Source organism: Pan paniscus, chromosome 2 (assembly GCF_029289425.2).
Source record: "Pan paniscus chromosome 2, NHGRI_mPanPan1-v2.0_pri, whole genome shotgun sequence".
NCBI classification, from domain to species: Eukaryota; Metazoa; Chordata; class Mammalia; order Primates; family Hominidae; genus Pan; species Pan paniscus.
The window spans coordinates 51,883,476-52,019,235 of NC_085926.1; the positions used below are offsets into that span (position 1 = coordinate 51,883,476).

Below are 135,760 nucleotides of genomic sequence, written 5' to 3' on the forward strand. Positions count from 1 at the left end.
CTAATGATGCATTTCTCAGAACATATCCCCATCATTAAGCCATATGTGACTGTAATATTATATACTTCCTGCTAAATTGGATTTGCTAATATTTTGTTAATAAATTTTTTGCTTCTATGTTCATGAAGTATATTGGGCCACAGTTTTTTTTTTTTTTCTGAGACAGAGTTTCACTCTTGTCACCAAGGCTGGAATGCAGTGGCACGATCTCAGCTTACTGCAACCTCTGCCTCCTGGGTTCAAGCATTTATCCTGCCTCAGCCTCCTGAACAGCTGGGATTACAGGTGTCCACCACATCCAGCTAATTTTTGTATTTTTAGTAGAGACGGGGTTTCACCATGTTGGCCATGCCGGTCTCGAACTTCTGACCTCAGGTGATCCACCCGCCTCGGCCTCCCAAAGTGCTGGGATTATAGGCATGAGCCACCAGGCCTGGCCTTGTTCCATAGTTTTCTATTCTTACGCTATCTTTGTCTGGTCTTAATGTCAGGATAATGTTGGCCTCATAAAATGAATTGAGAAGTGTCTTTCCTATTTTGCAGAAAAGATTATGTAGAATGGGTGTTATTTGTAAAATATTTGGTAGAAGTTGCCAATAAAACTATCTAGAAGGTTTTAAACTGCAAATTCAACCTTTTAAATAGCTATAGAATGACTCATTATTTATTTCATCTTGGATAACTTTTGGTATAGTAGTTTTTTGTTTTCAAGGAAATGATCCATTTCATTAATGTAATGTATACATACTTACTTGTTCATAGTATTCCCTTATTATCCTTATCAAGTACCATAGGAAGCTCTGATGCTGAAATGGCCTGGCAGAATTGCCCAATTTGAATGCGGTGGTCAGGTGGTTATCCATTCACCTGGATTAGTCATTGTGGGTGGCATCTGGAAGGGCTTGACCTTGGGCAAGGCAGGCTTTCTGCAGCTGAAGCAGTACCTGAAGGAGCTGACAGCTGCAGTCAGCACTCCCAGGAGCTGATACAACAAGTCCTCTGTTGAAGGGGAGTCTGAATGGTGCATCTCCACATCCACCACAAGCACGATCTGTCTAACCTAGCTTGAGAGTCTCTCTCTCTCTTTCTCTCTCTCTGTCTTTCTCAGAGACAGGGTCTCACTCTGTTACCAAGGCTGGAGTGCAGTGGCATGATCACAGCTCACTGCAGCCTCAACCTTCTGTGCTCAAGTGATCCTCCCACCTCAGCACCCCAGTAGCTGGGACCACAGGCACATACCACCATGCCCAGATAATTTTTGTATTTTTTAAGAGATGGGATCATGCTATGTTGCCCAGGCTGGTCTAGAACTCCTGGGCTCAAGTGATCCTCCCGCCTTGGCCTCCAGAAGCGCTGGGATTACAGGTGAGAGCCACTGTGCCTAGCCAGAAGTCTCATTTTCTAATAGGTGGGTATTACTAATTTGCATTTACTGATTCGTAATATATCTGGCTTATTGCTATATTATTTTGTACTCTAAATCTATCATTTCTCTTAAGATTTATTTTTATTGTCCTGTCTTTTGTTGGATTAACCAGGTTTTCAGGGAGTTTTGAGATGGGTGAGGTTTTTTTCTTCCTACTGTTTTAGAAATTGTGTCAGATATTGTGAGTTGCTTACCCATACTGAGTCCCACTTCATCACTAAAAAGAACTGATTTTATTGGGGTTAGCAACATGCGCAATTAAAGGAATAGCGTTTCTCGGCCTCCCTTGCGACTGGAGTGGTCACGTGATATTTGCTGGCCAATGAGATGTCAGCAGGAGTCGCTGGGTGGGCCTTCTGGGACACCACTTTAAGGAGCCAGGCTGGGCTCAAATGGGCCTTTTTCCCATTTCACCTTAACCCTCTTCTTCCCTAGAATGTGAACTTGATGGCCAGCACTCTGGTAACCACTTTGAGAGCATGAGGACATGGGTTATCTCCCCAACATGGTGGGGAGGTGGTGCGGAAACAGTAGATGCTTAGTTCTGTGATGACATCATGGCGCTGTCCACTGAGCCTGGACTGTCCACTCTCAGACTTCTTTTAGGTGATGTAAACCAACCCTCTAATTTGTTTGACTCACTGTATTTTAGATTTCTGTGTTAGCTGAATGTAGTTTCTAACTTACCTAGACGTTATATACCTCGTTGCTTTTCTTCTAGTACTTGTTAACACAGGTTTTATTTTGCCTATGGAGCATCTGAAGCAAATCAGTATCACTTGGGCCTCAAATTAGGCAAGAACTTTAGCCCAAGTTCCTTTTCTCCATACAGTCTCCAGCAACCTCCCATGTTGCCATCATTTGAGAAATAGACATATTTTATGGAAATATACATATTTTGGCCAGACGCAGTGGCTCACACCTGTAATTCCAACACTTTGTGAGGCTGAGGCAGGCGGATTGCTAGAGCCCCGGAATTTGAGACCAGCCTGGGCAGGATAGTGAGACCCCATCTCTACAAAAAATACAAAAATTAGCTGGGCATTGTGGCATGCACCTGTAGTCCCAGCTACTCAGGAGGCTGAAGTGGAAGGATCGCTTGAGCCTGGGAGGTGCAGCCTGCAGTGAGCCATGATCCAGCTACTGCACTCCAGCCTGGTGACAGAGAGAGACCTTGTCTAAAAGAAAAAAAGAAATATATTTTATAGGAAAATCTTATTCAGTCATAATAATAAATGTTATTGGCATCTGTACTCATCACTACGTCTTGTGCCATTCTCCTGGATTTGTTTTCCTTTGTCATGGAGTTAATTTCCCAGAGTTACAGTCAGAGACTTCTGATGTAGACTAAATTTTGAATTAAAAGAATGCCTTTCACTTTGGACTTACAATTGAATGACATTTGGGGTAGTATAGCATTCAATGCTCACATTTACTTTCTCTCAGAACATTGGGAGTGTTGCTCCATTTTCTCCTTGCACTCAGTTTGATGCTGAGAAAGCTGATGTGAATCTGAAACTTGTTCCTTAGGAGGTGATGTGTTGATTCCTTTTCCTCTTTAAATATTTAAGTATTCTATCTTCATGAGTTATGAGATTGTGCTGTGACCTGTGTGAAGCTCCATCTGTTTTCCTTCATCTTTTGAGAGCAAGTGAGTCTCTTTAAGCTCTGGAAAACTCATCAATGCTTTGAATGTTTCTGCCTCCATCTCTGCAATTTCTTTCTCAGCAATACACAGTCAACCATGACTGGAACTTCTGGATCAATGCCTCATTCTTTTATTTATTTTCTTTAAGCTTTTTCATTTCTCTGACCTTTTGTGCTACACTCCAGGAGGATTCTTCACATCAAAATTTCCACTCACTAATCCGCGCTTTATACGTGCATTCTGCTATTCATCCCATCTACTGGGTTCTAATTTTGACAATCATTATTCCTTTCTGAGATCCATAAATGGCTTTTTAATAAGGGCTTGTTCTTTTGTATCTAAGATGTCTTCCTCCACCCAATGAGGATATTAATTTCTCAAGTCTTTCCCTTGGTTATCAGGTTTCTGCTTACAGAGTTTAAGAATGCTTTTTCCTGCTATTGGTTTCCTCCAAAGCTTGGTGGTTCTTGTTTGGGTGCTTATCTTTGTTTTTAGATTAGCCTATTGAGTGCCACATCCCTGACTCCATGGATTGCAGGGGAGGGGGGAGGCAATACTTGGATAACATCAGGGTGAGTTTATGATTCTGCGCTGAGAAAGATTCTTCTGCAGAAAGTTGGGGCTGTGGCTCCACTCTCTCTCTTTGCAATCAGTGTTGTTGCTGAGAAAGCTGAAGTCACCCTGCCTTACTCCTTGGTGGGTAAGCCATTGGTTTTAATTCCTGTTTAAATGTTTCCGTATTTTGGAGGGGCGCAGTGGCTCACGCCTGCAATCCCAGCACTTTGGGAGGCCAAAGCAGGTGGATCACCTGAGGTCAGGAGTTTAAGACCAGGCTGGCCAACATGGTGAAACCCCGTCTCTACTAAAAATACAAAAATTAGCCGGGTGCAGTCGTGGGCACCAGTAATCCCACTTGGGAGGCTGAGGTGGGAGAATCGCTTGAACCCGGGAGGTGGAGGTTGCAGTGAGCTGAGATTGTGCCACTGCAGCCTGGGCAACAATAGCAAAACTCACCTCAAAAAAACAAACAACAAACAACAAAAAAAACAAGTTTCAGTATCTTCATTCAGTTTAACTTCAGCCATAACATATTTTGGGTTCCATCTGTTTTCACTCATCTTGATGCCGTTGGTCAACTGTCTTAAACTGTAGTTCTTTCTAAAGAATCTCATTAAAACTCTCACTGATGATGGGAGATCCTCTCATTCATGCTTGCATGCTCCTTCCCTCCATTCTCCATCCTTTCTCAGAAGCACACATTCGACCAACAGTGGAACTTCTGGGTCTTCCATTTCAGTGAGGTGGCCTGTCAGGGTGGGACCTCTGTGGGTGGTCCTCTGGGCAGGGTCCCTGCTGTGCAAGGGTGTCACATGGCACCAGGCCCTGGGGGGTCACAGAGCCCTCTGCCGTCAGCCACCGTCTTGCCAACTGTGTAGCTCAGCAGAGAGCTGGCTGCTCCTCCTATGGGCACATTCCAACCAGCGCCCTGCGGAGCCCACAGCCCTGCTGTCCCTGGGCCAGCTACCTCCAAGCATGGAGAAACTGCATGGCCACTCTTGCCTTTGCCTTTGCCTTTTCTAAAGCTTTAATTTATTGTCTTTCAGTTTTTCCACATATACCTTCTGTCTTTTAGGGATTCCGCATGCTTTCCATTCTCTGAAGGCCCCCTTCCTATATTTTAGGCACTAGTACAAACTTTTGAAATCAATGTATTTTTTCCTGTTATTCCTATGAATTTGTAGTGGGAGAGGAAGGCCTGAGCCTCAAACATTTTGATTCATTATTTCATGAACAATTTCCGGATCTTCTCTGTGGTTATGCTTGCTTGAGGTTTGAGGTGAAAACGTTGAAGCAGATGTTAGCCCATGATTGAGAATTTTCTTCTGCAGATGCTTTGTCTCCTTTTTTTTTAATTGAAAATTTAGTTTTCTCTTGCCCTTGCCTTCATTTTTTTTTCCCCCTTTCCTTCCTGAATCACTCCATCAGTCTGAAATCCTCAGGCTGGGCAGTGCAACATAGCTGCACCAGGGGGAAAGAGAGCCACCATGGAACAGAGCCAGGTAAGGGAGGGTCACAAGACAGAGGAGGAAAGCATTGTTCTAGGAGGGACCAGTATGGAACCCAGGCAGTGGGAGGAGGAGTTCACACAGGGATGTAAGTCCATACCAGTAATAGCGTCATATCGGGCAGGATGAGAAGGGCATCCTTGGTGGCATAGACCATCAGAACTTGAGCACAGTGAGGAGGATATCCACGCAGAGGGTAGCCTGACATTTTGTGTCAGCTCAGGTTGGGTGAAAGAGCATTTACCCCAGTCATCAGACCAATGTGGGGAGCCACAGCCTGAGCCACAAGAAGAGGACAATAGACGGCATCGTATATCAGAGATCAAGAGAAATGGGCCAGTGTCTCTGTGAGAGAGGGGCCAGCAGTAGCTGTGCAGAATTAGTTGCACAAAGGGAAGATCAAATAAGAAAATGTATTAAAGATCATGGGAGCTAGGGGTGTCACTCTCAGAAAAGAAGAGGTAGAAATATGGAAAGGAGGCCAGGCACAGTGGCTCACACCTGTAATCCCAACACTTGGAGGCCGAGATGGGTGGATCACTTGAGGTCAGGAGTTCAAGACCAGCCCAGCCAACATGGCAAAACCCTGTCTTTACTAAAAATACAAAAATTAGCCAGTCGTTGTGGTGGCCGCCTATAATCCCAGCTACTCGTGAGGCTGAGGCAGGAGAATTGCTTGAACCAGGGAGGCGGAGGTTGCAGTGAGCCAAGATTGTGCCAGTGCACTCCAGCCTGGGCAACAAAGCCAGACTCCATCTCAAAAAGGAAAGAAAAGAAAAGAAATATGGAAAGGAGAAAACTAGAGTGAATTCTTAAATTTGGGATTGGAGGTATCAGTGTGAGCTCACAGATTTCCATATAGATAGGCACAAAAATGAACACAGATATAAATGTGCGATGCTTGTGCATATACACAAACATGTATTTCCTGGCTCTGTCCACTGAGGAGGCCTGGGAGTGGGAGTACCTCAACAATGATGAGCATGCCTCCATGTGCTCTGCTGGGCCACTCCAGCTGACCCCAGAATTGGCTGCTTTTTCCATGGCTACCAGTATTTAAGGCTTGTTTGTGACCCCCTTCCTTGTTTTGATGCTGATGCAGAATTATTTTTTAGCTTTATTGAGGTATAATTAACAAAGTTAAATACAATGTAGGTGTACAAACTTGATGTTTTGAAGATGCTAGTTTTTATGGTGCTTGACTGTTTACCCTGGAAGGTGGGGAAGGTTAGCACCAGTTCGCAGCTCAGGACACTGGTCTCAGAGAGGGGAAATCACTTGTCTATGGCCACAGGGCAATGAGAGGTGCAGCAGACAGAGGTCAGAGCTCTGTGCTCTGATACTCTGAACACAGGACAACAGGGGCAAGGAGAAAGACAAGAATCCTTCAGAGTGGGTATGAGAGACCCAGGCCCTGAATGAGACACAAGGGGCAGGACATGGCAGGACAGAGCAGGAAATACAGAGTTCATGCCCGAGAGCTAGAGCCTGAGACTTCTGGGCAGCGTCTCAGAACATCTATGAGCTGAGGGACCGGCTCTCCAGGGCACAGTCACTGAAGCAGGGCTGGACATAGGGCTGTGACCCAGACCTCAGACTCCCCCCTCTCTGCAGGGAACCACAGGACAGGGACAGCAGTGTTGACAGGCAGATGTTCAGCCTAATCTTAACCTCTTTTTTTGTTGTTATTAATTTTTTAATTTATAATTGACAATAATTATACATAATTATTGGGTACAATGTTATATTTCAATGCATGTATATATACTATAATGACCAAATTGGGATATTTACCATATCCATCACTTTAAACATTTATCATTTCTTTGTAGTGACAACATTCAAAATCTTTTTTTAAGTATCTAGAAATATATACTACATTGTTACCTGCTAAATGGCAAACAGGTATATGAAAAATTGTTCAACATCAGCAATCATCAGAGTAATGCAAACCTTCACCTCTTATTTGGCCCTTATCATCACCTGGGCCCCAACCCCACCCCAGCTGGCAGCATTTCACAGGGAGGGACTTTCAGAGGAGCCAGCTCTGCCTGGATTGGCCCTTGCAGAAGTTGGGCCAGTGGGGAGGGTAAGGAACACAAAACTAATGCTTCCTCAGCTCCTGCAGCTGTGATAGCCTGAGGTCTAACACTCACCAGAGGGTTGGGTTGGCAGCAAAATGCCCTCTCTCCCACCCCCTTGCCTGTGGAACCTCCCATACCAGCCTGGTCTGGAGGAAAATGAGTCCTAGCTTTCATACAGGGCTCGAGGGCAAGGGACAGTTGGGGTTTGGGGTGAGGATGAGGACTTGAGTTATGCTAACAGCTTCCAGTTTGGGTCTCAGATTCTTAGAAGCCAAGTATAAGGACATAGCCCCCAGTGCAGCAGGGAGACAAGATCACAGGGCTTGGGGTTGGGGGGCTCCTCTCAGTCCTAGAGGTTGGGGAACAAGCTCTGAGCAACCAGACCCAGACGGGTGAATTCCTGGAGAATGTGTTGCCATTGCCATGACCATCACCCGCCAGGCTTCCATTATACCAAGTCCTAGGGAGGGTGCACTATGTACACAGAATGATGTAAATACGAATGATGCTCCATGGAGTTGGCCAATTGACGGGTCTGTACCCCCAACTTTCCTTCCTACGGCAGACATTGCTAATCAATCACAGTCTCTGCTCAGTCTAGAAAAGAGGCTGAGAGTCCTGCTCCACATGAGGCCTCAGACAAGCCCTGCCCATTCCTCAGAGCTGGTATATGAAATGCCAGATATCTGCCATCCATTGCTCTGACCTGAAGCTTGTCAGAGACTATCTGGAAAAGACCACTTCATTCCTTTATTGAGAAGGGAATACACTCTGTCACAACGCAAGGACCTGAGTCCAGCAAGATCTCCAGCTGGAGATGCAGCTGGTTGGCTGTGACTCTGTACTGGCCCTTGATGAACCCCCGGGAAGCACAGGAGCGGCACCTCCAGTAAGCCTGGATGATGCGAACAGCATTGAGCACCTGGCAATAGCGCCTGCGGATGCGCCACATGCGGGCCTGGGACTGCAGTGTGACTGCTGCCCACTCCTTCCGGGAGAAGGCCTCTAGCGCTGCCCGCCGCCTCTTCTTCAGAATCTTGGACAGTATCAGCCGCCACCAGCACTGAATGATGCAGGCACTGAGGGCTGCGTGCAACAGTGCCCGACGCACCAGGGTGCCCCGCCACCAGGCCTGGATCTTGGTGGCTACCGTATCTTTGTCAGAGAGCTTCTTTTGGTTTTCTGGGGGCTTTCAAGAAAAAAGAGGGACCTTCAGAGAATGCTCCCCACTGGCTTCAGCTCTGGGGTGTGCCAGGAAAGGCCCTGATTCCCTATCAGCAACTGTCTCTTTTTCTGGAATTCAGGAGCACTGGGCAGGGCACTGGCTGGAACCAGAAGATCAGGTAGATGTCCTGCCTCTGCCATCCTCTGGTTGATAGCCACAAGCACAACACCTTGCCCCTGGGTCTCAGTGTCCTCCCCATCTTAGGGCACACCTGCCCTGGCTACCTCACCCAGTTTTCCATGGACCTTGTTGACCAGCAAGAACACTGTGATACAGGGTCAAAGGGTTACCATGTTCCACCCAGGCCTGATCCTTTCTTTCAGACCCCTTCCACCTACTGGAGAAGTCACATCCTTTGCCGGCCCTGCCTTCTCATCCCTGACAACCGTTCATAGCCACAGCCTGTTCTCTCCCTCTGTCATGTCTGAAGACTAAACCCTGATTTTTTCTATGTTGCCCAAATTCCTATCTAAGGGGTCTGGGGAGTCATGCCCCACAAATCATAACTTCTCATCAGATGGGTTTTATTTAACCCTATATATTGTGACTTATTTTCAAACCTGACCCTGGCATAACATTACCAGACAAGGAAGAAAAATATTTTATCCCAAAACATGTTTCTCTGCCATATTTTGAAATGGCCCTGCAAAGCTGTTCTTTATGGAGGAAAATTTGCATCTGAGTCTCTATTAACATAGCTAGATCTTTTTCTTCCAGACCCTCTCAATCCTAAAGAGATTAACTAACATCTGAATAGGAAACATTTGTCCTCTGTTGTCTCTAAGGGGAGACACTACAAGACTTCAAAAGAACTTTGGTCTCCACAATCTTTTATCTTAACCCAAATGTTCCCTTTCTATGAATCTCAGGTCTTTAGACAAACTCAACCAATTGTCAGTCAAAAGATGTATAAATTCACCTGTAGCCTGGAAACACTGCCCTCTCCCCAGCCACCACTACGAGTTTTCCCACCTTTCTGGACCAAACCAATGTATTTCTTAAATGTATTTGATTGATGTCCCATACCTCTCTAATTTGTATGAAACCAAGCTGTGCCTGGACCACCTTGGGCACATGTTCTCAGGACTTCCTGAGGGCTGTGTCATGGACCATGGTCACTCATACTTGGCTCAGAATAAATCTCTTCAAATATTTTGCAGAGTTCAACTCTTTTCTCTTTTCGTCAACATGTCATAGTATTAAAAGTTCCTCCACCCCAAAGTTCAAACTTACATCTCTTCCCTATCATCATTTTTCTTAACTTTCACATTTTAAATCTTAATTCACAAGCACATATACATGCACAAGCTCAAACACGCACGCGCACGCACACACACACACACACGCACACACACACACACATACTTCTAACTGAGCCCAGCTTCCCATATCATGGTCATTCCATTCCACCAGCACAGCCCCCACATCCCCAGCCCCAGCCCTGTGTGGTTTGGGAGGTCATACTTTTTCTGATTTCTCATTGGCATTGTCTACTGTCTGTGTCTCAACCAGAACTGGAGTTTTAGCCTGAAAAGGAAATGGGGAAAGAGAACAGACAAGATTGAGTTTATTTCTCTTCTTAGCCCAGCACTGTTAGATATGAGTTCTAAATTTCTCTTCAAAGAATCAGTATGTCAGTATGTTCAATTCTTTGCCTTCTACTTTTAAACTTAACTTCCTCATAAAGCAAGATTTTTCGATTACCGGCTCCACCCTGACTCATTCCCATTACCTGCTCAGTCTCCACCCTGACTCATTCCGATTTCCTGCTCTGCCATAACCATTTTTCCTGCCAAACCTCTCACCCCATCACTCTCTTTAAATTAGCCGATCAGAATTAGTTTAGCCTGTGCGGTCTAACCCTAGCCAATAGGGGAACGACACAGCAGCAGGGGCCACGGGCATCAGGGATAAGAACCCCTTCCCCTCCCTTGTCCAAGTGTGCACTCACCATTGCTCCATCTGAAAGGGCGCATCCTTCTATAGAAGTGCATTGCCTTGCTAAGAATTAAAATTTATATTTGAGTGCTATTTCTTTTGCGGCACCGAAGCTTTACTTATAACAATTTGGGGGCTCGCCTGTGATTACATTCCCCTCCGGGGGTGGTCTCTGGTTCTCCATCGTGAGGAGGCATGCCCCACCCCCTTGTGGCAGCCTCAGGGGTGAAAAATCAGGACCCACCCAGTGTGAGGAGTAACGCAACGCGAGCTCTCAGCAACGCAGAAAGAAACTGGCCAGCAACCTAGCTTAAAGGATCCTCACATACTGCGGCAACAACTCTGTGCACAGACCAAGGAAGGAGAAGCTGTGGGAGCCGATAAAGTACTTCCTTGGTGGTCAAATTCTGGAGGGCTAAATGTGTGTGCGTGAATGATCACAAACAACCCTACTTGCAGTGTTGTTCGTGTGGACAGTGACGAGTCCTACTGCTCGACGCAGTGAGTGGGTCCTCTGTGCAGTTCTGTAGCTACCTCTTACGCTTAGGGCGGATCCTGCCTTGGGATTTATACCAGCACGCCAACACTAAGGCAAGACGCCCCCTGGTTTGAGGGGTTGAGCCTTCCGGGGCAGGCAAGGCGAGACGTCCCTGCTTTGAGGGGTCGAGCCTTCTACAAATTTCAGGGGGTTGAACCTCACACAAACCTCCAGTAGTAAGAAAAATATTCAGAACACCCCTTTCCTTTCTTCTTGAGGGAAGAAAGAGTAGCTCCACTCCCAACGGTACCTCCCCTAGGGGAAGGGGAAGGAGAGGGAAGAACAATAGTATAAGCGGCTGGCAGAGGCAGGGAAAGACCAGCAAAGAGGAAAGAGAAACTGGGAGAGGAAGTCAGAGAGAAACACAGTCAGAGAGAGAGAGAAAGAGACAGAAAGACAAAGAGGGAGTCAGAGAGAGAGAGAGATGGAAGTAGTAAAGAGAAAATAGTGTATCCTCTTCCTTTAAAAGTCAGGGTAAATTTAAAACCTATAATTAATAATTGAAGGTCTTCTCCGGGACCCTATAACAGTCCAATACCACCTTGTTGTCAGTGTAAACAAGGGCATAGCCCGAAAGCACTGAGGCCACTGACAACCCGTAGCCTTCTTAACAAAAAAATCCTTAATCCAGGAACCTGCGGGTGGCCCAAAGGCATTCAATCTGTAACGGCAACTGCTTTGCTAACAGAAGAAAGTAGAAAAACAAGTTTTAGAGGCAACCTCACTGTGAACACACCTCCTCAGGTCAGAATTATCCTAAGTCAAAAAAAAAAAAAAGCAAAAAGGTAGCTTACTGACTCAAGAACCTTGAAGTATGAGGCTATTGTGTTAGAAAAAGATGGTTTAACATTAACCACTGAAAATTCCCTTAACCCAGGTTTCCTAACTGGGGATCTAAATCTTAATTACCATACAAAGGTCCAACCAGACCTACGAGGAACTCCTTTCAGGACAGGATGATAGATGGTTCCTCCCGGGTGATTGAGGGAAAAAGACACAATGGGTATTCAGTAAGTGATAAGGAAACTCTTGTAGAAGCAGAGTTAGGAAAATTGCTCAAACCTGCAAGCTGTTTTGCACTCAGCAAAGCCTTAAAGTACTTACAGAATCAGGAAGGAGCCGTCTATACCAATTCTAAGTTAATATGGACTGAACAGGTCTTATTAATAGCAAAGAATAATTGAAATCCCAAACTTACAAGGTTTTCAACAAAAGTAAAGTTGGCTAAAAGTTAACAGTGTAACATGTATTATCCTAACTTCTAATCTTGTGGCCTTAGACAGTCTAGTCCACAGGCATGAAGGAAGTTCGCATTGGAAAAGAATGGTTATCATCTTCGAGGAAAAAAAAGGGGGTGGGGGGAGAATTTATGTAAAAAGGGATATTATATGGTAAATTCTTGTCCTAAAATAAATTAACTGGTTGTTTAAAGAAAGGGGTGTTTGCAACAAGTCAGAAAATTGAGGCATGTTGAAGAATTATCTGTGAAAGTCATGAAAAAAAAGTTTTAAAAGGGAATTTATGCAAGAAGTGTTGTATAATTTAAAAGTAATTAGGCCTCCTGAATGTAAAACTATTGAAGAAACAGTTTATGTGCAAGGTGTGTAAGGAAAGTAAAATATACCTTTGGTAAAAGGATTATAAGGAGGCATAAGAATGTGGATTTTTACCTACATTAAAAGGTTAAAATTTTTTTTTGTTTTAAAGGTTTAAGCAAGTTTTGAAACGTTAATTGTAAAGGAAGTTCTGTGTATAAACATATTGGCTGAAGTTAAAAGGGTATCATCCAGTTTTTCTGTGAACTGGACATTAAAATAAAAGCACAACAGGTTTTTCTTAAAGCATTAACCTGCTCTTTAACAAAAATTATAAAAGATTAAAAACATTCTATAAAATTCTTACCTTATGGTCAGACATCAAAAATTGGATAAATATGTCTACAAGGTTTTATTAAAATTAAGTTTAACATTAATAACACACTTAATATAAAGGTGAAATTTAGCTTATCTGGTATAAAAATCATACAGGAAGCTTGTCAAATATAAAATGGTGTTTGGCTTTCTTTGGTCTAAAAACTAATAAAAATAGGTGCTAAAGGAAATTTCTCAGTAAGAAGGCACCAAGGACGATAAAGTCCACTGCTGATGTCCCCACATTTAAAACAAAAGGTCAGTTTCTTAGAAATCATATACTCGGTTTATCTTCCACTTTCCTTTCCCTCAAAACTGAAAGTCTTTTAGCACAGGTACCACCCCTAGAATTTCCGGTAAACCAGCACCAGCCTGAAGATCACATTCTCATCAAAGGGTGGAAAGAAGGAAAACTGCAGCCAGCCTGGCAAGGACTCTACCCTGTGCTGCTAACCACTGAGACTGCTGTTGTACAGCGGAAAGGGGATGGACTCACCACACCTGAGTCAAGAAAGCGCCACCCCTTCCAGAGTCACGGGCCATAGTCCCAGGGGAAAACCCTACCAAACTAAAGCTAAGAAGAATTTAAGTCTCTTTCATCTATTCTATTACTCTTTCTTCTTTCCTCGCTCTATTGCTGACCATCTAGTTATTAACATAACCAAGTCAATTTCACTTCAAACTATTGCATTTGATGCTTGCCTTGTTATACCCTGTGGGGACTTGCCAAGTCAAAGACAGCTCTCTACTTCAGAAAAGTACCTCTGTCCCTCCTGACTCTCCTCAGACTGGGCATTAGTGAATTGGGACCATTTAATCCTGGGAGATTTTGATAAAGACCCCAGTGTCAACCAGGAGTCTTGCCCCGCGATGTAGAGCTTTTATACCATAGTTGGTCCAGGGTTCTGTGGACCACTAAAGAGCAAGGATGGACTGCCCCAACCGGTTTTTGTAATTTCCTAAAACCATACATTCATCTTACTAGAGGGACAGCCCCCACCTCCCACTAACTGTCAGCTAAACCAGTGCAATCCTATACAGGTTATTATCTTGAATCCTCAAAGTTCTTTCCCTTTTCTAAGCCAGTTCCCTTCTTTAAGCCAGTGTTATGGTATGGGGGCTGAGGTTTCAGGGACAGACCCTATTGGATTCTTTGAAATGCATTTCTTTGAACCCCCACCGCCTGCACCTTCCTCTAAGCCTTCTTCCAAAACCTCTCACATGGAACAATTGCTCCTCCTCCATCTAACAACAAGACCAAGATAGCTATCGTAGAAGCGAAAGACTTAAAACAAACTTTGGCAATTAAGACAGGATACCAAGATGCAAATGTCTGGTTGGAATGGATCAAATATTCCGTCCGCACATTAAACAAAAGCAATTGTTATGCTTGTGCACCCAGCAGGCCAGGGGCCCAGAATGTCCCCTTTCCACTAGGGTGGTCCTCCAGTTGACTGGTTGTGGGCTGCATGGTAGCTCTTTTCCAGGATTCTACAGCCTGGAGTAACAAGTCGTGCCATGCTCTTTCTCTCTGCTATATTCCGAAGTCTGGCACCCTGTGGGTCGGCCCCCGAGGGTCATCCAGCTTCCATCTCCCAATACTAAGTTCACTTCATGTCTCTCACGACAGGGAGGAAACTTAGCATTCCTTGGAGACCTGAACGGATGCAGTGAGCTTAAGAATTTTCAAGAGCTTATCAATCAGTCAGCCCTTGTTCATCCCCGAGGGGATGTGTGGTGGTATTGTGGTGGACCTTTACTGGACACTCTGCTGAATATCTGAAGTGGCACTTGTGTTTTATTCCAATTGGCTATCCCTTTCACCCTGGCATTTCATCAACCAGAGGAAGGAAAAATAAGACATCGTAAAGTGAGAGAAGCCCCTTATGGGTCTTTTGACTCTCACATCTATTTAAATGCAGTTGGAGTCCAGCAGGGAATACCAGATCAATTTAAAGCCTAAAATCAAATAGCTGCAGGATTTGAGTCAATATTTTGTTGAGAGACAATTAATAAAAATATAGATTGAATAAACTACATATGCTACAACCAACAGCGATTTATTAACTACACTAGAGATGGTGTTAAAGGAGTAGCTGAGCAATTAGGGGCTACTAGCCAGATGGCTTGGGAAAATAGGATAGCCTTAGACATAATAATAGCAGAAAGAGGAGGAGTTTGCGTCATGATTAAAACTCAATGTTGTACCTTCATCCCAAACAACACTGCCCCTGATGGAAGTATAACAAAGGCATTGCAAGGTCTGACTGCCCTGTCCAATGAGTTAGCCAACAACTCAGGGTTAAATGAGCCCTTTACAGGATGGCTAGACAAGTGGTTCAGTAAATGGAAAAGAATTATAGCCTCAATTCTCACTTCCCTGGCAGCCGCAATGGGTGTATTTATTCTTGTTGGGTGCTGTGTCACACCATGCATCCGTGGGTTGGTGCAAAGAGGCTCATAAAAACAGCACTTACTAAAACCTCCCTTAACTATTCTCCACCTTATCCAGAGAAGCTTCTTCTTTTGGAAAATCAAGCAGAACATCTAAGCCAAGACATGTTAAAGAAGTTTAAAGAGAAAGAGCTGTAAGGAAATGCAAGAGGAGAAGTTGTTAGGTATGAGTTCTAAATTTCTCTTCAAAGAATCAGTATGTCAATATGTTCAATTCTTTGCCTTCTACTTTTAAACTTAACTTCCTTGTAAAGCAACCTTTTTCAATTACCTGCTCCACCCTGACTCATTCTGATTACCTACTCCCCCCTGACTCATTCCGATTACCGGCTCCACCCTGACTCATTCCAATTACCTGCTCAGTCTCCACCCTGACTCATTCCGATTTCCTGCTCTGCCATAACCATTTTTCCCACCAAACCACTCACCCCATCACTCTCTTTAAATTAGCCAATCAGAATTAGTTCAGCCTGTGTGGTCTAACCCTAGCCAATAGGGGAATGACACAGCAGCAGGGGCCATGTGCATCAGGGATAAGAACCCCTTCCCCTCCCTTGTCCAAGTGTGCACTCACCATTGCTCCATCTGTAAGGGCGCACCCTTCTATAGAAGTACATTGCCTTGCTGAGAATTAAAAAGAAAATTTTATATTTGAGTGCTATTTCTTTTGCGGCACGGAAACTTTACTTATAACAGCACCATGCAAAAGACACTAGCCACTAGCACTAGGACATGGGATCAATGACATCCAAGTCAGGGCTCCTCCTACCTCTGCCTTTGACTCTGCTCCTAAGGACAAATGGGTTGGCGTCTCCTTCTGCTGAGGCTCATCTTCTTTTGAGGGTTCCTTCGTCTTTTTGGGCTGCTTCTCCTCCTGCAATCAGCATTAGGGGAAAGGCAAGAGTGAGGCTGCGGTCCCTCCCTCTCCATTCAATATGGCACACATCCCCAGCTTCCAGGGCTTCTTAGAGTCTTCAGTGTCAGGGGGTCCCTTCACCCTGAGAGATCTATGGGGACATCCCTAACAAGCCTGGTGTGTCTGGCTTTCTCTTACCATTGGTCACATATGGATTGATTGTAGATGGTTCAAATCCCCTCACATCTGTGTTCATCCAGCCATAGCATAGGCAGGAAGGGTGGAGGAAGAAAGGCCTGTGATGTCATAAGGGCACCTGTGACTCAGGCACCAGATGGCTCCTAACAAGTGAGCCCCCTCCAAGGGAAAGACAAAAGCGCTGCCCATTCTTTTCTGCCAGAAATGGCCAAAGCCCTGACTTCAAAGGCAAGATGCCAGAAATACTGGCCCATTGCTGTAAGGTTTATAAAAAGCCACTCATTTCTAATAACATTTAATTGAAAAAACTTGGCCAGGCGCAGTGGCTCAGGCCTGTAATCCCAGCACTTTGGGAGGCCAAGGCAGGCAGATCAACTGAGGTCAGGAGTTCGAGACCAGCCTGGCCAACATGGCAAAACCTTGTCCCTACTAAAATTACAAAAATTAGCTGGGTGTGGCGGCTGTCACCTGTAATCCCAGCTACTCAGGAGGCTGAGACAGGAGAATCGCTTGCACCCAGGAGGTGGAGTTTGCAGTGAGCCAGGATCATGCCACTGCACTCCAGGCTGGGCAAGAGAGCAAGACTCCATCTCAAAAAAAAAAGAAAAGAAAAGAAAAGAAAAAACTTATATAGCCAACTTAAATAATCAATAGGGGATTAATTTAATGATGCATAGTTCATTCATACTATAAAATACTACATAACTATTAAAAATAAGAATTTGATCTATATTACTAATGAGGAAATATATAAAGATGTATTTATAAGTAAAAAACTAAAGTTCCTTTTGATCCCACTATGCAAACAAAACTAGGAACATAATTATACACATAAAATTGAATAATTTATGCCAGAAGTTATTATATGATACACATTATATGTTGTAAATGAATATAAAGAAGAAAAAAGGTATATATACCAAACTATTACCAATGATTACCTTTGGAGAGGAGAGTTAAATTGCTGACTCATGCCTAACACAGTCCCCAAGGAACCCCATGAGGCCTGAGGACCAGCCTGGACTCCATCTGAGGCTCAAATGGGTCCAAGTGCTCTCCTGTCTTCCTCTGTCCCTGGGGTCTCAAGGCCACAATCAGATGGATGAAGGTGGCCACTGCACAAGCATGGCCCCTTTCTGCCTGATCTCGGCCTCTGAAGACCCAGCTGGACAGGGTAAGGCCATGAGAGGCACAGCCCCTGGGGTCACTGAGAAGTGCACTTGAAATGTATAGGGTGAGTATGGGAGAGGCCAATGTGGATCTGTAGGGGGAATGTAGGGAAGAGGAGGAGGCCGTTTGAGGCTGGGATGTGAAGTTAATGGGATGAGGGGGTGGGGAATATGGGAATACATTGAAAGATGTGGGAAGTTGTGGGTGTGATATAGTTTGGCTCTGTGTCCCCACCCAAATCTCATCTTGAATTTTAACTCCCGCAATTCCCATGTGTTGTGGGAGGAACCTGGTGGGAGGTGACTGAATTATGGGGGCAGGTCTTTCCTGTGCTGTTCTCATGATAGTGAATGAGTCTCAAGAGATTTGATGGTTTTAAAAATGGGAGTTTGGGCTGGGTGCAGTGGCTCATGCCTGTAATCCTAGAACTTTGGGAGGCTGAGGCGGGAGGATCATGAGGTCAGGAGATCAAGACCATCCTGGCTAACACGGTGAAACCCCGTCTCTACTAAAAATACAAAAAATTAGCCAAGTGTGGTGGTGGACACCTGTAGTCCCAGTTACTGGGGAGGTTGAGGCAAGAGAATGGCATGAACCTGGGAGGCAGAGCTTGCAGTGAGCCGAGATCACGCCACTGCACTCCAGCCTGGGCGACAGAGCAAGACTCCATCTCAAAAAAAAAAAAAAAAGGCAGTTTGCCTGCACAAGCTCTCTTTGCCTGCTGCCATCCATGTAAGACGTGATTTGCTCCTCCTTGCCTTCCACCATGATTGTGAGGCCTCCTCAGCCATGTGGAACTGTAAGTCAAATTAAACCTCTTACTTTTGTAAATTGCCCAGTCTTCGGTATGTCTTTTCAGCAGCTGAAAATGGACTAATACAGTAAATTGGTACCAGTAGAGTGGGGTGTTGCTGAAAAGATACCCAAAAATGTGGAAGCAACTTTGGAACTGGGTAACAGGCAGAGCTTGGAACAGTTTGGAGGACTCAGAAGAAGATAGGAAAATGTGGGAAAGTTTGGAACTTCCTAGAGATTTGTTGAATGGCCTTGACCAAAAAGCCTGATAGTGATATGGACAATAAGGTCCTGGCTGAGGTGGTCTCAGATGGAGATGACGAGCTTCTTGGGAACTAGACCAAAGGTGACTCTTATGTCGCCAAAAAGAGACTGGCAACATTTTGCCCCTGCTGTAGAGATTTGTGGAACTTCGAACTCGAGAGAGGTGACTTAGGGTATCTGGCAAAATAAATTTCTAAGCAGCAAAGCATTCAAGATGTGACTTGGGTGCTGTTAAGAGCATTCAGTTTTATAAGGGAAGCAGAGCATAAAAGTTCAAAAAGTTTTCAGCCTGACAATGTGATAGAAAAGAAAACCCCATTTTCTAAGGAGAAATTCAAGCCGACTTCAGAAATTTGCATAAGTAATGAGGAGCCAAATGTTAATCCCCAAGACAATGGGGAATATGTCTCCAGGACATGTCAGAGGCCTTCACAGCAGCCCCCCATCGCAAGCCCAGAGGCCCAGGAGAAAATGGTTTCATGGGTTGGGCCCAGAGTCCCCGTGCTGTGTGCAGCCTAGGGACTTGGTGGCCTGTGTCCCAGCCACTCCAGCCATGGCTGAAAGGGGCCAATGTACAACTCAGGCTGTGGCTTCAGAGGGCGCAAGCCCCAAGCCTTGGCAGCTTCCACATGGTGTTGAGCCTGTGAGTACACAGAAGTCAAGAATTGGAGTTTGGGAACTTCCGCCTAAATTTCGGAGGATGTATGGAAATGCCTGGATGCCCAGGCAGAAGTTTGCTGCAGAGGCTGGGCTCTCATGGAGAACCTCTGCTAGGGCAGTGTGGAAGGGAAATGTAAGGACAGAGCTCCCACACAGAGTCCCTATTGGGGAACTGCCTAGTGGAGCTGTGAGAAGAGGTCTACTGTCCTCCAGACCCCGGAATGGTAGATCCAGCTTGCACTGTTCACCTGGAAAAGCCACAGACACTGATCGCCAGCCCGTGAAAGCAGCTGGGAGGGAGCCTGTACCCTGCAAAGCCACATGGGTGGAGCTGCCCAAAACCATGGGAACCTACCTCTTGCATCAGCATGACCTGGATATCAGACATGGAGTCAAAGTAGATCATTTTGAAGCTTTAAGATTTGACTGCCCCACTAGATTTCAGACTTGCATGGAGCCTGTAGCCTCTTTGTTTTGGCCAATTTCTCCCATTTAGAATGGCTGTATTTACCCAATGCCTGTACCCTCATTGTATCTAGGAAGTAACTAACTTGCTTTTGATTTTACAGGCTCATAGGCAGAAGAGATTTGCCTTGTCTCAGATGAGACTTTGGACTGTGGACTTTTGAGTTAATGCTGAAATGAGTTGAGACTTTGGGGGACTGCTGGGAAGGCATGATTTGTTTTGAAATGTGAGAACATGAGATTTGGGAGGGGCCAGGGGTGGAATGATATGGTTTGGCTCTGTGTCCCCACCCAAATCTCATCTTGAATTATAACTCCCACAATTCCCACATGTCATGGGAGGAACTTGGTGGGAGGTGATTGAATTATGGGGGCAGGTCTTTCCTGCGCTTTTCTTGTGATAGTGAATGAGTCTCATGAGATCTGATGGTTTTAAAAAATGGGAGTTTTGGCTGGGCTGTAATCCCAGCACTTTGGGAGGCCAAGGCGGGCAGATCACCTGAGGTCAGGAGTTCGAGACCAGCCTGGCTAACGTGGTGAAACCCTGTTTCTACTAAAAATACAAAAAATTAGCTGGGCATGGTGGCTTGTGCCTGTAATCCCACTACTCAGGAGGCTGAGACAGGAGAATCACTTGAACCTGGGAGACAGAGGTTACAGTGTGCCAAGATCATGCCATTGCACTCCAGCTTGGGCAACAAGAGCGAAACTTCATCTCAAAAAAAAAAAAAAATGGGGGTTTGCCTACACTAGCTCTCTTTGCCTGCTGCCATCCATGTAAGACACGACTTGCTCCTCCTTGCCTTCTGCCATGATTGTGAGGCTTCCCCAGCCATGTGGAACTGTAAGTCCAATTAAACCTCTTTCTTTTGTAAATTGCCCAGTCTTGCGTATGTCTTTATCAGCAGCCTGAAAATGGACTAATAGAGGGTGTGACAGAGAAGGTGTGATATGTGTTCATTTGAGGATAATAGGATACAGGCCTTTGTTGTAACACTAGTCAGTTTTTTACTTCCCCCAACTCCCAACACTCCCCACACCTCCCCACCAACACACACACACATACTCATGAAAGTCTTGTGCTTCATTATCTGGAAGAATAAACCCCAAACTCGTCACGACCTAAGTAGTGGGCATCGGTTTTTTGAGAGAGAAGAAGACAAAAAAGTCCAGGTGTGGTGGCTCACACCTGTAATCCCAGCACTTTGGGAGGCCAAGGCAGGTGGATCACTTGCACCCAGGAGTTTGAGACCAGCCTGGGCAACATAACGAAACCCTGTATCTACAAAAAATACAAAAATCAGCCAGGGATGGTGGTGTGCGTCTGTAGTCCCACCTACTTGGGAGACAGAGGTGGGAAAATCACCTGAGCCCAGGGAGGTCGAGGCTGCAGTGAGCCATGATCGTACCATTGCACTCCAACCTGGGTGACAGGTTGGATGTAAAAATAAAACTAAAAGTTCTGCTCTTATCATTTCCACTTAATAATACACTAAAAGTCCTAGCCAGTGCAATAAAGCCCTTAAATGGCCTTAAAATTCTTTTTAAAGAAAGAAAACTGTGTTATTCACAGACAGCATGATTATTTGCATTAAAATGTCCCAAAAAATGTACCCAAAAATCCTACTAGAGCTGATAAAGCAATTCAGCAAGCTTGCTAGATATTCATGGTGATGGTGGCACATGTCTATAAATATACTTAAACCATTGAATTGTGCATGTTACATAGGTGAATTGTATGGTATGTGAATTATGTCCCAGTAAAGCTGTTTTAAAAATAAAAGTCATCAAAAATTTTCAAGATACAAGGGTAATATATAAAAATCAACTGCATTTTATTTTATTTATTTATTTATTTATTTATTTATTTATTTTTGAGACACAGTCTCACTCTGTCGCCCAGGCTGCAGTGCAGGGTGCAATGGCATGATCTTGGCTCACTGCAACCTCTGCCTTCCATATTCAAGTGATTCTCCTGCCTCAGCCTCCCAAGTAGCTGGGATTACAGGCACGCACCACCATGCCCAGCTAATTTTTGTATTTTTAGTGGAGACAGGGTTTCACCATGTTGGCCAGGCTGGTCTCAAACTCCTGACCTCAAGTGATCTGCCCAGCTCAGCCTCCCAAAGTGCTGGGATTACAGGCGTGCCACTGCATCCAGCCAATCAACTGTATTTTCATAATCAATGGACAATTGGGGAATTCTTGATATAGAAGAACAAAGTTAGCTGGACACAGTGGCTCACGCCTGTAATCCCAACACTTTGGAGGCTGAGGCACGTGGATCACTTGAGGCCAGGAGTTGGAGATCAGCCTGGGCAACACAGTGAAACCCCGTCTCTACTAAAAATACAAAAAATTAACTGGGCATGGTGGTGGGTGCCTGTAATCCCAGCTACTCAGGGGGCTGAGGCAGGAGAATTGCTTGAACCTGGGAGGTAAATGTTGCAGTGAGATGGACAGAGCGAGGCTGTCTCAAAAACAAAAAAAAGAACACAGTTGAAGGATTTATATTATCTCATTTGAAGACTCACTATAAAGTTACAGTAATCAAGACAGCATGGTGTAAGAAGAGACAAACAGATCAATGAAATGGAATAGAAAAGCCAGAAAAAGACTTACACTTATATGGTCTATTGATTTGTTAAATGTACCAACATAATTCAATGCAGAAGGAAACACATTTTTCAATTTAAAATAAAAGAATCTTGATCCTTATCTAACACCATAGACACAAATAATAATTCAAGATGGATCATAGCCTAAACGAAACCTAAAACTATAAAACTTTTAGAAGAAATCCTATGAGAATTATTTTGTGCCCAAGAGTCGACAAAAACTGTTTTCTTAGCAAACAGAAAACACTAAGTATAAAATATTGATAAACTTGCCAGGCATGGTAGCTCATGCCTGTAATCCCAGCACTTTGGGAGGCCGAGGCGAGAGGATTGCCTGAGCCCAGGAGTTTGAGACCAGCCCAGACTCAAACATGTTGAGACCTTGTCTCTACAAAAAAATTTTTTTTAGTTAGCCAGGCGTGGTGGCGTGCGCCTGTAGTCCCAGCTACTCAGGGAGGCTGAAGTGGGAGGATCACTTGAGCCCAGGGGTCAAGGCTGCAATGAGCCATGTTTGCACAACTGTGCTCCAGCTTGGATGACAGAGTGAGACCCTGTCTCAAAAAAAATTTGATAAATTAGACTTTGTCCAAATTAAAACCTCTGCTTATCGAAAGACAGCAGTTGGCCGGGCGCGGTGGCTCACGCCTGTAATCCCAGCACTTTGGGAGGCCGAGGCAGGCGGATCACAAGGTCAGGAGATTGAGACCATCCTGGCTAACATGGTGAAACCCCACCTCTACTAAAAATACAAAAAATTAGCTGGGCATGGTGGCGGGCGCCTGTAGTCCCAGCAACTCGGGAGGCTGAGGCAGGAGAATGGTGTGAACCTGGGAGGCGGAGCTTGCAGTGAGCTGAGATTGTGCCACTGCAGTCCAGCCTGGGTGACAGAGCAAGACTCTGTCTCAAAAAAAAAAAAAAAAAAAAAAAAAAAAGAAAGAAAGAAAGACAGCACTTAAGCTACAATCTGAGGAAAGAATATTCACAATACCTATATCTGGCAAAGGACTCCTACTCAGAATATAAGAACTCTTACAACTCAGTAATAAAAAACAAATAAAAATGGACAAAAGGCTTAAACCAATACTTTATAAAAGAAGATATTCAAGTGGCTTCCAAACACATGAAATTTGCTCAACATCATTAGAAATCAGGGAAAGACAAAATTTAAGCCACCATCATGATGGCCAAAATTAAAAAAAAAAAAAGAAAAGGAGAATACCAAATGTTGGCAAGGATGTAGAGCAAATGAAACTCTCATATATTTTTGATAATACAACCAATTTGGAAATTCATTTGGCTATTTCTTTTAAAATTAACCATATACCTACACCTACTCTCTGACTCAGCAATTTCATTCTTAGGTATTTACTTAAGAGAAATGAAAACATATTCACAAAAAGACTTGTACAGGAATGCTCATAGCATATACTCATAATAGTCAAACATTGGGAACAAGTGAAATATCTATAAATAGGATAATGGATACACAAATTGTGGTATATTCATAAAATAAAATACAATTGGGCAATAAATAGCCAAGAACTAATGATACATGCAATAACATGGGTGAATCTTATCCATGACATTATATTGAGCAAAAAAAGCCAAATGCAAAACAGAACATATTGTATAATTCTATTTATATCAAATTTAAAACAGGCACATGTGTTGTGGTGGCTCATGCCTATAATCCCAGCACTTTAAGAGGCCAAGAATCTCTTGAACCCAGGAGTTTGAGACCAGCCTGGGCAACCTAGGAAAACACTGTCTCTACAAAAAATGTTTTTAAAAAAATTAGCCAAGGATGGGTGTGGTGGCACATGCCTGTAATCCCAGCACTTTGGGAGACCGAGGTGGGTGGGCCACCTGAAGTCAGGAGTTCAAAACCAGCCTGACTAACACAGTGAAACCCCATCTCTACTAAATACAAAAAATTTAGCCAGGAGTGGTGGCACATGCCTGTAATCTGAGCTACTTGGGAGGCTGAGATAGGAGAATCACTTGTACCTGACAGGCGGAGGTTGCAGTGAGCCAAGATCATGCCGTTGCATTCCAGCCTGGGCAACAAGAGCGAAACTCTGTCTCAAAAAAAAAAAAAAATTAGCCAAGTGTGGTGGTGTGCACCTGTGGTCCCAGCTACTTGGGAGCCTGAGGTAGGAGGATCACTTGAGCCTGGGAGGTCAAGGCTGCAGTGAGACAGGATCAAGCCACTGTACTCCAGCCTAGGTGACAGAGCAAAACCCTGTTTTTTAAAAAAATGCAAAACTAATATATTATGATAGAAATCATGAACAATGGACCAGGCGTGGTGGCTCACGCCTGTAATCCCAGCACTTTGGGAGGCTGAGGCGGGCAGATCACCTGAGGTCTGGAGTTGGAGACCAGCCTGACCAACATGGAGAAACCCCGTCTCTACTAAAAATACTAAATGGGCCAGGCATGGTGGCGCATGCCTGTAATCCCAGCTACTCGGGAGGCTGAGGCAGGAGAATGGCTTGAACCTGGGAGGTGGAGGTTGTGGTGTGCCGAGATTGCACCATTGCACTCCAGCTTGGGCAACAAAAGCTAAACTCCATCTCAAAAAAAAAAAAAAATCTCGAACAGTGGTTGCCTCTGGGAGTTGAGATTGATTGGAAAGGGACACAAAGAGACTTTCTGGGATGATATGAGTGTTCTATATCTTGATGAGGTGTGGATTTGAGATATATGCATTTGTCAAAATTCATTTAACTTCACATTTAAGATTTCTCCATTTCACTGTATATAAATTATAACTTCGCCTTTTCAAGGAAGGTGAAATAAAGACATTTTCCAAAATATAAAAGCTGAGATAATTTATTACCAGCAGACTCACACTGCCAGAATGCTAAAGGAAGGTCCCGGGTGGAAGCTCAGAGCAGCAGGTGGAAATGAAAGCCTCACAATGGTGATTATGTGGGCAAACAGAAAAGATCATCTTTTTAAATGTCTTTAAAATACCATTGAATCCAGTGCTGGCAAGATGAAGTAAGTACACTACAGACAATCTTTCCCAGTGATTACAACGGAAAACTCTGGACAGAATACAAAGTCAACTAGACTCTGAAAAGTAAACAATAGCGGCCGGGCATGGTGGCTTACACCTGTAATCCTAGCACTTTGGGAGGCAGAGGCGGGCAGATTACCTCAGGTTGGGAGTTCGAGACCAGCCTGACCAACATGGAGAAACCCTGTCTCTACTAAAAATACAAAATTAGCCGGCCATGGTGGCATGCACCTGTAATCCCAGCTACTCGGGAGGCTGAGGCAGGAGAATCACTTGAACCCGGGAGGTGGAGGTTGCAGTGAGCCAAGATCGGGCCATTGCACTGAGCCTTGGCAACAAGAGCAAAACTCCATCTCAAAAAAAAAAAAAAAGAAGAAGAAGAAGAAGAAGGAAAGAAAAAGTAGCAATAGCACACAGATTGGGGAAGAAAGTCAAGTCAAAGTCAAAGATAGCCTAAAATGCAGAACCGCACAAGTGTGAAAGTAAATAATCCAAAAGAAAGTCCTTATTTTGGATCAGAGGATCAGAAAAAGACACTTCCTCATGCTAGAGAGTATGGACAGCATCCTTCTTCTTTCTTTCTTTCTCTTTTTTCTCTTAGCCCTACCCCAAGGCCAGGCCCAGTCACAGAACCGCATTGTCCCGGTGGTGGTGCTATGGGCACCTGAAAAATCATCTCCCTAGCTAGAGGAAATGTACAAACGGACGGGACCCCTGTAGTCTGAAAGAAGTAATTTTTTCTCATTTCTTTTGCCCCTTTGCCCTGAAGGCAGCTCTAGTCACATGGAACTGCATGGAAGTGTGGTGGTCTAAAACTCTGAGACAAATCCATATTTCTGGCCAGAGGAACCAAGAACATAATCTCTAGGAGTGGAAGAATGAGGAAAGTTCAGAAAATAAGGAAAAAGGAATCCCCTAATTCTGTGTATAACAAACACATGTCTCAGGCTCACGCCTTAGCTGCACATAATAAATCAAAAATAAAATTCTAAGCCCCCAACCACCTGAATGGACCCCTCCTCTTGGGCAAGGGCACTCCAGAGTTAACCTGTAAAACTAGTTCAGGCCATGATGGAAAGTGGGAGTCAGACATGCCTCATTACTATTAATATCAACACAGACCTTAAGACTGATAGAACAGACTCTTTAAGCCTGATAAGAAACACATGCAATCTATTTTCTCTAAAGCCTGCTACCTGGGGCCTCCATCTGCATCATAAACCCTTGGTCTCTGCAACCCCCTTATAACCCAGACATTCCTTTCTATTGATTCCAAGTCGTTAGATAATAACTCAACGAATTGCCAATCAGAAAATCTTTGAATCTGCCTATGACGTGGAAGCCCCCACTTCCAGTTGTCCCGCCTTTCCAGACCACACCAAGGTACATCTTACATGTATTGATTGATGTCTTATGACTCCCTAAAATGTATAAAACCAAGTTGTAGGCCGACCACCTTGGGCACATGTCATTAGGACTTCCTGAGGCTGTATCACAGGCATGTCCTTAACCTTGGAAAAATAAACTCCTAAACTGAGACTTGTCTCGGATGCTTTTGGTTTACAGCATCCTTTGAAAAATGAACTACAACAAAAAACCACTACCAAGTCCCAAACTAACCCCTACGTAGCACATGCAAGGGCAGACTCAAACAGCATAGAAAAGGCTTTGAAAACTGACACTGACATTAGAATCATCATCCACGGAAAGCAAGACAAAGCCTCTGACCTTTACGTAACTGATTTGCCTGCTAAAATAAAAACTAAACATTGTCCAGAGATGTAATATTTAAACTGTCTAGGATGCAATCCAAAATTACTCAATACATGAAGAGCCAGGAAAATCTGATTAATTCCCAAGGGAAAAGACAATCAGTTTTTGCCATTCCCAAGTCACTCACGTGTTGGAAATATCAAAGACTTTAAAGCAGTTATCATCACCATTATCCATGAAGCAAAGGTGAACCCTTTTTTTTTTTTTTTTTTGAGACAGAGTTTTGATTTTGTTGCCCAGGCTGGAGTACAATGGCGTGATCTCAGCTCACTGTAACTTCTGCCTCCCAGGCTCAAGTGATTCTCCTGCCTCAGCCTCCCGAGTAGCTGGGATTACAGGTGCCTGCCACCATGCCTGGCTAATTTTTGTATTGTTTTAGTAGAGGCAGGGTTTCATCATATTGATCAAGCTGGTGTCAAACTCCTGACATCAGGTGATCCGCCTGCCTCGGCCTCCAAAACTGCTGGGATTACAGGCATGAGCCACGGCACCTGGCTGAACTCTTTTTAAATGAATAGAAAGATAGGAGCTCTCAGCAGAGAAATAAAACAAAACAAAAATATAACCAGGGCCCTGCCCTCCCTCTCCCTCAGGAGGGCAGACAGGTCCACCAAAAATTTAAAAATAAAGAAATATAACTGAATCGAAATTTTAGAACTGTGCCGGGCACGGTGGCTCACACCTGTAATCCCAGCACTTTGGGAGGCCGAGGCGGGCGGATCACGAGGTCAGGAGATCGAGACCATCCTGGCTAACACAGTGAAACGCCGTCTCTACTAAAAATACAAAAACTAGCTGGGCGTGGTGGCGGGCGCCTGTAGTCCCAGCTACTCAGGAGGTTGAGGCAGGAGAATGGCGTGAACCTGGGAGGTGGAGCTTGCAGCTTGCAATGAGCCAAGATGGTGCCACTGCACTCCAGCTTGGGCTACAGAGCGAGACTCCTTCTCAAAAAAAAAAAAAAGAAAAAAAAAGAAATTTTAGAACTGTAAAATACAATCAATAGCTGACATAAAAAAATCCACTGACAGGCTCATTGGCAGAATGTCAATGACAGAAAATCAGTGAATTTGAATATAGGGCAATCGAAATTAGCTAATCTGAACAGCAGAGAAATAAAAGATTGGAAAAAATAATAAACAGAGCCCTAGTGAACTGTGGAACAGTATCAAAAAACCTAACATTCATGTTATTCAAGACCTAGGAAGGAAGGAGAAAAATTGTTTAAAGAAATAATGGCTAAAAATTCCCCAAATTTGGTAAAAGGCATAAATCTACAGATTTAAGAATCTCAGCAAATACCAAAAAGGATATACTCAAAGAAAACCATGCCCAGATACATTATAATCAAACTGTTGAAAACCAAAGACCAAAAAAAAGAAAGAAAGAAAGAAAAGAAAAGACAAAACACCTTAAAAGTAGCCAGAGAAAAAATGATGCATTACTTATAGAGAAATAATGATTCAAATGACCGAACTTCTCATCAGAAATCATGGAGACGAAAAGACAGTGGAACAACATCTTTAAAATGCTTCAAGAGAGCCGTCACCCAGAATTCTCTATCTAGGGAAAAAAATTGTTTTGAAATCATGGTGATATAAAGACATTCTCAGATGAAGGAAACAAGAGAATTCATTGCCAGCAGAACTGTTCCTAAAGAAATGCTGGCCGGGCGCGGTGGCTCACGCCTGTAATCCCAGCACTTTGGGAGGCCGAGGCGGGCGGATCACGAGGTCAGGAGATCGAGACCATCCTGGCTAACACGGTGAAACCCCGTCTCTACTAAAAATACAAAAAATTAGCCGGGCGTGGTAGCGGGCGCCTGTAGTCCCAGCTACTCGGGAGGCTGAGGCAGGAGAATGGCGTGAACCCGGGAGGCGGAGCTTGCAGTGAGCCGAGATCGCGCCACTGCACTCCAGCCTGGGCGACAGAGCGAGACTCCGTCTCAAAAAAAAAAAAAAAAAAAAAAAAAAAGAAATGCTAAAGGAAGTTAGGAAGAAGAGAAATAATACCAGAGGGAAACTTGGAACTTCAGGAATGAAGACAATACAACAGAAATGGTTATCTAGGTAAGTATAATAGACTAAAAGTAGTAGTCTTTTAAGTTCTTTAGAATATGTTTGACTGTTGTTATAGCATTGTCTGGTGGGGCTTTCAAATTATACAAACGAAATGCACATGGCAACTATTACATAAGAGGGGAAGATAAAGGGACTTGTATGGTTGTGAAGTTTCTACATGTCACTTGAAGAGAGAAAGCATTAATTCTAACAGATTGTGAAGGTATGCTATATGTATAAATATATAGTAACCCTGAGAGAAAACACTAAAAAAATACAAAGAGACACATTCAAAAATCCAAAAGTTAAATTAAAATGGAACACTAAAACATATTCAAATAACCCAAAAGAAATCAGGAATGGAGAACAGAAGGGGAAATAAATAACAGAGGGAACTCACAGAAAACAAATGATAAACTGTAGTCTTAAATTATATCAGTAATAATATTGAATGTAACCAGTCTAAATATGCCAATTAAAAGAGAGGTATTAACAGATTGGCTTTTTTAAAAAAGACAAACTGTGTGCTCTCTATAATAAATCTATTTAAAATGTAATTATATAGGTATGTTAAAAGTAAAACAAGTACTTAATGTACAATGAAAATAGTTAAAATTGTAAATTTTATGTGTATAAAAAAATTTAAGTAAAAGGATGGGACTTCCATTTCCAGCCAAGATGGAGTAACAGTAACTGGATTTACTCTCCCACCTGAAACAACCAAAAACTAGACAAAATCTAGAAAACAATGATTTTTAAGATTCTAGAAACCAGGCAATGAAGGACAGTAATCCCCAAGAGAAAGGAAACAAATGAGAGTTTACTGCCTGGAGAGTTTCCAAGCAACCGCACAGGAAGGGGGAGCCAAAGAAGATATCTCAGTGGTAAACAAGCCTATGTACAGATACTCAAAATCCTTAGTAATTAGGGAAATGCAGACTAGGACGATAAACTATTATGGCGCACATATTAAAATGCCTATAATTTCAAAGACTTATGCCAAGTGCCAGTAAGGATGTAGAGCAACTTGAACTCTTTAGATGAGAACAAACTCGTATAGACTGCTTATGAGAATGAAAAATGGTACAACTGTACAAAAAAGTTTGACAGTTCTTAAAACATTTTACATATACCTACCATGTAACCCTCCTATTCCAGTCCTAAGTATTTACCCAAGAGAAATGGGAGCACATGTGTACATAAAGACTTGTACACTAATGTTCATAGCAACTTTATTTGTAATAGCCAAAACCTTAAAACAACACAAATGTGAACGCATAAACAAAATGTAGCACACCTATTCAATGGGACACTATTCCACAATAAAAAGGAATAAACTATTGATACATGCAGTAACAGGAATTAATCTCAAAATAAATTTTGTTTGAACGTATACAGATGAGGCCGGGTGCGGTGGCTCACGCCTGTAATCCCAGCACTTTGGGAGGCCAAGGCGGGCGGATCACGAGGTCAGGAGATCAAGACCAGACCATCCTGGCTAACATGGTGAAACCACGTCTCTACTAAAAATACAAAACAAATTAGCCAGGTATTGTGGCGTACGCCTGTAGTACCAGCTACTGGGGAGGCTGAGGCAGGAGAATCGCTTGAACCCGTGAGGCAGAGGTTGCAGTAAGCTGAGATCGCGCCACTGCACTCTAGCCTGGCGACAGAGCAAGACTCCGTCTCCAAAAAAAAAAAGGATACAGATGAAAAGAGTATATCCTAAAACATTTATCATTTCTTTTTTTTTGAGATGGAGTCTCCCCCTCTCGGCTCACTGCAAGCTTCACCTCCAGGATTCAAGCCATTCTCCTGCCTCAGCCTCTCGAGCAGCTGGGACTACAGGCACCCGCCACTACGCCCGGCTAATTTTTTGTATTTTTAGTAGAGATGGGGTTTCACCGTGTTAGCCAGGATGGTCTCGACCTTGTGATCCGCCTGCCTCGGCCTCCCAAAGTGCTGGGATTACAGGCGTGAGCCACTGCGCCCGGCCAACATTTATCATTTCTTTGTGTTGAGAACATTTCAAATCTTCTAGCTATTTTGAAACATACAATAAATTCTTTTTTTTTTTTTTTTTTGAGACAGAATCTCACTCTGTCACCCAGGCTGGAGTGGAGTGGCTTAATCTTGGCTCACTGCAACCTCCGTCTCCTGGGTTCAAGCAATTCTTGTGCCTCAGCCTCTCAAGTATTAGCTGGGACTACAGGCTCGCGCCATCATGCCTGGCTAATTTTTGTACTTTTAGCAGAGAAAGGGTTTCCCTATGTTGGCCATGTTGGTCTCAAACTCCTGACCTCAGGTGATCTGCCCACCTCGGCCTCCCAAAGTGCTGGGATTACAGGTGTGAGCCACAGCACTCGGCCACATGCAATAAATTCTTAACTATAGCCACCCTATTATGCTAACACTTTAACTTATTCCTCCTAGCTAACTGCATTTTTGCACCCATTAACCAACCATTCTTCATTCTTCCTCATCCCCGACCCTTTCCAGCCTCTGGTAACCATCATTCTACTCACTCCCTCCATGAGATCAATTTTTTTAGCTCCCACATATGAGTGAGAAAATGTAATATTTGCCTTTCTGTGCCTGGCTTATTTCACTTAACATGTCCTCCAGTTCCATCCAGGTTGTTCCCAAATGTCTGAAGTGATGGATATCCCAATTACCTTGACTTGATCATTACCCATTCTATGCATGTATTAAAATATTATATGTACCCCATAAACATGTACAACTTTTATATACCAGTAAAAAAATATATATATACTGTATAATTTCATTTATATAAAATTCTAGAAAAATGTAAACTAGTCTAAAATGTCAGAGAGCAGATCAGTGATTTCCTGAAGATGGAGGTGGGGCTTCAGGAGGGGTGAGAGGAAGGGATGACAGAGGAACATGAGGAAATGTTTAGGAGTGATGGATTCTAAACACAGCCCAGGCTGCGCACAGTGGCTCAAACCTGTAATCTTAATGCTTCGGGAGGCCGGGGCAGGTGGATCACTTGAGCCCAGGAGTCCAAGACTAGCTGGGCAACGTGGTGAGACCCTATCTCCATACAAAACAACACAAAAATTAGCCAGGCATGGTAGTGCGCGCCCACGGTTCCAGCTACTCAGGAGAAAGGAGAATCACCTGAGCCCAGGAGGAAGAGGTTGCAGTGAGCTGCACTCCAGCGTAGGCAACAGAGTGAGACTGTCTCAAAAACAAACAAAAGAAAACCACAGCCCAAATCCTAGCAGATTAACATAAATACATCGATCCTTACACTAAAGGCATATTTACCTCAGTTCCTATTACCTGATACATGTCTAGCTTTTTTTTTTTTTTTTTTTAAGAGACAAGATCTTGCTCTATCTCCCAGGCTGGAGTGCAGTGGCACAATTATAGCTCACTGCAGACTCGAACTCCTGGGCTCAAGCAATCCTCCCACCTCAGCTTCCTGAGTTGTTAGGACTACAGGCATGCACCACCAGGCCCTGTTAATTTTTTTTTTAAGAGATGAGGGTCTCACTATGTTGCCCAGGCTGGTCTTGAACTCTTCACCTCAAGCAATCCTCCCACCTCAGCTTCCCAAAGAACTAGAATCACAGGTAGGAGCCACCACACTCAGTCCATGTCCAGCTTTCAATACAACACTACAAGCATGCTAAAAGGCAAAACATACCACACATACACACAATTTGAAGAGACAAAGCAATCATCAGAATCAAACTCAGATGTAACACAGATATTGAAATTATCAGACAGAAAATTTTAAGTAACCATGATTATTATGTGAAGGGCTCAAATGGAAAAAGTAATGCAAGAATAGATGGGTAATATAAGTAGAGAGATGGAGACTCTGAGAAAGAATCAAAAGGTAAAGCTAGAAATTAAAAAACGTGATAACAACAGAAATGAAGAATGTCTTCAGTGGGCTCACCTGTGGCCTGACATGACTGAGCTTGCAAATATGCCAATAGAAACTTCCCAAACTAAAATGCAAAGGAAAAAAAGACAACGCACCCAAGAACTGAGGGACAATTTCAAAAATGTGTAACATATGTGTCATTGCAATACCTAAAAAGAAGAGAGAACAGAGCAGAAGAAATATTTGCGGAAATAATGGCCAAGAACTTTCCAAGTTAATGGTAGATACCAAACCATAGATCCCAGAAACCCAGAGAACACCAAACAGGATAAATATCAAAATCTACAGTGATGCATGTCATATTCAAACTGCAGAAAATCAACGATCAATAGGCAAAGTTGAAAAGCCAGGGGAGTGGAGAGGAACACCTTACCTACAGAAGAGCAAAGAAAAGAAATACAGCAAACTTCTCATCAGAAACCATCTGAGCAAAGAAGAGTAAAGTGAAGTGTTTGGTGCTGAAAGGGAAAAAAAAGACCAAAATGCTGGGATTACAGGCGTGAGCCATTGCACCAGGGCCAGGTGCAGACGCTCACACCTCTAATGCCAGCACTCTAGGAGGCCAAGGCAGGAGGATCACTTGAGGCCAGGAGTTTGAGACCAGCCTGATCAACATAGCGAGACCTCATCTCTACAAAAAATAAAAATAAATTAGCTGGGCATGGTGCTGTACACTTCTGGAACCAACTGAGGTCAAAGGAACTGTTGAGCCCAGGAGTTGCTACAGTGAGCTATGATTGCACCAATGCACTCCACCCTGGGTGACACAACCTCATCTTAAAAAAAAAAAAAAAAAAGGAAAAGAAAAGAAATTAACTTTTATGTTTAAAACTTTCTAATAAAGAAAATCCCAGATAAAGATGGTTTTGCTGGCATATTCTACCAAACATTTAATGAAGAAATAGCACCAATTCTATACAATTTCTTCCATAAAATATAACAGAAGGGAATCATTTTCAAATGGCTTTAGAGAGCAGAATTACCTTGATATCAAAACCAGACAAAGACATTGCAAGAAAATTAAACTGTGTTCCTCATGAACATAGAAAAAAAAATCAGCAAAATATTAGCCAATTGAATCTAACAATATATAGAAAGAATAATACACTACTACCAATGGGGATTATCACAGGAATGCAAGAAGGGTTCTACATTCAAAAAAAATCAATACAATCCATCATATAAACAGATTAAAGAAAAAAACTACATAAGCAGGCTGGGCACGGTGGCTCACGCCTGTAATCCCAACACTTCGGGAGGCCGAACTGGACAGATCACTGGAGGTCAAGAGTTCAAGACCAGCCTGGCAACATGGTAAAACGCTGTCTCTACTAAAAATACAAAAATAAGCCAGGCATGGTGGTGGGCACCTGTAATCCCAGCAACTCAGGAGGCTGAGGCAGGAGAATCACTTGAACCCGGGAGGTGGAGGTTGCAGTGAACCGAGATTGTGCCACTGCATTACAGCCTGGGCGACAGAGTGAGACCCTGCCTCAAAAAAAAAAAAAAAAAAACCCACATAAATTGGCCGGGCACGGTGGCTCACACCTGTAATCCCAGCACTTTGGGAGGCCAAGGCAGGTGGGTCACCTGAGGTCAGGAGTTCAAGACCAGCCTGGCCAGCATGATGAAACCCTGTCTCTACTAAAAATGCAAAAATTAACCAGGTGTGGTGGCACATGCCTGTAATCCCAACTACTCTGGAAGCTGAGACAAAAGAATCACTTAAACCTGGGAGTCAGAGGTTGCAGTGAGCCGAGATCACACCACCGCACTCTAGCCTGGGTGACAGAAGGAGACTCTGTTAAAAAAAAAAAAAAAAGTATATCAATTAATTCAGAAAAATCATTTGACAAAATTCAACATCAATACATGATAAAAACTCAGTCGGGCACAGTGGCTCATGCCTGTAATCCCAACACTTTGGGAGGCTGAGGCGGGCCGATCATGAGGTCAGGAGTTCAAGACCAGCCTGGCCAAGATGGTGAAACCCCATCTCTACTAAAAATACAAAAATTAGCTGAACGTGGTGGCAGGTGCCTGTAATCCCAGCTACTCGGGAGGCTGAGGCAGGAGAATCACTTGAATCCAGGAGGCCGAGGTTGCAGTGAGCCAAGATCATGCCACTGCACTCCAGCCTGGGCAACAGAGCGAGACTGCGTCTCGAAAAAAAAAAAACTGGCAGGTAAAAGAATTGTTAATGGTGATAAACTAAATGTTCGCTCTTATGATTGGGAACAAGACAATGGGTCCACTCTCACCACTCCTGCTCAAGATTGTACTGGAAGTCTTAGTGCAACAAGGCATGAAAAAGAAATAAAAACCATACACATTCGAAAAGAAATAAAAGTGTCCATATTCACAGTGACTGTCTACATAGGAAATCTCAAAGACTCCACCAAAGGCCCCTAAAACTAAGTGAGCTTAGCAAGATTAAAATAAGGATTTATTTTCATGCTCAAAGAAAAAAAATATGTAAGGTTAACATGCAAAATTTAGTCATAGGTCCATATACTTCCATGAATTGTTGGAAACCAAAATTATAAAAACAATATCACTTACAATAGCTCCAAAAATATAATGCTTGGATTTATCTAATCTAATAAAACACATATCTAATAAAACATGAGCAGAATACATATTCTGAAATATACAAAATGCTGATGACCAAAATAAAAAGACACAAATAGAAAGATATATCATGTCTATTGATTGGGAGACTCAATATAGCTAAATACTCCCCAAATTGGTCCATAAATTAAACGTCATTTGAATCAAAATCCCAGCAGAATTTTAGAAGAGACAAGCTGATTCTAAAATTTATGTAGAAAAGCAAAGGAACTAGAATAGCACAATTTTGAAGATTAAAAAAAGTTGAAAGACTCACATAACTCAATTTTAAGACTTACTATAAAGCTATAGTAATCAAAACATTATGGCATTAGTGAAGATTAGAAGCACAGATAAATCGATCACAATAGAATGTCCGGAAATAGATCTCCACAAATATGACTAATTGCTTTTTTTCCCCACAAAGATGCAAAGGCAATTTAATGGAGAAAGAGTAGTCTTTTTTTTTCAATGGTGTTGGGATAATTGGACATCTATCAGAAAATTTAAAAAGGAGGACTCTCAGCCTAAACTTCCTACCTTATAAAAAATTAACCCAAAATGGATTATAGCTGTAAATGTAAAATGTAAAACTTTAAGAAGAAAACAAGAGAAAAATTTTCATAATATTGGGTTAAAGAAATACTTCTTAGATATAACACCAAAAGCATTATCCATGAAAGAAAAAATGAATTTGACTTCAAAATTTAAAACTTTTGCTCAGTGTAGGTCAGGCGCAGTGGCTCACGCCTGTAATCCCAGCACTTTGGGAGGCTGAGGCGGGCGGATGAGGTCGGGAGTTCGAGACCAGCCTGACCAACAGGGAGAAACCCCATCTCTACTAAAAATACAAAATTAACTGGGCATGGTGGTGCATGCCTGTAACCCCAGCTACTCCAGAGTCTGAGGCAGGAGAATTGCTTGAACCTGGGAGGCGGAGGTTGTGGTGAGCCAAGATCACGCCATTGAGCTCCAGCCTGGGCAACAAGAGCGAAGCTCTGTTTCAAAAAAAAAAAAAAAAAAATTTTGTTCAGTGAAAAAGACTGTTAATAGAATGGAAAAGCAAGCCACAGAATTGGAGAAAATATATGCAAATCACATTCTAGAAGGGACTTATTTATTGAGAATTCTCAAAATTAAATAATAAGTAAACAAACCCAATTAAAAATGGACAAAGGACTTGAACAAACACAGCATCAAAAAGGATGTAATGATACCAAGTGAATGTATTAAAAGATGTTCAATATAATTAGCCATTAGGAAAATGCAAATTAAAACCACAATGAGATATCACTATGCCCCTGTTAGAAATGCTAAAATTAAAAATCCTGGCAACACCAAGAGTTGGCAAGAATGACGAGGAACTGGAACACTCATACACTGCTGGTTGGAATGAAAAAAATACAACCATGCTGGAAAATGGTTTGGCAGTTTCTTATAAGGTAAACATATACTTACCAAATCGTCCAGCAATCCCACTCCTGGGTATCTGCCCAAGTGAAATTAAACCTTACGCTCACACAAAAACATGTACACAAAGGTTCACAGCAGTTTTAATTGTAATAGCCAAAAACTGGAAACAACCCAATGTGCTTCAAAGGATAAATGGATACACCAACTGCTGTAATTCCAGCAGTGAAAAGGAACAAGCTGTTGATACACACAACCACTTGTACAAACTCAGAGACATTAGGTTGAGTAATAGAAGCCAGTCTCAAAATGTTATATGCTGTATAATTCCATTTATTTGACATTCTTTTTTTTTTTTTTTTTTGAGACGGAGTCTCACTCTGTCGCCCAGGCTGGAGTGCAGTGGGGCGATCTCTGCTCACTGCAAGCTCCACCTCCCGGGTTCACGCCATTCTCCTGCCTCAGCCTCCCGAGTAGCTGGGACTACAGGCGCCTGCCACCACACCCGACTTTTTTTTTTGTATTTTTAGTAGAGATGGGGTTTCCCCTCGTTAGCCAGGATGGTCTTGATCTCCTGACCTCCTGATCCGCCCACCTCGGCCTCCCAAAGTGCTGGGATTACAGGCGTGAGCCACCGTGCCCAGCTATTTGACATTCTTAAAAGACAAACAACATAATATTTAAATAAGCAAAGGATTTGAACAGATACTTCACCAAAGATACACAGATGGAAAATAACCACATGAAAGATATCCAACATCATTATCCACTAGGAAATACAAACTAACACTAAAATGAGATACCACTACACATTTATTTAAATGGATAAAATTTTAAATACTGATAATAACAAGTGTTATAAAGGATGTGGAGTGACTAGAAGTCTCATAAATTGCTGGTGGGGATGCAAAATGGTACAGCTGCTCCAGAAAATAGTTTGGCAGCTTCTTATAAAGTTCAACATATGACCCAGCAATCTGGCTCCTTGGTATTTAACCTAGAGAAGTGAAAAAGTATGTCCATGAATATTCAGAGTAGTTTTTTTTTTTTTTTAAGACAGGGTCTCACTCTGTCATCCAGGCTGGAGTGCAGTGGTGCCATCTTGGTTCACTGCAACCTCTGCCTCCTGGGTTCACACAATTCTCCTGCCTCAGCCTCCTGAGTAGCTGGGATTACAGGCACCTGACACCACACTCGGCTAATTTTTTGTATTTTTAGTAGAGATGGGGTTTCACCATGTTGGCCAGGCTGGTCTCTAACTCCTGATCCACCCGCCTCGGCCTCCCAAAGTACTAGGATTACAGGTGTGAGCCACCAGGCCCGATTTCATGGTAGCTCTATTCATAGTATCAAAAATTTGAAACAACCCAAATTTCCATCACAAAATGAATGGATAAACAAACTGGAATCCATTCATACAATAGAATACCACTCAGTTGGAAAAAGGATGTGAAAATGTGAATGAATTTCAAAGACACTATGCTGAGTTGAAAAAGACAGTCTCAAAATGTTACATACTGTATGATTTCATTCATGTGACATTCTCAAAAAGACAGCTCAGTGGCTGCCAGGGGTTAGGGATCGGGGAGGTCTGACCACAAAGGGGTACCAAGGGGATTGTTTTAGGGTAACAGACTATTCAGTATCTTGGTTGTGATGGCGGTTACATGAATCTATACATGTGTTATAATGTATAATTCACAGAACTGTACATTCCCTTAAAAAGTCAATTTCACTGCACAGTAATTTTTAAAAATTTAGAACCCCATATGTCGCACCAAACAAGTTTATCCTGTGTAAATTTTAAAAACAACTCAAAACAATCATGATTTTTTTTTTTTTTAGAGACAGAGTTTTGCTCTTGTTGCCCAGGCTGGAGTACAATGGCACAATCTCAGCCCACTGCAACCTCCCCCTCCCAGGTTCAAGAGATTCTCTTGCCTCAGCCTCCCAAGTAGCTGGAATTATAGGCATGCGCCACCATGCCCAGCTAATTTTGTATTTTTAGTAGAGACAGGGTTTCTCCATGTTGGTCAGGCAGGTCTCAAACTCCCAACCTCAGGTGATCTGCCCACCTCAGCCTCCCAAAGTGCTGGGATTAAAGGCATGAGCCATGCCACCCAGCATGATCCTCTTATTTGGGTCTATATGAGAAGCAAAGAGATGAAGGTCCTTGCACTCCAAGGGCACAGAAAAGATCCCACATTTGGAGCCGAGGGTGACTACAGAGCTGGAGCCCAGAATGGAGGGAGGCCCAGACAGGGGAGACCCAGGGGCTGCGGCGTTCGTGGATGAGGTGACTCTAGAGGCAGGGTGGGCGCTGGGGCCTTGAGTACCACCAAGACCAGCTCAGCCTCTAGCCAGTGGGCAGGGAGGAGGCACCCCAGGGGCTGAGGAGCAGAGGAAGATGCCATCCAATGGGAGGTTGGAGGGTGCGCTGGGTGAGGGGGCTGGGGCGAGCATGGTGGAGTGAACCTCCTGGAGCTGGGGTAAGGGATGCAGCACAGGGAGCAAGACACAGGCCCCTCAGGGCCACTGTGGGTGAGCGCTGAGCACAGAAGTACCAGCATCCTAGGGTACCATTCTTCCATCCCACCCCCACCAATTCTCCACCTCCTCTACCAGAGTTTCCTCCAGAGGTTCTCAGTAGGCCCCTTGAAGGAGGGCTGGAAAAAGGAGAAGAAAGCAGGACTCAGTGAGGGTCCCAGTGGGACCAGCCCTCTGCATGTGCTCCCAGCCCCACGGCCTGCAGAGGAGGAAACGCAGGTCTCCTGGGAATGGGCTGTTCTAAGGCAACACTCAGCCCCTGCCTCAGGCATTTCTTCTGCAGCAGCCCCAGCCCCATCCCGAGGTTAGTGACCCTCACATGCAGCCCCTGGCACAGCAGCCTCCCAGGAGGACCCAGGAGTTTACTTGGTGGATCCTGCACCTTGGGAAGCCCTGTGGCCCCCTTTAAAGATCTCCACCTGATCTATATCCACCTGTGGTCCTCACCTGATCTTATGCAGTCACCTTTGCTAGCCGGTCTCTTCCTTCTTCTGGCTCCTTGCTGGCAGAATCTGAGCATTTCCTCATTTGTGTCCCCAGATGCTAAAAAGTGCCAGCACAGAGCAAGTACTAAATAAATGCTCATTGAATGAATGAATATTATAAAGTAAAAGAGGACCAGATGCTTCTCTAAGGAGACCCAAGGCCCTAAAGTCCCGAGACCCTTTTCTCCATGCCTAGGGAGAGTCCTGTCACTGTGCTTCCCTGTACCCAGTGTCCCCAGAAAGAGGTGGGGGTGAGCAGGAAGTGACTGGGCTGGGAATGAGGAAGCTCCACATTGGGGAAGGTGGTGTTCAGCACTGGGAACTGGACAGCAACCAGAAGAGCCAGCACTGGAAAGGTAGGGGTGGGGAAGAGAAATGAGACAGAGACGTGGTAGAGTAAGAGGGGTTGAGAGAGGCAGGGCATTTAGCTGGCAGCCAACCCGTCCTGCACCAGCTACCCTTCTGTCTTACTCACCTCTGCCTGGGGTTTCTGTCCACACACTTCTCTAGTCAAGAGGCCCTGGAAAGTGGCTTCTTGAGGAAGATTCTCTTGTCTTAGGCCTTTGCACAGATGATTAAAGACTGGGGGTGCTCTTCCCCCAGGTCTTCCCATCATTCAGGTCTCACTGGATGTCACTTCTCCAGAGACCTTACCCAGTCTCTGTCCTCTCACTCTGCTTGACCTCCTCATTAACACTAATTATCTGGATTTGCATTGTATCTGATTATTTACATGCTTTATACCTCCAGAGGGTAGACTTCTTGAATGCAGGAACTTTTTCTTGTTCGTTTCTGTATCCCCAGGAGCTGGGGCATCACTGGAACACAACCAAGTTTTGTTGGACGGACAGATGCATGGATGGATGGATGGATCAATGGATCAATGGATGGATGGATGGATATGCTACAAAGATGGATATGCTACAATGGATGGATGGATGGATATGCTACAAGGATGGATATGCTACAAGGATATGCTATAAGGGATGGATGGATGGATATGCTACAAGGATGGATATGCTACAAGGGATAGTTTTCCAAGAGAAATTGGAGTTACACTTTCAGAAGGAAATGGGAATGAGTACCTGGCAGACCACACAACAGGTATCGAAGACATATTACTGTCACCATCTCCATAAAGTGGCCTCAATCCTTCCTGTTTGTGGAAAGAAGGTGAGTTGCCAGCCCTATTGCCTTCACCTCCCTGATTTCTAGTTTCCCTTTTGAAGTTAGGATTGATGGTAGATTCCCCCAGAATGGCAGTGATTTGTGTGGCTCAGAGGTTCAGACTGTACTACTAGGCCCATTCTCAGGCAGGAGGGAAGAATGGATATTGGCTGCTCATCTGTCATGCCAACCTCCTAATAGTGGCCAGGGGGTGGCCAGGGGCTGTGGCTCATGCCTATAATCCCAGAACTTTGGGAGGCAAAGGTGGGCAGATCACTGGAGGCCAGGAGTTTGAGACCAACCTGACCAACATAGTGAAACCTCTTCTCTACTAAAAATACAAAAATTAGCCAGGTGTACTGGCTCATGCCTATAAACCCATCTACTTGGGTGGCTGAGGCATGAGACTCACTTGAACCAGGGAGGCAGAGGTTGCAGTGAGCTGAGATCGCACCACTGTACTTCAGCCTGGATGACAGAGCAAGACCCTGTCTCAAAAAAAAAAAAGGGGGGGCCAGTGAGCTAGGGTCTGGTCGTTCATCCTTGACTCTTACTGCACTATCAGAGTCTGAGGTTGCCCTCTAGCACATCCTCTGCCGACTCAGGAGTAAGAAGAGCGTAGCTCTGGCAGGAGAAAGGTGGAGTGATGTTCTGGACTGGACAGTAAACTATGTGGATTCCCTGCCCTTCACAACATGACATGGCAGTCAGTCCCATCAAGAGATGAAGTTTCCTTCCCATCAATCTAGGATGGCCTGCCATTCACTTTGGCCAACTGAATGCAATAGAAGTGCCAGATCCAAGCCCGGACCTCTAGATGACTTGCATGCTTCTCTCCTGGCCTGGGCTAGCCTGCTGGAGAATGAGAAACCACATATGGAAGTGCAGTTTTCCCAGTGTGTCCATTGCCAGCCAACCTCCAAACATAGATAAGTCAAGGTCAGCAGAGCTTCAAACACACAGCTGACTGCAAAATCATGAGTAAGCTCAGCTGGGACCAGAAGAAACCCCCAGTTGGGCTGGACGCGGTGGCTCACGCCTGTAATTCCAACACTTTGGGAGGCTGAGGCAGGCAGATCACCTGAGGTCGGGAGTTTGAGACCAGGCTGACCAACATGGAGAAACCCGTCTCTACTAAAAATACAAAATTAGCCAGGCATGGTGGCACATGCCTATAATCCCAGCTATTCCAGAGGCTGAGGCAGGAGAATCACTTGAACCTGGGAGGCGGAGGTTGCGGTGAGCTGAGATTGCGCCATTGCACTCCAGCCTGGGTAACACTGGGTAACAAGAGCAAGACTCTGTCTCAAAAAAAAAAAAAAAGAAAAGAAACCCCCCGTTGGCCTGCAGACCCATGCACACTAGTGGTTCTAAGCCAATTTTAGGATGGTTTGCACCCAGCAATAGCTAACAGATGCAGGAGCCAGGGAGAACACCTACTCAATCTCAGCCTGAAAGCTGGGTGGAATGCAACCTGCCCGGAACAGGCAGATTTTGGCCAAAGTGGAGGTGAGGAGAAGGGTCCTAGGAGAGGCTGAAGGCACCGGGTTTGCTGATAGCAGCCCCTGCTCAAGAATCCAATAGCAAGGAAGCCCCGACGGAGCAAGGCTGAGAATAGAAACCATGGGAGAAGTTATCTTCACTTTGAATCCAGAGTCCTCGTTTTCGTTTGATGAGAATGTACTTAGGAAAGGGTTCACTCCTTCAGCGGCTTCTCTGGGTTGTTTACAGTGTTTTTCAGGTGTGTTTATGACACTGCTGAGCTCAATTTGGGACGGGACACAGGAGTGAGTGAATTCTACCAACATCTTCTCATCTGCAATAGGATTTTTCAGGCTGGGCACAGTAGCTCACGCCTATAATCCCAACATTTTGGGAGGACGAGGTGGGTGGATCACCTGAGGTCAGGAGTTTGAGACCAGCCTGGCCAACATGGCAAAACCCCATCTCTACTAAAAATACAAAAATTAGCCAGGTGTGGTGGCACGCACCTGTAATCCCAGCTACTTGGGAGGCTGAGGCGGGAGAATTGCTTGAACCTGGGAGGCAGAGGTTGCAGTGAGCCGAGATCGTGCCACTGCACTCCGGCCTGGGCAGTAAGACCGAAACTCCGTCTCAAAAAAAAATGATTTTTCAGAGGCTCAGCCTGAACCTGACCCCTCTGGTCCCAGATTAACCGCAGACACAGGTCAGTCTGAGGGGGAGGCCTCGTGAGCATGGGGTCAAGGGGAGCCCTGTGGCTTCATCTCTCAGGGGACCACACCACTCCTTCACAGTTTCAGCTGTTGGGCCCCATGGGCACGGGGCTTTCCCTTAACACCCCTTCTCCTTTTTCCTGATAGGAGGGGACCTCACTGTGCCTCTACACCTCCAGTCCACCTCTACCTCCTCCTCGCTGGCTTCACCCCGCAGCAGGAGGGAGCTACCCACTCTGAAATCAGAGAGAGTGAGCATTCCTTTGACTCACTTCCCTGGCAGGTAGGTCCTGGCAGGTAGGTCCTGGTTCTGACATTCAGACCAAAGACAGAGCTCTTCCCAACTTGGACCCCTGTCTCCAAACAGTAAGCCCACCAGTGCAGGGTCCCACTCCCACTCCCGACCCCCACACCTCAGGGCAGTCTGTCCCCTCCAGCTTCCTGACCTGACCTGGGAGAGGAAGCGAAGCCAGTTTGATGTGCAGGTCCGCTGTCTACAGTCCAGTCCTGACCCCAGCACCAGCCCTTACAAGCCCTGGCTTCTGAGCTGAGGGGTGAGTAGCTTCTGACCCCGACCACCCAGAGCAGTGGCAGGCAGCTAGCCTGAGGAGGTCGTGCAGGACACGCAGGGGCAGGAGCCAGGAGCCAGTTGAGGTCTCCATCCCAAGTTCTTTGGAAAAGGATAACAGCCCTCAGGCTAGCAGAGGGGCAGAGCTAGGAGACTGCTGGAGTCCTGCCCCTCCCCAGGCCACCTCCCACCCAGTCCTTCATGCACCCCCACCCCCACCAAAAAGCTACAAGAGATAAGGCCCAAAAGAGGAGGCTTTTAATACAAAGAGGGTGGGGCATAGCCTGGGAAGGACTTAAATAAGGAGGATAAGAGTGTCAGGAACCAGCAGCTGGGGGTACAGGGACCCTGCGGAGTGGGATGATGCAGACAGAATTCCGAGCCTCTTTGATTCTCCACCATCGGCCAAGCCTGCAGGGAGTGCAAGACGCAGCTGAGACTCGGCCCAGTCTCCACCCCATTTCCACCGAGCTGACCAGCCTGCACCACCTTACCTGAACCCTCGAGGGCCACACATACCTGTGCTCCTGCCCTACCCCAGCCACCAGGAAGTCCCCAGAGCTGGAGAACTTGAGGCTGTTGATAAAACCCACCTGAGCAGAAAGACAACACGGAAAGACATTAGAATGCCCCCCGCCACCACCGTCCTCAGCATCACAGTCAAGGGCTGGGCCTTATCAGGCCTGGGTTAAATCCCTGCTCTGCCTCCTGCCACCTGGTGACACAGGCCAGCCCTTCACTTGTCAGGGCCTTAGCCTCCACATCTGCGAGATGGGGGTAAGCAGAGCACGGGGCTAGCAGTGAGTTTGTGAGGATGAAGGAGGCAGTGTACACCAAGTATGGCCTGAGGCTGGCTCCTGGTGGTGGGGCCCTGGAGACCCCATGACTGTCCCCACTGACCTAGACCCTGCATTCTCAGCACACATCACTGACAGATCCTGCCACCCTCCCCCAGGTCACCCTAGTGTGGACAGTGAGGTCCACACCCTCTAGCCTGGCACCCAATCTGGCACCAGCAGTACAGAATTCATCACAGGGCCAGGCCTCCATGCCTCTCCCCATGCTGCTCCCTGACTTGTACCCCAGCACCCTGGACAGGGCCTAGGATAGGAAGGGGAGCAGAGGAGGGAAAGTGGGGAGGGTTCCTGCCAGGCCCTGTGCTAGGAGCTGGCCCTGCCCTGAGAAGGTTCCCTTCTGGCAGGAAGAAAGACCTTAAAGAGCTAATTCCAGGGGCCTAGGCAGTGTGGCAGAGACAGGCTGAGCATTCAAGCCCACTCACTCACCAGGGGGATGTCACAGAGAAGGTCAAGCTGCCGGAAGCCTTCCCCACACTGCCAAAGCCGCACACAGGAGCTGTGGGAGCCTGGGGAGACTGGAACAGTGAGCAACCCCTGCACCGGCCCACCCGGCGACCCCTCCTCCCTGCCTCTCAGGGCACCCACCTGTGGCCACAAGGTCTGTGTTGAGGAGGGCTGCCACCGACGATATCCAGAAGGGCTGCTCCAGGCCTGGCTCTCCCCGCAGCCCATGAGCTTCACGCTGCAGGGCAAGTGGTCGCTTCTTGGAGAGACCCCACAAGGCCACAGAGCTATAAACAGGGAGGGAATACAGCAGTGAGGGGGCCAGAGGCAGAAAAGGCCCCCTGTGTAACACAAAGGATTAATGCTTGAGGGGATGGATACCCCATTTCCCATGATGTGATTATTACATATTGCATGCCTGTATCAAAACATCTCAAGTACCCCACAAATACGTACACCTACTAAGCACCCACAAACAATTTTTTTTAATTCTAAAAAAAAAGAAAAAAGGCCACATGACAGGAAGGGATCAAGGGCACACAGCCCAGACAAGGTCATCTGAGCTCTCTGCCTCATCATCCTCATCTATGAAAAGAGGTTACAACAGCTCCCCCACTGGGGGTGCCCTGAGGCAAGCTGAGCGCCCCGTGGGCAGCCAGCACTCAGGAGCAGAAGCCGTGGCCAGAGACATCCAAAGGACCTCTTACCCATCGTCCGCGCCGGACACCATGTGCTCCTCATTGATTAGGTGGATGCAGTCGATGGAGCCCCTGGAGAAAGGGGCTGTGAGAAGCGTGGCCCAAGCCCACCCCCAGCCCATGTAGCCCCCACTGGCATGGCAGGCCACCTTACTGGTGGCCATAGAAGACAAGCTGGGACTCCTCGGGGATCTTCCACACACGTACAGTCCCATCCCGGCCCCCAGCCGTCACACAGCACTCCCGGCTCAAGGCATCCAGCGCAGCCACAGCGTCCTGATGTCCGAAGCTAGAGGGCCGGGCAGAGCAGGATAGTGGGGATAGGGGTATTGCATGAACTCACGGGCACACACTCCCACACCCTCTCCCACACCATCCACACACCCTCTCCCAAACACACTCACAGCGTCTCCACGTAGGAGTTCTCTGCCACATTCCACACCTTCACGGAGCGATCGTGGGATGTGCTGTAGAGCTGGTGGGTGCCTCTGCGGAATGCCAGACCCTAAGGGTGCATGGGGAGAGGACAAAGGGGACCTGGACTACAGCAGGCGAGAGACAAGTCAGGCCCAGGGAGGACTTCCCAAAAAGCAAGCCATGTGGCACGTGCTGTGAGGCAATTTTGTGCTGCCCACATGCCCGTCTGCCCCGAGCAGATGCAGACGTCTTTTTTATTTATTTATTTTTTTTAGCGACAGGGTCTCATTCTGTTGCTCAGGCTGGAGTGCAGTGGTGCGATCATAGCTCACTGCAGCCTCCATCTCCTGGGCTCAAATGATCCTCCATCTCGGCCTCCCAAAGTGCTAGGATTATAGGCAAGAGCCGCTACATCCCGCCCAGAGGCGGCTTCTCAAGGCCCTCGTTGATTCCTGAGCAAGCTCGGCCCGGTCTCCCCCAGCTCCTCCCCATCCCTTTAGCCCATTTATGTATTTTACAGCACCACTCACTACCCACTCGCTACCCCAGGATGCAGGTTCCCTGAGGACAGAGACTCCAGAGGCCAGCACTGAGCCTAGAACACTAGCATGTGCCCACTAAAGATCCACTGGCATAGACCCAGCTCCTCACCGACACTGCATCCCGGTGTCCTGTGAAGGTGTACAAGTGCTGGCAGCTCTGGGCCTCCCAAATGAGAATGAGCTTGCTGCGGTCACCAGAGGCCTGCAGGGATGAAGACAATGATCACAGGCACCCACCATGCACCAGACCTCCCACCTGCCCCCAGGGCCAACCTGGCCTTACAAGGTACTTGCCGTCGGAGGAGATGGCCATGCAGAGGACGTGGCTGCTGTGGCCAGGGGGCTTTCCCTCGGCACCCTTCTTGGCTCGAGGAATCACATGCAGCTTCCGTCCACTCTCCACGCTCCCTGCCATTGGGGGTGGGGGAGAAGCTACTGGGATGGGGGGATAGGGCTGGCTGGCAACCCCCCTCAAGGGGCAGCATGGAAAGAAGAGCCATGGCAAATGTCCCGGACTCGGCCAGAAGACCTGGCTCAGCCACCGTGAGCCTCTGGACAAGCTGCCTCAGTTTCCTCATCTATGAAGAGGGACATTAGTGCCAAACAGCAGCCACAAAGCCCAAAAAAGAGAAGGGATGTACAAGGGCTTTGGGATTGATGGTGTGAGTTCTTCTGTTACTACAGTGGGTGTAGAAGGAACCGCTGGTCAGCCAGCAACGGGTGGGAAACCAGGAGGACCGGGCACTCAATCCCAGGACTGCACAGCCTCAAATGTCTTCTAGTCCAACCACCCAGCTGCAGCATTAATTCCCATTAAATCATCATCCTGACTTTGCCCAAAGGTCTCTAGGGACAGGGAGCTCATAAGCCCCACTGCCAGGCAGCAGCTTTCACTGTCACCCAGAGAGCACTTCTAGGGCAGCAAACCTGCCTCCAGAGACTTCCCCACTTCAGGGCTCAGCCTGCCGTGACCACTCCCACTCCCCGGACCAGCCCTCCTGGATCCGCCACGGGGGCTCCAGCCCCACCCAGGCACTCACTCACACTTAATGACGGTGCAGTCTTTGGCAGCAGAGAAGATGGCTGAGTCATCGGGGGTGATGACCAAACATGTGATAGAGAGCTGGTGCCCCCGTAAAACGCGAATGTCAGCTGAGGCTGGGGCCTGGATCTGGGCAGACAGGGGCCGGGTCATTGTGGCTAGTGGCATAAAGGCACCACCTCACCAACCCCACTGCGCAGTGTTGGCCTTTCCCACCCAGGCCAGAAGGAAAACAAGACCCAAGGCTACAACGACCAGATCCTTACCTGATCAGATAGGCCCAAGTGTCCACCACGTTCCAAGTGGGGCCCCCAATTCCCTCCAACCTTATACCAAAATACCATGCCCACTCACCTCTTTTGCCACCAACTTCTGCAGCCTGCCCCTCTGCTCGAGCTGCATGGAGAAGAGATGGATGAGACCCTGGGAGCAGATCAGCTCCACCCCCGCCCTCCCCCAACTCTCCCTCCACACTTACCACATCCTCCTTCAGGCGCCCCGCCACCTGGTCCTCCTCAAATGCACGGGCCTCAGCCTTCTCCTCCTCTGTGCAGGCCAGACCAGACCAAGTAAACTGAGGCTGAGACCCCTCTTTCCCTTCCATCCTGTCCCCATCCCACTGCCCCAGGGCTGGATAATGCAGGAAGCTCCAGCTGCCTCAGCAGAGGGGAGGGCAAGCTGGAGGGTTTCCTCCTGCCTTTACTTATCGGATCAGCCCCCTGCAGGCTCCCCAGGAGGCCCATGAGAGCTTCTGGCCACCCCCACAGGGCAGCCAGCACTGACAGCCTGGGCACCCACTGGGAACCCATGTCAGTCACCCATCAAGTGGCTGGGGCTGCAGCGGCAGGCAGCAGACCAGCACAGGCAGAAGCCCTGGCCATGGCTGGCCTGCCCACTGGCTCACCTTGCTGACGGAGCTGCTCTAGGTAGAGCTTGGCCAAGCGCAGCTTCTTTTCCTGTGCAGTTTCCTCCAGCTCCTCCTCCTCCTCCTCCTCAGGCTTCCTTGGAGCTAGGCTGTGGGCAGGAAGGGGCTGGGTCTGAGGGGCTCACCTTGTTCCTCTGGCCGCTAGGATCGTGCCTTCTGGATGCTCACCTTGCCATCCAACCTCCCCCATTCCCTGCCAGCCCACATGGCCGGTGACTACACTGCAGAAAACTGAAGGATGTGACTCCCCAAACTAAAAGGCCCCACTCAGTGCCCCACGTAGGGGTGGAAACAGACCCAAATCCCAAAGAGATCACTAAAGCCTCTCAACTCTGGGGGAAAGAGGAGGCTTCCAAGAGAAACCAGGCTTCCAAAAGAAATCAGGTCACATACAAAGAGTCAGGAATCAAAATGTGCAGGCATCTCAACAGCAATACTGAGAACAAGAAGACAAAGAAGCCTCACACACAAAGCTCTGGAGGAATACACTGACCCCTAAAATGCCATGCCCAGTCAAACAATCAACGACGACACTGCCAGGTGTGCAAGGTGCCATGGAATTTTCTCCCTCTTTTTCTTTAGGAAGGATAGAGGCTGTGCTCCCAAACAAGAGGGTAAACTGGGAAAGAGAAAGGCAAGCGATACCGGAAACCAGAGATGCGACACAAGAGAGCAGAAAGGGTGACACTATCCCCAGACATGACGGGGGCAGTCTGGATCAGATCCAAGGACCCACCAGGCAGACACACCAGGACTGTCATCACCACAGCACCATCATTTACCCTGGGAACAAGGTTCCAAGCGAACCTTCACTGTTTGGGGATTGGCCTTTACTGGTGAAGTTACGGCTTTCCCCTCCATGCCCCAGCCCCCGGACCAGCTGAGAGTACTCACTTCACTCAAAGACAGGTGCTGCTTTGACCTGCTCCTGGGAGCTGGGGGTAGGTCATGGGCACTCAGACACAAAGAGAATCCAGGGCAGCCCACTCCCTCTGATCATGTGCCTGAAGACATCTAGTCTCTGTCCACTCCCCTAACCATGTTTCCCAAGACTCACTCGTAAACCTGCCCCTGACTTCCCCAGAAGGGACCTTGAAAACTCTCAGGAAAGCCAAAGCTGGACCATGCCCCAGAAATAATTTAGTGCCCTGTGCCTGGCAAGCCTTCAGCCAACAGGGCTAGTGCTGCCCTTCCCTTACACAGCCAAGGGACCTGTGTTAACTTCGGACTTCTACTCAATTTAGCCAAACTAATTAATCTATTGTTGAAGGATTCATACGCATGAGGCAGAACGCTAAAGAAATGCAAGGGAATTACACACTATGATTCCATTTACAGGGCATGCTAGAAAATGCACAACTCTAGGGGCAGTGGTTAGCAGAGACTTGGGGGGAAGGAGAGGGGCTGACTACGAAGGAGCAGGAGGAGTTCTGGAGGGTGATGAAACTCTTTACCTTCAGGGTAGAGGTGGTCACACGACTGTGTGTGTTTGTCAAAACTCACTGAACTATAACTTTAAAAAGTGAATGTTACTATATGTAAATTATACCTAAATGGAAAATGTTAATTTTTTAAAAGAAGAACAAAGAAACCAAAGAAATGATTAACTCAAGTTAGGAATGACAGTTGCGGCTTCTAAGTTTCTGCAAATGTTCTAGTTCTTAACCTAAGTGGTAAGTAAGTGTACAGAGGTTTACCATTTTACCATTACTCTCTGTAGTGCAAATATATCTCATTCACTTTTCTGTATCTAACACACTTCACAACACAACATTCTAAAAATATTTAAAAGCACTTAGCCCACACTAGCCTGGCACACACTCACCCACAATAACCTTCAGATTAAGAAAAGTACATTAATGGCTGGGTGTGGTGGCTCACGCCTATAATCCCAGCACTCTGGGAGGCTAAGATGGGCGGATCACTTGAGGTCAGGAGTTCGAGACCAGCCTGGCCAACATGGTGAAACTCCATCTCTACTAAACATACATAATTAGCCAGGCATGGTGGTGCAGGCCTATAATCCCAGCTACTCAGGTGGCTGAGGCAGGAGAATCACTTGAACCTGGGAAGCAGAGGTTGCAGTGAGCCGAGATCGCACCACTGCACTCCAGCCTGGGCAACAGAGTGAGACTCTGTCTCAAAAACAACAAAAAAAAAGTACATTATTTCCATGAGCAAATTAAGGCAACACATACTCAATTTTAGAAGCGAGTTCTAAAGTCAACTCATAGGGAAGGCACTAGGATTCTCTGGTCCAAGAGCCTCCAACCCACAGGGTCAGGCCTGACACCATGCCTGACCCTTTGAAAACCTGCAAGCAACCACACCCATCACCTGCAGAAATGAGGGAGGCATCCAAAGCCCTCTACAATCTACATGCACTTATGACCAGTCCTCCTGTTTTTGTGTGTGGTTTTTTTTTAGAGACAGGATCTTGCTGTCACCCAGACTGGAGAGCAGTGCATGATCATAGTTCAACTCCCTGGGAAGGGATCCCCAAACCTTAGCCTCCTGAGTAGTTGGGACTACAGGGGCACACCACCATACCCAGCTAACTTTTTTTTTTTTTTTGTACAGACAAGATCTCGCTATGTTGCCCAGGCTGGTCTCAAACTCCTGACATCAAGCAATCCTCCCGCCTTGGCCTCCCAAAGTGCTGGGATTAGAGGCATGAGTTACCAGGCCCAGCCCCCTTCCATCTTTTCTACTGCCCATTCTGGCACACTTACACCTCAGACTTTCCTCTGATCACTGAATGCCTTCCCTACCTCTCCGTGAGAGACTCCTCTTCATCTCTCAAGACCCTATTTAAATGTCCCTCCTCTGTTCCCAGAACACACAACTATAAAATACACACCTCACTACAACACACTCTCTTCACCCGCCTGCCTATCTCTGCACTTCCAACAGCAAAGGCAGTGCCTGGCATGTTAAGAGACGGGGAGCCCAGTAATTGTGAAATTGCAGGAAAACTGGCAAGGGAAGAAGGATGCAAGAAATACTTGACAGCTTTGTTCTGTTTTCCTGCAATTTCTCAATCAGTCCAGTCCCTGCCAAAACCTAAGGAGGTCTCAATGGCCTTGGATTGGGGCCCAGGGTCCTTCCACCCAGAGACCTCGCAGAAACAAGACTTTGCAGGACCAGAAACTAAAGGAAACAGCCACGATCTCAGAGCCAAGGGCCAGAGTCTTGGATTCTAGGCTCAGTTCTGTTCGGACTCACTCAGTCTTCCGTGCACCATAGGACTCAGTTTTCCCTCCCACTATGTGGAAAAGAACAGCTCACCTCTCGCTCTCAGAGTCGCTGGAGATCTCCTCATTCATCTTGCCGCCACCCTTGGATTTGCCCCTGTCCCCCGCAGAGTCGGCCTGGGAATTATACGGTCTTTTCTTTGGTCAGGGGTCCAGACCACCCTGGCATTGACCAAGGGCCCCCCCCGCCCTCGGTTCCCTCAGAACCCCAGGAATGGGGAAGGCGGTGGTTCCCGGGTTAAGCGAACGGCTTTCTAGGATTTGGCTCGCGGAGAGAGGGACGAAGCTGACTCCAGCAGGGGTCCAGGGCGAAGGGCTGGGGAAGGGCCCGGACCCAGGTCCCCTGGATGGGATGACGGTTGTCCGAGTAGCAGGGCTGACCGCGGCCCTCAGAAGCGCCATGCTCACCTTTCGCCGCCGCTTGCCGGCCCCCGCGCCAGCCCCGGCCCCAGAGGCCGGCTTTCCCCGCTTACGAGCAGCCGCTGTTGCCGACATGCTGCCCACCAGGCGTGTAGCAGCGGCCGCAGAACTCACGTGGCAGCTGAACCCTCCCAGCTCCCCAGCCGCCTGGCAAGACCCCGCGTATTGATAGGCTTCCACCGCCCGCCGGGCCCCGCCTCCTACTGCTCCATTGGGTCCTTCTGCAGGCTCTGCCACGCCCCCAGGCACCCATAGGATGCACGCTTGTAGCCCCGCCTTCTGAAGTTCCTAGGCTCCCGCACCAGGCTCGAGTAGGAAGCCCGCATCTCCACGGCGCTTCCGGCCTGAAGCTGTGGCGCTTGCGCTCTGCTGCTGGCCGACTTCGAAGTCGGAGCAAGAGCCTTCTCTGTGTTTGCGCCCCTTGGCCGCTGGGGGGCGCCAGAGACGCGGCGCCCTTTCGCGTTCTGGAACGTGACTCCTCCCCTCCATGGGCAGCCCGGCGCTAGACCCAACGGGGATCCAAGCAGCCCCGGGGAGAGGGAGGCTGCGTTTGTATCCGGGCCCAAGGTCACCGCGCGACCGGCAGATGCGTGCTGCAGGCCCCGGCCACATGAGCAGCGCTACGGACGCGACTGCCCCGGCCTTGGATATGCCAGATCGAGTGTCCACCCGTCCGTGGGACTGGTCGCCTGACTCGGCCTGCCCCAGCCTCTGCTTCACCCCACTGGTGGCCACATAGCCGATGTCTAATCCCCCACACAAGCTCATCCCCGGCCTCTGGCGATTGTTGGGAATTCTCTCCCTAATTCACGCCTGAGGCTCATGGAGAGTTGCTAGACCTGGGACTGCCCTGGGAGGCGCACACAACCAGGCCGTGTGGCAGCCAGGACCTCTCCCATGTCCCTGCTTTTCTTGGGTGAGTGTCCTATGGTCCTGCCCACAGCAGGGCAGGGCAAGGCCTGGTGGGACTGGCCTTTGCCCTCTATCAGTTCAAGGCCACTGATCCGGAGTTCTGGCTCCTCAGAACTCTTGAGTCCATTGGGAAGGGCTTCTACAGCTCTGGGTTCTAAGCTCCGGGAGGATAAATCTGGCCCCAAGAATCCTGCCCCCAGGAGCCTCTGCCCACCCTCCCCCATAGCTCGGTGACTCAGCCCGGCAACCATGCCAGGGCCGAACTAGCTGACACAAGGGGAGGAGCCCCGAAGTGGAAGAGAGAGATCCTCCTTTCACTTTCCCTACCCCTCAGGACACACAGGTGAGCTGCAGAGGGTAGGGAGCCAGGCAGACCCTGTTGACCAGAGTGGGCAGACTGGACAGAGTCCTAACCTTGCACTTGGGACTGGGGAAAGGGGTGTTTCTGAGTGACAAAGAGCCGGGTGTGGTCTGGGGCTGGGAATGCCGTCAGAGTGGACACAGGATGCAGTGGGAGGCCACCGAAGGGCCAACTCGGGGTGGGGCAAGTTGGTGCTGTGCTGGCCTAGGGCAGGGGTGGGGACTGAGAGTGGGTCGTTGGGGATGAGGAGACCATGGAGGCCTAAGGGCCTCTCTGTGCCCCAGGACAGCCATGGCTCCAAAGCAGAAGCCCTGGGTACAGACTGAGGGCCCTGAGAAGAAGAAGGGCTGGCAGGCAGGAAGGGAGGAGGACCCCTTCCGCTCCACCGCTGAGGCCCTCAAGGCCATACCCGCAGAGAAGCGCATAATCTGCGTGGATCCAACATGTCCACTCAGCAGCAACCCCGGGACCCAGGTGAGCTGCAGTCCCCAGTCAGGCCCAGAGCCTGCCCACTGATAAGCACAAACACACCCAGGCCACCCCCTTAGGACTCTGTTCTGGTTTTGGAGCCCAAGGCCCCCAGGTAAGCGCCAGAGCAAGGCCATGTTCTCCTGACCCCAGACGTCAGGGCTGTGTCCCGTCAGGTCCAGGCGGGTCACATCTGCCCTTCAGACCCCATGCAGGCCTCCTCCCACCGCACTTAGGGAAAGGCTGTGACTACATCAGTCTCCTGGGCGCTTGCCCAGGTCCCCTCAGGGCAGAGCCATGTCCCTCTCAGATTCCCCCATCCAGGGCCCAGCTGTGTCCCCCCCAGCACCCCCCATACCTCCATGTCAGGGTTTAGCCATGTCCTCTCACACCGCATCCCCTAGGGAAGAGCAGTGACCCCCCCAAGCTTCCAAGACAGGGTCCCTCTGACTCCCACTGCCGTCAGACTCCTGTCCCCATCAGAGCCCTCTCGGTGTACGGCCAGGCACCCCATCTGACCCCAGCCAGCCTGCCCCCCACCTCCCCTCTGGCCCAGGTGTATGAGGACTACGACTGCACCCTGAACCAGACCAACATCGAGAACAACAACAACAAGTTCTACATCATCCAGCTGCTCCAAGACAGCAACCGCTTCACCTGCTGGAACCGCTGGGGCCGTGTGGTGAGTGCCCTGCCTGCTCTGCACATACTCCCCAGGGTCCTCAAAAGGCCACAGCTACTGACTGGGGGGGGCACCTCCCAACTGTCCCGGGGCGCTCAGCACAGGGCCTGGCCCGACACACAGGCCAGCAAATGCTGATGGTGGGCATACCCCTGAAGGCTGTCGGTTGCAGGGAGAGGTCGGCCAGTCAAAGATCAACCACTTCACAAGGCTAGAAGATGCAAAGAAGGACTTTGAGAAGAAATTTCGGGAAAAGACCAAGAACAACTGGGCAGAGCGGGACCACTTTGTGTCTCACCCGGGCAAGTACACACTTATCGAAGTACAGGCAGAGGATGAGGCCCAGGAAGCTGTGGTGAAGGTGAGATGGCCAAGGAAGGTGGGCAGGCCCTGGACTGAGGGAGGGGACTCGTTGGAGAGTTCCCGCTGGTTGGGCTCTGCCACTGCCCAGCTGCGCAGCCTCAGCCACAGAACTCCCCTCTGGCCTCAGGCTGGCTGGTCTCTGTCTGGTGTCGCGCCCTGCCCAGCTGCTCCTGCCCACATGTGCCCTCTATCTTCAGGTGGACAGAGGCCCAGTGAGGACTGTGACTAAGCGGGTGCAGCCCTGCTCCCTGGACCCAGCCACGCAGAAGCTCATCACTAACATCTTCAGCAAGGAGATGTTCAAGAACACCATGGCCCTCATGGACCTGGGTGAGGGGTGAGAGGCAGGCAGGGTGGCAGGGGCCTCAGGGTGGCAGGGCTGTGGGGCTGAGTCTCCCCACTCCCCTGTCCCCCTAGATGTGAAGAAGATGCCCCTGGGAAAGCTGAGCAAGCAACAGATTGCACGGGGTTTTGAGGCCTTGGAGGCGCTGGAGGAGGCCCTGAAAGGCCCCACGGATGGTGGCCAAAGCCTGGAGGAGCTGTCCTCACACTTTTACACCGTCATCCCGCACAACTTCGGCCGCAGCCAGCCCCCGCCCATCAATTCCCCTGAGCTTCTGCAGGCCAAGAAGGACATGCTGCTGGTGAGGGCTGGCAGGGATGCGGGCAGGCAGTGGGGCACTGAACAGACAGCCTAGGCGAGCGAGATGAGGGGCAGGTGGCCAAGAAGGCCCAGAAGGATGGACTGCCTCGGGCAGGCTGACAGACGGGTGGGGAAGGCTGGGCAGACAGATAGGTTGGGGAGGGACAGGCGGGACACACAGGTGGGGTGGCTACAATACCAGTCATGTGAGAGAGGAGAGGGGAGGCCAGAGGTCAAGTGGGAAGACAAACTGCCAGGGCCCATCATCCTAGGTGCTGGCGGACATCGAGCTGGCCCAGGCCCTGCAGGCAGCCTCTGAGCAGGAAAAGATGGTGGAGGAGGTGCCACACCCCCTGGACCGAGACTACCAGCTTCTCAAGTGCCAGCTGCAGCTGCTAGACTCTGGAGCACCTGAGTACAAGGTGAGTTGGGCCCCACAGAGGGGCCAGGCTATCAGTGGGCACTGTCCCTCTGCCCACCTGCCCTCGAGGTGCCCAGAGGAATACTCGCCCTCAGCCTTCTCTTCCTGTGTCTCCAGGGCCTGAGGAGGGCTTGGGACTGGGGGAAGAAAAATGGGGGATTAGCTCCCGAGCCTCCCACCCTGGCAACCAGCTTCTGCTCTCCCCACAGGTGATACAGACCTACTTAGAACAGACTGGCAGCAACCACAGGTGCCCTACACTTCAACACATCTGGAAAGTAAACCGAGAAGGGGAGGTGAGGGAGGTTCCCCCACCTCTCCCCCATCACCACTGTGCCTTAGGAAGATGTCCTTGGCTAATCGGTCCCTTAGCAAATCGTTTAGCAGCTCTGGTCAGTTTCTGCCGGCCATGAGTGCGTGTGAGTAAGCAGAGGGACGCTAGGCCTTGGTCACGAGCAGCAGGGCAAGGCGACTGAGTGCTCGGGTGGCATCACTCCCATTTCTCACTTCCTCTCCACTCAGGAAGACAGATTCCAGGCCTACTCCAAACTGGGTAATCGGAAGCTGCTGTGGCATGGCACCAACATGGCCGTGGTGGCCGCCATCCTCACTAGTGGGCTCCGCATCATGCCACATTCTGGTGGGCGTGTTGGCAAGGGCATCTACTTTGCCTCAGAGAACAGTAAGTCAGCTGGATATGGTGAGGTGCCCCTCTGGGCCAAGCCCTGGGAGGGTTGGCACTAAGATGGATTGGGCCCAGTCCTTGGCCACTGGAAATTCATGGTGAATCCAAGAGAGGAATCCTTTAATGGTTAATGACTACAGTGCTCAGTGGGTTGTCCTGGGCTTTGGTGGCGGGGGTCTTAGAGAAAGTGTCTGATGGTCAGGGATGGCTTCCTGGGGGAGGCAATACAGATAGGATGGGTGCACCAACCAGACCTGGGAGGGGGTAAAGGGGGAGCCTTTGAGCCAGGTGTGGTGGCACACACCTGTAGTTCCATCTACTCTGGAGGCTGAGGCAGGAGGAACGCTTGAGCCCACAAATTTAAGGCTGCCATGAGCTATGATCACACTCCAGCCTGTGTGACAGAGCCAGACTCCATCTGAAAAAATAAAAATAAAAAAGAGGAGACGTCAAGGCAAGGGGATGGGCAGAGAGGCTGGGAGGATGTGAGGATGTGGCAGGTCAGGGCTTCCAAACACTTCCTGATACTGGAGCTCAGAGCAATGCCTAGCGGGGGCAGGGTGGGTTAGGGGCCCAGAACGATCGAGGAGGCTTTATCCAGAGAGTGATGGTTAGCCCAGCTGGACTTGTCTGTAGCAGGATCCCAGTGGCTACAGCTGTGGAGAGGGGGGCAGCAGCCAGAGGCTGCAGAGAGGCCATGCTCTTATCCAGGCTGGATGTGATGGGTGCCTGGCCCAAGGGCTGGGAAGTGCAGGGGAGGGAGCCCATGAGAGGGGCATGTAGGAGATGGGATGGGGAGCGTGTGGGAAAGGGTCAAGCCTGTCTCCAGTGACTTCTGAGTTTCTGGCCAGGAGTGTCCTCACCAAAATGACCCCCCCAGACCAGCTCCTCCACCCAGGCTGTCCCCATCATTGGAGGCCACCACCCAGCTGGCCAAGAGAGCAAGGACCAAGGATTCATCCCAGAACAGATGGGGCTGAAGTTCTAGGATGCCTGAGGTCACCAAGAGGAAGGGGTCCACCAGGAGGGCAGAGGGGCTTAGGAAAGAGTGGCGGGGTGGAGGGCTTAGGAGAGCCAGCGCGAGGAAGTCCCAGGTAGGGGCTGATGATGTCAGGAGCAAAGTCAGCAGAGCAGGCCAGGGAGAAAAGCCCCTGCCACGGGTTTGGTCACTGGGAGGCCATTGCTGACCTTGGTGAGGACAGCAGAGGGTACAGATGCCTGGCCATAGGGAGCACAGTGAGGTGGGAGGGAGCAGGCCGGGACAAGGAGGGAGTGACCGTTGGGGGAGAGTGAGCCTTTTCTTGCTGGAGCAGCAAAGCCAGAAGGAATAACATCGCAGCAGAGAGGGGCCCCACAGGTCAGCAGGAGGCAGGCTGAGCTGCCCACCGGTGCCTCCCTGTGTCCTGCAGTTATTGGCATGAAGTGTGGGGCCCACCATGTCGGCTACATGTTCCTGGGTGAGGTGGCCCTGGGCAGAGAGCACCATATCAACACGGACAACCCCAGCTTGAAGAGCCCACCTCCTGGCTTCGACAGTGTCATTGCCCGAGGCCACACCGAGCCTGGTGAGTCCTCAGAAGCTGTACAGCCCAAGGAGAGAGGTGGGGCCGAGATAGGGGCTGGGACATTTTCAGGGAGGGGGCTGTGAAGAGGGACAAAAAGAAGCTTCCCTGTCGTCACTCAGTTTGTCATTTGACAAACATCCACTGGTTCAACAAATCATTCCTGGGCATCCCGGAGGGCTTCAAAAAGAGGAGTTGTTGACTGAGCATTGAAGGATTAGTACGAGTTTCCCAGAGAGAAGTCGGGGAGGACACCCCAGGCAGAAGCCCCAGCCCCTGCAGTGGTCTGGAGGTGGACAAGGTGGAAATTAGCAGGCGTGCCCCGTGACAGACATGCAGAGCGTAGGGGTCAGGACTTACTCGTAAGGCCTGGGACCAGTGACCCCTGGGCCACCCTGGCCCTTGCTGTGCCCTGCAGATCCGACCCAGGACACTGAGTTGGAGCTGGATGGCCAGCAAGTGGTGGTGCCCCAGGGCCAGCCTGTGCCCTGCCCAGAGTTCAGCAGCTCCACATTCTCCCAGAGCGAGTACCTCATCTACCAGGAGAGCCAGTGTCGCCTGCGCTACCTGCTGGAGGTCCACCTCTGAGTGCCCGCCCTGTCCCCCGGGGTCCTGCAAGGCTGGACTGTGATCTTCAATCATCCTGCCCATCTCTGGTACCCCTATATCACTCCTTTTTTTCAAGAATACAATACGTTGTTGTTAACTATAGTCACCATGCTGTACAAGATCCCTGAACTTATGCCTCCTAACTGAAATTTTGTATTCTTTGACCACATCTGCCCAGTCCCTCTCCTCCCAGCCCATGGTAACCAGCATTTGACTCTTTACTTGTATAAGGGCAGCTTTTATAGGTTCCACATGTAAGTGAGATCATGCAGTGTTTGTCTTTCTGTGCCTGGCTTATTTCACTCAGCATAATGTGCACCGGGTTCACCCATGTTTTCATAAATGACAAGATTTCCTCCTTTTTTAAGGCTGAATGGTACTCTGTTATGTATATGCACCACATTTCCTCTATCCGTTCATCTATCAGTGGACACCAAGGTGCTTCCATATCTTGGCTATTGTGAACAGTGCTGCAGTGAACTGGGAAAGCAGACGTCTCTTGAACATACTGATTTCATTTCCCTTTGATGTATACCCAGTAGTGGGGTTTCTGGATCCATATCACCCCTTCTTGCCAGGCTCCCCTGTGTCCCAGACATCGATCCCCCTTCCCTCCAATCCCTGTTAGCCTTGATGTGTCTGTGGCCCCAGAGTCTTGCCTCCTAAAGTGATGGGTGTGGTACGGGCGTATTACAGGGACACAGATGCAGCAGCTTACTCAAGGGGCACAGCTGAGAGTGGCTCGGATCCCACATCCACCCAGGCCGTCCATCCTGGCCTGGACTGCATGTTGGAGCCATGTGGTCACCAAGGTAGGCTAAACTGCAGGCATGTGCAAGCAGCTTTACTAAACATGGTATTCTCTTGCCCCAGCCTCTGCCTGTCTGTGCCACAACTGTGCTGGGCCTGGGCCTCCAGCCACACTCCAGGGAGCGAGCGCTCACATGGGTTGATGTGGATCATGCACATACTCCTTGCCCCTCCTGGTCCATCACTGCAACAACCTGCTTCCTCTAATTGAGGCTTCAAGGGGGACCCCCACTGTCTACTCAGAACTATTTGTCATCTGGGGACCCACCTGGTGATTCTGTCCTTTATCCCAGACATTGCCAGGTGAATCAAGCATTCCTCATGTCTTGGCACCAAACATCCCTTTGTGTCTTTTTTTTTTTTTTTTTTTGAGGCAGGGTCTCACCCTGTCACCCAGGCTAGAGGGGAGTGGTACAACCACTGCTCACTGCAGCCTCAGCCTTCCCAGGCTCAGGTGATCCTCCCACCTCAGCCTCCAGAGTAGCTGGGACTACAGGTACATGACACCACACCTGGCTAATTTTTGTGTTTTTTGTAGAGACAGAGTTCTGCCATGTTGCCCAGTTTGGTCTCAAACTCCAGGGCTCAGGTGATCCTCCTTCCTCTGCCTCCCAAAGTGCTGGGATTACAGGTGTGAGCCACTGCACCCAGCCTCCTTTGTGTCTTAATCTAAATGTTACAAACAAGCTGAGCATATGTCAGAGGGGCACAGCTCTGCAATCATGAAAGGAGGCTGTTCAGGCAGGAATGCCAGTGATCACCAGGCAGGTCATCCTATCCACAGACAAAGGGTGCCATTGCTGGAGGAGGCCAACATCCAGGCTAGGGTTGCACATTGCATTTAGTTTTTGTGTCTCTTTAGTCTCCTTTAATCTGAAAACACTCCTCAGCCTTTTTTTTCTTTTATAACTTTGACATTCTTGACACTCTTGAAGAATACAGGCCAGTTGTTTTATAGAATGTCTCTCAGTTTAGGTTTCTCTGATGCTTTGTCGTGATTAGATTTAGGTATTGCATGGGCAGGAATGTGACATAAATGATATGCCCTAGGGAATTCCATCTGTAGGGGCATGGCCCATTCTTGGTGATGTTAATTAATTTTAATCATCCATTAAGGTGATGTCCGCCATGTTTCTCCACGGTGAAGCTACCATTTCTCCCCTTTGTAATTAATCAATAATCTGTGGGGAAATATTGTTGGGTGTAAATGTCCCTTTCCTCATCACCTTTCACCCACTAGCTTTATCCATCGATGATAACTTAACTGAAATCAACTACCTGAATCAATTTTTGCTAAGATAGTTGCAAATGGTAGTTATCTAACTCCATCATTTCTTTTATCTGTATTAGTTTCTGTCTTTATTATCAGTGTAGACTCATGCATTTTTATTTTATTCAGTGAGTTATAATCTATTACTGTCCTCAATTATTTTGATTCTCAAATTGTCCCAGATTTGGCCAGCAGAAGGTCCCTTCCGTGTCCCGATCATTTTTTGAGCACATCCTTTCTCTCTGGCATCACAAGATGTTCCAGGTTCATCTCGTACGAACCGGGAATCAGCCATTTCTCCAAGGAGCCCTGGTTCCCTGGAGCAGGAAATGTTTAGAATCCAAGATCTGGGCAATAGATGTGCTCCTTGGTACTGAGGTGTCATTGCTTTTAAGTCCTTTCAGCAAAGAGAGCTAAGGAATGTGTCTATGTGGCTGGGCGCAGGGGCTCTCACCTGTAATCCCAGCACTTTGGGAGGTCAAAGCTGGAGGATCTCTTGAGCCCAAGAGTTCAAGGCTGCAGTGAGTTATGATTGCAACACTACACTCCAGCCTGGATGACAGACTGAGACCCTGTCTCTAAAAAAATTAAAAAGGAAAAAAAAGGGGGGAGACAGAATATGTATGTGTGAATAAATAGCAAACACATCTCTCTATATCTATTTCTCCAGTTCCAATCAAACACCACAGAGTTCTTCCATTCTTCCCCAATTCCCTATTTCCTTGATTCTTAAATAGTAAGAACCTGGGTTTCTATCAACATCAATATATCTACTTATTTGCTCAATCCTGCACAAAAAGGAGTTTCAGAATTGCCATACCCATACCCTGTGAAAAACAAACATTCTAAATAGAGCTCAAGATGTATCTGATCTTACTCAGTATTTTTTTTTTTTTGTCGTTAGATTGAGGGTCCATGGTCAAAGTAACAGTTTGAATACACGTTCAGATGTTACTTGGATTGGTTCTTTCTCTTCAGTGTGGTTATGTTATTCGTCTGAAATACAGGTAGGCTCAGTCATTTCTGTCTACATTCTTCTTTGTTACTTTATTGTTTTCAATATGTAGAACATTAACATAGTTCCAAAAGGTCCACTCTATGCAAGCTGTGCTCAGAAGAGTCCTTCTATCCCCCACACTCCATTCCTACTCACCTGCTGGAGGGAGCCAGTTTCATTAGTTTCTGGCATATCCTTCCTGTGTTTTTTTTTTTTATTTTGTTTTTTTTTTGGAAATTTTGCAATACACACACACACATACACATGCTAAGGAAGTGTTTTAATTTTTTATTTATATTAATGATGTCGAAGGGAGCATGAACTCTGCAACCCACCACAGTCCCCACCCATCCCTATCGCGTTCCCCAGTCCACTTTTCTCATTTGCTGTTCCCACTTGGCCCCACCGAGCTCTCTCCAGGCCCTGGTAACTCAGGGGCTGCCCCGGGCCTACAGGGCTGCCTGGGTAAGGACCAAAACTTCAAAAATCCATCTTCACCTCCTAGAGGCAAATGCCCAAGTTCAAGTTGTAGCCAAGGACAGTAAGGGACAGCTGTGTGGACAGAGCTCTAGGAAGCAAAACTCAGCTGTGTGACCTGGGACCCATTTCTCCACTCTACTTTTCTCATCTGAATAATGGAGAACTGCGCTGGAGCCCTTTGAATTCCAGCACAAAGTCAGTTAAACCAGGAGGTCCATGTCCTGTCTTCACCATCTAGATCTGCAGCAATGCTGACCGTGTGTCTGTGAGGGGTGCTAGGGCCACAGGCACAAGTGAGGCTCAGATGAGGTCCCTGCTGTCATGGAGCTTACATTCTAGTAAAGCAGGCTCTAAGCAAATGTATGCATAAATATGAAATACCACAGCAGGTAGGGAAAGTGCCGGGAAGAAAAATAAAGCAGGATAAAAGGATTTGAGTGATGGGAAGGTGGAACAATTTTAGAAAAGATGGTCGCAAGCTGGGCGCGGTGGCTCATGCCTGTAATCCCAGCACTTTGGGAGGCCGAGGCGGGCGGATCACGATGTCAGGAGATCGAGACCATCCTGGCTAACACGATGAAACCCCGTCTCTACTAAAAATACAAACAAACAAAAAAAAATTAGCCGAGCGTGGTGGCGGGCACCTGTAGTGCCAACTACTCGGGACGCTGAGGCAGGAGAATGGCGTGAACCCGGGAGGTGCAGCTTGCAGTGAGCTGAGATCGTGCCACCGCACTCCAGCCTGGGCGACAGAGCGAGACCCCGTCCCAAAAAAAAAAAAAAGAAGAAGGCCGGGCACGGTGGCTCATGCCTGTAATCCCAGCACTTTGGGAGGCTGAGGCAGGTGGATCATGAGATCAGGAGATCAAGACCATCCTGGCTAACACGGTGAAACCCCATCTCTACTAAAAACAAATACAAAAAATTAGCCGGGCGTGGTGGCAGGTGCCTGTAGTTCCAGCTATGCGGGAGGCTGAGGCAGGAGAATGGTGTGAACTTGGGAGGTGGGGCTTGCAGTGAGCCAAGATGTGCCACTGCACTCCAACATGGGAGACAGAGCAAGACTCCGTCTCAAAAAAAAAAAGATGGTCACTGAAGGTCCCTCTAGAGCAGAGACCTGAATCATGTGAGGGAGCAAGCCATGGACAGATCTGCAGCAAGGGTGTTCCTGCAATGGAAACAGCAAATGCAAAGAAACTGGCTTGATGGGCGGAAGGAACAGCAAGCAGACTGCTGTGGCTAGAAATACTGTGGGCAAGGAGGAGAGTGAGCTCAGAAAGGGATGGAAAAGGCAGATAAAAGGGCCTAGCTCCCTTTTATCTGCCCTTTTTTTTTTTTAGTTCCAGAGGAGCTGAGATTCTATTCTCATCTATTCTGATGATGGGAAGCTCTTGGAGGGATGAGAGCTGGGTCATGCCCCCATCTGCTTTGTTTTTAGAGGGATCCACTTCAGCCCCTGTGTAGAGAGTGGACTACAGAGTATACGTCAGTTAACAACCAGTCAGCAAAACAGAAATTACCCTAGGTATTTCAGACAAGGGAAATTTGATACAGGGAAAGAATTGAATGACCAAATGGGGGATGATGAGGCAATCCAAAGATGAGCAACAGCCGGAAGTCACTACTACTCTTAAGACTGGAGAGATAAAGGAAGTGAATGGTGCTCTGATGCCCAGAGGCTAGGATCACCCTGCAGGAGCCAGAACCACAGAGGGGGCCACCTGAAGGGAGCCCCTGGCTGAGCTTCAGAGGGAAATAAATCCTGGCTTCTTCCCTCCTCCCATCTGCCAGTCTTCTGCTGGTAACTTTCATTGGCTGAACATACCCAAAGTCAGTTGACAAAGGAGCCTGGGAAATACAGTTCCCAGGAAGGCAGTATAGCACTGGGGAAGAAGGGAATGAATCTGAGGGCAAACAGGCAGATGGCCAGCACAAGGTGCAGGAGCTGAGGCCGGGAGACCAGTTAGAAGGATGCTGAAATGGTCCAGGTGAGAGGTGGTGGTAGCTGGGACCAGCTTGATGGTGATGGTGAGAAATGGCTGGATTCCAGAGACCTCAGCAGACTGGATATAGGGCGTGGGGGAGAGGGAATCATCCTGAGATGGACACTAAGATGGAGAAGATTCTGGGAGGAGCAGGTTGTCGGGGAGGGATCAAGAGTCATGGTTCTGTTTTGGACATAGGAAGTTTGAGATGCCCATTAGTGAAAGTCCTGGTGGGGAAATGTTGAAAAGGCAGCTGGATACCCGTGAAAAGAGGAAGAGGCTTCAGATACAAATGCAAGCTATCAGACTATAGATAGGGTTTTGCCATGAAACTGGGTGACTTCGCCTGGGGGCATATGCCCCACGGGAGTTACATGGCTTTCCATGAGCCAACCACATTGGGGTGGGGAACCCTGACATTCACTGATTAGTCAAGACTGGGTTTTGTGCCTAATCAGGAAAATAGAGTGTGGGGATCTTGTTCACCCAAACTTCCTGTCCTGAGAATTGGGGAGAGGTGGTTTCCTAAAGAAAATTCAGGGTGTTTAGCCAGGTGTGGTGGCTCGTGCCTGTAGTTCCAGCCACTCAGGAGGCTGAGGTGGGAGGATCGTTTGAGCCTGGGAGGCAGAGATTACAGTGAGCCAAGATTGCGCCACTGCATTCCAGCCTGGGCAACAGAGACCCTGTCTCAAAAAAAAAAAAAAAAAAGGAAAGAAAAGAAAATTCAGGGTGCTCTTACCAAAAGGGGACCTGTTTGCTAGCAGCAAAAACAAAAGCAAACAACAGCAACAAAAAACCAAACAGCATCTGCCTGCTAAGGCCTCCTCTCACTCATCTCACACACTATCATGGAGCACCTATTCTGTATGAAGTTAATATTAGCTGAGCACCTACTATGTGCCATGTCCTATGCTTTTCTCTCACTTTTCCAGCCTCCTTTCTTTCTGAGAGAACTAGCCCTCTTGGGGGGCCAGGGCATGCCTAAGGGTCCTCCTGCTTCAGCTTTTGTCTCACTGGTACCTCAGTTTCCCTTTAATATGAGAGCTAAATGCTCATCCCATTGATGAGGATGAGGCAGGACAGGAGATGGGGGGGGCACTTCTCACCACTGAGAAAGGTAGAGCAGGCTCTGGCTGACTCCAAAGCCCACACTCTAACCCTCTCAAGTCTAGGCTCCAAGTCTGTGCCTGCTCTGTCCTCCACCCCTCCACCCTAGAGGCACCCCCAAGCACTTCCACAGCAGAGCCTCCAGCCTTCAGCTGGCAGCTGCTAGGACCCAGGGGGCTGGCGCCAGGCCCTGCCCCTCCCTTGCCAGCCGTGTGTGGCAACATCAGAGTGACAGCCAGTACCATCTCCGACAGGGGCTGAGTTGCTGGAGCTGGGCTGGGGCAGGGGAGAAAGACAGCAGACTCATCCTTGCACCCCTCCATGGGCCTGGCCAAGCCCCCAAGAGGATGGCAGCCTGGGCGTCGGAGCCACCTCCTGGGCAGCCAATGAGGTGAGGGGCCGGAGGAGCAAGGGACAAGAGGAGCAGGGGACAGGTGATGGAAATCCTGCAGCTTTAGTCTCCATTCTGCCATCTACATCCTAGCGCAGGGTGAAGCCTGAGAGCCCAAATGGCCAACTCCACAGGGCTGAACGCCTCAGAAGTCGCAGGCTCGGTGGGGTTGATCCTGGCAGCTGTCGTGGAGGTGGGGGCACTGCTGGGCAACGGCGCGCTGCTGGTCGTGGTGCTGCGCACGCCGGGACTGCGCGACGCGCTCTACCTGGCGCACCTGTGCGTCGTGGACCTGCTGGCGGCCGCCTCCATCATGCCGCTGGGCCTGCTGGCCGCACCGCCGCCCGGGCTGGGCCGCGTGCGCCTGGGCCCCGCGCCATGCCGCGCCGCTCGCTTCCTCTCCGCCGCTCTGCTGCCGGCCTGCACGCTCGGGGTGGCCGCACTTGGCCTGGCACGCTACCGCCTCATCGTGCACCCGCTGCGGCCAGGCTCACGGCCGCCGCCTGTGCTCGTGCTCACCGCCGTGTGGGCCGCGGCGGGACTGCTGGGCGCGCTCTCCTTGCTCGGCCCGCCGCCCGCACCGCCCCCTGCTCCTGCTCGCTGCTCGGTCCTGGCTGGGGGCCTCGGGCCCTTCCGGCCGCTCTGGGCCCTGCTGGCCTTCGCGCTGCCCGCCCTCCTGCTGCTCGGCGCCTACGGCGGCATCTTCGTGGTAGCGCGTCGCGCTGCCCTGAGGCCCCCACGGCCGGCGCGCGGGTCCCGACTCCGCTCGGACTCTCTGGATAGCCGCCTTTCCATCTTGCCGCCGCTCCGGCCTCGCCTGCCCGGGGGTAAGGCGGCCCTGGCCCCAGCGCTGGCCGTGGGCCAATTTGCAGCCTGCTGGCTGCCTTATGGCTGCGCGTGCCTGGCGCCCGCAGCGCGGGCCGCGGAAGCCGAAGCGGCTGTCACCTGGGTCGCCTACTCGGCCTTCGCGGCTCACCCCTTCCTGTACGGGCTGCTGCAGCGCCCCGTGCGCTTGGCACTGGGCCGCCTCTCTCGCCGTGCACTGCCTGGACCTCTGCGGGCCTGCACTCCGCAAGCCTGGCACCCGCGGGCACTCTTGCAATGCCTCCAGAGACCCCCAGAGGGCCCTGCCGTAGGCCCTTCTGAGGCTCCAGAACAGACCCCCGAGTTGGCAGGAGGGCGGAGCCCCAGCATACCAGGGGCCACCTGAGAGTTCTCTCTCCTGAGCAGGAGAAAGGAGGGTGGTTTCCGACCCCTGCACAGGTCACAGCAGGTGCCCTGCTGGATATCTGGGTCTGGAACAGGAGGAGAAAGGGTGTCTGCTGCCTGGTGAGGCCCACGGACTTCTGAGAGCCAGGAATCCTGCGGTCTGGGCCCAACACTGCATAGCACTGTGCACAGGCCGACCCTTCCTTAGGCCTCAGCTTTCCCATCTGCACCCTGCAGCATCTCTAAGGGCCCCTCCAGCATAGGTGGTTTGTGAAACTCACAGGTGGTCCCCAGGCCAAGATGGGCAGGTGTCACAAAGAAGAGGGCCCTAAGGGCTCACAACCAAAGTGATCCGCCAAGCAGGGCAGTATCTGGGTTACAGCCGCAGCAGGAAGAACCACTGGAGAGACACTCAGAAGGACTTCCCTGACATCTGCACCAAGGAGAGTCTGGACAAAGCTACTGAAACTCCTCCACCTGCTTCTAAAATGCCCAGAAGACAACTGGACCAGTTTGGTGTTAGAAGTAGGAGGCTGGACGACTTCACCCCCAAAGGGTCCTGAAGCCCCAGAACTGGCGTGTGGAAGGGGCTGAGGCCTAATTGAGGTTGGTGGATTCACACATGGGGGTCCTCCAGGACCTCAGCTGCACCCATTTTCTGGAGGTTTTGCTGCCCACAACACCAGTATTTCACAACTTCCTGGTCGCTGAGAATATTTATTCAAAAACAGGGATTGAAAAAACTGTACAGAGTGTCTGCTGCTGAGAACTGGGCCCCTGCCCCATGCCACTCCCCCAGCTACCTGGCAGTGCCCCCTCTTTGGGGTGCCCCCTGACAAGCCCAGCCAGTTCATTCCAGTCAAAAGGGTTATCAGTGGAAGCAGCAAGAAATCTGCAGGTGGTGGGGAGAGAAGCCTGGCCCCAGCTACCCAATGGGCCCTCCTCCCTGACTCCCACAAGGATGCAGTAGGCCAGGAAGCCCTAAGGGATGGGGAGTGCGTGAGTGACACCCGCCATGGTGGGGGCACTAGGGAGTCTCCTGGCTGCTCCCTGTATCCAAGCACAGAGCTGAGGAGGTAGGGCCCCCTGCCCTGGGGCTGCCGCAGCTCAGACCCCTGGGCCAGAAACTGCCCCCACTCTGAGAGAAAGAACTCCCATAGATGGAGGCAGGGTAGGGGGTGCATCCATGCGTCTGGGCGTTAGCGGCGTTTGGGACCCCAGGGTGGAGTCTCCTTGGGCGGGTAGGGTGCAGAGGCAGCCCCCTGCTGGTGGTCCTGCCTGCCCCTGCCTGTACCTCAGCTGGCCTCAGTAGGGGGAGAATTTCTGCCGCTCAGCCTTCTTGCTCCCATTAGCTGCTGCCATCTTGGCAGTGTAGGCCGCCAAGCCCGGCGGCGGCCCTGGGGAAGCAGGTGGTAGAGCCAAGAAGGGCATGGGCTTGAGGCCGATGAAGTTGGAGAGGGAGATGGCATAGGGTGTGCCCAGCAGGCCAGGGGGAGCTGTGGGCAGGGCCGTCAGGGGTGGCGAGAAGGGGGCAGGCAGGTCTGCGGGGGCCGAGCTGGGCGTCCCCCCAGAGGTAGACTTGGCCGTCTCTAGACTGGAGAGAGGGATATAGAGGGGAGACAAAGGGGAAAGTGGGAGTGAGAGAGGGGCAATGAGGGCAGAGATGGGCATGAGATTAGATGAAAGGCAAGAGAGAGGTAGTGAACAGAGAACAATCACATGGGGTGGATGTGTTTAAGGGGAAGATGGGAAAGGTGGAAGAGGAAGGGAAGAAAGGACAAGCAGATATAGCACGAGGTGCAGGGAGAAATGGGGTGGCCAGAGACCCAGGGAAAAGAGACAGCAATGGAGAATGAGAGGTGGATATAGAGGGGGGAGATGGGGCAACAGAGGGTGAATTAGGCAAAGACCATGGGGAATTGGAGTAGGGTTAGGAGAGGCAGAGGTCGGGCCCAGACAGAGAGAGGAGGCCAGCTTCCTCTCCCCACCCCTGCCTTTCTTGGGCACATGAGAACCGTGACCTGCTCCCCCACTGCCGCCCAGCCCGCGCTCACCAGGCAGTGATGAGGTACTGGGCCAGGGCGATGGAGACCGGAGAGCCAGTGATGGTGACATGCCGCTCCCCAGCGCCCTCTGCTTGGTTCCCGATCTTGATATGTGCCCCTGACATCTGCCGGATCTCGCTGATCTTGCTGCCCTGGCGCCCGATCACACAGCCAATCAACTAGAGGGAAGGCAGAATTCAGCCCTGGGTGAGGTCCAGACCCCCAGGCCCCCCTACCCACCCTCCAGCCATCCCATCCCCTGCTCACATCGTTGGGAACCAAGAACTCCTGTGAGCTGGTCTGTGTGCCGGGATCCAGTCCTGAGGGGGAGAAGAGGGACTGAGTGTGGTTCTGGGCCTTTCCCGCCCCACCATTTCCACTCTCCCTGGAAGGGAGGGGGCTGCCCTCTTAGGACCCTCCCCCTGCCTCCTTGTGCAGGGGTGGCTTACCTGGCACCATGCTGGGTGTGGCAAAGGGGACCGCATGGCTTGAGAGCTGCTGGAGCTTGGTGACCTGTGCCAAAGAGGGGTCAGAGGTCAGAGGAGGCATGGTTCAGGAAGGGGTGCCTTGGGCTATGGGTCACTCACCTCAGCTGGGGTCACAGCCCCATACTGACCCTGGACAGAGAAGCCCTGTGGGGACAAAGTGGGTGAAAAGGGGGTTACTGTGACATTGCAGTTCAGCCAGAGTCACTCCTTCCCCCATCCCTGGACCTCCAATTCCTTCTTCCATCCCCTCCTCCATCTCAATCCCCCTTCTCCAGTAACGTGTCCCACTGCTCCTGTTGTTCCCCTCACCTGGTTGGCAGAGAGAAGAACAGTACCTAGGGAGAGGCTCGGATGGTAGGGGATAGTGGCTCCTTTGGGTGGAGACTGGAAGGCATAAACAGGGCTCTGTCAGGACCCTCTCAGGCTCCGATAACCTCCCCAACTGCCCAGTGGCCTCAGGCCCCCACCATGACCCCCAGGGAAATGCACATGATCCCTGGAGCTCATCATCCATCCCTGCAGCCCTGCCCTGCCCCACCTGCAGCACAGGCATAGGGTTTGGGGTCCCCAACAAGGCAGACCCAGGGCCCATCTCCTGCCCCCCTCTCTCCCTGCCCCAGGGCAGCACCTCCAGGATAACAGCGCAGATCTGGCGCACACACAGGATGATGGCATCAGGCACCCCAGATACCGTAACAGCTCGCTCTGTGGAGTTGGGGAGCAGGTCCCCTGCCACCTGTACCTGGGCACCCGTAGTCTGCAAACAGAGAACAGGGGCCACTTCTGGCTGCTCCCATAACCCAGAAAAGGGCTGCCCAGGCTCAGAGCTCTCTAGGTGGGGAGGACGCCATAAGCCCAACACCCTCTTACAACTGCTCCCTTGCCCCGGATTCCCTGTGGGTGGTATATCTTGCCCCTCACCTCTCGGATCTCCTTGATCTTGGTGCCAGCCTTCCCAATCAGTGAGCCACACTGACTGGCAGGGATGACAAGGCGCAGGGTCACTGGAGGCCTGGAGACATTTCCACCATTTGCAGGAGCAGCACAAAGGTCCTGGGACAGGGAGACGGTGGGTTGGCCATGCTCGTCCCTGCTATATCTGCCCAGGGGTCAGGAGGGTACCCTTTCCCCAGTCCCACTTCAAGGGAACACTGCCCTGGGCTTGACCTCCCCTCCCACCCATAGCCACTATCTGGAGTCGGAGTTGCGTTCCTCCTGGGGAACCACTCTTGGCCTCCTGCCCTGGCCAGCCACGGACCTCGTCCAGTTTGAAAGCAATCATGGAGACTGCATGGAAGACAGCCGCTGTAGACCCGGTGATGGTGGTGATGCGTTCAGGGCAGGAGCCCTCGGAGATGGTGATCCGGGCACTGCTCTGCAGATATAGAATGAGCGCCGGGCAGCGGGGCATCTTCCCTGCTCCCTTGCCGGAACTTGTCTGCCTGCCCCACTCACCAGGCCTGAGGCAAGGCTCAAAACTGCCACCCTCTGGGGCACTCACTGGTCAGCCCAGAAGGAGTGGTTCAGGGAGAAAGTGGGGCAGGGATCTCCCCTCCACATCAGGTGCCCTGGGCTCCTCCCCCAAACTCCATCCTCACCTGCTCCCGGATTCGCTTTACAGTCTCGCCCTTCTGTGGGAGACAAAACAGATAATCACTCTTAACTTAGAGGTCACAGCCTCCTTCCCTGGGCTGAAGCCTCAGCTGGAGGGGGATGTACAGAGCAGAGCTAGGCACCTACCTTCCCGATGATGCTGCCCACTTCCTGCGGACAAGACAAGAGCCCTCAGATGGGTGCCAGTGCCCAGGCCCAGCCCCTCCCCACTGGGATACCCAGTGAAACCCAGCCCAGCCCAGCCTTGCCTCGCCTGGCCCTCCACCTCCCGCTCACCTTCCCGTGCATCAGCATCCGCAGCGTGAGGGTGATGCTGAGCTCTGGCTCCTCCTCCAGTCCCCCGTCCGAGCCGCTCATTCTGTCAGGCGAGGCTGGGGCCACAGCGACCTCCGAGTGTGTCCGCGCTGCGACCTGGCCGGCTCTGGCAGGGGCAGCCAAAGAGAGGTTCAAGAGGAGCCCAGTCCACCGTGCCCCTGCCCTTACATGGGGACCCCAGAGCTGGGCTAGTCAAACTCCCAGAGGAAAGAGACTGCATGGACCTTGAGCGCCACACATCACTCTGACCGGGGTGCTTATGTGTGTCTCACGAGCTGTGTAAGCCTGGGGAGCCCATTCAACCCTCTGAGCCTCAGCTTCTCCATCTGTAGAAGGGGATACAAATTCCCATCTCCAAAGAGTGATGAGAATTAAAACAATAAGCACATACATGGTAGGTACCTAGCCTTTCCCTTACCCTGAGATACTAAAAGAAATAATTAACTAGGAAGCCTATGGGAGTCAGGAGGAGAGCCTCCTCCTGACCTCTTGGAAGAGGTAACCTCTGTGGATGGGGCCCTGAAGGTGGAGTTCAGGCTGAAAGCTTACTCCATATGAGAGGCACTTGCGTCCAGCAGCCAGATGGTGGATGGAGCACAGAAGAGCAGCTGGGGAGGAAGCTGGAGCAGCCATGGGAAGCCTTGAAGGCAGGGAGGCCTCGGGTGTGGTCAGGTCTTGCCACTGCCTGGTAAAGGCTTGAGGCAGGGGTTGAGGGGGGAATTGAGGCACACTCCCACCTACCAAAAGTCACTAGGGCAGAAGCTCACTACAGACACCTCTGGGCAGGGTTCATTCAGCACTGGGCTGCAGTGGGTGGGGCACAGCGTGTCAGGGGACTGGCAGTTCTGCACGTTGGTTTCCAATCTCTCTTCTATGTGCTAGAAATGGCCTTGGGAACAGGAGGTAAGAAGTGTCCAGGCTGGCCACATTCCCAGCCTGGAACACTTTCTACTGTACCAGAAACAAGTCACTTGGGCTCTAAGTCTCAATTTCCTCACTTATAAAATGGAGGGAATACCTCTCCCTGGGACTGCGTGATGGGTAAGAAAAGGATTTGGTGGGCTGCGGGAATGTCAAGGCCATTAACTGATGGAGGAAGGTGGAGCCTGAGATTAGCTGCTGGGATTAGCTCAGTGGCCAGCCCTCCCCACCCGACCCTTTTTCATGCCCCGACTTAATCCTCAACCTTAATCCTGCTTGGAAATCCCTCTCCTTAGGCGTCTGTCTCCTGCCAAGGCTCAGCCTTGATGGGGAGCTCACTGGGGGACCAGAACCCTATGGGGAAAACAGGGAGTGGGACCAACTGGTGCTAAGTCTGGGCCAAGACCAAGCCCTAACACTGCAAATTCCTCATGCCCAGGAGGGTGTGGGGGTGAAGGATGAGTGTGCTGAGCTTGGAACACTCCAGAAGTCTCTGGGCGCCTTCCTCCTCAGTCCCCTGCCCCATCCCAACATGACAGGAAAGGGCATGGAGTTCTGTCCAACGCCCTCTTCTGAACTCCCCTTGCTAGACAGAGCTTGAGCACGGAAGGTGAAAGGGGCTCCCAGCCTGGCTCCTTCTCAGAAGCCCCAGCAAGCCACCGTATGGCATAAGGTCTTTGTTTCCTCACCTATCCAACGGAGGTGACACCCTGCTCCCCTGGGCGCAGCTGCTCCTCCTTCCATTTCAGTTCTGCCACAGGGACTCCAGAGGCTGGAGATGAGCAGTGGATGCAGGGACTGTGCTCTCCGAGCATCCTGGCCAGCCTCATGCTGGCTGCCCTTGCTAGACATTCCCCCAGCTGCCTGCACTTCCCCCATCAAAGCACTTATGATGACGTGCTTGGTTTCTGCCTCTCTGGACAGCCAAGCCCAGGAGCCCCTTGGAGCAGGAGCCAAGGCTGCTGCCTTCTCCTTATGTCCCCAGGGCTCAGTTCAGAGCCAGGCCAGAGAAGGTGCTCAGAACATACTGAGCTCAGCTGGAACTCAGCTAACATACTGGTTAGCTGAGCAGATGAATTCACTGCACAGGAGAACCTGATGCCTGGGGAGGATCAGTAACCTGCCCAAGGTCACAGAGAGGTGGGACACAGTGGGACTAGCATTGCTAGTGTGAGGCTATCCAAAGCCCCATCTGCCTCCCCTTTCAGGCTGCTCCTGTCTGGATCTGTTAGTCCTCTTCCTGGAGGGCGGGCTCCTTCGAAAGTGGGGATTGGGCTTCAGTCGTCTCTGAGACCTTTGCCTAGCTAGAAGACAGGGATCCTATTTGGAAAGGACTGACAACTTGTCCAGAGCCTCGGTCTTAAGTTCCAAAATTTTCTGGGGTTCAAGGACCCCCTTGGGATGGTAACCAGTGGGAGACCTGACATTGTCCCCAAACCATCTCCACATGACCTCTTGTGGCTCCAGGAAAAATGGGGCAGGAGGGCTGGAACATGGCCAGAACTAGAGCTTCTGCCATGAAAAGATGCCTGGGTCTCCAGCAGAGACCCACCGCCCCAAGTCCAGTGGGTAACTTTGGCCAGGTCTTCATCTGACCTAAACCCACCTGTATTGTGTTTAGGGGCTGGGGGTAGGGAGAGAGTTGCTGGTCTATCTGCGCCCTTCCTGGTCTGAGAGACTCTCAAGGTCTTTCTCATCTTTAGGCAAGAACAAGGGGTTCTGACCCATGTCTTCCAAATTATTCTCCTAGGGCCCAAGGAACGAGCAGCCCCATGAGGCATCACTGGCTCCCCCTGCCCTCAGTGGGGCTCTAGGGAGTCATTTGCTGCTCCAGCCGGGTGGGCCCTGGGTCTTTGCCGGGCCACCCACGTGGCAGCCACACAACATGCCACAGTGACCTCCAGCTCACCTCCGCGGGTGCCCAGCCCCCTCTGGTCAGCAGGGCTCCCTGGCAGGGCACACCAAGCTCACACCAGGCCTCTGACCTCGGGCATTCCCTCCTGACTCCCAGGCCCCCTCCCCAGCCCCAGTGCCCACTCCTTCTGTCCCTGGCTTTCTGCCACTCAGGCTGGAGGAGGCGGGGGGGTGACAGCTGTATAAGCGATGGTGGCTGCCCCCTTCCTGCCCCTCCCCCCCAGCTGTCTCTCTCCCATGACAGCTGCCCAATCAAAGGGCTGGGGGCTTAGCCAGCTCACCCCACATGCAGGGATCAAGTGTCCACCCTGCCTTTGTTCTGGAGCAAGAACAATCCGGGGGAGGGGAGGGCTCCTGGGGCCAGGCGATTCAAGTAGACTGGCCCGCCCCTTGGGGGATTCCCTCCGCTCTGCTGGCCAGAATGTCTGGACCAGCTAGGGCCTGTGGACCCACCTGGGCTTCACTCTCCATCTCACATCCCCCCACATCCTCTCAGCACCCCCAACTCCCCACCTAGCAGCCCCCTTCTCCTATTCCCACTCCCAAAGCAGCCATGCTAGCCACACCCAGAGATGCTGGGGAATGGCTCGGAGCATCCAGGGAGGCAGGGTGTGGTGGGGGTGGACCCTGGGCCACAGCACGTCTGCATCGAGGGCTCCTAACTCTCCTGCCCAATACCTTCTCTGGAGATGCTCACTCTCCTAACTAGCCAGGCCTTCATAAGAACTGCCCCAGCATCCTTGGACACATGTGCCCAGCCTCTTGGCCTCCCAGCCTCCCGGGATAGCCAATCATCTACAGTTGGGAGAGGAGGAAGGGAGTGGGAAGCCTCAGGTGAGCATCCTGGGGTCCACAAGTTCCAGCCTCTGGCTTCTTGATTCAGATCTGCCACATAGACAAAGTGCCAGGAAGGGAAAGGCAGCTCTGACAAGTTGGCAGGTGCCAGAAATGCTACAGCTTCCATACACCATCATTAGGCAGCCCCCAGGAGTCTTCGGAACCAAGGGAAACCAAGTCAAGCCCGGGCCCAGGCTGGGCTCCAGGAGAAAGGCCACAGCCTCATGGTACCCATCCCCTCACTCTCTCACCTACATTGAGAAAGGCCTCTAGCTTCCAATCTCCGTGCTGAAAACTGTATGCTTACTCTGCTGCTCAACAGCCACCCATGGCTGCCCAGTGCCCAAAGAATAAAGCCTGAACTCCACAGACAGGCCATCAAGGACCTTCATGATCCAGCCCCTGTCTCTCTTGTCTCATCTCCACCCCATCCTTCACACATGCCAGACTGCAGAACACACTTAGCACCTCCAGCCCTTCGGGCCTTTGTCCAGGCTTACCTCAGCTCAAAACGCCCATCCTCCCCGCTCTCTGTCAAAATCCTTCTCAAACGCCACCTCCTCTGTGAAGCCCTCCCCAGGCTTCCAAGTCAGATGTGATCACTCAGGCCTCTGTGCCCCTCAAAGATGTTGCTGCAACTCAAAGAAGTCCCCGTTGGGCATTTCTGAGCCTGTCTTTCCACTATACACAGAGCTCCAGAAAGAGGAAATTTGAGACAAGACCAGGGTCAGTGTGCAGGGAGAAGAGTTAAGGTTCATGGGGCCTGGGGACATTTGGAACCAAAGATGGGGCTGAGGGTCCCGGAGGAGTAATGAGAGTAGAGTGAGAAGACCTAGACATGAGGGCCAGCCACATGGGCAGAGGTAGGACCTGCCTGGACAGGATTCCTGGTTCCTTTCTCAGCATCCCCAGCCCTACTCCTGCCGTTTTACCAGGACTAGGAGCTCCCTAGGTATGCTGCTGGGGTGGGGGATTTGGGCTGTGCTTTAGGTTTTCAGAGGGTGGGAGCAGAGTGGGTCTCCTCATGGAAGAGGGGGACTGGAAGAAGGGCTGGGGGGTGAGGTACGTTTCACAGAGTCGAGTTGGGCTCAGTCTGTCACAGCTGGAAAGGTCTTACCAATCACAAGAGGGGCTCGAGGCCCAGAGAGGAAGGGAAATGTTTGTAAGGCTACATGGGAGACAACTGGCAGAGCTGGAGAACCCAGGGGTCTACCTGTGCAGCTCAGAGCTCTTTCCTCAAGATGTCAGCGCCACTGGGCAATGGTGATGGAGGCTGGAGGGGCAGCAGTAATGGGAGTAGGGAGGGTGGACAGCCTGTCTGGGGACACAGGGTGGGGCAAGCCAGCCTCCTCGTGGCCTGGGCCTGCCAGGGTGTGTGGGCTGCCTGCTCCCAGCCCCCCACCCTGAGCATGCAAGAAGAACAATCCCCTTGTGTTTGGGCAGCCTGAGCCTGCATGCTGATGAAGGCTAGGGGGTGGGGGCTGGGATGGGGGTGCCCTGGAGGTTGAGGGGGCTCCAGGACCTGGGAAGACCAGGGGATTTTTTCAGATGGGTAAGGAATAGGGTCCCAGGTACTGGTCCTGAGGCAATGAGGGTGACCCAGGGAACAGGGAGGGCAGGAGCTCAGCTCCTAGGGAGTTCATGGATTGTAAGAGCCTTTGTGGCGGAAGGCAAGCCCCTGGGGACACATGTCCTGCTGGTTCAGCACGAACATGAGCATCCTGGGCTTGGTGGGGAGAAAGGAATGCAACTGGTCCTGGGTGCATCATCACCTTGGAGACCACTCCCCTGGGTGCTGGCGCCGGGTGGGGCACTGGGTGCCACAGGTCTCAAGATGGCGGGCCAGGGATAGGGGAGAGAGGAGGCGGGCACCTCCCTCTCCTGGCCAGGCAGGCATGAGGGCCAGGCTGAAGTGAGTAGCAGAGCCTCCCACCCCCACCCCCCAGGACCCCAGCCAAGAAGCTAGGTCAGAGCTGAAGGGCTGAAGAGCTATGGGGCAAGAGGGACCACTCTGAGCCCCCAGCTGTCATCTCCATACACCCCTGGCCTGGAGGTCTGTATCTGGCTCCCCCAACGACTGCGGAGGATGGGAAGGGGTGTGTGCCCAGCCAGGAGCTACAGGGGAGTGGCGGGTGAGGGCAGAGATGGAGCAGAACCAGAACCCAGGGCAGGAGGCAGAGAGAGGAGCAGGCGCAAAGGACAGAAACAGCGAGTGGGATGGGGGCCTCAAATCTGGGATCTAAGGTCCAGGAAGCCCCTCCCTGGTGCCAAGAGCGCCTCTGGCAGACCAGCGCCCCCCACCTGTGCAGGCCTCAGCGGTGTGGGACAGAGAACGTGTTCCTCGCAGTCTCACAAACCCGGGACCCCAACCGAGGGATCTGGGCGTGGGCTCCCTGCCCCCGGGCGAACCCCCAAACTTCGCGGCCCGCCGTGCCCCGCCCGGCCCGCGCCCTACCTCGCTGGGGCTGTCCTGCGGCGGCGGCGGCGGCGGCACGGCGGCTGGGCCGCTCAGTCCCACATTGTCCCCGGGAGAGGCGGCCGCTCACAACTGCGAGTGACATCAGCTGCGAACAATGAGGGGTTTGACAGGCGCGGAGCCCGGCCGGCCCGGAGCCCGGCTCCGCGCCCCCCCCCCCACCCCCCGGCCCGCTCGGCCAGGCCCCTCCCCGCCCCCTCCCCGGATCCGATTACAGAGCGGCGGGCCCGCCCCAGCCGCCCCAGTGCCGCAGCCGCCCGCCCCGCCCCGCGCGCCGCGGTGCGCCCCGAGCGGCGGCCGCTTCCTGGAGGGCTCGGGCGACCCTTCCCCTGCCACTCCCAGAGCCCCACGGGTTGGGGGTAGGGGCGTCCGGCCTGAAGCCCGGTCCCCAGCCACGGCCTTCCCCGCACCGCCCGCGCTGCGCCCGGCTCCAAGCCCCTCCGCTCCCGCCAGGCCAGTCCTTCCGGCCCGGGCCGCCCGCCCGGCGCCTCTGCCGAGCCCCCTGCACCCGCATCCACGCCTTGGCCCCGCCAGCCCCGGCTCCGCCTCGCTCCCGGCCCGCGTCTCTCCGAGCTCCGGCTGGGACCCTGCGCCCCGCCTAGCTCCCGGCTCTGCTCGCTGCGCGCCATCCTCCGCTCGGGCTTGCGCCCACCAAGACCCGCTCTCCTCGGCCACCCACAGCTGCATGGCCCGGCCCTCGTCCGCGCAGGACAGGCTGGAGGAGGGGCCTGAGAGCCGTGTGGCCCTGTGCACCCGATCCTGTGATAACCCCAAATCTACCCCCGGAATTCCTTTTGGGGATAGGGTCGCAAGGAACGGGCTCCGTTGAGTCTTTTACTGGGGAAGGGATACTAGTGGGGGTGATGAACTGTTCTCAAGTCCCCTGGGCACCCCCCGCCCTCGGGGGAGCAACTATTCCTTCCCCCGCCCTCCTGCATAATCGGCTCAGCCTGGTCCCACTGACCTCCACCTCCCCCCACAGCTGAGTCTCTTGGCACCTGGGTATGTGTGGGTGGGGAGGGGAATCCAATCTCCCTTCCTCTCCATCTGGCCTGGTGGACAAAGGGCAGGGGGACCATCTGGTCCCGCCGGGGTGGGGGAAGGGCCCACAGTGTTCGTCCCAGGGGTGGGGGAGGGGCGGCGCTCTTTAGAAGCAGGAGCCGGTGGGGTCTAATTGCATCACTTTATTTCACCGACCTCCACTCTGGCTCCCACCCCCCAAGCCTCAGAGCAGGAAACAAGCTTGGCTGAGATGCCTCAGGCCTGATAACCTGGGGAGGTGTAGAGCACCCAGAAGGAAGGGTAAAAGCATGGGGGCAAAGCGGTGGCCCTCCCTTTCTGGGGGTCACTTCTGGGCTGGGGCCAGCTGAAACCTGTGTCCAAGTAGCTTTCAGGGCTGGCCACACCCTAAGCCTTGCAAAAGGGCCTCCTGCAAGGGCTGGCCCATGGGGTCCCCACCTTCCCAGCCAGTGAGGTTAGCATGGTTAGGAGTCCACATGTGTGCAAGTGCTTGTGTGGAGGCTTATGTATGCATGTGTGTATATGCAAAGCTGCACATGACAATGTGCATGCCAGTCCAGAGTTACATGTACCTATGCAGTTGCCCTCAAGCGAAGGGTCATATTTGGAAACAAGGATGGCTCTAAACATGTAAGCGTGCATGTGGGCATGTATGTATCTGGGGCCTAAGGAGGTGGGGAAGTGGGTGTTGGGGGAAGGGCTGGCCTTCAGGGCATTTGCAGAAGGAGGAGTGGGTGGGAGGGAAAGGCTGGGCAGAGCAGGGGAAGGAGTGAAAGCCAGGCAGGAAAGTGGAAGAACAGGAGAAGCTCATGTAATGGATTACCCTCCACCAGATTATGTTCCTTGATTCCTGAGAGTTTTTTCTCTTGATTTTACCCCCTCAGTCTATCACTGCAAGAGAAAGAGGCAGAAAAAACAAACAGACCACAAAAGACAAGAACCCAGACATATAGACAGACGCACCTGTTGCATGTGCATGAGCCAGAGCCCGTGAGAGAAGAGAGAGCGTGCAAGAGAGAGCTCAGAGCAGGCAGGCAGCCCACCCCCTGCAGCAGTGCTGGGCTTCACTGGAGCCCCTGCAGGAAGTCCAGCAGCCCTGTATGCCACTCCTCTGGTTTGTCCAGGTAACAGGGGTGCCCCGCCCCCTTCATGATCAGCACCCGGTGGTTGGGCAGCTGCTTCAGGTGCTCAAAGCTGGTCTGACCCATGGGGTCCTGGTCTCCATATACAATCAGAGCTGGAGTCTGAGAGGAAGGATAGGGGGGTGGGGCAGAGTCAACAGGGACCTGCCATAGCATCCCCAGCCCTCCCCACCACTTCAGTCTCTTCCTGGGACCACCCCATATGAGGGAGAGAGACAAGCTGGCCCAGTGGGTGGGGGCACAGATTGGTGTCTGCCCCAGAACACAGTTTAGCACAGGGCTTGGCACAGTAGTCTGCTGAGTAAACCAAAAGGGTGGAGTTGGGTGGTCAGCTCCTCCCAGAAGACACCCCTTGATTACCCAGCCCCTAGATGAGGAAAGCCCAGGGATGCACTCTTCCTTGCTCCTGGCAGGGGCACCTCAGCTTCCCACACAAGGGTACCTTCACACTGGCATAGTTGGCAGCATTGATTTTGTCAGTGCAGATGGGGGCCACTGGCACATAGCCCGGGAGCTGGGAGCCAGGGGCCGTGAGGAAGGGCAGGGAGTACATGCCACTCAGTGATGGACTGATCACAACAGGGGGGCCCAGCTCCAAGGCATCCACCACAGCCGCCAGGAAGCTGCCAGGGGCCAGCTCCCCAATAGGGGCAGGGGCTGCTGCTTCCTTGGAGCGCCCCAGACCTGCAGGGATTCAGGTGTGAAAGAGACAAGACAAGGGCAGTGAATGGCAAAACAAGGGAGATGGTTGCTCTCTCCAGGAAGCCCGCCTAGGTCAGTTTCTCTGTGGCCAGGTTCCTATAACACCCAGTGTGCCCACGTTTATTCCTACAGTAGCCTCATTCTATCTTATCGTGCCAAGCATGAGGCACTTCTCTCCACGTCTGTGCCTGTCTCCCCAGCAGTAAGTGTCCTGGAGAGAATCAGGCTCTGAAGCCCAACAAGTCTGGGTCCAGAACCCAATTCTGCATTTATTGTCTATGTGACCTTGGGTAGGTCCCCCTCAGCCCTCTCTCAGCTGCTCAGTTTCCCCATCTGTTAAAGGGGGATAACAAAAGTATCTGCCATTTAAGATTGTTGTGAAAATTAACTGTGTGAAAGGCACCTGGCCCTGGATTGGGACAGGAGAGGCTCCTGAAGGACAGCAGCTGAGGGGTGGGTTCTGCAGCTCCTCCTCCAGTCATTCAGGCTTCACCAACAAGATTAGCTCCAGACCTTCACCCTGAAGCTCAAGCCAACCCACCATTGGAATCAATCCTGCCTGGGCAGGAGGCTCGCCCTTGAGCCCTGAAACCATACCATCCCTGGCCTGAGGGGGTGGGGCCAGCCATGCTGCTCCTTTCACACCTGGCACCGAGGGTTGGGACCCAGACGTCTGGGTTATGACAGGCAGTCTGGGCACTGATCCCACCTACCCTAGAACCCAGCTCAGGGCTTTGCATGTGGGATCACAAGTGGGGGCCTGGCCACCCACCAGGCCCTGCCTTGTCCCCCAGAAGACTCAGGTCTCACTCCTTAGGGCTTCCAAAAGCCTATGGTTATGATTCAGTCAAAATACTTTACTTCCAATTGGCTGAGCACCGATTACTCTGTGTCAGGTACTAGCCACATACTCACATAGATTATCTCATTCCATTCTCATTAGAGCCAGCCCAAAACATGAGTGTGGTTATCTCCCATTGCAGATGAGGAAACAGAGGCTCAGAGACACTGAGACAATGCCCAGGTAACAGTGAGGAGCAGCTGGGCGGTGAGGACCACATCTGGATCAAGACTGCTCAGAGGCCCTTGCAGTGTGCTTGACCAAACGCTGTCAAGTTCAGGGCCCAGCCTGGCTGGGTCCTCCAGATCCCACCGCCCCCACCCCTGGAGTGGGGAGGGGCTACATGTTATAGGAACCTGGCCCTGTCCCTGATGAGACCTCCCCAACCCCTGCCCAGAAGCCTGCCCCTTAAGTACCTGGCAGGTCAATGGCCACAGCCCGGTAGCCAGCCTGGGCCAGCCTGTGCAGTGTACCCAGGTTCTGCCAGGTCTCGGAGGAGAAGCGAATACCATGCAGCAGCAGTACAGAGAAGCGAGCCTGCCCACTCTCGGGCAGGGCCTCTCGGAAGAAGAGGGCCTGGCCCTGCACCTGGATGGTGCCCTCGCGCTGCTCCACGCTTGCTGCCATGCCTGCTGCAGCTGTGCTGGTGAAGGGCCTGTGGTTCAAAGCCACGATGATGAGGGGCCACAGAACACCCTGCCCAGGGTGGCAGTCCCAGAGGAGCATCAGGGAAGCCTCCAGGAGGTTTCCAGAACTTTAAAAACATGCCTTGGGGTCAGGAGGACATAGGTGTTATTTCTGCCTCTGCCATTTACTTTAGTGTGTAACCTGGGGCCTCAGCTTCTTGATCTGATATATGGGAACAATAAAGCCAACTTCAAGAATTAGGAATTTAATTAAAAGTTTAAGAAAAATTATCGGCCAGGCATGGTGGCTCATGCCTGTAATCCCAGCACTTTGGGAGGCCGAGGCGGGTGGATCACCTGAGGTCAGGAGTTCAAGACCACCCTGGCCAACATGGTGGAACCCCATCTCTACGAAAAATAAAAATAAAAAATTAGCCAGGTGTGGTGGCACGTGCCTGTAGTCCCAGCTACTCAGGAGGCTGAGGCAGGAGAATCGCTTGAACCCGGGAGGCAGAGGTTGCAGTGAGCCGAGATCGTGCCACTGTGTTCCAGCCTGGGTGACAGAGTGAGACTCGGTCTCAAAAAAAAAAAAGAGCCAGCTGATAGTCACATGTAACTCTCATTAGGCCAGGCGCAGTGGCACACCCCTGTAATTCCAGCATTTTGGGAGGCCGAGGTGGGCGGATCACCTGAGGTCAGGAGTTCGAGACCTGCCTGATGAACATGGAGAAAGAAACCCCATCTCTACTAAAAATACAAAAGTAGCCAGCTGTGGTGGCACACGCCTGTAATCCCAGCTACTTGGGAAGCTAAGGCAGTAGAATTGCTTGAACCCAGGAGGCAGAGGTTGCAGTGAGCCGAGAACGCGCCATTGCACTCCAGACTGGGCAACAAGAGCAAAACTCCATCTCAAAAAAACAAAAAACAGAAAAATTAACAGTGGGGGTGCCTGCTGTAAAACCTCAATATGTGGTGGGGCTCCATTACAATTACTGTTCTTATTCTCATCGTTATTATCCTTTTCTATAAATGGGGATAATTCAATAGTACTAGCTCATAGGTGGTTGATAGGATTAAATAAGGCCATGCACGTACCATGCCTAGCACGTAGTAAGGGCTCGGTGCTCAATCAACGGTAAGTTACAGGTCATGCGTTGTCAATGCAGGCCAGAGGGAGCCCAAATTGGGGTAAAAAGCCCATTTTATTTTATTTTATTCTATTTATTTATTTTGGGACAGAGTTTCACTCTTGTTGCCCAGGCTGGAGTGCAGTGGCATGATCTCGGCTCACTGCAACCTCCACCTCCTGGGTTCAAGCGATTCTCCTGCCTCAGCCTCCCGAGTAGCTGGGTTTACAGGCGTGCGTCACCATGCCCGGCTAATTTTTTTTTTTTTTTTTTTTTTTTTTTGAGACGGAGTCTCGCTCTGTCGCCCAGGCTGGAGTGCAATGGCACATCTCCGCTCACTGCAAGCTCCGCCTCCCGGGTTCACGCCATTCTCCTGCCTCAGCCTCCCGCGTAGCTGGGACTACAGGCACGCGCCACCACGCCCGGCTATTTTTTGTTTTTTTTTTTTTTTAGTACATACGGGGTTTCACCGTGTTAGCCAGGTTGGTCTCGATCTCCTGACCTCGTGATCCGCCCGCCTCAGCCTCCCAAAGTGCTGGGATTACAGGCGTGAGCCACCGTCCACGGCCTAATTTTTATATTTTTAGTAGAAACGGGGTTTCATCATGTTGGCCGAGCTGGTCCGGAACTCCTGACCTCAAGTGATCCACCCACCTTGGCCTCCCAAAGTGCTGGGATTACAGGCGTGAGCCACCGCGCCGGGACTAAAAGCCCGTTTTCTTCGTTTTTTTTTTTTTTTGTTTTTTTTTTTGTTTGTTTGTTTTTTTTTTTTAAGAGAAGATGTCTCGCTCTATCGCGCAGGCTGGAGTGCAGTGGCGCAATCATGGATCACTGCAGCCTTGACCTTCCTGGGCTCAAGTGATCCTCCCGGCTCACCCCCAGTAGCTGGAACCACAGGCGCGCTTCCACACCGGAAAGCCCATTTTCTAGAGGCGGAAACCGAAGCGCCCAGTGGGAAAGGCGACCCGCCGGAGATGCGGGGTGCTCAACGCGCTGCCACCTGGGGCCCAACGCGTTGACCTCGCGGTCAGGTTGCTTCCGCGGACTACGGTTCTGGCTCGCTAGCTCTGGAAGGGAGCACCGGGAGGGAATGGTGGCAACCCCCAAGGAGGGGACCCAGGGATCCGAGAAAGGAAGACTTGGGGTAGGTGGGGTTGGATTTTGACTGGAGAGAAGAAAGGGTCAGGAGTGCAGGGCGGGTACCTGGGGAGCTGCGTGGACTCGCGCAGACGGGAAGCAGGCGCGTGCTGGCGGTGACCTGGGGCCGGAGGAGGAACGCTGGGAAGAGGCCGGGCCCCATCCGGCGGGGGCGGGGACTGGGCCGTGCTCCGGGGCGCCCTCTTGTGGCCACAAGCTCGCAGCGTCCATAGACTCCGCTAAACTCGTTCTCACAGCGGCGTCAGTTTCCCAAAGCCTCTCGGTCTCACATGCCCCAAACGCGGTGCTGAGCACGGTTTCGAACTCTTCAGCGACCTGCCCCACATGGACATGGAGCAGTCTGAGGAGGAAAGTTCCTTCGGGATCGCATCCTTGCTGCTGCCTTCCTGCTCCCCATCCCCCTTATCCCCAGCTTGAACTGCCCAGGGCAACTTGTTGGCCTGGCACGGAGTTGAGGCCCGACAGGTTTGAGTGCGAGGCTCCGCCAGTGTCCAGCCAAGTGGCCTTGATCGTTTTCCCAATGCCCCCGAGCCTGTTTCCTGCCTGTAGAGCGGGTCAGATGTTGCCAACCTCTGCAGAGTAGCAATAAGCAGTAAACGCCACGCTCTGCACAGCCTCCCAGTGCTGGGCCTGGTCGCCACGCGGAGCCTTGGGCTGGGACAGGCCAGACGTTGGTAACACATCGCCAACCAGGGCAGGCGCCATGAGTAGACGTGAAGGAGCCCAGGGCCAGCCCAGGCTCTGACCGTGGGTGTGCGTCGGGGAGGGGGTGGGGAGGAGTGGGTAGGAGTCAGGAAAGTGGGTCGGCCAAGACCTGGAGCTGCTGCATAACAATATCTGGCATTTACACAACGAGGCCTCTGCTCCAGACACTGTTCTGAGGCTTGACCCGTCCTTAAGAACCTAGGACAACCCTGTGCGGTGGGTTTTATCCTTAATTCCATTATGCAGGCCAGAGAACTGAGCCAGGGTGGAGATGTTCCACTGAGAAGAAGCCACATGGCTCTCCGCCGGCCCTCAAGCCAAAAACAGTTCCGAAAATCTGGGCGGGGGGGCGGGCCAGAGAGCGCTGGGGCTCTGCCCCCAGCACCCCCTCCACGTAGACGACTCGGTAACTGGCTGCAGGCCCGCGGCTGCGGAGTGCGCAGGCGCGCCTAGATGGCCGCGCTCCTGGCCGCCTAGAGCCGGAGCGGCCCGCGGAGCTGCGGAGGCAGCCATGGTCGGGGCGCTGTGCGGCTGCTGGTTCCGCCTGGGCGGGGCCCGCCCGCTCATCCCGTTCGGCCCGGTGAGTCTCCCGGGGGAGGGAGGCCGGCCGGTGGCCCAGGGGAGGGCAGTCTTTACCCCGCCCCTTGCCCCGGCGCCCCGGGGCAGAGTCCCGCGGAAGAAGCAGACGCTGGGGCCGCGAGTGTGCATGTGCGCGCGTGTTATGTGTGCGCGTGTTGTGTGTGCGCGCAGGGTCTGCATATGTTCTTGGGGGTCTGGGTGTATGTGTACGCTTGTGTGTCTGCATGGTGTCCGTCAGTGGGTTTCTGCGCGCTTATATTTTGGGGGGGGGTGTGTTCGTTGATGTCTGCCTGCTTGTGTCAGCGTTATGTCTTCCAAGTGTATTTCTGTGTGCGTGTGATTTTAAGGGTATGTGTCTACCTGTCTGCGTGTGTGCATTTCTGGGGGTTTGTGTGTGTGTGTGTGTCTGCTTTCCTGTGCATGTGCCTTTCTTGTGTGAGTGTGTAGTCTTACGGTTGTGTGTATGACCGTGCTTGAGTATTTCTGAGGATCAGCCTGTGGTTTTCAAAGTGTGCATCTCCATCAGTCTCTCTGGCTTCCTGATGCCTGACTGTGTGCGTGATGTAGAGGGTACCATTACAAGGGATTAATTGCACACGGGCCAGTGTGTGTGCAAAGAGGCTGCATGTACATGCAGGGAATAGCTTGTGCAAAAGAAAAGCGTGTGGGGGCAAGACTCGTATTTGTGCGTGTGTGCACCTGTGTGTCATTGTCAACGCATATTCCAATGACCTAACCCGGGCACAGTTTACCCTGCCCCCAGCAAACCCCCGCAGGCAGCCGGCTGCAGGTCCACTACAATTGCCTAGTACTGCGGGCACCCTCGGTTGCCAAGGCAACAGCCTAAGCCCCTCCCTTCCCGCTTTGGAGAAGCGCGGGGGCGCCCCGAGTGGGCAGCAAGGAAATGTCCCTCGCGCCCGGTGGGAATCTGGACTAATGCCCAGTTAGAGACGCGCGTCTGAGATTGTTAGTGGTCTGGAAGAAAAGAGGAACGCGCTCTTCCTCCACTAGGTCCTGGTTTTCCAGAAACAGCAGAAAGGCGGCTGCTGCTGTGGCCCATAAACCCCCCGACCCCGAAGCCTGGGGATGCGGGCTCAGGAAACATCCCCAAAACATCCCGGAGGGATGAATAGGAACCAAGACGGGCCCCCGGCTCCTAGTTCGGGCAGGCGCCCAGTTGGCACTCAATAAAGATGTGCTGGCCCGGCGCGGTGGCTCACGCCTGTAATCCCAGCACTCTGGGAGGCCGAGGCGGGTGAAACACGAGGTCAGCAGTTCGAGAACAGCCTGGCCAACATGGTGAAACCCTGTCTCTACTAAAAAATACAAAAATTAGCCGGGCGCGGTGGCGGGCGCCTGTAATCCCACTATTCGGGAGGCTGAGGCAGGAGAATTGCTTGAACCCAGGAGGCGGAGGTTGCAGTGAGCCGAGGTTGTACCACTGCACTCTAGCCTGGGCGACAGAGCAAGACTCCGTCTCAGAAAAATAAAAATAAAATAAAGATGTGTTTGCTGGACTCCTGGAAGGAAGCAGGCGTGCTCATCCTAGGCCCAAGAAATGACAGGGACAGCCCTGATCCAGTCCACGGTATTATCTAAATCTCACAGGAAGCTTAGGAGGGCAGCCACGAGGTTATCCCATTTTACTGACAAACTGAAGACACAAGGTCAGGAAGTGGCAGTCTCAAAGGCCTGTCCTGTTTGAGTCCTGGGTCCTAAGGGCTGTCCTCTGGGGTGGCAGAGACCCCAGACTGGAGGAGTCCACGAAGCAGGTCATTTGGCCAGAAGCTGTCTGTGTGTAGGATGGAGAGTAGCAGGCAGCATTCATCTCTCCAACCTCTACACTGTGCTTTTCATTTCTGGGTGTACCATGCTCCTCCCTGGCCCTGCAGCCCCTCACTCATCAGCATTTTCCTCTATTACAGACATTCTCTGTGAGCCTCTTCATAACAGCTGGGTTAGACCTTAGTTATAATGCGATTGTAAAACGCGTTCTGATTTTAGCAGTATTAAATGCAGTGAGATTAAAAGAACCATTTCCAAACATGCCCTTAAGTGGGAGGTCCCTTTGCACGCAGTCTTTCTCCTTTGATAGCCCTCATCACTTTTTCCACCTGCAAGGCTCCAGTTCATCCATCATCTCCCAGCTCCACGGGTTCCTCCTTGGCAAACCGAGTGTGGCCTGGTAGTTAGAAGCCCATTCCTAGGTTCAAACCCCAATTCCCCCACTTGCTACTTGGCACTTTGGGCAAGAGAATGTACCTCTCTGAGCCTCCATTTCCTCACCTATAAGAGACCTATAATCACGTCTGCTCCCCAGCATTCTTGGTGGAAAAGAACCTTGTATGTGAAGTGCCACACTCAGGGCCTGCTGTCATAAGCGCTTGATGAACGGAAGTGGTTTCAGCTGATGCCATGATGGTGGCGGTCACTGAGCATGCTGTGTGCCACAGAACACCTCAGATGCACCTCCTCACACTGTGAGGTATCTGAGCGCTTGCCCTGGCATGTGGAGTAGTTGAGTGTGAACTCCCAGAACTTTGCCCAGAGCAAGGGAAAGGGCAAGGGCTGGAGCTCTTCCTCTGCTGGGGACTCTGGGTGGGGTTTTGGGATGGGATCCAGGGTCCTTGTAGGGACTCAGTCCCAGCCTCTTTTCCCTCTCCTCTCCTCCTCCAGACTGTGGTACAGACCTCCATGAGCCGGTCCCAGGTAGCCCTGCTGGGCCTGAGTCTGCTGCTCATGCTCCTACTGTATGTGGGGCTGCCAGGCCCCCCCGAGCAGACTTCCTGGCTCTGGGGAGACCCCAATGTCACAGTCCTGGCTGGTCTCACCCCTGGCAACTCGCCCATCTTTTACCGCGAGGTGCTCCCACTCAACCAGGCACACAGGTAGGTGCTGCTCCAAGGGTCTAGTGGAGGGACTAGGCTCAAGGGGAGTCCCTGTGTGGGAGCCCCATTATACTCAGGGTGCTCAGGTCCTGGGAGGGCAATGGGAGAAGCCTAGGAATAAAGAAAGGTGGGCTACACCAGGTTCCCAGCATACACATTCCCCTGTGTGCTTGCAGGGTGGAAGTGGTGCTGCTTCATGGAAAGGCCTTCAACTCTCACACGTGGGAGCAGCTGGGCACACTGCAGCTACTGTCACAGAGGGGCTACCGGGCCGTGGCCCTTGACCTTCCAGGTGAGCACCCCCACCCCTTTGTCTAGGGAAGCCTTAAGTGTGGCTGGGAGGCAACTGGACCCTAGTGTCTGGACAAGCTGTGGCAGGTCACAACATAAGGTGGCACCATGAAAAAGTCTGTGTTTTCATTTTCTACTATGAAAAGTACAGTGTGAATTCTAGGTCATGGAGCAAATAAAAACTCTTCACAAGCAGTATACTTTTTTAAAATTTTATTTATATATATTTTTTGAAACAGAGTCTCGCTCTATCACCCAGGCTAGAGTACAATGGCACAATCTCGGCTCACTGCAACCTCCGCCTCCCGGGTTCAAGCGATTCTCCTGCCTCCGCTTCCCCAGTAGCTGAGATTACAGGTGACTGCCACCACGCCTGGCTAATTTTTGTATTTTTAGTGGAGATAGGGTTTCACCATGCTGGCCAGGCTGGTCCTGAACTCCCGACCTCAGGTGATTTGCCTGCCTCGGCCTCCCCAAGTGCTGGGATTACAGGTGTGAGCCACTGCGCCCTGCCAAGCAGTGTACTTTCTATGGCAAACCATATAGGTTTTGTGTTTTTAAGTACACAAATGATTTATGCTATCATTCTTGTCATTAAAAAAATGAAAAAATGTCGAGTCATAGAGGATTAAAAAATACTAAAAAATAGCAAAGCTCTGAGAGACCGGTGCCGCATTTCTCTCCCTCTCTAAGAAGTTTAGGGGATGCCACACGCTCTTCTGGGTATTCCCACATGTAAAGATGCAGACGATGTAGAGGATTGTCTGGTGGGGGCTGTAAACATGATTGGTATCTTGTCTGCTTAGCACTTCCATCTGTAGGTTGGTTTTCTCCCCCTACATCATGTCTCAAGGATCATGCCGGTCCCTACAAACCTCCCTCTTTGTTGTCAACCCTGCAGTGTGTCCCATAGGAGGGATGGACAGGCTTTATTCAGCCATTCCTCTACTGGCGGAGTGCTCAAGCAATATAGTAGCTAAAGCATCCTTGGACATGCTTCTTTGAGCATGTGAGCAATAATTTCTCTAGGGTAGCTACTGAGGACAATTGATGGGCCAAAGGATGTGTTGTGTTTTGTGTTTTTTTTGTTTCTTTTTTTGTTTTTTGTTTTTTTTTTTGAGACAGAGCCTCGCTCTGTCACCCTGGCTGGAGTGCAGTGGCTCATACTCGGCTCACTGCAACCTCTGCCTCCTGGGTTCAAGCAATTCTCCTGCCTCAGTCTCCTGAGTAGCTGGGATTACAGGCGCGCCCCACCACGCCCGGCTAATTTTTGTATTTTTAGTAGAGACAGGGTTTCACCATGTTGGTCAGGCTGGTCTCAAACTCCTGACCTCATGATCCGCCACCTCGGCCTCCCAAAGTGCTGGGATTACAGGCATGAGCCACCGCGCCCAGCTGCCAGGACATGCATTTTTAAATTTAGATAACTACTACCTCACCCTCCAAAAACACTATATGGATTTATCTTCCCATCTGTCATGTATGAAAGTGCCCATTTCCCCATGTCTCCCCCAACACTGGGTATTATTTATTTATTTATTTATTTATTTTTTTTTTAGACAGAGTCTCGCTGTCGCCCAGGCTAGAGTGCAGTGGCGTGATCTCGGCTCACTGCAGGCTCCGCCTCCCGGGGTTCATGCCATTCTCCTGCCTCAGCCTCCTGCGTAGCTGGGACTACAGGTGCCCGCCACCTCGCCCAGCTAATTTTTTGTATTTTTAGTAGAGACGGAGTTTCACCGTGTTAGCCAGGATGGTCTTGATCTCCTAACCTCGTGATCCGCCTGCCTCGGCCTCCCAAAGTGCTGGGATTACAGGCGTGAGCCACCACTCTCGGCCGAGATATGCTTTTCTAACAGGCATATTACATTACCAAAAAATAGCTTCTGGGCAGTTTTAGGTAGTGTGTGCCAGTGCCAGTGGTCCCCAACTTTTTCCCCCACTGTGGTGGGCAGGAAGTCCTGTGCCCCTTCCCAGTGCCCCTCAGCTGGTACCTGCTGCTGTTCCTAGGTTTTGGGAACTCGGCACCTTCAAAGGAGGCAAGCACAGAGGCAGGGCGGGCAGTGCTGCTGGAGCGGGTGCTGCGGGACCTGGAGGTACAGAATGCCGTGTTGGTGAGCCCCTCGCTGAGTGGCCACTATGCCCTGCCCTTCCTGATGCGAGGCCACCACCAGCTACATGGATTCGTGCCCATCGCACCCACCTCCACCCAGAACTACACCCAGGAGCAATTCTGGGCTGTGAAGGTACTAGGAGAAGGATCTCAAAGGTCCTGGCACCCTGTCTGTGGCTTGGGGGGGTTCAGGACTCAAGTCTTACTTGGAGGGACATGGCCTTATCCCTGACCTTGGATGGAAGAGTTGGATGGTGTTGGGGAAGGCTTCCTAGGAAGTGGCTTGGGGGTCAGAAACTCATCAGGCCCCAAGATCACAGCCCCCTGCCTTGCCCTGCAGACTCCAACCCTTATCCTGTATGGAGAGCTGGACCACATCCTGGCTCGAGAGTCACTGCGGCAGCTCCGCCACCTGCCCAACCACTCTGTGGTGAAGCTACGCAATGCAGGCCATGCCTGCTACCTCCACAAGCCGCAAGACTTCCACCTTGTCCTGCTTGCCTTCCTTGACCATCTACCTTGAGCTAACCCACTCCCAGCTCCCGGCCTGGCATGAGCTTGGACAGTCTGGACCGCCACCCTCCCTGAACCAGGGAGACAGCCTCTGGGATTGGAGGCCAGAGGCCAGGGTCAGACCCAGCCAGGACTCCTCATTTCATCTCACAGACACAATAAAAAAGCATATTTGTCCTGCCTGGGAAGTGACAGGTTCTGTTTCCTGGTGTGCTGTGGGAAAGACGGGAGTGGGAGGCAAGTCTGGGACTACTTTGGGCCTGGGAGCTGGAGGGGATGTCCAGCAGTCTGAGAAGGCTAAGAATGCGCCACTTCCTAAGTGCCTGGCCTCACCACTCTGTGCCTGAGTTTCCATATCTGTAAAACGGGTATGATGGCAACACCTAGGTTGGAGGGTGGTTATAGGACTGAATGAGTCTGGATAACTGAGTACTTGGCCACATAAGGCTGGGGAATTGCTGGTGGGAGGGCGGGGTGTATTACTGCTGCTGCATGACCACAGGGATTGGTGGGAAATCCAGGGTCTGGACAGCCAAGCCAAGGAAGTCAGGAACCTAGAGGGTATGGGGAACGCGATTTAACAATTAGCCAGCATTGGCCGGGCGCAGTGGCTCACACCTGTAATCCCAGCACTTTGGGAGGCCGAGGCAGGCAGATCACGAGGTCAGGAGATCGAGACCATCCTGACTAACACGGTGAAAACCCGTCTGTACTAAAAATACAAAAAATTAGCTGAGCGTGGTGGCGGGTGACTTTAGTCCCAGCTACTCAGTAGGCTGAGGCAGGAGAATGGTGTGAACCCGGGAGATGGAGCTTGTAGTGAGCCAAGACCGAGATCACACCACTGCACTCCACCCTGGGTGACAGAGCGAGTGAGACTCCGTCTCAAAAAAAAAAAAAAAAAAAAAAACCCAGCATTGGCTGGGCACTATGGCTCACATCTGTAATCCCAGCACCTTGGGAGGCCAAGGCGGGTGGATCACCTGAGGTCAGGACTTCAAGACCACCCTGGCCAACATGACAAACCCTGTCTCTACTAAAAATACAAAAATTAGCCCAGCGTGGTGGCACGCACCTGTAATCCCAGCTACTCTGGAGGCTGAGGCAGGAGAATCACTTGAACCCAGGAGGCGGAGTTTGCAGCGAGCCGAGAAGGAGCCACTGCACTCCAGCCTGGGCAGCAGAGTGAGACTCCATCTCAAAAAAATAAATAGCTAAATAATTAGCCAGCATTGTTATGAGTTAAAGTCTATTTGCATGCATGAATAAATAGGTAAATAATTAGCCAGCATTGTTGTGAGTTAAAATCTATTTGCCCGCATGACAGAGTGAGACTCTGTATCAAAAAAATAACTAAATAAAGAATTATTCAGCATTGTTATGAGTTAAAGTCCATTTGCCCCCATGTTATGTGTGAGCAGCCAAGACTTAAACCTCAGGAAAGGTGGGACAGAACCCCTCCCACAGCCTGCCTCCTTGGCCTAGAGATTGAAGTCTTTGTCCCTCACCCTTCCCCAAGCTGACTCAGCCCCTGGAGCAGAGGGCAGACCTGGCTGGGAGTACAAAGGGCAGCTGGGGCACAAGTGGGCAACTGCAGCTGTGGCCTGCAGGGGACCAGTGGTACACCTGTGCCTGTTTAGCCTCCCCCTCTGGTGGCTGCAGAGGAGCCAGTTTCCTCACACTGTCCATCCAGGGTCACAATTACATCCATTCACAGTGACTTCATCACACCCACCCACCATCTCACACTGTCACATACACAATCATATCCACTGATAGACTGCACACGCAGTGGCACGCTTAAACCGTCACACGTGCTCTTGTCCATGCATTCATTCCCATTCTAGGCACTGTCCGGGCTCGGCACGGCCCCGGGCAGAACCTTGCAGGAAGTGGAGCTCACAGCCTCCTGGAGCTCAGTGTGGGCAGACAGACATTGGCCAATAACTTCAGTACAAGTGGAGCTGAGGCGTCAGGGAGGACCTCCCCGAGGGGCTGAGGCCTGCAGTGGGGAGCCGCTGGAGACTTGCCGAGGAGGGCGAGGGCGCAGGCCCAGGGCTTTGCAGCTCTGCATCTTGAGAGCCTCGGGGCGGCCCCCTTTCCTCCCGCCCTATCCGGGGGCTGAAGGAGGAGGCGCCCTTAGGGGACCGGACCGTCCTGAGCTCCCGGCGCATACCTGGGGGCAGGAGTGGCAGGCGTGTCGTGTGGGGCGGGGCGAGCCTGTCAGAGCGGGGCGAGCCTGTCAGAGCGGGGCCAGCCCGGAGCTCGCAACTCGCGGGGCGGCGCTGGCCGCGGCGGCCGCTGCCCGGGGACGGGACCGGATCTAATCCTCCAGTAATCTCGCTGAGGCCCGAACCAGAGGCGGGCGGGGACATCCGCGCCGACGCGGCCGCTGGCGCTGGGACGGCCCTCACTGGCGGTCTTCGGTCTCCGCCCCGACATCCGGCCTCGGCCACGTGGTGGGGACCGGGGCGGTCCTGAGCCTGCGACCTCGCAGGCGACCTCGCTGGACCCTAAGTCCAGGCCACAGTCAGGGAAGGGCGCTGAGAGGCGAGCGTGAGCCCAGCGACAGGAGAGTGAGGTGGGGGCCCTGGGGAGGGATAGAGGGACTGGGGCTCCGTGGCTTGAAAGCCGGGCAACTGGGAGGCGTTGGGGTTTTTCTTGTTTGTTTTTTGTTTTTGTTTTTGCCTTTTTTTTTTTTTTTTGGAGGGCGGGGGGAGTACAAGTCTGGGTTCAAACCTTGCTCAGCTACTCTCTGAGCTGTCCTTGAACCTCTCTGAGCCTCTCAGCTTTCTCCTCTGTAAAGTGGGCATTCTGAGCACAAACTTCATGGGGCTCTTTTGGGGATTAAATAAGGAAATGTGCTGGAAGCAGACAGCCCAGCGCCTGAAACAGAATGGGTGCTCCTTAATGGGGGCTCCGAAACACGGTATCCTACCCCTGTGGGAAGTCCGGGAGCCGCCTTGGGGACAGGCTGTGTGCAGGAGCGCACCATTTCCAGGGTCTTGGAGGGGTAGTTAGCCATTCACTTTGCCCCCAGCTCACCACGCGCAGCGCCATGACCAGCAAGGGTCCCGAGGAGGAGCACCCATCGGTGACGCTCTTCCGCCAGTACCTGCGCATCCGCACCGTCCAGCCCAAGCCTGACTATGGTGAGAAGACGGTGGTTCCAGAGCCTGTGACGGGGCCTAAGGGACGGGGACTGTGCTCTAAACCAGCCTCCAACCCCTGTCACCCAGCTGAGCCCCACTCTGCTGTCCCAAATGGCTCCCCAACCCCTCCAGCCATTCCCCAAGTAAATAGACTGAGGCAGCCCCTCCAGGTTAGGGAGGAACCCTTTCCCCAGAGACTCTGCTGCTGACCAAGGTTACTCCTGGCAGCTGGTTAAAGAAAAACTTCACCTCACTCTCCAGGGTAGGAGTGGTGGGGGAAGCCTGAGGCAGCCACAGGGAAAGGAGAGGCCCTCCAGAAGCCACTGGGGCTGGACAAAGGCCACAGCCTTTAGGGAGTCAAGCTTGGTGGCTAGGGCCTGGGAGGTGGCTCCTGCCTGTTATCCCAGCACTTCAGGAGGTTGAGGCTGGCAGATTGCTTGGGCCCAGGAGTTCAAGACTAGCTTGAGCAACATGGCAAGACTCTGTCTCTACAGAAAAAATACAAAAATTAGTCAGGAATGGTGGCACACCTGTAGTCCCAGCTACTCCAGAGGTTGAGGTGGGAGGATCGCTTGAGCCTGGGAGGTCGAGGCTGCAGTGAGCCGAGATCACACCACTTCACTCCAGCCTTGGTGACAGAGTGAGACCCTGTCTCAAAAAAAGAAAAAAAAAAAAAGGAAAAGAAAAAAAAAAAACTTGGTGGCTGGGAATTGTGTACATGGGTCCAAATTCCTCCTCTGTGATTAATCAGCTGAGAGATGGTGGGTGAATCTCTTCATGTCTCTGTGCCATAGTTGCCCATATTTAAGGAAGATAACACCTTCCTCCAACCCTGGACATCCCCCTGGACTTCCAGAAAGGGTCACTGAGTAGCCAAAAATATCTTCTTTCTTGGGGATGGAAATGCAAGCGTCTCTGAGGGATATGGAGTGTGTCGGGGAGGCAGCAGCCCATTTCTGGGTATGCTCCACTCTCCGGGCTGCCTGGGCTGGTGGGAAGCCGTGGGTAGGCAGAAGCAGCCCCAAGACACTCTGTGCCTCCAGGAGCTGCTGTGGCTTTCTTTGAGGAGACAGCCCGCCAGCTGGGCCTGGGCTGTCAGAAAGTGGAGGTGAGCCTGGGGCCCTAAGCGGGGAAGGGAGGTGGGCCTGGGCACTTCCTCACCCTGCTCAGACCACCTACCCTCCTGACCATCTCCAGGTGGCACCTGGCTATGTGGTGACCGTGTTGACCTGGCCAGGCACCAACCCTACACTCTCCTCCATCTTGCTCAACTCCCACACGGATGTGGTGCCTGTCTTCAAGGTGTGTAAGGGGCTGGGGAGGTGGGCAGTGCAGGCCTTGGGGACAGACATGATGCAGACCCCAGGATTCAACCTCAAGTTGCTCATGGTCCTGGCCCCAGTCCTGGCACTAACTCTCAACATCCTTATGACATTACACCACTCAAGCAGCCTTCATCCAGCAGCAAGTTCTGGGCCAGAGTGGGGTGGGGACTGGGGGGCGGGAAGCAGGAGACAGCGATGGGGGATGGCAATCAGCTGCCTTCTTCAGCCCCCGTCTTTCCTCTCCCACCACTCCACCTGTCACTCCAACCCTATGGTGGGCTCCTAGGGCCGGGCCACTGTTGACCAGAGTGGATTAATGGCTAAATTTGGGGTTTGGGCCCCTCTTCCCATCCCTGCCCCCAGGAACATTGGAGTCACGACCCCTTTGAGGCCTTCAAGGATTCTGAGGGCTACATCTATGCCAGGGGTGCCCAGGACATGAAGTGCGTCAGCATCCAGTGAGTGTCCTCCATTCCTACTCCTCCACAATGTCCCCACTGGTCCAGTGGATTGACCCAGGACCTGAGGGGGTGATTGGAGAAACTCAAGGCCAAGGAACACTTTGACCTCTTGGACAGGAATTACTGCCATGACCATTGCATGGATAGGGAGATTCAGACCAGAGAGGGGCAGGGACTTTCTGGAGTCCCTATCAGGGTGTGGCAGGGTAAAGTCCAGGGCACAGGACTCCAGCCTGCTGGCCCTGCCTGTGGGGCCAGCCTGAGCATCTGGTGGCTCCCCCAGCACCTGGCTTATGCCCCCTCAGGTACCTGGAAGCTGTGAGGAGGCTGAAGGTGGAGGGCCACCGGTTCCCCAGAACCATCCACATGACCTTTGTGCCTGGTAGGAGTGGCTCAGATACCTTTGGGAAAGGGGAGGGTGGGGCGGGGCAGCCTCCTCATCTCATGTCCCTGCTGCTTTTACAGATGAGGAGGTTGGGGGTCACCAAGGCATGGAGCTGTTCGTGCAGCGGCCTGAGTTCCACGCCCTGAGGGCAGGCTTTGCCCTGGATGAGGGTGAGCAGGTTGGCAAGCCAATGAGCAGCCAGGCAGGGAGTAGGAGGCTGCTAGTGGGGACTGAGCTGCTCCACCCTCTGAACCCCCTTTCCCTCCTCAGGCATAGCCAATCCCACTGATGCCTTCACTGTCTTTTATAGTGAGCGGAGTCCCTGGTGTAAGTATGAGCTTGGAGGGAGGGCTCACTCTACAGGTGGGAGGCTAGGCCAGAAAGGGCATGGTCCTATGCAGGGTTGCACAGCAAAGTTGAGGCCTGAGAAGGCCTTGAACCCAGGGCCTCTGCCTCCCAGCTCTTTCCTATCTGAGCTTCTCTGAGGGCAAGCCCTGAATAGGCAGAAACCAGCTGTATGCTACGGGCCCTGAGTGGGGACAGGACCCTGCCAGAGGAGCCTGGAATGAGGGGGAGACCTGGGCCCACCCCAGGGCTGATTGTGTCTCCAGCCCCTCAGGCTGAAGACACTGCCTTCCCCCTACACCTCCCCAGGGGTGCGGGTTACCAGCACTGGGAGGCCAGGCCATGCCTCGCGCTTCATGGAGGACACAGCAGCAGAGAAGCTGGTACGTGGCACCCCGGGAGGGAGTCTGGGAGTTCAGGAGGCTCTATCCTGAGGCCACTGTCCCATTTAACCTCATATTCTCATAGCACAAGGTTGTAAACTCCATCCTGGCATTCCGGGAGAAGGAATGGCAGAGGTGAGGCAGCCTGGGAGGCGGTGGGGTGGCTCTGGGAGGCGGTACCACAGAGGATAGAGTCTGAGCCACCTCTTTTATCTGTTGCTGTCGCTACCCTGCCCCCGCACCACAGGCTGCAGTCAAACCCCCACCTGAAAGAGGGGTCCGTGACCTCCGTGAACCTGACTAAGCTAGAGGGTGGTGTGGCCTATAACGTGATACCTGCCACCATGAGCGCCAGCTTTGACTTCCGTGTGGCACCGGATGTGGACTTCAAGGTGCCACCTCCACCTGGGTTTGGAGGAGGGATCCTGGGTCCTCAGTCTTGTCCTAGAGGCCTCTGGAAAGCCTGAAGGATCAGCTCGTCTCCCTTCTCTTAGGCTTTTGAGGAGCAGCTGCAGAGCTGGTGCCAGGCAGCTGGCGAGGGGGTCACCCTAGAGTTTGCTCAGGTATGGACTTGGGACATGTGATGGGAGAGTGTGGGAGCCGGGGGAGACCCAAGTGTGCAACAGTGGAGTGTGTGCTTGGTGTGTCTGCATATGTCTGGGCATTTCTTTATCTGTGACAGACACATTTTATTCCAACAAGCATTCACTGTAGAGGCCACTGTGGGTGCTGGGGAATGCTGTGGGGAGTAAAATTAGGCACATTTCATGCCCTTGTATGGTGAAACGGGGAGATATAAATCAAACATTTATGTGATATTACTTTTTTCTGAGAGAATCTCACTCCGTCACCCAGGCTGCAGTGCAGTGGCACAATCTCGGCTCACCTCCGCCTCCCGGGTTCAAGCAATTCTTGTGCCTCAGCCTCCAGAGTAGTTGGGATTACAGGCACCTGCCACCACGCCCAGCTAATTTTTGCATTTTTAGTAGAGACAGTGTTTCACCATGTTGGCCAGGCTTGTCTCGAACTCCTGGCCTCAAGTGATCCACCCACCTTGGCCTCGCAAAGTGCTGGGATTACAGGCATGAGCCACTGCGCCCAGCCGTACTTTCATATAACCCATGTGGTACAGGAAAGGGTGGCCCCTTGCACTCTGAAAACCTGTAACTGGAGTATCCAACTAGTCTGAGAGGTCTGGGGGAGCCATCTTGAGGAAGGGGCACTTGGGCTAGGATCTGAAGGATGGACAGGAGGTAAGTAGACGGAGGGTGGGAAGGTCCCAGACCTAGGACATTTGAGGGGCTGAAAGAGGACCTGTGGCTGGACTGGCCACCCAGATGTCTGGGTAGGTGAAGGAGTGGGGGTGGGGAGGTGTTATGTACTAGGCACAGCCCACTCTATGGGAAATAGGGCAAGATGCCCAGGCCCATGTCCTGATCCTGCCATTCTTCCCGTCCCTCAGAAGTGGATGCACCCCCAAGTGACACCTACTGATGACTCAAACCCTTGGTGGGCAGCTTTTAGCCGGGTCTGCAAGGATATGTGAGCACGCTGGCCAGCTCTCCTCACAGCCCAGCCCCCTACTCCTCTCCTTCCTGCTGCCCCCTCCCTTCTCCCTCCTTCTCCCACCTCTCTCCCACCTTCCTTTGCCCCTTCAATTCTTCGCTTTCTCCCTCCCCATTCATCAGGCTCTTTCTCCTACAGGAACCTCACTCTGGAGCCTGAGATCATGCCTGCTGCTACTGACAACCGCTATATCCGCGCGGTGAGCCACTTGCATATAGTGCCTGGGCAGTGGACTGGGCCTGAGTGCTGGCTTTTCCCTAACGGCTCTTCCTCACCCCTGCAGGTGGGGGTCCCAGCTCTAGGCTTCTCACCCATGAACCGCACACCTGTGCTGCTGCACGACCACGATGAACGGCTGCATGAGGCTGTGTTCCTCCGTGGGGTGGACATATATACACGCCTGCTGCCTGCCCTTGCCAGTGTGCCTGCCCTGCCCAGTGACAGCTGAGCCCTGGAACTCCTAAACCTTTGCCCCTGGGGCTTCCATCCCAACCAGTGCCAAGGACCTCCTCTTCCCCCTTCCAAATAATAAAGTCTATGGACAGGGCTGTCTCTGAAGTACTAACACAAGGACACTCGTGGAGCAAGAATTTTCCTTTTCCTGGGGACATGTTGCATCTCCATTTCACAGATGAGGAAACTGAGCCTGGCTGTGAGCACTTCCCCACTACCCCACACTGCTCTGTGCCCCTTGACACAGCACACCCATTCAGTACCATCCAGCCATGTCTGTGCCTAGCATGAAAGGGCCACAGTTCCTATTTGAGTGGCCACCATACTTAGTTCTGACCTATCAGGGATTCCATTCCCATCAAAGGGGGATACTAAGGACCTCAGGAACCACTCCCATCTTCCTGGGTGTACATCTGGGATCCTGAGACAGTACCAGAATAGCACCAGCTGGGCCCCTGCTAGATGAGGGGCAGGCAGAGGGCCAACGGTGACTGCTGGCTCCTGTCAAAACCTGTACACCCTTGTGTTGGCAGCAGGGGCCACAGAGGGGCAGGGTTCCTGGTAGACTAGGTCAGTTCATCTTAGGGGCCTCAGCACCCTGGATCTGTGTGTGCAGAGGCCCAGGAACTGGGCTTTCATCTCAGCCTTGCTAGGACCCCCAGGTAGTACCAAGAGTAAACTATGGCCCCAGTAGCAGAGCCTGATCTAGCCAGATCTGCTCTATCCTATTCTGACTTCCCTGAGCGTGGGGCAGGGGAGACAGGGCTGGGGTGGGGTAGTTGGATTTTTTTAAGTTTCTAGTTGTAGCCAGAAGTCTAGAGCCTGGCTCTGGGCTGCAGGCTTAGTACTAATAGAAATAACAATCACTCCTGCTCACAGTTGACAAGGAGCCAGGACTTGACTGGCTTTTTTTTTTTTTTTTTTTTTTTTTTTTTTGAGATGAATTCTTTCTCTGCTGCCCAGGCTGGAGTGCAGTGGCGCGATCTCGGCTCACTGCAAACTCCGCTTCCTGGGTTCACGCCATTCTCCTGCCTCAGTTTCCTGAGTAGTTGGGACTACAGGTCCCCGCCACCACGCCCGGCTTTTTGTATTTTTAGTAGAGGCGGGGTTTCACCTCCGCCTCCCAGGTTCAAGGGATTCTCCTGCCTCAGCCTCCCAAGTAGCTGGGACTACATGCGCGTGCCACCACGGCCGGCTAATTTTTGTATTTTTAGTAGAGACGGTTTCACCACGTTGAACAGGATGATTTCGATCTCTTGACATCAGGGGAGATCGCCTGCCTCGGCCTCCCAAAGTGCTGGTGAGAGGTGACAGCGTGCTGGCAGTCCTCACAGCCCTCGCTCGCTCTCCCCGCCTCCTCTGCCTCGGCTCCCACTTTGGTGGCACTTGAGGAGCCCTTCAGCCCACCGCTGCACTGTAGGAACCCCTTTCTGGGCTGGCCAAGGCCAGAGCCGGCTCCCTCAGTTCGCAGGGAGGTGTGGAGGGAGAGGCGCGAGCGGGAACCGGGGCTGCGCGCCGCGCTTGCGGGCCAGCTGGAGTTCCGGGTGGGCGTGGGTTTGGCGGGCCCCGCACTCGCACTCGGAGCAGCCGGCCGGCCCTGCCGTCCCCACCGTCCCGGGGCAATGAGGGGCTTAGCACCCGGGCCAGTGGCTGCGGAGGGTGTACTGGGTCCCCCAGCAGTGCCAGGCCACCGGCGCTGCTCTCGATTTCTCACCGGGTCTTAGCTGCCTTCCCGCGGGTCAGGGTTTGGGACCTGCAGCCCACCATGCCTGAGCCTCCCACCCCCTCCACTGGCTCCCGTGCGGCCCCAGCCTCCCCCATGAGCGCCGCCCCCCGCTCCACGGCGCCCAGTCCCATCCACCACCCAAGGGCTGAGGAGTGCGGGCTCACGGAGCAGGACTGGCAGGCAGCTCCACCTGCAGCCCCGGTGTGGGATCCACTGGGTGAAGCCAGCTGGGCTCCTGAGTCTGGTGGAGACGTGGAGAACCTTTATGTCTAGCTCAGGGATTGTAAATACACCAATCGGCATTCTGTATCTAGCTCAAGGTTTGTAAACACACCAATCAGCACCCTGTGTCTAGCTCAGGGTTTGTGAATACACCAATGGACACTCTGTATCTAGCTACTCCGGTGGGGCCTTGGAGAACCTTTATGTCTAGCTCAGGGATTGTAAATGCACCAATCAACGCCCTGTCAAAACAGACCACTGGGCTCTACCAATCAGCAGGATGTGGGTGGGGCCAGATAAGAGAATAAAAGCAGGCTGCCAGAGCCAGCAGGGGCAACCCACTGGGGTCCCTTTCCCCACCGTGGAAGCTTTCTTCTTTTGCTCTTTGGGTCCACACTGCCTTTATGAGCTGTAACACTCACCACCAAGGTCTGCAGCTTCACTCCTGAAGCCAGCGAGACCACGAACCCACCAGAAGGAAAAAACTCCGAACACATCTGAACATCAGAAGGAACAAACTCCAGACACGCCACCTTAAGAGCTGTAACACTCACCACGAGGGTCCGCAACTTCATTATTGAAGTCAGTGAGACCAAGAACCCACCAATTCCGGACACACTGGGATTACAGGCGTGAGCCACCGCGCCCGGCCTAGACTGGCTTGCTTTTCATTGAACCCTTACAGCAGTCTTGTGATGGATGCTGGGTCCCACTAGTGATGCAGAAACAGGCTCCATTGGCTGGGTACGGTTGCTCATGCCTGTAATCCTAACACTGTGGGAGGCTGAGGCAGGCGGATTGCCTAAGCTCAGGAGTTCAAAACCAGCTTGGGCAACATGGCAAAACCCCCTCTACTGAAAATATAAAAAAAGTAGCCAGGCATGGTGCCATGTGCCTGTGGTCAGGAGCCTGATTCTGGAGAATCACTTGAACCCAGGGAATGGAGGCTGCAGTGAGCCGAGATCACGCCACTGCATACCAGCCTGGGCGACAGAGCGAGACTCTCTCAAAAAAAAAAAAGGAAAAAGAAACAGGTTCCACTAATATAGTTTGCCCCAGACAACAGAGCTTGGAGGTGAAGGAGTTGAAACTCAAGAACTGGGAATTTGTGCTTCCTGAGCACAAGGCAGGTTCCATGTACAAGCTGGAGGCTGAGGGTAGCAGTTGGCTATAACCTTAAGCCCAGCTGAAGCCCTGACCTGGCCTCCCCCCTCAGACCGGAACTTGGTAAAGGGATCACTCCTTTTTCATGGCAGGATGGCTGGGGAACGGAGAACCTTCACACCCCATGTCCAGGACACCAGCAGAGACCTCACTTTGGAAGTCATCAACCTGGTGGCCTGTCTGGGCCAAACCACCTTCAGAACACAGAACCTGCTCTTGCTCCCTTTCAACCCCACCTCCACCTGTCATGCCTTGGCAAGGGGCAGTTGGCCACCCAGAGACTTCCAGGATTACAGTCAAGAGCTAGCAGCCCCAGCTCTGGTTGGGCAATTGAAACCTCCTAGGGCCCCACATGGACTGCCTAGATCAAATGCTACCCCCACCCCTTCCTAGGTTCATTATCTTCAATATTTTCTCACTCGTGAAACAAAGATAATCATAATACCTACTTCAGAAGTAGGGGATCACATACCATGGGCTGCACCTGCTGCTATAGCATAACAGCACCCCTTTAGGAGTTTCTAAAGTGTCCGAGGTTGGACCGAGGCTGGTTTTGAGGATTAAGTGCGGCCAGGAAGTGCCCACCTGGTGCCTTCTATAGGCAGCCTCCACAAAGGCTTACTATTACTTCAGTACTTTCTTCACTGACTGCTGAGGATAAAGACCTCCATGTGAAGCAGCTGACCCAGGGGCACAGAAGGGTCAGAACCAGTCACGGGAGTAAGGCAGTGCCACTACCACCTGCCTTCCTGGGTCCCTAGCTGTTGGGGGACTAACATAGCCCAGAGCAGTGGATGCTGACCAGGTGCACCAAAAGAGCCCAAATCTGGGACACCTCAGGCCAGAGTGCAGAGCTGCTCAGCGGGGCCCCTTCCCCTCCCTTGCAGTAAGCTTTAAGACCTCATAAGGATGTTTAAGATTTCTCCCTTTGGGCCAGGAGCACTGGCTCACGCCTGTAATCCCAGCACTTTGGGAGGCCAAAGCAGGCAGATCACAAGGTCAGGAAATCAAGACCATCCTGGCTAACACAGTGAAACCCCATCTCTTCTAAAAATACAAAAACAAAATTAGCCGGGTGTAGTGGCAGGCACCTGTAGTCCCAGCTACTTGGGAGGCTGAGGCAGGAGAATGGTGTGAACCCGGGAGGCGGAGCTTGCAGTGAGCCGAGATGGCACCACTGCACTCCAGCCTGGGTGACAGAGCACGATTCTGTCTCAAAAAAAAAAAAAAATTTCTCCCTTTGCTCGGCAGGTTACACAGTCCAGCAAGCTATGTGCCCGAGCTTCCCAAAAGCCCCCAATCATTTCTCATTCATTAGGTCCTCCTCTTGCACTTCAGGGCCCCATCTCCTGACTCCCACCCACACCCCACCATCCAGACCCATGTCTTCTCCCACACCAACAGATGGAGCAACCAAACCCATCCCCAGGATCATAGACAGAGGCTAACAAATCCTGCCTCAGGTTTATTTGTACAAATAGCACAAGAGGACCCCAGCCCCATGCAGATGGTAGCCCAGGGGCGGGGGTGGGGGGTCGCACCAGTCCTTCTGTCCTCACGTTGGCAGAGATATCTACTCTGAAGCCTTTGTAGGGGCCTGGGTACGTTTGGGAGCCTGAGCTGGAACTGAAGCTGGAGCTGCAGCCTGGGCCTTGGTTTGATCCTTGGCCTTGGCCTTGGCCTTTGGCCGGCACAGCCTGAGCCCCTTGGCAATACGGGCACGAGCACGCTTCCCAAGCTTGGGGTGGGCAATGTAGGCAAGTCGATCGAGCTTGCGGCTGACACCCTTTGGGATCTTGGGCTTAACCTCCTTGGGCTTTACGAGGGCCTTGATAGCCTCGGCACGTGCACTCATGGCCTTGGCATTGTTGGCCTGCATCTTCTTTAGGCCCTTTTTGTTGTGCTTCTTGGCAAAGCGCATGTTCCTCAGGAACTTGGGGTCCACCTGAAAAGCAGGAAAGGTACAGGTGGCAGCATGTGGGTCCCCAAGTCTCTCCCTGCTGCCCCTCTCCATAGGGGTACCCAGCATTCTAAAGACAGCATCAAGTCAACCTCAAATGTGGAAATACCCAACCTCTTGAAACTATTTCCAGAGAAAGTATACCACCACCCCAGGGAGCCAATACGCCACCTGGGTAATGCTGTGCAGACCTCCTTCAAGAACAAAATTACAAGCTGCTTTGCTGCCCTGTCTGCCAAGGTTGTGGGGCTTCAACTTCCTACAGCAGGGGTTCAACCAAGTTTTTTCCTGACATCCCCTCAGGGACACCCCCTCCCCTCTTTAGAAGAAGGTGTCAATTAAATACCAAGTCTGGTCCAAAAGACTTATAGCCAAGGTGGAATATGGGGAAACTGAGGCTCAGAGTTTGTGATTCACTCCACGGAACAGAGAGCAAAAGTAAAGGGAAGGAACAGACTGGGGACATGCTCAGCTCTCCCCTAGACCCTCCAGCCTTCTCAGCTAATCCTTAGAACCCCCTGACACAGGAAGAGAAGCTGACCCCAACTCCAGCACTGGGTCAGATGGAGGTCATAAGGCTGGTCAGTGTGGGAATGTGCCCTGCACGCACTCAGACAAGGCCACTCCTTACCCTAAGTGCCACTGCCAAGCAAGGGAGATAGCCAAACTGCCCTCAGGAGGCAAGTTACACCCTGACCAGAGGGTTACACTTCAGGCTGTGGAGACCAAGGAAAGCTTTATTATGGGTCTGGTAGGGTAGAAAAAGGAATTGCAGGCTTTGGGTGGGCCAGTTAGGCTGTGCTCAGGCAGAAGCCAAAGCTAGAGAAAAACTACATGAAAGGCCTTGACTGTGCACCTGGACCAAGAAAAGACACTTCCATGTGATTCAGTGCACTCACCCCCTTAAGAGATTCGTATCTTTGTGATCGGGGTTTCTTGATACCATTTCTGTGCCATTTTCGGGCTGTGGGAGAAAAAAAGGGAATTAAGCCAACAAAGAACTTTCCTCTAATAAGACCACCCAACATCACAGCTGGCAAGTCTGGGAGAACCAACACTTCCTACAGCAGCTACACTTGAGATATGGGAAACCCTTACTACTAAATGCAAAACACTCTGTATCTCAAGTAGATCTCTAAACCTATAACCCTAAAGTTATTACTGGGTGAAATCAATCAGCCTCAGGCCCACAATGGAAACGTGCCCCTTCATCTCTGTCCCAGTTTGCCTGAACCAGTCCTTGCCAGGGTCTGGGATGTAGGCAGGGCCCAAAAAACTTACACTGGTTGTGTGTGGTGTGGTTCTTGGACTTGGCCATGTCTGCACCTGGAAGACAAAAGTGGAGATCAGGGTTAAGGGCTCGCCAGGCTGGGCCACCTCTGCCCCCCCCCCCCCCATTCTGGTCAGAATGAGCCTGCAGACAGAGAATGTGCAGCCTCCACGAGTCTCGGCTTACTCTGCACGACCCAACGCCAGTCCTGGCCTCCCAAACCCAGGTAATGATGCCCTGAAATCAACTCCTTACCCCCGGAAAGCTGCATTCCCCAATAAAGTGGCTTTCCCTGCCATCCCCCTCCTAGGACCTAGAAGCACCATTCCCACCCCGCAGCTTTTGCTCCCGACAGACACACGGTCGGTCACCAGTCCTCTCCGCAGCCCGCGCCCCGCCGCCACCCGTAAGTCGCGGATGGCATCGGATGCCGCGCGGCCAACACTCACCATAAGCCGCGGCTCCCGAAGCGCCTAGAACCGGAAGAGAAAGGGGCTGCGGTGCAGCACGGGAAATAGGGTCAACAACGCCGGAAAGTACTACTGGAAAAGCTTCCCCAGGCTCCGCGAAGAAAAGTTCCGAAGCCCGGAAGAACGCAAGCCAGACGTGGAGGCGGTGCTACGAGCTTGCCTCCGCCCCCTTCAGGCTGCCTCCTCCCTTCTCTGTTTCTCCAGGACCTGGCTCTTAAGTCTTATTCAAGATCCTGAAAAAGAAAGGAGTCCTTCAGGGATGTTGTTGGGCAAGGAGATCTGTGTTCTTTTTCTTTTTTTTTTTTTTTGAGACGGAGTTTCGCTCTTCCACCGAGGCTGGAGGGCAGTGGCACAATCTCCGCCCACTGCAACCTCCGCCTTCCGGTTTCAAGCGAGTCTCTTGCCTCAGCCTCCCGAGTAGCTGGGATTACAGGCGCCCACCACCACGCCCGGCTAATTTTTATATTTTTAGTAGAGACGGGGTTTCACCATGTTGTCCAGGCTGGTCTCGAACTCCTGACCTCGCGATCCGCTCGCCTCTGCCCCCCAAAGTGCTGGGATTACAGGCGTGAGCCACCGCGCCTGGCCGATCTGTGTTCTTAAAAGCACCCCTGTAATCCCAGCACTTTGGGAGTCTGAGGTGGGCGGATCACGAGGTCAGGAGTTCCAGACCAGCCTGGACAACATGGTGAAACCCCATCTCTACTAAAAATACAAAAAAAAAAATTCACGGGGCGTGGTGGCACGTGCCTGTAATCCCAGCTACTCTGGAGGCTGAGGCAGGAGAATTGCTTGAATCTGGGAGGTGGAGGTTGCAGTGAGCCAAGATCGTGCCATTGCACTCCAGCCTGGGCTACAGGGCAAGACTCTGTCTCAAAAAAAAAAAAAGAAAAGCACGCCTGACTCTTTCGTGGAGAAGGAGCAGAGGGGAGGAAGGAGAGAGGGCTGCCTGGACCTGAGGGAGGACAGTGGGAATGCAGAGGAGTGGACAAAGAAAGAGTACTGGACTTGGGACACAGAAGATGAGGGAGAAAAAGGAGGCAAGGATAGCCCCTATGTCTTTGGCTTGACAACTGGGTGAATGGTGGGGCTGTTTACAGAGATGGAAGATTGAGTGGGGAGCGGGGGCTTTGTTTGTTTTGTTTTGAGGGGGAATGATGAGCCAGATATTTTTGTTGGATGCATTAAATGTGAGATGCCTGTTGGACATCAGAATTGAGAAAGTGTTGCCTCTAACAACTCTGTTGCCTTCTCCACCTCTTCCCCCTATAGTTCATTTTCCACACGGCAGTGGGGCTTGGGGACTTGTTTTAAGATACAAATCAGATCCTGTCCCTTAAATCTGCAAGGACATCCCCTTGCATTGAAGATCAATTCTTTACCCACTTGACCCTGACAACCTCTGTCATTTACTTCTCTCCAAACCCATTGCCTTTCTTTCCTGCCAACCACAAATGTGTGTTCTGCCTCAGGACCTTTGCACTTGCTATCCCAGCCACCTGGACTGCCCTTCTCCCTGCTTTTTGGATGGTGTGCTCTTTCCTATAGAGGCCTCCCTGGACTCCATTATCTAAAATAGAGAACCACTGCCTCATCTCACCAGTGATTCTGTGTCCTCTCATGGTTTTCTTTCTTTTCTATTCTTTTTTTTTTTTTTCTTTTTTTTAGACAGTCTCACTCTGTCTCCCAGGCTGGAGTGCAGTGGTGCGATCTCAGCTCACTGCAACCTCTGCCTCCTGGGTTCAAGCGATTCTCCTGCCTCAGCCTCCCGCGTAGCTGGGATTACGGGCGCACACCACCACTCCCAGCTAATTTTTAAAGAATTATTTTTAGTAGAGACGGGTTTTCACCATGTTGGCCAGGCTGGTGTTGAACTCCTGACCTCAGGTGGTCCGCCCGCCTCAGCCTCCCAAAGTGCTGGGATTACAGGCGTAAGCCACCGTGCCCGGCCATGGTTTGCTTTCTTTATAGAACTTTCCCAGACTCTAATTGCATTGTTTACTTAGTTATGTATGTGTCCATTATCATAGGAGCCCAGAGTTTGGGACTGGTTTGATCACCTTCATTTTCCCACTGCCTAACTCAGCATAATGTAGATAGAGCAAGAGCTTAATAAACACATGCCCAGTGAACGTTCCTTGACAAGCCAGGTTCATGGAGTGACAGACGCATACTGCAGAGGTTTAGGGAGTGAAGCGGAAAGGAGGTTGTGGAGGCAGGACGTGTGGATGACTCATTACCGAAGCATTCCTGAGAAAGGGGAGAGAATTCTGACAGGTGTGAGTTGGGAGAATGAAAAGCAGGCTTATATACTGATGGGTGATCTGGTGCCAAGAAAGAAACAGCTGAGCCCAGAGGAGAGTGTCTCTGCAGGAATAAAGTCCCTGTGGGGTGCTGAGCACAGGTAGAGAACCTGGTGGGCAAAGACAGGGACTACAGGAGGTGGGGGTGGTGTGATGCCTGACAGCAAGTCAGGACTTCAGCTCAGGAAGTTGAAGAGGTGGCTGTGGAGACTGGGACAGGGAGGAGGAGGTCTGACTGCCACATCCTTGAGAAAGAGAAGCCAGCAGGGTAGAGGCTGACAGCGGGGGCAGTGATGACTTTATTTATTTACTTTTATTTATTTATTTATTTATTTTGAGACAGAGTTTTGCTCTCATTGCCCAGGCTGGAGTGCAATGGCGCGATGTTGGCTCACTGCAACCTCCACCTCCTGGGTTCAAACGATTCTATTGCCTCAGCCTCCCAAGTAGCTGGGATTACAGGCACCTGCCACCATGCCCAGCTAATTTTTGTGTTTTTAGTAGAGACGGGGTTCTACCATGTTGGCAATGCTGGTCTCGAACTCCTGACCTCAGGTGATCCACACTCCTTGGCCTCCCAAAGTGCTGGGATTACAGGCGTGAGCCTGTAATCCATGTCCAGCCTGTGATGACTTTAAAAGAACCAGGCTGCCCTGCTATGTGGCCTTCCAGCTGGGTAGCGACTCCCGCAGCTCCTAAAAAGTGAGTAGTGACTTGGTTTAGCTAGACTGTTACGACAGAGGCAGAAAAAGCAGTGAGCAGAAAGCCACAGTCTGACGGGGGAGGCAGATTCAGAGATGGACGATGGTCATGCAGTACCACTGGGGCTGTGTTAGGGATTGGCCCAGAGTTAAATCCCAGCTGTTAGGCAAGGGGGAGTCAGTGACAAGAATGAGGAACTTTGGCTGTGACCTGAGGAGACCTGTCCGGGAGCCAAAGGGGACCATGACCTGGAGCCACTGACCTGTCATGCTTTTCTTTTCTTTTTCTTTTTTTTTGAGACAGAGTTTTGCTGTTGTTGCCCAGGCTGGAGTGCAATGACACGATCTCAGTTCACTGCAACCTCCGCCTCCCCAGTTCAAGCGATTCTCCTGGCTCAGCCTCCTGAGTAGCTGGGATTACAGGTGCCTGCCATCACACCCAGCTAATTTTTGTATTTTTAGTAGAGATGAGTTTTCACCATGTTGGTCAGGCTGGTCTTGAACTCCTAACCTCAAGTGATCCACCCACCTTGGCCTCGCAAAATGCTGGGATTACAGGCGTGACCAACCACGCCTAGTCCCTGTCATGCTTTTCAAAGTGGGATGGATGGTAGGGTCATCCATGTCTATAAAGATAGTATTCTTTCTAGGGATAGTTTTCTTTATTTCTCCCTTCCTTCCTTTCTTCCTCCCTCCCTCCCTCCTTTCTTTCTTTTCTTCCTGCCTCCCTTTTTCACTCCTCTCTTTCATAAATGGAAACTTACACTATATGAACTCTTCTGTAACCTGATTTTATGCATTTAATCATAATTTGTGGACATCTTTCTCTGCTCATGAAAATCTTTTGTAATCTTAATCTATTTTACATATTTTGAAACATTATTTTGAGAAGAGGTCAATAAATATCACCATATGTCAATGGAGTCTCTGGCACACACATACAAAAAGGCAAAGAACTTAACCTTTCCTCTAGGGTTGACACACTCTCACCCTCCATGAGTGAGTGGTTCTTGCCCCATCTCAAATCTGCCTGGAGGCCGGGCTCCACTTGCCTCCTCCATGGAGTAGACTTGGGCATAGCCACTATCTGGACTCAGCAGAGCATAAGCCAGGTCTCTCTCAAATGCCTTGGGCACAAGGCAGAGAAAGATGTGAGCCTGGGTGACAAGATAGGGCTGGATGGGGCTGGATGTGATCAGCCCAACCCATGTGGCCTGCAAGGGTGTTGTCTTGACCAGGCCTTGTCCAGACCCATTACCCAATTCAAAGCCCGAGTAGGATCCCATAGTGTCTCCTCAGCAAAGTGATGGGGTTGGAGACCCCTGGGGTTGTTTTTGCAGTTCCTGTCACAGTCCCAGGAGTATATGGGGACCTGATACATGTTTGAGGAGTTAAATGTGCACATTTCACAAATCCAGGAAGATGACAGAATCAGGGTGGAGAAGCCAGCTGGCCTGGAGGGATTTCTCAGAGATAAGAGTCAGCTCTTCTCCTGGACCCAGAGCCTTGCTTGCCAAGTCTCAGTTCCCAGCGTAACGTGGGGATAAAAATAGTAATAACATCTTGGGGCTAAACTGGATAATTTGAGTAAAGCACAGAACACTATGTTAAGTACACAGTAGGTGCTCAATCATTGTTAGTCCCATCCATGCATCTTCCCCACAAGGCCTCAGGTGAGGGAGACGGGGCTTGGGGAAAGAAAATCAGTGGCAAGTGGATGCTAAAAATAAGGACAAGATCCAAGGAACAACAAGAGAAAGCCAAGGTGGAGGAAAGTGGCGGTGCTCGCGGGGGCTGGGTCCCTTCAGCCTCTGAGGTTCCAGAGATACAGGGACTACCAGTGTTTTCAGGTAAGAGGGACTGTGAAGGTTGTCAGAACCAGGGTGTTTTATCTGGTTGTTTTACCCCCACAAGACAGAAGTGTGGAGGTGGGGTGGGCTTTGGGACTTTGGATCTGCTTAGAACTTTCTGAGGGAGGGGCTACCTGATTCTGTGTGTCCCTAGAAGACAGAGCTGTGACTGAGGACAGCAAATGCCAGCTTCGTGGACAAGGGGCATTTTTGCAATCAGAATTCCCTCCAAAATATGGGCTGCTCCCAGCGGTAGCGAGCTTCCTGATACAAGGGTTGTGCCAGCAGTGATTGAATGACCTGGGGTTGGGGGTTTAAAAATGGGATGGAGGGGGCCAGCCATGGTGGCTTACGCCCATAATCCCAGCACTTTGGGAGGCTGAGCTGTGTGGATCACTTGAGGTCAGGAGTTCAAGACCAGCCTGGCCAACATGATGAAACCCCATCTCCACTAAGAATACAAAAAATTAAGATGGGTGTGGGGGTGGGCACCTGTAATCCCTGCTACTTGGGAGGCTGAGGCAGGAGAATCGCTTGAACCCAGGAGGCGGAGGTTGCAGTGAGTTGAGATCACGCCATTGTCCTCCAGCCTGGGAAACAAGAGTGAAACTCTGTCTCAAAAAAAAAAAAAAAAAAAAAATGGAATGCAGGGTTGGAAAATAGAGTTAAGTTCACTCCCCACCAGGATCCTGGGATTCAAAGCTCCTGGTAGAAGGAAAGGGCCATGGGCTGCATGCAACGCCAGGCTGGTGCTCAGTATCTGTCAAAAGAGAGTCAGTTCCAGCAGAAACTGGAAGGTGCGGCCCATTCCTCAGGTCATCGCGCGCGCGCCCCTTTCAGCCCCAGGCCTGATCTCCCTCTGGGGGCGCACCTGGCCCACCTAGCCCAGGAGTGAGCCGGGATGTGAGCCTATCGTCCGCAAGGGGGCAGAGTGGGACCGCGGATGGAGTCTGGTGCTGCAGGTGGGCTGTAGACAGGCACCCGCTCCCCTCCGGCGGGACACTCTTGCAGCCTCCCAGGCCTTTCACAGCTGCGCTTCTCAGCACGCCCCACCCCGCCCCCCCCCCACCTCCAGATTCAGTGCCTGTCTATTTTGAACAGGTTCTCTAGGCTGGGTCAGGTCTCCCTCAGCTCCAAGTTCCTGGTGGTGGTGGTGAGTTGTCTTCCCCCAGAGAGGGTTCAAGGCAGAGGAAGTAGAGCCTGTGGGCATCCCTGGGCACAGCCCCTCCTGGCCCACTTTAGAGTTACCCAAGGGCGATGCCTCTTGTGGGTTAAAGGAACAGGCTTTGGCATCAGACAGACTTGGTTTTCGATTCTGACTGCCACTCACCAGCAGAGCATCTTCACCTCTTGGAGCCTGCCTGCCACAGTGGAGGCGAGTAGCGCCAGGGCTGAGGAGGCAGGAAGCCTCCGGGAGCCTCGCTGTGCATTTGGGAGGCCCGCGGGTTTGATTGTGAGACCGCACAGCAGCCTTTGGAGGGGGTATGGTTTTTATCACCCCACTTCACAGATGGGGAGATGGAGTCCTTGGGCATGACTGGCTAGAGGTCCCACAGCCAAATGGAGAGCTACTGCAGTCCAGGCACCTACCAGAATCTGGGGGAGCACGGGGTGGTTTGTACCCCGTGAGGCCATGGAGGGGACCTTGTGACAGTGACTGCCATGTGACGAGAGAAGCCCGTGGCCTTTATGGCCAACGGATGCCCAGAGTGAGGGCATCCTCTGCGCCAGCCCCTGCTTCTGCCAGACACACCTGCCACATCCAGAGCAGGCCTACAAAGGAGGTGGTAGTGTCCTTGGGTGGAGGGCAGGCTGCTGCCTGAGCAGGCCTGGGCTGGGGTCAGTTGGCCTCAGGCAGCCAAGGACTGGCCAAGTATAAATGGAAGAGAAGTCCAGCAGCACAGAAAACTGACCTGCTAGGAAGGATGGGAGGGAAGGGATAGGGTAGGTGGGTGACATGAGGGTGTTGGACAGGGCTGGATGGAAGCCCGAAGTACCTCTCCCCACTCCTGTTCCCAGCCACAAAAGGAGGCTACGGAGACTCCCTTTCAACAAAGAGCATCTGAAAAGGAAGAATGAAGCTGAGGGTTGGGAGGGACACCCCTCTCCTTTCCCTCCCCAGCAGGCTCCAATGGCCCCAGCAATGTCGTTGCCTTGGCAACCACAGCCCCCTTCTAGCTCCCTTTCTCCTTTAACCCCATCCTGCCTGGATGCACCTCTCGCCTGTACCCTCCCTCCCTCTCTTCCCAGCTCAGACTAAAGAGAGACTTGGCGGGCTGGGGAGAAAGGACTTCTCTGCTCACCAAGCAGTCCTGGGGTTAATGCCCTGGCTGCATCCCAGGACCGCCCCTTCCTAGGGATCAGATGGACGACTCTTTAAGATGGAGACAGGACAGGACGAAATGACCTTTGAAAGAATTATTCTGAATGAACAAGGGAGCTGTCTTCTCCCAAAGATTTCAAGCCCCAAGTCTCCCAAGTCCTCACTCCCTCCCAGGAGACAGAGGCTGTGACCCAGAAGCCCCTGGCGGAGTTTAGGAAACCAGCGCTGGAGTAGGGGGGTTTGAAGATCATCTAGTTCCCCTGTCTAAGCCAATGGGTGGGGAAACTGAGGTCTAAGAGGAGGAGGAATTTACTCAAGGGCACACAGTGAGTATTGGAGAGTCAGGGAGGGAACCAGAGAGGCCTGAGCCGGGATGAGGGTGGAGGCTGCATTTGCTACCGTTGGCCCGAGGAGTGGCTAGGTACAGAGGGCCACAGGAGACCTGCACCCCATGGGAAGGCAGTTGCTGATGTTTCTCTCATGAGTCCAGAGAAAGCCCCTGGCTGCCCTCACCCACTTTTGTTCCCTGAGAGGTGCCTGACTCCCTACCATTGGTGTTCCTGGGTTTCCTAAACTTAGTGCTTCAGTAACCCCCTCCCAGGCCCCAGCGCAACATAGGCTAAGGAAGGAGAATGAATTCTGGCCCTGTTTAGGGAGGCACACGGGACTCTAGCAAGATCAGAGAGGAGCTAGAATTCTGAGAGGGCTGGGGATTCTAAAGGTCCCATTGAGAGTGTCCCCTGAGCAAGAAGGGCTTGTGGCTACAGGCAGCAGGTTCTGGCCCAAGGGCAGCCCTTTCTTGACTGTGTCCCTGGCAAGTCACTCAACTTCTCAGGGGCTGCTAAATGGCCCAATCCCACCTCCACGTAAACGAGGTCGGCCACACAGGCTACACAAGATTCCCATGAGGCAGCAGACACAGAGCTATGGACAGGTCCTGGGAGGGGGTCCCAGCCCCAGACCTCTTGTATCTGCTGTGCCAGGGCTACTGCCATGATCACTTGGAGCACCTACGGTGTGCAGAGCCGGGGAGGCTGGGAGGGGAGGAAGCTGTGGGCACAGCACCCCTAGATGTAGACCAGAGAGGGCTCCATTCAAGCCAGGCCAGCAGGCTCCACAAAGCTTCTGGGGTTGGAGGAGCGCCCTGGGAGCCTCCCTGGAAGATGAGGCAGGCCCTGTGCGATCAGGTGGAGGTGGAGAGAACACAGTGGGCTGGAGAGGGTGAAGGTTGGCATTTGCTCTCATAGCTCTCCCAGCTGATCCGGACCTCCCTGAGCTGTCACTGCGACCCTGAAGACCCCAAGGCCTGGCTGGAAGAGGGTGCCCTCGCCTTTCCCGCACACAGCCCAAGTCCTGGGCGCCAGCAGAGAAAGGGGCCTGCTGCTTGGGGCTGGAGTCAGGAGCTTTGCCTTTATTGTGGCTGGTTCTCACCACACCCTCAGAGCGTCCTCGCCTGTTAATCCCACGTTGCAGAGGAGGAAACAGGCTCAGAAAAGTAAAGCGACTTGCCCGTGATCACCCAGCTTTTTCTCCCCATCAAAGCCGCTCCTTGAAACTCTCCTGGGCGTGGACACTGCCTGAGACTCTCACACTCAGGTGGGAAGTGTGTCACCCAAGTGTGGGAAGTGTCATCCCAAGATGACAGCTTGAGAAAAGGAAGGGGACGCCTACCGGAAGGAGTGACCCTCTGGTGGACAGTGCTGAGGTGTCCATGGAAGGTGGGGGCAGGTGCTGGGAGACTCAGGCCCACCTCATCCAGCAGGCGTCCCCCTGCAATATTGCATTTGTTAATCCCTCTTTCTACATCGGCCCCATACCCACTCATTAGTTCTTCAAATTCTCAGGCACCCCCTCAGCAGGCGGCCACTGGCGAGGGCTGGGGAGCACGGTCCAGACCTGCCTGGATGCCAGGCAGCTGGGTGACCTTGAGCAGAGACTCAACCCCAAGGCTCAGCTTCCTCATCTGGGAGAGGGGGAGCAGGGCATCACTTACTTGGCAGGCTGTGGTGGGGATCCAGGGACCTGTTCATTCCGAGCACCTACCAGGGCCTGGCCTGTGGACAGTGCTCAGTCACTGGCTCACCCAGGCACTCCTCAGCCCTGGTTAATCCCCCAGCCACCTGCCTACTCCTGTGCCCGCCTGCGGCTTTGGTCCCCATTTCCCAGTAATCCTCAGGGCCAGGTGCTGGCAGTCAGGGGGTCAGGGTTGTCCCCGCCCACCCAGCAGGTCTCCTAGGACAAGGCTCGGATTGGACAGATGACCAGGCAGGCAAAATGGGGGTCCTTCTCTGCCCTCCCCAATCTCCCCTGGTGGGCAGAGGCTGGTGGGGACAGAGGCAAAGAATCCCGCCCAGAGTGGGGATAAGAGAAGGGGATGGCTCTGCGGTGGCCCTCCTCCCCGTGGGCAGGGCTGCTGGGGACAGGGTCAGATGAGGTTGGGCTGACAAGCAGCTGCTGAGCGGTGGCAGTGAGGGACATGTGGGGACCCCCACCACTCCTAACAACGCGGCACCAGTGCCTAGGAGCCAGCGGGTGAGAGGCCCACGGTCCTGGCTCTGCCTGTCTTAGCGCCTGCTGCCTGCCTGGCACAGGCCCTTGCAGCACTGGTTTTAATCGATCACTTTCTTTCCGCAAGCAGCTCCTGGAGGTGCGGGGGCGGCTTCCCCTTGACTCCAATCTCCTGGAGGATGCAGCTTGGCTAAAAATAACTTGAATTACTGAGCTCCCACCCTGGCGCAGAGGAGGGGCCTGGGGGCTGCGGGGGCGGCGCCTGGAGGGAATGTTGCCGCAGCCAGGAGGGGGTTCCCTGACAGGAAGTGGAGAAGAGTGAGTATCGGCAGGTGGGAAGGAGTGCAGCTTGTTGAAGGGAGGCTGGCCCTTTCTCGCCCATTCCTCCAGGCTCAGGCCTGCTCCCTGGGGACAGTGCTTCTTGAGAAAACCTGGGGAAGGGCTGGCCCTGACCCCTGCACTTGCATCACTGAGGGTAAGTGGCCTGGCTGCAGCGGGGGTGCTCCTCCCAGCACAGACACCGGATTTGGAGGAGACTCCCCCTGTAGATGCTCTGGGCAGGAACCTCCTCCATGCCCTCCCACAGGGCACCAGAATGCAAGCCGTGTTGGGCATCAGGCAAGAGGAGTCAGGTCTGGTCTCATGTCCTGTTCCTTCTGTGTGACACTGAACTCAACTTCCTTATCTGATAACTGGATGCAACTGCAAAATCAAGCATTTGCCTCCACCCCCATTCTGCAGGCAGCCTCTCATCTGTCTGGAGCAGCAGCATCAGGCTCCCTGTCACTCACTCCCAACCGCCTTGGTGCCTGCAGAGGGGGCAAGTCCCGTGACCACCCTTCAGAGCAGAGTGGGTGCTATGCTCAGGTTGGGCAGGCAGGACCTGGGTCTCTCGAGGTGCAGCAGGGCAGGTCAGGGAGAGTGGGGACTCCAGGGCCTCATGGAGAGTGGAAGGTGACTTCAGGGCCCAGGCAGAAGCCTGGGGTCAGGTGGCATGGTAATAGTCCCAGCTACTTGGGAGGCTGAGGCACAAGAATCACTTGAACCTGGGAGGTGGAGGTCACTGCTGCCCCCCTGCCATCCCCATCTTCATACCCCAGGGCCAGGCCAGAGCAGGATGCTGTACAAGCAGTTCAAGGGCAGGTCCAGGGCTGCATGGCGGAAGGGGGACAGGATGGCAGTCCCTTGCATGCGCATGGAGGCAGTGGGGACATACTGGTGTTGGACCAATCTGTCCTGCAGCAGGGAACAGGCTGGGAGCTCCCAGCCCCCGCCATTGCCTCAGTTCCCTCATCTGTAAAAGAGGTCTGGATTAGATGCTCTCTGAAGTTCCTGACAGCATCTGGGGAAGATGGAGCATAGATAGCAGCTGCCCTTGGGAAAACAGCAACAGCTACGACTTCAGCTTCCCTGCCCTTCACTGAGCACCTCTGGCGCTGAGATGCTCTGTGAGGACAGCACTGAGGTTATCCCCCATCACACGTGAGGAGACCGAGGCTCAGAAAGGGGGACTTGTCTGAGGTCACAAGGCTTGGACGTGATGGGCTGATTTTGAACCCGGCACTGTCCAACTGCAGCCTGTTTTCCCATTCCATCCTATTCTAAACATAGGGCCTGGGGGACGAGACGTGCTTTGGGGGGTGACTCGAGGTGGGGTGCAGGGGCATGGATCCAGATAGAAGTTCCCTACAGCTGTGCCCCCTCTCACACCCCCTCCCACCCCCACCCAGGTTTGGCTCAGGTCACAGGGAGCCTCATTCTGGGGCACCAATGGGACTGGGAAGTGGCTGTGCTTGCGGGAGGTTGGGAGGAGAGGAGGGAGTGTGAACCTGCTTGAATGGGAACAGGACCAGTGATAACAATAATGACAATAACTCCCACCCCCGACCCCAGAGACATTTTTAGCAACACTGTTCCTAAGGAGAAACTCAAATATCCGGTGACAGGCAAATTGAGAAATCAGCCGCAGCTCCAACAGCAGCATGGGTGAATCCTGAACCATCATGTGGGTGAAAAAGCAAACTGCAGGAGACTACATTCAGTTCAAAGCCATTTTTATAAAGCCCCCCTGAAGTATAACTAAATGATATAGTTTTAGGAGTTCAGGTGTGTATGATGACAGAACTATCTGCAGGCTAGGAAGTGCTAAACCAAAATTTGCCATACTCGAGGAGAGGCAGGAGCTGGATAGGGAGACCCACACGGGGGACCCCACCCACGGACACCTGCCACAGGCCCACAGGGTGCCGGGCACTCTTCATGGTGCCGGGGAGATACAGGCATGAGCAAGGCAGACATGAAGCCCGGGCCTTGTGGAGCTTATGATCTAGCAAGGCAAGTTCCGTGCCCGTTCTGTGTTGTATGGTAGATCGCAGGTGTCAATTATACTATTTTGCATTGTCTGCATTGTCCCTTACAGATATTCTTTTTTTTCTTTTTTCTTTTGAGATACAGTCTTGAGACAGAGTCTCATTCTGCCACCCAGGCTGGAGTGCAGTGGTGCCATCTTGGCTCACTGCAACCTCTGCCTCCCAGGTTCAAGTGATTCTCCTGCTTCAGCCTCCCGCATAGCTGGGATTACAGGCATGCACCAGCATACCTGGCTAATTTTTGTATTTTTCTAGAGACAGGGTTTCACCATGTTGGCCAGGCTGGTCCTGAACTCCTGACCTCAGGTGATCCACCTGCCTCGGCCTCCCAAAGTGCTGGGATTACAGGTGTGAGCCACCACGTCCAGCCACAGATATTATTTTATTTTATTTTATTTTATTATTTATTTATTTATTTTTTGAGATGGAATCTCGCTCTGTCACCCAGGCTGGAGTGCAGTGGCGTGATCTTGGCTCACTGATAGCTCCGCCTCCCGGGTTCATGCCATTCTCCTGCCTCAGCCTCCCGAGTAGCTGGGACTACAGGCACCCGCCACCACACCCTGCTAATTTTTTGTATTTTTAGTAGAGACAGGGTTTCACCATGTTAGCCAGGATGGTCTCGATCTCCTGACCTCGTGATCCACCCGCCTTGGCCTCCCAAAGTGCTGGGATTACACTCATGAGCCACCGTGCCTGGCCTGATATTCTTTTATATTAATCAAATACTGTATTTAGTCCAGGAGCAGTGGCTCACACCTGTAATCTCAACACTTTGGGAGCCTGAGTTGGGTGGATCGTTTGAGCCTAGGAGTTCAAGACCAGCCTAGGCAACATGGCAAAACCCAATCTCTACTAAAAATACAAAAATTAGCCAGGTGTGGTGGCTACATGTCTGTAGTTGTCTGTAGTCCCAGCTACTTGGGAGGCACAAGAATCACTTGAACCTGGGAGGTGGAAGTCATGGTGAGCCAAGATCACAGCACTGCCCTCCAGCCTGGGCAACAGAGTAAGACTCGGTCTCAAAAAAAAAAAAAAAAGATATATATATATATTTTAAATACTACTGTTTTATCTGTTTAAATACTATATATATAATCTGTTTAAATGCTATATATAGGCCGGGCGCTGTGGCTCACACCTGTAATCCCAGCACTTTGGGAGGCCTAGGAGGGCGGATCCCGAGGTCAGGAGATCAAGACCATCCTGGCTAACAGGGTGAAACCCCATGTCTACTAAAATAAAAAAACAAATTAGCGGGGCGTGGTGGCGGGCACCTGTAGTCCCAGCTACTCAGGAGGCTGAGGCAGGAGAATGGCGTGAACCCGGGAGGCAGAGCTTGCAGTGAGCCAAGATCGCGCCACTGCAATCCAGCCTGGGCAAAAGCGAGTCTCCGTCTCAAAAAAATAAATAAAATAAAAATAAATAAATAAATACAATATACATCTACACACACATATATATACTATAGTGTGTATATATATACTATCGATAGTATATATGTGTATACACATATATACTATCGATAGTATATATGTGTATACACATATATACTATAATGTGTATATATACCATATATATAGTATATGTGTGTGTGTGTATATATAGTATTTGGTATTTAAGTAGATTAAACAAGGAATAAACACAAACTTAATTGACCTTCTTCTCCCCAGTAAAACATCCCACCCAAGTGGGTGGGTTCTGGGGGCTGAGCTCCTCTCCCTGCTACCCCTCATGGATATCCCATCACACTCACCTAGAGGGGGTGTGAATCCCAGATCCCTTCCCCCCTCTCAATCTCCCAGCCCGACTGAATGTCCCACAAAGTTATTCTCTCATTTACCAGCAGGTAAGAGTCAAATATCATTTGGAGTGCTAGGCTGGAAAGTGGGACAGAGTTCCCTACCTCTGGGAGCGCCAAAGTCATTTGGAAAGATAAAATGCAAGAGAAAGACTTGCAGGGTGGCCGGGCGCGGTAGCTCACGCCTGTAATCCCAGCACTTTGGGAGGCTTGGGTTGGCAGATCAATTGAGGTCAGAAGTTCAAGCCTGGCCAACATGGTGAAACCCCGTCTCTACTAAAAATACAAAAAATTTAGCTGGGTGTGGTGATGCAAGCCTGTAATCCCAGCTACTCGGGAGGCCAAGGCAGGAGAATCGCTTGAACCCAGGAGGCAGAGGTTTCAGTGAGCCGAAATCACGCCACTGCACTCCAGCCTGGGCGACTGAGCGACACTCCTGGCAAACATCCCTCTCCTGGTTCAGCGCTCTTGCACTATATTAATAGTGATAGAGAGTACAGGAGATGGGAGGTAACACGTATGACCTGTCTCAAGCTGTTCATTCCCATCAAAGGCAGGGGGGTCAGGAGGGCTTAGTCTGCCATCCATCCATCCAACCATCTCCCCATCCATCCAACCCTCTATCCATCTGTCCATCCATCCATCCATACATACATACATCTATCCATACATCTACCCATCCATCCAACCAACCATCTATCTATCTGTAATAGGCAGACTAATGTCCCCCAAAAGATGTCTCCATCCTAATCCTAGAGCCTGTGATTATGTTACTTAACATGGCAAAGGGGGATTAAGGTTGCGGATGGAATTAAGGTTGCTAATCATCTGGTGTTAAAATAGGGGGATTATCTTGGATTATCTGGGTGGGCCCAAGGTAATCATATGGGTTCTTAAGAGGAGAAGAGGAACCACAGAGATGGCAGCATGAGAAGGACTTGGTCTTACATTGCTGGCTTTGAAGATGGAGGAAGGGGCCACAAGACAAGAAAAAATGACAGCCCCCAGAAGCTGGAAAGGCAAGGAGGACATGGATGCTCCATTACAGCCTCCAGAATGCAACCCTGCTGACACCTTGATTTTAGTCCAGTGAGACCCCTTTCAGGTTTCTGACCTCCAGAATTGTAAGATAATACATTTGTGTTGTTTTAAACCATGAAACTTGTGATAATCTGTTACAGCAGCAATAGGAAACTAACACAGCGACTAACCAGCCAGCCCTTCATGCAACCATCCACCCAACCACCTATCCAACCATCCATCCAACCGTCCATCCAACTGTCCATCCAACCATCCATCTAACCATCCATCTAACCATCCATCCAACAATCCATCTGTCCATTTAACTAACTAACCACCCATTTAAGAAATATTCATTGACCGTCCCCCTTGTGTCACCTGGCAAGCTGTGAAAAAAAAGTGGGCAAATTACTGAAGCTCCCCACCCATTGGGAGCAATAGACACAGGATTTCAATCCAGGATCCTCAATGCTATGATGGTAGAATATGAAGCACTTGGGAAGGATTATGGGAGGCTTGATGGCTTTTGGTGGCAGGAACAAGGCAGGGAACGCTATAAAACAATTGTGAGTCCCATTGATTTTTTTTCCTTTTTCTTTTTCTTTTTTCTTTCTTTTTTTTTTTTTTTTTTTGAGACGGAGTTTTGCACTTGTCACCCAGGCGGGAGTACAATGGTGCGATCTCCAGTCACTGCAATCTCTGCCTCCTGGGTTCAAGGGATTCTCCTGCCTCAGTCTCCTGAGTAGGTGGGATTATAGGCACCTGCCACCATTCCCAGCTAATTTTTGTATTTTTAGTAGAGACAGGGTTTCACCATGTTGGCCAGGCTGCTCTCAAACTCCTGACCTCAGGTGATCCACCTACCTCGGCCTCCCAAAGTTCTGGGATTATAGGCGTGAGCCACCAAACCCATCCGATGTTTTTTTCTTTTAATTTTTTTTTTTTTTTTTTGAGACGGAGTTTCGCTTTCGTCGCCCAGGCTGGAGTGCAATGGTGCGATCTTGGCTCACTGCAACCTCTGCCTCCCAGGTTCAAACAATTCTCCTGCCTCAGCCTCCTGAGTAGCTGGGATTATAGGTTCCCACCACCACGCCCAGCTAATTTTTGTATTTTTAGTACAGACCGGGTTTCACCATTTTGGCCAGGCTGGTCTCGAACTCCTGACCTCAGGTGATCCACCCACGTCAGTCTCCCAAAGTGCTGGGATTACAGGTGTGAGCCACCATGCCCGGTGAATTTTTTTTAAATTTGAATAAAAAAAGCCAACAATTGTGAGTCTCTGCAGCCAGCTCCTCACCTGAAGGCTGCCCCTTGAGGCCATTGTCCCTTGCTACCTCTTTCCTCACCCCCGGGTACCTGGAACTCTTTGCCTTGTCCAAGGAGTAGGGCAAGAGGCCTGGTCCAACCAGGATTTGTCCTCCTGTTGTGACTTCTGCCTCCTGCTCCTCAGCTTAGGCCTCATGCCTGCCATACTTTCTGCACAGCCCTGAGGCTCTGAGGTTCACTCTTGCTGCCACCTAAGCCACCAGCCCATCAGTTAGTAGTGAATGGCCATGACACCCACATTCTTGGTACCAGTGAGGAGCACCTGCTCAAGGGTCAGGCTGAGCCTAGTTCTTGGGCTGTGTGATCTCAGGACTACCCCTGTCTGGGTCTTCACACCCTCATCTACAGAATGGGAATAATGATAGTTCCTCCTTTCAGGGCTGTAGTTAAGCTCAAGAGAACTCATGTTGAAGACCAGCCTGCACAGGTCCTGGCATACAGGAACCCTGCCACCATCACCGCCTGGAAGGTGCCAGATTATTATATTGGGGGATGGAGTTGTTGGCACTTAGCTCCTCCCCACCGGAAAGGACCAGTTTCCTGTCCGTGAGTTGTTAGCTTTGACATGCTGAGCTATAGCCCCGTGGAGCCTGATCACAGGGGAGCCTGCGATCCACGGACAAGAGAGTTGCCCAGTATCTTGTAGGGCCATGGGCACAGTCCTCCCCAGCCCGGCTCATGTCACTATCTTCCAGGAACAGCCTGTACTTTGGCATGGCCCTGAGAAAGAGCAAAGATGGTGTTGCCCATCCTGTTCCAATCTTGTCACAGGAAGGATATGTGTCTGGCCATGTCCAGCAGATGTTTCAGGCCAAGTGTGTAGCCCAGGATAGCTTCCTGGGCAGCTGGCCCCAGGTTGGGTGTGGGGGAAGGGAGGGCAAAGGTCAACATTGAGAAGGGACCGCAAAAAGGGCTCAGGGTAGAATTTCAGACCCGATTGCCTAGGGCAGATTGGGGTAAGGTGTTCCCAAGCTTCTTACAGTGTCAGCCACCATGAGGGTCACCCAGGTACCACATTGGAGGCCTGCTTAGCCAACCTCAACTAGATGTGAGTGGCTCTTCTCTACACACCCAACTGAGACCACAAATCCCAGATGCATGAACCTGCTGGGTCTGGCCCACCCCAAGCCAGGAGGCAGTGTGGTCAGAATGCCACACCATATGCCAGGAGCTTGGTGTGCCAGTCTTGGCTCTGCTATTGCATTCAGGATGTCACTTTAATCTCTCCAGGACTCAGTTTCCCCTTCTGGAAAATGGAGCAATACGCAGTAGCCCACCATTTGTGGAATGCCTGGGGACTGTGCCCAGAGATCTTTTGAAGTTTAATCTCATTGCTCACCTGATTCTGAATACAAAAGTTGAGGCTTCAGGAGGAAGCAGGCTGCCCAAGCCCATGATCCATGGAAGCAGCTTGTATGTGGGTCTGGCTGACTGGGTGCTGGTACAGAGCTGAGCTGGGGCAGCTGCCTGTTGGCTCTGAGACCACTGTGCTTGCTGGGCTTGGTCTGCCCCACCCCATCCTCCCCTGGAACAGGTTTTCTACTCAGAAGTTGGCCTCTAAGGAGCTCCCACCCAAAGGGCTGAAGCTCTGGATGCTCATTTTTCCCTGACTCGCTTGGGAGCCTGGTGAGATATAAGGGACCCCCTGTTTTTCATCCCTCTCTTCACTCTCTCCTCCTAGCTGCATTCTCTGCCCAGCTCTGGATCCTGGAGGTGAGATCAAATGGGAGAATTCTGTTGGCCCAGGCAATGTCATCTTCCTTCAGATGTGTGACACCTTCCTAAGTCTGGCCAGGCAGCAGGGACAGAGACTCAGGCCCACCTGGGACCTGGTGACCCAGGCTGTTCAGTGGCAGCCAGAGGTGGGGGCACAGACTAGGGGTGTTCATTGTACAGACACCCTTATAGCCTGAAGGGGATCCAGCTGGGATTAGGCTGGATGCCAAATAAGACAGGCAGCATGTGGAAGCCCAGGACCCGGGTTCAAGTCCTACATCCACTAGAGCAGGCTAGGAGAGCTTAGATAAGTCACTCATCTGTCCATCCATGCATCAACCACCCACAATCCATACAACACACATTTATAAGGCATCCTCTGTGTGTCAGGTGCCATGAGCAGGTGAAAACCTGCCCTCAGAGGTTGCAAAGGTGTAAGCATGGGAACAACCTCATAAGAACAGAGAGATGAGAGCAGGGTGTGTGCAAGCAGGGTCCTGGTGTTGTGCAGGGTACAGCTTGCCCTAGTGGACAATGATGATGCAGCAGAGGTGGACCCAGAGACGACCAGGCAGTTGCGGCTCCAGGTTGGGTGCACACGTGTGCATGTGTCACAGGACTCTGACTCTGGGGGCTGTTGGTAGAAGCCTGGAGGCCCCATATCCCTGTGGTAGTCGCCACACTACAGCAAAGTAGTGTGTTTGACAGGAAATACCTCGGCAGCCACTGCAATTTAGGTTGCAGAGCACAGAGCAGTTGCCCCCGCGATGGTCAGCAAGCCCAGACCAGCAGAAAGGGGTGGAGAGAAGGGACTTCACCTGCTCTGCCCTCAGACTCTGCTCCCAGCTTCTGGCCTCAGGCTACACCAAGCCCCAGGATCCAGTGCGTGCATTAAAGGAAGTCCGCAAAGCCTTCCTGGCCTTCTTATCAGGGATGGCTTTGGGAAGGCGTGGGTTGGCAGCAAGGCCTCTAGGGGGCCACCCTGGAGTTAGGCTTAGGGACGAGGGGGTAGCGTGACTTTTTTGTGGCAGCTCTCAAATGCTGGTGTCCAGCCTCCCAGTGCAGTCCCATCTCCTTCCTGTCTCTAACCTACCTCGTTGTGGTGGCTTCATCTCTGGCTGGGCCAGAACCCCACTGGAAGACTACGGTGGACACCTCTCTGAGGCCCACTCCAGCCAACTGGGTGGGTGAACTCAGCTTAGTCTATTGACCTCTTTGGGCTGGGAGTACCCTTCTGAGCAGGTACCTTTGGGCCTCCAAGTCCCCAAGGGAAACAAAGAAAGGGACTTTCAATCCTAGCACAGAACCAAGAAAGGAAACAGGTCAGGAAGGAGGTGGCCGAGGTACTTCTTGCATGCTGGACCTTGATGACGGGAGGCCCCACATCCCACATCAGCCTCCCTCTAGACTCCAGTGTGTCCACCCCACTCCCTCCTGGGGTAGGGCCCATCTAGCTGCTTCCAGCCAGTTGCCTGGTGCATGGTCGGTGCTTGCAGAGGGAGTGCCCTGCCTCTCTGTCTGTGCTTTCTGTAGGGGAGGATCCACTTTCAGACCCTCACGCGCCCTGTTCCTTCTGCCTGGGACAGTGTACACCTCACCTGACGGAGCCTAAAGGTCACTGCCTCTGGGAAGCCTTCCAGGACCACTTTAGTCTGGCCAGGCCCTGCACGCTGGTCTTGCTTTGTCCAGCTCCATCTCCTCTTCTGAGTGAGGGGACTCCCCAAGGGCAGGCCTGGGCCCCCAGCATCCCCTGGGCTGTGCCAGGGCTCTCAGGAGAGCTTTTAACTTCCTCTTATCTGCCATTCCTACTCCTGAACACAGTCTGCTATCTTTCCCCTGGAAGAGCTGAGCAGGAGGGGAAGCAGCCACTTCACCTCACCAAGACCTCTTGGATGCCGCTTTCTGGGTTTTTGCCACTCCCCTAGCAGTCATCTTCCCTGAGGGCTACCAGGGCTTCGGGCATCCGTCTCTTCTCTTCCAGAGCTACCTTCTGCGGGAGAGATCGTGAGCAGGAAGGGAACAGGGCTAGGAAAGGGGGCTGGGGGCTCCAGGGGAAGATCCCTGAAAGACACACTGCACCCCAGCTGTCTGTCCCTGCAGCATGCGATGGAGGCTGGGGGTGGGGGATGGGGGAGATGGCAGGGGCTGGTCCTCGGTCCAAATCCAGGTCACTCCCAGCCTGTTCAGCAGCCGCTCAGTAATTAGGGGCCAGCAGGACGTGGGCAGGCAGGTGGCAGGAAGCCTAATTGTCTGATTTTTCAGGTAATTAACAGGCGGCTGTCTGGCCAGTCCCCATGGGGCCCAGCATCCGCCACCCCATCCCCTGGGCAGCCCTAGGTACCTAATGAGGCCAATTACTGAGTGGTGCCCAGGTTCTCATTAGCCACCTGGAAAGGTCATGTGGGACTGGCACCGGGGGGCAGGGCTCAGCCAGCCATGGTGGAGGCTGGGCCTCTCCCCCAGAAATCGGGGTGCAGCATGGACAGGCTGCTGGGCTCTGCTGCTGCCTGTTGAGGGGTAGCCCGTCCGACAGCTGGGACCTCTCTTCACAGCTCCCTTTTCAGGACAGCAGCTTTAGGTCAAACGCCAAACTCCCTTGCCACCTCCCAGCCATGTGGCCTTGGGTATGTCAAGCCCCAATCTGGCCCTGGGATTCCTGGATCAGAGATGATGGACGTAAAGCATAGTAGGTGCCCCGCACGTGGGTGGGCACTCACCTTCCAACAGTGCCAATTCCTGTCCTGACTCTACTTGTGAGGAGCAAGAGGCCAGAGGGGATAGAGCCTGAGGTCACCAACATGTCAGGAGCCCACTCTGCAGGGCCCTGGAGGCTGAGGGCAGCAGGGACAGCTCCCTGGGATTCACCCCAGGGGACCTCAGCACCTGGGTGGGGAGTCTTAGGAGGGGTCAGTAGAGGTGGCCAGACCAGGTTGGGGGTGCTCTAGAAATGGCTGGACATCCAGGGCATCTGATCTGGAGGAGGAGGGGAAGCAGGCAATCACCAGGAAATGAGGGGATTCGGAGACCATGGTGGAGCCCTCCCCCTCCCTGGGTGATCTGGGACATGTAGTGAAAGAGCCCAGAGTCCCCATGCTCCTGTCCGAGGCAAGAGCTCGTTTTTTCTTGGTCAATTCTCGCCATTTTCGGCCCAGGAAATCAGGGGAGGTCTGCATCCTAGGATGTTGAGCCTTTTGGGCTTCTGTGGCTCTTCTGTTTTAAGAATTTTGTGACCTAATTCCATGCTGACAAATTCCATGCTGTTCCGGCTTCTGTAATTGTCAGCTAACGCTACTTTTGGTCCTGCTGCTGGCCTAGAATCTAAGTTAAGGGTTTCCAAAATGTGTCCCCCAGGAGCTCTTGGGTAGAGGCGGAAGTGAGGGGTGAAGGGATACCTGACCCCACAACTGAAGCAGCTTGCCTTTGGTCACTGGGAAAATATTGGTAGCTGCCCCTTTGTGAGCTCTTGCCTTGTGCAGGAAATCCGTCTCTATGGTTGTGTTTTGTCTTCATAAAACCCCAAAAGGAAGATAACATCACAGTCCCATTTCCCAGATGAGGATGCTGAGGCTATTCCAGGCTAAGGCTGAGCAGCTTGCCTCAGGTCTCAGAGCTTACAGGAAGAGCCGGGACTTGGATCCAGTTTCCACTCTGAGCCACCGGGAATATGGGTTCCTTAGAAAAAAAACTAGCTGCAGGGTTGGGGATGTGTGTGTCACATTTATCTAAACTTGTTTCCTCCAAGTCGGGGTGTGGACTCTGGCCTCTCTGTCCCAGGGAAGCGTGGTTCTAGTGCCAGGTCACCCAAGGACCCCTGCATCCCGCCACGCAGTGTGGTGTCTGTGTGTTTGAGGGCCCGTCTGCCTGTTTCCCTTCCCTCTGCTGTGGGCTCTGCTTTGCTCACGGTCCAAACCAATAAGATCCAGCCCAGAAATAGCATATGTTTCCAGCCTCTGCTCCTCCAAGTCATACATCGCCTGGTGTGATGTGTCCCTGTGTCAGCCTGCTTCAAGACTCAGGGCGGGGGTGGCTGAGGAGGGAGTGTGAGGAGCACGCAGGGCCACCTCCAGGTTGAGATTTAGAGGTGAAGAGCCGGGTGAGCCCAGGACACAGCCTCAGAAGGCAAGTGGGGACCAGTATTCCCTAGGCCTGGGGCCGGGTTGGGGGCTCAGCCTGGGTTGGGAGTCAGAGGTTGATGGCCCAGATTCATCCTGGGCCTAAGGATTGAGACTTTAGAAACTAGCTGGGCACGGTGGCTCACGCCTGTAATCCCAGCACTTTGGGAGGCTGAGGCGGGTGGATCACCTGAGGTCAGGAGTTCGAGACCAGCCTGACCGACATGGAGAAACCCCGTCTCTACTAAAAATACAAAAAATTAGCCAGGCGTGGTGGCGCGTGTCTGCAATCCCAGCTACTCAGGAGGCTGAGGCAGGAGAATCGCTTGAACACGGGAGGCGAAGGTTGTGGTGACCCAAGATCGTGTTATCGCACTCCAGCCTGGGCGACAAGAGCGAAACTCCATCTCAAAAAAAAAAGAAACTAGAGTTGGGGCCCAAAGGTTTGGGCTTCAGTCTTGTCTAGCAGTCAGAGGTCCAGACTCAGCTTGGAGTTAGGAGTTAGAGGGCCAGGTTCACTGTTCACCGCAAACTGACCTTTGACCCTGACTCCGACCCCAAACTGAGCTTGGACCTTCATCCTCGTCAGGACTCAGGCTAGTCCCAAAGGCCATGACTGCCTGAGGAAGAGGTCCCCAAAGACCCAGAAGCCTTCCTATTTTCTGGAGACGACTCAGAGCAGGACTGGTAACAAAGAGATGCCTGAAAAATGGGCGTCTAGGGCTTGGACATGACCACGCACAGGGTGGTAGCCAGGTGCGGTGGCACGCGCCTGCAGTCCCAGCTACTCAGGAAGCTGAGGCAGGAGGATCGCCGGAGCCCAGAAGTTTGAGGTTACAGTGAACTATGACAGTGCCACTGCACTCCAGCCTGGATGACAGAGCAAGACCGTGACTCTAGAAAGAAAGCAAAGGGCTTGGACCGAATCTTGTTGCCGAAGGCCTCCAGCCCCGGCTGCCTGCCTGCTCCCAGGGTGTGCTTCCCCTGAAAACTTGGCTGCTCATCTCTGAAATGTGGGTGATCACAGCACCCACCTTCACGTCGATCATGCTCCCTCTGGGTTGCCGATTTCTACCCTCAAGGCTGTAGCCTCGAGGGACCAGGGGTAGCTGAGATATTAAGTGCGGATGAGTGTTTGAGGCGGGTGTGTGAGACACCTAGTGTGGGTTCGTGCCCCTTCCCTACCTCCACGGCATGGGGGCCTCAGGGACGGGGCTGAGCCAAGGCTGTAGGTCCCCAGTCACAGCCCAGGGCCCCATCACTTCCCAGGCTACCTCCAAGAGGTAGCCCTGCGGCCTGTTCAGGCCTCATATGTCCCACCTGAGCAGGGGACAGGCAGTGCTGTCCAGGGGATCTTTTCCAGGCCTCCATTCGGCCAGCTGGGTTTTCCCGCCTCTTCTCCATTCTGGGCCCAGCGTGGAGAGACATTTGGGGACCAGCCCACATGGCAGCCAGTGGAGGAGCCAGGGTGGAGTAAGCAAGCAGGAATGAGAGGCCAGCGGGCAGCGGAAAAGGGTGCGAGGGGGAAGCCTTATCACAGGCTTCTCTGTTCTCACCTCCCACGGGGCCTGGTCACAAACCGGCCTCAGGCACCAACCCACAACTGGGGCAAGAGGTCTCCCCTCCCCAGGGGACCACAGGAAGATTCAACCAAGGGGGAAACCAGTCCTGTGTGAGGGGCAGAGGGGTGGGGGCTGGAGGAGGAGAGCACCCCTGGGGGACAGCGGTGGTGGAGTTCAGAGCCAGCAAGGGAGGGGTGGACGACAGGGGGATTGCTCTGCTGCCCAGCATGGGAGGCCTCCAGGGTTTGGCTGTCAAAGTCCCGGTCACCTCCTCCAGCTGAGCTATTAATACCCAGCTACGACCCACACACCCTTGCTGGGAGGACGCCGAGTTCCTCAGGGGGCTAAAAATGGTTTCCCATGGGGGCAGGCAAGCCCTCCTCCCTCTCTTCTTGTCAGAGGAGCTGAGGCCAAAGGCCAGGCTGGCTTGGAAGGGGACGGGGCCAGAGTGGAGGGGCAGAGAGAAGCGGGTGGCTGAGGATTCCAGTTGGGAGCAGGAAGGCACTCATCCAGTCCAATCCCCATTGCTCAGAAACCCAAGAGGGAGGGGGCTTGCCAGTGGCCCATTCCAGGAGGGGACCACACCAAGGTCTCCTGGCTCCTTGCCCCCATCCGGACTTTCTCCTTTCCCTCAGGTCTTCGTTTGGGCCTCCCCAGGCTGCAGTGGGGCTGGAGACTGAGGACTGCCTGTCACCTCCTGCCAGGAGGGGCCTAGAGGAAAAAAGGGGGCTCCAGGGAGATGTTTGGAGCCTCTGGTAGGAGCTGGGCTGCCTAAAGCATGGCCACTTATGTTTCTGTTTCATGTGCAAAATCTTGTTTATCCACAGCATTGTCTGAGAAGGGAATTACTGGCAGCACCATTTTACAGATAACAAAATTGAGGCTCAGTCATCTCCCCAGCTGGAAGGAGCCAGGCTGCCTGACTCCAGACCCTATCCTGTGTTGCCTCCTGTTATGGGTTATTGGAAAAGGAGATTTCCTGGTTTGTTAGCGGGGGGCCCACGAAAAAGGTGTTTCCATCCCAATGTCCTGGTCATCACAGTGTCCGGGCCCACTGAGGGGCATGGACCAAGAATGAGGAGGCTGCACGGGTGCCCTTCTGCATTGACCAACCCTCCTGCCTGGACCCATTGGCCACTTCTTTCTCCATTCCTGGGGCTCAAGGGCACATCCTCAAGGCCTGTGCTGGTCTTCTGGCCTCAAGGCCACCCAAGGCCACCTGTTTCCTGCTGTGTCCTTTTTTTCTCATGGCAGATGCTCTAGGGTCCAGACATAGACCCCAGAAGAGTGCAGACTTGGCCAGCAGATTCCAGACAAGAGAGTGGCTGACAGAGGTGTCGGCCCCAGAGGTCCCCCCGTGCTGGAAATCCCGACAGCTGCCTGGCTAATAGATCCTGGGCACCAAGCCCTGACCCCGGGCAGCCAGCGGCCGTGTCAGGTGTCCACAGAAGTTGGGGGAGGTGATGGCTGGAGCCAGGGCAGTCTGCCTGTGGTTAGCGAGGCCGTCAACACCTTCTGGGTTGCCAAGGCAGAGTGGGGTAGGGGTCTGGGAGAGGGGTCCTGCCCTGGCCTGGAGAGAGACAGTCTCTGGCCTGGCCTGGAGGTAAGGGTAGAGGCAGCTTCTGCCCTAAGGGTTCTGGGAAGGCTAAAGGATGTAGGCTGAAGGAGACCTGGCTCTAGCTTAGGAATATAAGGAGGGAGACAGGCCCCTGGCCTTTGGAGCTGGTAGAGGGGGTTTATTTCCTAATGGCTGGTGGGGACTGGGGTGCTGAGGGGTTGTCTCAGACTGACTTCACTTCTCCATCCGGGAAATGAGCTGGCCTAACTGCCTGGATTTTCCTCAGCCCCTGGGGAGGGTCCTTGCCTTTGAGCTGGGGTAGGGAGAGACTGGCCACCCTCAGAGACCGGGTTCCAAAGGAGCCTCTCCCGGGATGGGCCCAGGGTGGCTGCCACCTCCTACCTGCTCCCTTGCCCCCCATGCCTTCGGTTCTCCTAATGTCCTAACATCCACATGCTCTCCTGCTCTGGGGCCACTCTCCAGGCAGTCTTCCTAGATTGATACAGGCTGAGAGGAACCATGTTCCCAACGCCCAAAGCAGGCCTGGAGCGCCCCTGCCTGCCCCAGCTCTTAGGAACCCTCCCCAGCAAGGCCTGGCCTGAGGCCGTGGGCCTCCACCTTCCTTTTCCTGTTCTTTTCTCGGTGCTGCCTCTCTCCAGGCTGTCTCCTACACAGCAGCCTTCTGGTTCTCCCTTGTGTCTCTCCATCTTGTTTCCCTGGGTTTTATCTTTGTCCCTTGGTTTCAGACTCAGACCCGGCTGTGTCTCTGGTTCAGTCTCCATTTCTGCCTCTCTCTGCCTCTGCAGTTGGACTGGTGACTCCCTGTCCCCTCTCTAGCTCTGCCTGGCTCTCTCTTGTCCTGTCTCTAATTATCTCCACCTCTTTGTCATTGTGACTCTGGAACCCTCCCTGCCTGGCCAGGATGCCTGCTCAGACATCTGCTCCAACTGCCACGCACTGGGCCCCATGAAGAGCTTAGGGGACTTGTAGTCTCAGCTCTGGCCCAGTGCCAGGGGAGCTCCCGTGATTCCCAGGAGGCAAGCGAGGGAGAGACGAGACAGAGGGTCGCGTGCCTGCTCTGCTTGTCCCTTGGGGAGCCTAATGATGCTGGGCCTCCCCTTGGTCAGGCCATTGGCCATGCCCCCCCACCCTGGCTCCCAACTCCCAGCACCACATGGCTCATGGTCACCCCCAACGCCCCCCACTATGGCTGTGTGACCCTGGATGAGTTTCTGAGCCTCAGTTTCCTCTTCGACAGAGTGGAACCAATTCCAAGGCCAGCTTCAGCAGGCATCAGAGGGTTAAATGTCAATGCACATGGCAGGCATCTGGCACTGTGCCCAGCATGCTGTGGCGCTCAGTAGAGTCCCCGTTACCATCACTGTGGTGGTTATTCTTCAGGATCCCCAGAGCCATGGCCAGTCGGATGGGGGCTGGGTGGAGCCTCTGCTGCTTGTCCCCATGTGCACCCTGCGTCCCACGCCTGTCCTTCCTCTGCTGGGCAGTAGACGCCCCCACAACCTGGGACCTGCCTGTCTTCGGAGCCAGTCTGAATTGTACACAGTGATGCTCACCCAATTAATTTTCACTGGCTTGGGGATATATTTTTTTTAAGAAGACATTTTTCCAGGGGGAAAAACACGCAGGAGCTATAATTAGTTGGGAAGAGGAAAGAAGAGCGGAGTGTGTGAATCACCAGCCCCAGTGACAGACTGTTGGAGCCGAGCAGAAGTTTCAAGAGAAGCCACTGGGGTGTGGGTGAGTTGGGGTGGTGTGTTGTGGGGATGGCGCGCTGCCGCAGGCAGGCTGGGGTCCTGGAACACCAGGTCCAGGGATGGGCACCTTCACCCCTCACCCTGAAGAGTCTTTTGCCCCGCCTCTCCCCAGACCCTGTCACCCGACACCCTATCCCAGCGTTCAGCTTCCCTGCAGCTCCTGTCTGCCCTGACCGACCCCAGGACCTCTCCCCTCCCCAGTCCTTGCTGACACAAGCCTGAGCAGAGAGACTAGCACTCAAATGAGGAGAGAGAAACTGTAGAGGATTTGAGCTCCAGGGTTTGGAGACTGTCCAGTCCAACTCCTTATTCATTCATTCATTCATTCATGCATGCATGCATGCATTCATTCACTTCGTCATCAAATACTGAACTACTGCTCTGTGCCTAGCCCACAGACAAGCAAACTGAGGCCCAGGGAAGTGCCAGGCCTTGCCCAAGGCCATACATCTGTGAGTGGTGCAGCCTCTCTGCCTGTCCGTCATCACTAGCTCTGCTGAGCCAGGCCCTGGCCAGGGCTCTGACCACCAAGGTGACCACAACTGGAACCCACTCTCACAGAGCCCCTATCCCAGTGGGGAAGCAACCAGGTACCTGTTAGACAAGGAGCCTGGAGGTAGTTCCTGACCAGCCTGGTGGACATGGAGGACTTCCCAGGGGAGGAGGAAAAGCAGCATGACAGTGGCCATCATGCTGGGAAGGACCTTAAATGACTCAGTGTGCCTAAGCTCGGGGAGTGGCAGGAATTGGGGTCAGGGTTGCTAGAGAGTGAGGCTTCTTGGACCAGGTTATTACAATGTCCATTTTGCCCACATTTCTCCTGAGCTCCTGCCTGAATGGGCGTGACCTGCTGGCCAGGGGCACCCTGGGGCAATGCTCACCATGTGGACTTGGTCCTTGGAGACCCTCCACTAGTTCTTCCTGATGCCGGGAGCACCAGTCAGTCAGTGGACCGGACAGTCAGTGACCAAGGAGTCTGGCCCTGGGTTTCTCCCTCCCTCCTTCTCCCCTGGCTGAGGACCGGCTGCCTGACTCTCTAGGGGCCCCAGCTCAGGCCTCAGGAGGGAGCACACTGGAGCAGTGTGGCCTGGAACTGAGAGCAGAGGCCCCAGGTCCCCAGGGAGGGGATGCTTCCTCCCCTGGGAGAGCGTGGCATCATTCGGCACACAGAGAGCTCCCTTCTAACCCCAGACCAAATTAGCCTTCCAAATTATAGGCTGCGTTTCCTCTAAATTGGAGACTGGGTGGGAGAACAGAGGCCCGGCTCTCCTTCCTGCTTCCTATTCACAGAGGGCCCTCAGTTGGTCTAGTCCCAGATCACAGGACCACATTCAGAAAGAATTCAGGACACACACACCCTCCTGCCCCTCAGTTCAGGGATCCCCAGGTCCCAGACCAGCATCCAGGGCTCAGGGGAAGCCTGTACCCTTCTGGGGTTTGACAACGAACTTACAGCCAGCATGGTTCAGATAAGGCCAACCCAGAGTTCTGAGGTCATTTTCGGGGGGGAAGTCATTCATTCAAAAAACACTTTCTGGGTACATTCTCTGTGCCAGGTACAGGACAGAATGAGAAGGTGCACAGGTGGCTGTGGGAATGCCTGGTGAGGTTAGGGAGGGCTTCCTGGAGGAAGAGGCATATAAACTGAGACCCCAAAAAATGAATGTGCTCTTGGTGAGGGGAAGAGAGGGGAAGACAATTATAGGAGGAAGGAGCATTGAATGAAAATCCCAGGAGCAGAGAGTGAGGGAGTGGGCATCAAGAAGTGGGTGGAAACATTGGTTTGTCCAGATTGGGGGGTGGGGAGGAGTGTCAGTCAGCCACATTGGGAGGATTGCATTTCATCAGGGAGGAGGCCTTTGAGCAGGGGTGAGGGGGTGGGGGGTGCTGTGCAGAAGCAGGGCTGGACCCATTGCCTGACCCAAACAGAGGGCTCCTTGGGATCTCTCGCACTGGCCTCCCTTAGGCCCCTTCCACATGGCCTCAGGCCTTTGGAGAAATAATTAAATTTACT

General features: G+C 52.0%; 9 protein-coding genes across 29 annotated transcripts; 4 read left to right on the forward strand and 5 right to left on the reverse strand.

Moving 5' to 3' along the window:
- Positions 1–6,814: 6,814 nt before the first annotated feature.
- On the reverse strand, positions 6,815–44,305 carry IQCF1 (IQ motif containing F1). Of its 3 annotated transcripts, none has more exons than XM_063602396.1 (5): positions 40,107–44,305; positions 16,059–16,163; positions 15,864–15,913; positions 9,914–9,976; positions 6,815–8,413 (listed from the first exon to the last, which is right to left on the reverse strand). In XM_063602396.1, exons 3-5 carry the CDS (start codon positions 15,864–15,866, stop codon positions 7,967–7,969), a joined length of 513 nt encoding a protein of 170 aa, XP_063458466.1. In that variant the 5' UTR covers positions 15,867–15,913; positions 16,059–16,163; positions 40,107–44,305; the 3' UTR covers positions 6,815–7,966. The 3 variants fall into 3 exon arrangements, with proteins under 3 accessions (XP_063458466.1, XP_003818831.1, XP_063458467.1); XM_003818783.4 differs by lacking the exon at positions 15,864–15,913 and adding an exon at positions 16,344–39,778; XM_063602397.1 differs by lacking the exons at positions 15,864–15,913; positions 16,059–16,163; positions 40,107–44,305 and adding an exon at positions 10,401–15,849.
- Positions 44,306–44,310: 5 nt separating this feature from the next.
- RRP9 (ribosomal RNA processing 9, U3 small nucleolar RNA binding protein) lies at positions 44,311–53,169 on the reverse strand. Of its 2 annotated transcripts, none has more exons than XM_003818774.6 (15): positions 52,662–53,169; positions 52,288–52,370; positions 48,979–49,088; positions 48,553–48,620; positions 48,429–48,470; positions 48,077–48,203; positions 47,316–47,440; positions 47,142–47,234; positions 46,478–46,578; positions 46,228–46,362; positions 46,083–46,145; positions 45,517–45,662; positions 45,358–45,437; positions 44,594–44,667; positions 44,311–44,485 (listed from the first exon to the last, which is right to left on the reverse strand). In XM_003818774.6, exons 1-15 carry the CDS (start codon positions 52,746–52,748, stop codon positions 44,392–44,394), a joined length of 1,428 nt encoding a protein of 475 aa, XP_003818822.1. In that variant the 5' UTR covers positions 52,749–53,169; the 3' UTR covers positions 44,311–44,391. The 2 variants fall into 2 exon arrangements, with proteins under 2 accessions (XP_003818822.1, XP_034812470.1); XM_034956579.1 differs by having other exon boundaries at positions 52,288–52,386; positions 52,662–52,800.
- Positions 53,170–53,450: 281 nt separating this feature from the next.
- Positions 53,451–59,741, forward strand: PARP3 (poly(ADP-ribose) polymerase family member 3). 6 transcript variants are annotated; one of them, XM_034956583.3, is made up of 12 exons: positions 53,458–53,589; positions 53,812–53,928; positions 54,231–54,420; positions 54,971–55,096; positions 55,269–55,457; positions 55,657–55,789; positions 55,877–56,103; positions 56,375–56,524; positions 56,733–56,819; positions 57,046–57,223; positions 58,618–58,773; positions 59,189–59,741. In XM_034956583.3, the coding sequence occupies exons 3-12, from the start codon at positions 54,238–54,240 to the stop codon at positions 59,356–59,358; spliced, it is 1,599 nt and encodes a 532-aa protein (XP_034812474.1). In that variant the 5' UTR covers positions 53,458–53,589; positions 53,812–53,928; positions 54,231–54,237; the 3' UTR covers positions 59,359–59,741. The 6 variants fall into 6 exon arrangements, with proteins under 6 accessions (XP_003818821.1, XP_034812473.1, XP_034812474.1 ...); XM_003818773.6 differs by lacking the exon at positions 53,812–53,928 and having other exon boundaries at positions 53,451–53,589; positions 54,236–54,420; XM_034956582.3 differs by lacking the exon at positions 53,812–53,928 and having other exon boundaries at positions 53,451–53,589; positions 54,236–54,420; positions 57,046–57,205.
- Positions 59,742–59,880: 139 nt separating this feature from the next.
- Positions 59,881–68,249, forward strand: GPR62 (G protein-coupled receptor 62). Of its 3 annotated transcripts, none has more exons than XM_034956592.3 (2): positions 59,881–66,419; positions 66,487–68,249. In XM_034956592.3, the coding sequence occupies exon 2, from the start codon at positions 66,538–66,540 to the stop codon at positions 67,627–67,629; it is 1,092 nt and encodes a 363-aa protein (XP_034812483.1). In that variant the 5' UTR covers positions 59,881–66,419; positions 66,487–66,537; the 3' UTR covers positions 67,630–68,249. The 3 variants fall into 3 exon arrangements, with proteins under 3 accessions (XP_034812483.1, XP_008970402.1, XP_034812484.1); XM_008972154.5 differs by having other exon boundaries at positions 66,513–68,249; XM_034956593.3 differs by having other exon boundaries at positions 66,518–68,249.
- Positions 68,250–68,329: 80 nt separating this feature from the next.
- On the reverse strand, positions 68,330–78,326 carry PCBP4 (poly(rC) binding protein 4). Of its 4 annotated transcripts, none has more exons than XM_034956586.3 (13): positions 78,218–78,326; positions 72,052–72,196; positions 71,902–71,925; positions 71,760–71,792; positions 71,420–71,536; positions 71,083–71,214; positions 70,790–70,918; positions 70,471–70,545; positions 70,261–70,305; positions 70,123–70,186; positions 69,941–69,993; positions 69,683–69,852; positions 68,330–69,222 (listed from the first exon to the last, which is right to left on the reverse strand). In XM_034956586.3, the coding sequence occupies exons 2-13, from the start codon at positions 72,130–72,132 to the stop codon at positions 68,934–68,936; spliced, it is 1,212 nt and encodes a 403-aa protein (XP_034812477.2). In that variant the 5' UTR covers positions 72,133–72,196; positions 78,218–78,326; the 3' UTR covers positions 68,330–68,933. The 4 variants fall into 4 exon arrangements, with proteins under 4 accessions (XP_034812477.2, XP_063458463.1, XP_054965975.1 ...); XM_063602393.1 differs by lacking the exon at positions 78,218–78,326 and adding an exon at positions 73,701–73,841; XM_055110000.2 differs by lacking the exon at positions 78,218–78,326 and adding an exon at positions 72,640–72,798.
- On the reverse strand, positions 78,218–85,559 carry ABHD14B (abhydrolase domain containing 14B). 3 transcript variants are annotated; one of them, XR_008624744.2, is made up of 4 exons: positions 82,360–82,598; positions 80,843–81,084; positions 80,222–80,502; positions 78,218–78,326 (listed from the first exon to the last, which is right to left on the reverse strand). XR_008624744.2 is itself a non-coding variant. In XM_003818780.5 (4 exons), the coding sequence occupies exons 2-4, from the start codon at positions 82,568–82,570 to the stop codon at positions 80,323–80,325; spliced, it is 633 nt and encodes a 210-aa protein (XP_003818828.1). In that variant the 5' UTR covers positions 82,571–82,598; positions 84,900–85,072; the 3' UTR covers positions 79,403–80,322. The 3 variants fall into 3 exon arrangements, 2 of the variants coding, with proteins under 2 accessions (XP_003818828.1, XP_003818830.1); XM_003818780.5 differs by lacking the exon at positions 78,218–78,326 and adding an exon at positions 84,900–85,072 and having other exon boundaries at positions 79,403–80,502; XM_003818782.6 differs by lacking the exons at positions 78,218–78,326; positions 82,360–82,598 and adding an exon at positions 84,900–85,559 and having other exon boundaries at positions 79,403–80,502.
- Positions 84,295–92,128, forward strand: ABHD14A (abhydrolase domain containing 14A). Of its 2 annotated transcripts, none has more exons than XM_057301780.2 (5): positions 84,295–84,840; positions 88,815–89,026; positions 89,203–89,318; positions 91,325–91,560; positions 91,768–92,128. In XM_057301780.2, the coding sequence occupies exons 1-5, from the start codon at positions 84,787–84,789 to the stop codon at positions 91,948–91,950; spliced, it is 801 nt and encodes a 266-aa protein (XP_057157763.1). In that variant the 5' UTR covers positions 84,295–84,786; the 3' UTR covers positions 91,951–92,128. The 2 variants fall into 2 exon arrangements, with proteins under 2 accessions (XP_057157763.1, XP_057157762.1); XM_057301779.2 differs by lacking the exon at positions 84,295–84,840 and adding an exon at positions 86,006–86,139.
- A 2,210-nt stretch (positions 92,129–94,338) lies between these two features.
- ACY1 (aminoacylase 1) lies at positions 94,339–100,127 on the forward strand. Of its 3 annotated transcripts, XM_008972148.4 has the most exons (15): positions 94,339–94,521; positions 94,981–95,092; positions 96,136–96,200; positions 96,290–96,394; positions 96,781–96,875; positions 97,184–97,260; positions 97,344–97,433; positions 97,534–97,590; positions 97,918–97,991; positions 98,077–98,126; positions 98,239–98,383; positions 98,486–98,554; positions 99,454–99,533; positions 99,696–99,756; positions 99,841–100,127. In XM_008972148.4, the coding sequence occupies exons 2-15, from the start codon at positions 94,999–95,001 to the stop codon at positions 100,003–100,005; spliced, it is 1,227 nt and encodes a 408-aa protein (XP_008970396.1). In that variant the 5' UTR covers positions 94,339–94,521; positions 94,981–94,998; the 3' UTR covers positions 100,006–100,127. The 3 variants fall into 3 exon arrangements, with proteins under 3 accessions (XP_008970396.1, XP_054965977.1, XP_057157761.1); XM_055110002.2 differs by lacking the exons at positions 98,077–98,126; positions 98,239–98,383; XM_057301778.2 differs by lacking the exons at positions 94,339–94,521; positions 96,136–96,200 and having other exon boundaries at positions 94,977–95,092.
- Positions 100,128–104,574: 4,447 nt separating this feature from the next.
- RPL29 (ribosomal protein L29) lies at positions 104,575–106,961 on the reverse strand. Of its 3 annotated transcripts, none has more exons than XM_034956595.3 (4): positions 106,802–106,961; positions 106,364–106,408; positions 105,982–106,046; positions 104,575–105,067 (listed from the first exon to the last, which is right to left on the reverse strand). In XM_034956595.3, exons 2-4 carry the CDS (start codon positions 106,398–106,400, stop codon positions 104,696–104,698), a joined length of 474 nt encoding a protein of 157 aa, XP_034812486.1. In that variant the 5' UTR covers positions 106,401–106,408; positions 106,802–106,961; the 3' UTR covers positions 104,575–104,695. The 3 variants fall into 3 exon arrangements, with proteins under 3 accessions (XP_034812486.1, XP_054965982.1, XP_063458470.1); XM_055110007.2 differs by having other exon boundaries at positions 106,685–106,803; XM_063602400.1 differs by lacking the exon at positions 106,802–106,961 and adding an exon at positions 106,608–106,795.
- Positions 106,962–135,760: the final 28,799 nt, after the last annotated feature.

Coding starts and splice junctions, on each gene's coding strand:
- ABHD14B (XM_003818780.5), bottom strand. CDS start 82,570: ATGGCAGCAAGCGTGGAGCAGCGCGAGGGCACCATCCAGGTGCAGGGC. Junction 81,085..82,359: donor TGTGGCCATTGACCTGCCAG/GTACTTAAGGGG, acceptor GAATCCCTGCAG/GTCTGGGGCGCTCCAAGGAA. Junction 80,503..80,842: donor CCAACTATGCCAGTGTGAAG/GTACCCTTGTGT, acceptor CCTTCCTCTCAG/ACTCCAGCTCTGATTGTATA.
- ABHD14A (XM_057301779.2), top strand. CDS start 86,071: ATGGTCGGGGCGCTGTGCGGCTGCTGGTTCCGCCTGGGCGGGGCCCGC. Junction 89,027..89,202: donor CCACTCAACCAGGCACACAG/GTAGGTGCTGCT, acceptor GTGTGCTTGCAG/GGTGGAAGTGGTGCTGCTTC. Junction 91,561..91,767: donor AGCAATTCTGGGCTGTGAAG/GTACTAGGAGAA, acceptor CTTGCCCTGCAG/ACTCCAACCCTTATCCTGTA.
- PARP3 (XM_003818773.6), top strand. Junction 55,458..55,656: donor CCCAGGAAGCTGTGGTGAAG/GTGAGATGGCCA, acceptor CTCTATCTTCAG/GTGGACAGAGGCCCAGTGAG. Junction 58,774..59,188: donor CCGAGGCCACACCGAGCCTG/GTGAGTCCTCAG, acceptor TGTGCCCTGCAG/ATCCGACCCAGGACACTGAG.
- RRP9 (XM_003818774.6), bottom strand. CDS start 52,748: ATGTCGGCAACAGCGGCTGCTCGTAAGCGGGGAAAGCCGGCCTCTGGG. Junction 46,579..47,141: donor GACACCGGGATGCAGTGTCG/GTGAGGAGCTGG, acceptor ATGCACCCTTAG/GGTCTGGCATTCCGCAGAGG. Junction 44,486..44,593: donor GGGGTAGGGCAGGAGCACAG/GTATGTGTGGCC, acceptor CACTCCCTGCAG/GCTTGGCCGATGGTGGAGAA.
- PCBP4 (XM_055110000.2), bottom strand. Junction 71,793..71,901: donor TGGGCAGCATCATCGGGAAG/GTAGGTGCCTAG, acceptor TGTCTCCCACAG/AAGGGCGAGACTGTAAAGCG. Junction 69,994..70,122: donor CACACCCAGCATGGTGCCAG/GTAAGCCACCCC, acceptor TCTCCCCCTCAG/GACTGGATCCCGGCACACAG.
- ACY1 (XM_008972148.4), top strand. CDS start 94,999: ATGACCAGCAAGGGTCCCGAGGAGGAGCACCCATCGGTGACGCTCTTC. Junction 95,093..96,135: donor CCAGCCCAAGCCTGACTATG/GTGAGAAGACGG, acceptor CTGTGCCTCCAG/GAGCTGCTGTGGCTTTCTTT. Junction 96,395..96,780: donor ATGTGGTGCCTGTCTTCAAG/GTGTGTAAGGGG, acceptor CCCTGCCCCCAG/GAACATTGGAGTCACGACCC.
- IQCF1 (XM_003818783.4), bottom strand. Junction 9,977..16,058: donor GAGCAGAGTCAAAGGCAGAG/GTAGGAGGAGCC, acceptor TTTCCTTTTCAG/GCTAAAACTCCAGTTCTGGT. Junction 8,414..9,913: donor CCAATGAGAAATCAGAAAAA/GTATGACCTCCC, acceptor TTTTCTTGAAAG/CCCCCAGAAAACCAAAAGAA.
- GPR62 (XM_034956592.3), top strand. CDS start 66,538: ATGGCCAACTCCACAGGGCTGAACGCCTCAGAAGTCGCAGGCTCGGTG.
- RPL29 (XM_063602400.1), bottom strand. Junction 106,047..106,363: donor CCACACCACACACAACCAGT/GTAAGTTTTTTG, acceptor TTTCTCCCACAG/CCCGAAAATGGCACAGAAAT. Junction 105,068..105,981: donor GATACGAATCTCTTAAGGGG/GTGAGTGCACTG, acceptor CCTGCTTTTCAG/GTGGACCCCAAGTTCCTGAG.